The sequence below is a fragment of the Tuber melanosporum genome, assembly GCF_000151645.1.
Source record: "Tuber melanosporum whole genome shotgun sequence assembly, scaffold_7, strain Mel28".
NCBI lineage: Eukaryota > Fungi > Ascomycota > Pezizomycetes > Pezizales > Tuberaceae > Tuber > Tuber melanosporum.
In genome coordinates, this window is record NW_003299117.1 from 70,519 (window position 1) to 210,826 (window position 140,308).

The 140,308-nt window shown below is 46.9% G+C and overlaps 19 protein-coding genes; 8 read left to right on the forward strand and 11 right to left on the reverse strand.

The window, feature by feature from the left end:
- Positions 1-14,634: 14,634 nt before the first annotated feature.
- On the reverse strand, positions 14,635-16,889 carry GSTUM_00010328001 (uncharacterized protein; the record flags this gene model as incomplete). The annotated part of the gene is made up of 2 exons (XM_002841215.1): positions 14,635-16,572; positions 16,695-16,889. 2 exons carry the CDS (start codon positions 16,887-16,889, stop codon positions 14,635-14,637), a joined length of 2,133 nt encoding a protein of 710 aa, XP_002841261.1.
- A 1,565-nt stretch (positions 16,890-18,454) lies between these two features.
- GSTUM_00010329001 (uncharacterized protein) lies at positions 18,455-19,419 on the forward strand. XM_002841216.2 has 3 exons: positions 18,455-18,575; positions 18,771-19,027; positions 19,145-19,419. Exons 1-2 carry the CDS (start codon positions 18,494-18,496, stop codon positions 18,992-18,994), a joined length of 306 nt encoding a protein of 101 aa, XP_002841262.1. The 5' UTR covers positions 18,455-18,493; the 3' UTR covers positions 18,995-19,027; positions 19,145-19,419.
- Positions 19,420-19,547: 128 nt separating this feature from the next.
- On the reverse strand, positions 19,548-20,701 carry GSTUM_00010330001 (uncharacterized protein; the record flags this gene model as incomplete). The annotated part of the gene is made up of 5 exons (XM_002841217.1): positions 19,548-19,666; positions 19,744-19,796; positions 19,867-20,006; positions 20,095-20,262; positions 20,360-20,701. 5 exons carry the CDS (start codon positions 20,699-20,701, stop codon positions 19,548-19,550), a joined length of 822 nt encoding a protein of 273 aa, XP_002841263.1.
- A 1,562-nt stretch (positions 20,702-22,263) lies between these two features.
- On the reverse strand, positions 22,264-23,734 carry GSTUM_00010331001 (uncharacterized protein). XM_002841218.2 has 5 exons: positions 23,637-23,734; positions 23,257-23,568; positions 22,936-23,190; positions 22,498-22,861; positions 22,264-22,419 (listed from the first exon to the last, which is right to left on the reverse strand). Exons 2-5 carry the CDS (start codon positions 23,514-23,516, stop codon positions 22,387-22,389), a joined length of 912 nt encoding a protein of 303 aa, XP_002841264.1. The 5' UTR covers positions 23,517-23,568; positions 23,637-23,734; the 3' UTR covers positions 22,264-22,386.
- A 5,564-nt stretch (positions 23,735-29,298) lies between these two features.
- Positions 29,299-34,749, forward strand: GSTUM_00010332001 (uncharacterized protein). XM_002841219.2 has 8 exons: positions 29,299-29,579; positions 29,657-30,834; positions 30,898-31,216; positions 31,369-32,077; positions 32,206-32,280; positions 32,374-32,527; positions 32,588-32,656; positions 32,704-34,749. The coding sequence occupies exons 4-8, from the start codon at positions 31,973-31,975 to the stop codon at positions 33,966-33,968; spliced, it is 1,668 nt and encodes a 555-aa protein (XP_002841265.1). The 5' UTR covers positions 29,299-29,579; positions 29,657-30,834; positions 30,898-31,216; positions 31,369-31,972; the 3' UTR covers positions 33,969-34,749.
- Positions 34,750-36,626: 1,877 nt separating this feature from the next.
- On the forward strand, positions 36,627-39,056 carry GSTUM_00010334001 (uncharacterized protein). XM_002841220.2 has 3 exons: positions 36,627-36,795; positions 36,911-37,328; positions 37,399-39,056. The coding sequence occupies exons 1-3, from the start codon at positions 36,720-36,722 to the stop codon at positions 38,426-38,428; spliced, it is 1,524 nt and encodes a 507-aa protein (XP_002841266.1). The 5' UTR covers positions 36,627-36,719; the 3' UTR covers positions 38,429-39,056.
- A 22-nt stretch (positions 39,057-39,078) lies between these two features.
- Positions 39,079-39,851, forward strand: GSTUM_00010335001 (uncharacterized protein). XM_052355825.1 has 1 exon: positions 39,079-39,851. Exon 1 carries the CDS (start codon positions 39,207-39,209, stop codon positions 39,408-39,410), a length of 204 nt encoding a protein of 67 aa, XP_052211790.1. The 5' UTR covers positions 39,079-39,206; the 3' UTR covers positions 39,411-39,851.
- Positions 39,852-53,149: 13,298 nt separating this feature from the next.
- On the forward strand, positions 53,150-54,925 carry GSTUM_00010336001 (uncharacterized protein; the record flags this gene model as incomplete). The annotated part of the gene is made up of 6 exons (XM_002841222.1): positions 53,150-53,364; positions 53,423-53,539; positions 53,600-53,865; positions 53,924-54,552; positions 54,614-54,734; positions 54,786-54,925. 6 exons carry the CDS (start codon positions 53,150-53,152, stop codon positions 54,923-54,925), a joined length of 1,488 nt encoding a protein of 495 aa, XP_002841268.1.
- Positions 54,926-58,878: 3,953 nt separating this feature from the next.
- GSTUM_00010337001 (uncharacterized protein) lies at positions 58,879-60,144 on the reverse strand (the record flags this gene model as incomplete). XM_002841223.2 has 1 exon in its annotated part: positions 58,879-60,144. The coding sequence occupies one exon, from the start codon at positions 60,142-60,144 to the stop codon at positions 59,902-59,904; it is 243 nt and encodes an 80-aa protein (XP_002841269.1). The 3' UTR covers positions 58,879-59,901.
- A 5,549-nt stretch (positions 60,145-65,693) lies between these two features.
- On the reverse strand, positions 65,694-66,951 carry GSTUM_00010338001 (uncharacterized protein). XM_002841224.2 has 1 exon: positions 65,694-66,951. The coding sequence occupies exon 1, from the start codon at positions 66,906-66,908 to the stop codon at positions 65,958-65,960; it is 951 nt and encodes a 316-aa protein (XP_002841270.1). The 5' UTR covers positions 66,909-66,951; the 3' UTR covers positions 65,694-65,957.
- A 151-nt stretch (positions 66,952-67,102) lies between these two features.
- Positions 67,103-69,395, reverse strand: GSTUM_00010339001 (uncharacterized protein; the record flags this gene model as incomplete). XM_002841225.2 has 1 exon in its annotated part: positions 67,103-69,395. One exon carries the CDS (start codon positions 69,393-69,395, stop codon positions 67,206-67,208), a length of 2,190 nt encoding a protein of 729 aa, XP_002841271.1. The 3' UTR covers positions 67,103-67,205.
- Positions 69,396-70,275: 880 nt separating this feature from the next.
- On the forward strand, positions 70,276-72,211 carry GSTUM_00010340001 (uncharacterized protein). XM_002841226.2 has 6 exons: positions 70,276-70,470; positions 70,537-70,587; positions 70,642-70,801; positions 70,889-71,020; positions 71,088-71,904; positions 71,959-72,211. The coding sequence occupies exons 1-6, from the start codon at positions 70,368-70,370 to the stop codon at positions 72,064-72,066; spliced, it is 1,371 nt and encodes a 456-aa protein (XP_002841272.1). The 5' UTR covers positions 70,276-70,367; the 3' UTR covers positions 72,067-72,211.
- A 2,949-nt stretch (positions 72,212-75,160) lies between these two features.
- On the reverse strand, positions 75,161-79,473 carry GSTUM_00010341001 (uncharacterized protein). XM_002841227.2 has 5 exons: positions 78,025-79,473; positions 77,539-77,951; positions 77,405-77,477; positions 76,990-77,351; positions 75,161-76,937 (listed from the first exon to the last, which is right to left on the reverse strand). The coding sequence occupies exons 1-5, from the start codon at positions 78,047-78,049 to the stop codon at positions 75,966-75,968; spliced, it is 1,845 nt and encodes a 614-aa protein (XP_002841273.1). The 5' UTR covers positions 78,050-79,473; the 3' UTR covers positions 75,161-75,965.
- A 13,889-nt stretch (positions 79,474-93,362) lies between these two features.
- Positions 93,363-95,545, reverse strand: GSTUM_00010342001 (uncharacterized protein; the record flags this gene model as incomplete). The annotated part of the gene is made up of 5 exons (XM_002841228.1): positions 93,363-93,518; positions 93,580-93,675; positions 93,704-94,104; positions 94,156-94,865; positions 94,917-95,545. The coding sequence occupies 5 exons, from the start codon at positions 95,543-95,545 to the stop codon at positions 93,363-93,365; spliced, it is 1,992 nt and encodes a 663-aa protein (XP_002841274.1).
- Positions 95,546-97,319: 1,774 nt separating this feature from the next.
- Positions 97,320-99,046, reverse strand: GSTUM_00010343001 (uncharacterized protein). XM_002841229.2 has 1 exon: positions 97,320-99,046. The coding sequence occupies exon 1, from the start codon at positions 98,943-98,945 to the stop codon at positions 97,380-97,382; it is 1,566 nt and encodes a 521-aa protein (XP_002841275.1). The 5' UTR covers positions 98,946-99,046; the 3' UTR covers positions 97,320-97,379.
- An 847-nt stretch (positions 99,047-99,893) lies between these two features.
- GSTUM_00010344001 (uncharacterized protein) lies at positions 99,894-101,279 on the forward strand (the record flags this gene model as incomplete). The annotated part of the gene is made up of 1 exon (XM_002841230.1): positions 99,894-101,279. The coding sequence occupies one exon, from the start codon at positions 99,894-99,896 to the stop codon at positions 101,277-101,279; it is 1,386 nt and encodes a 461-aa protein (XP_002841276.1).
- A 1,378-nt stretch (positions 101,280-102,657) lies between these two features.
- GSTUM_00010345001 (uncharacterized protein) lies at positions 102,658-106,176 on the reverse strand (the record flags this gene model as incomplete). XM_002841231.2 has 9 exons in its annotated part: positions 102,658-103,735; positions 103,807-103,884; positions 103,940-103,977; positions 104,029-104,117; positions 104,177-104,263; positions 104,318-105,340; positions 105,392-105,808; positions 105,867-106,023; positions 106,094-106,176. 9 exons carry the CDS (start codon positions 106,174-106,176, stop codon positions 102,873-102,875), a joined length of 2,835 nt encoding a protein of 944 aa, XP_002841277.1. The 3' UTR covers positions 102,658-102,872.
- A 30,138-nt stretch (positions 106,177-136,314) lies between these two features.
- GSTUM_00010347001 (uncharacterized protein) lies at positions 136,315-137,199 on the forward strand. XM_002841232.2 has 2 exons: positions 136,315-136,602; positions 136,674-137,199. Exons 1-2 carry the CDS (start codon positions 136,431-136,433, stop codon positions 136,859-136,861), a joined length of 360 nt encoding a protein of 119 aa, XP_002841278.1. The 5' UTR covers positions 136,315-136,430; the 3' UTR covers positions 136,862-137,199.
- Positions 137,200-138,517: 1,318 nt separating this feature from the next.
- Positions 138,518-140,308, reverse strand: part of GSTUM_00010349001 (uncharacterized protein) — a gene marked incomplete at its 5' end in the record, with an annotated part of 4,258 nt that continues 2,467 nt past the window's right edge. Inside the window, one exon of the mRNA XM_002841233.2 lies at positions 138,518-140,308. This exon is cut by the window's right edge and continues 536 nt beyond it. Within this exon, the coding sequence (XP_002841279.1) occupies positions 139,325-140,308 (984 nt within the window). The 3' untranslated portion in view covers positions 138,518-139,324.

Below are 140,308 nucleotides of genomic sequence, written 5' to 3' on the forward strand. Positions count from 1 at the left end.
CCCACTTCCCCACTCAGCCAATCCCCCTCTGTTTGAGCCGCAGAGCAAAAAGTACACTTGTTTTGGTTTCCTTACATGTAGGATTTCTTTAAGCTTTATTGTGAATATTTCCCTTTATAGCTAGCTGTTTATGTGCTTTGCGATATGGGTTGTTCGCACTTGTTGGAGGCACTGGTTTGGTTTCTTTTGTTTTGGTTTGACTTGTAATTAAGGTTTTGTTTACGCCATAGCTACCGCTGCATGTGAGTTCTTGTACCTAAACAATGAATACATGATAATAATAATAATAATAATAATAAAAAGACCTCCCATACAACATACTCCTTTGCTCCTATTTTCCTCCCACATAGTTTGACAATACCACGTCAGCTATCGTGGGCCCCCCCTACTCCCCTCTACCCCCTCGATGGTTCCTGCTCAGGAGCACGGTTAACTCTTCCATCCTCTCCTGCCCTCGCCTTACCTGTCTCTTGTCTCCTTGATGGAGGAGTTATCTGGGCTCGCCCAGTAGTCCCGTCTTCCTAATAGGGGCTCACTTAGCATTAGCACAGTCGGCTTCTTCTCTTCGTTTCTGGATGGCGCTGGCAGTGGTGGACGTCCTTCTCCCCACTTGTACGATCCCCGTTGAGGAATGCCTCGGCTAGTAACTTTACAGTCTGTCTTGCGGTGAGATCTGCCCATACCCTCCTAATCGCTCAGTTCAAGTTACGGTCGCCTTCTTCTCCTCACCCTTCCACCTCCCTACCACTGGTGGGATCCCTTCCACTAGGTGACACTATCTCTCGCAGAACAAGGGACTACATGAGAGACGCGGTAATATGGCAATAGTTTGGTTTCAGTTGGGTCGGCACTATGACCTTTAGCCCTTCCTCCTTTTTTCTCTTCGGTCACGTTGGCTGGTACTCTACTACTGTCGGCTGGTATCCTACTGCCTCACTCTCTTTTGCTGCCTTGGGCAGACCTCCCAGCCCTCCCGGACGGACGGCTTGGGGTTTTCATTCCGCCAATACCTCCTGCTTACAGTGGGTGCTCATTCCTTCTGGTTTCTCCTCCTCACGATCAAAGGGCTATATGCTCAAGGCATATGTTTATGCCACCTAACTAGATGTACCTATTCGCTATTTCAACTTCCCCAGGCGTAGGTGGATCCAAACTGGTCTGTCTGTGAATTTGGTTATTGTAGGTGAGGGATTGGTTTCGGCCTTTGGTTTAAGGTTTCTTTGGTTTGGATTTCCTTCTGTTCGGTGGGTAGTGTGCTGTCGGGATGGGGGTTTTCCTTGCTTTGAAGAATAGCTTTCTGGGCTTTCTGTCTTTACTATTTGTAGATGGCTATGCGGGAGACTTGCGGGGGAGTTTTTTAAACCGAGGATTAGTTGAGTGTTGGTGGTTCTAGGCGAGACCCCTCTGTGTTCAAGTCGTGGGCTCTTAGGGGCGGGCACCTGGCTGCTGGCGTGTGCCTTTCTGGAGTCACGGTTTTTCTTCTGGCTGCTTGAGAACAAGGCGGAGTGGAGGTGCGGGTCTGCATGACGCAAGCTGATATGACTCCCGGCCTTACTTTTGTTAAAACAGATAAATAAATAAGATTATAAAAAACAAATAAAAAAAGACCTCCCATACAACATACTCCATTGCTCCTATTTTTCTCCCACATAGTTTGACAGCTGCATATTGACTATTGTAGGCCACTCCACTCCCCTCTACTCCATCAATGGTTCCTGCCTAGGAGTACAGTTAACTCTTCTATCCTCTTCCACCTTTGCCTTGCTGTAATAGGGGCTCCCTCTGGGAAGATGGATCCCAAGGTTGCGACTGAACCGAAATGAGTTCTTCCACAAAGTGAACAAATATAATAAATGTCAAAAGTCTCAACAGTAGAGTTTGAAGAAACAAAAAGGTAAAACTTAATATCGTTAAGCCACAGCTTTTACTCAATTAAGTTCTTATCTCGAGAAGTAGTTGATTGCCAGAGTAGAAGAGAACCCACATATACTTAATTAGATTTCATATACTGCCAGTTGCTCCCCATCAGTACTCTGTATTTGCGTGCACCCAACTCCCTTGAGCCGCCTAGCTAACCTCTATGGGTCAGACCAAAGATCCCCTGTAGCGAACTAGACTACTCTTGTGGTTTGCTAATACCTACCCGATAGAAGTATTTTAGCCGCTGCATCTGCAATGCAACCACAGGAGTAAAAACTCTTCATATCGTGAACATGTCAGTGGTGAGCTGTCATGCCTGAGTAGATGCAATACCAACTATAGAACTCTCTACCCATATACACTTAGTCTTCTACAAGTATCTACAGCCCCTGAACATCTATACGGTTCTACTCGATTCTATATCATTCTGGATAATGGCCATGTAGCTCCCCTGATAGACCCCTTCAGATGTTGACTACCAATAGGCGCTACCTACTGTCAATCCTCTTAGAAACAGGTCTTATTGTGACGTTAGACTAGTGTCTCAGAGTCCCTAACGATTCTCCAATACTATTACACTTTCCGGGCAACGAACTTTGATTATCTTGCCTACTGGCCTTTGGTAACCTCACATACTACCCCAGACTTCAAAGTAGTATTACTCCATCAGTTCTGATCCGTTTTACACGAAACTACCTGGAGACCATTCTCCAGGTTCACCTCTACCTTCTCATATATCCTGCGGACAGCTTCTAGTCGGACAGACGGTGGGAACGCATACAGTGTTACCGGAGTATCTCCACCTGAAGTTATTTACTAGGCTTACAGCAACTCTCCAGGCTGTAGCCCATGACACCAAAGACTTATAGCGGGGCTGGAGGGGGGTGTTAGCCACCACACCTGCAAGTTACAGCTTGTTCAGAGCTTAACTGGTTGTGCTGGAGTGATCCGCGCAACCTGAGATTCGAACACCGCATGTAGTTTCGTGTGACAAACAATCTAGTAACTTCTCCCGAAGTCCTTCGTAACAAGTTACTTTCAAGGTAGGGTAACTTGGCTCCATAACAGGGTAACCCATAGCCTAAAGCAGGGTAACTTTAGTCCAAAGGTAGGGTAACTCTACTCGGACTCACTGTTGAGTAATTCAGGATTACTCCCAAATTGACTACTTAGATTACCCTACTGAGTAGGGTAACTACCACTCCTTACTAGTATCCATATACTTCTTAGTATGGTATAGTATGCCCAACCGAGTTATCTAACGAACAGTACCTCTAGTCGGTAGACTCTAGTCTACCACTATTCATACCACGGTAGTCTCTTGATACCGGTATGGATATAGGTTTGGTTAACTGTAATAGTACTCTGTGGAGGCTCATTGCACTTACTTACCTCTAATGTAACCGGTACGGATACTCAGTTATTAATTTTATTTTATATTTTGTTTTAAGTATCATTTGATACTTGGTTTTGTTTTATGTTTTGTTTTAAGTATTGTTTGATACTTGGTTTTGTTTCATGTTTTGTTTTAAGTATCACTTTAATACTTGGTTTTGCTTTATGTTTTGTTTTAAGTATTGCTTTGATACCTTTGATTAGTTTTGTTCATACTAGACATGAACAAATTTGTGTATTTAAAGACCACCTATTTCCACAATGGAAAAGGCAGCCTTCAACAGACAGTATTTCAATATACTTGGTTGAACGATCACTTCTTTGTTTCTCAGTACACTCTTGAAGCCTCCGTTAGTTATCAGCTCACACCTCCTCTCTAGTACAGCAGGCTACCTACTAACTATCGTCCCATTTATCAATAACATGATTAGCATCTTGTAAACACGTTACCTCTTGTCCACTTGATGAGGGAGTTATCTGAGCTCTCCTAGTAGTCTTGTCTTACTTACAGAAGCTTGCTTAGCTTCAGCACGGTCTGTTTCCTCTCTTCATTTCCAGACAAGATTGGTAGTAGTAGACCTCTTTCTCTCCACTTGCACGATCCATATTGGGGAATGTGTTGGCTAATAACTTCAGAGTCTGTCTCACAGTGAGATTTGGCCATACACTTCTAGTCACTCAGTTCAAGTCAGATCATCTTCCTCCTCTCACCTCTCCCATTTCTTGCCACTAGTGGGATCCTATCTACTAAGTGATACTATTTCTCCCAGAATAAAGGACTATATGAGAGATGCTGTAAAACTGCAATAGTTCAGTTTCTACTATCAGGTTTACTCTGGGGTCTCTGGCCCTCCCTCCACCTCCTACTTCAATTACATTGGCTTGCATCCTAGTATTTCCTCTCCCTGGCTGGTATTCTACTACCTCCTCCCTCTACCATATAGTATTCCAAAGTCTTGGCCTGCTGTCTGCCTGTGGTTGATCTTTGATTGGCATCCTACTACTGGGTGGCATCCCCTCTGCTAAAATATCTACTCCTTGGGCTTGGCACTGAGGCTCCTGTTCTCGATTGGTGGGTCATGATATTACACTACATCCGTGGCAGAGCTGGTTGGAGGTGTCTGGCCTTAGGGGCCTTCATCAGCTATCTAATTCGGAGGCAGTTCTTTATAAATAGCAACCTGGCAGATTGGTGAGCAGCAGTTATTTTCTTTTGTGGCCTTTACAGGTCTAGTAGTTTACAGATAGACTTATTTTCTTATACTTTCCTGCCCAGATTGTTTGGTTTCCTTCCTGTTGACTATGTGTAGTTGGTAGGTGGGTTTTCTGTTAGATAAGAAATCTTCTTAGACTTGTAGTTAGTTTCTACACAAGACCTCTTCACATTTAAATCATGAGGTCTGCAGACTGGGCACCTGAGTTGATCATCATTGGACTTTATACAGTTAGGCCCATACCAGAGGGTCCTGGAAGTACGGGTTTTCTCTTGGTCCAAGGTGGAGGAGTTTTCTCAATGCCATAGCTAGTGCTGTATATAATATTCTTGTACCTTAAACAAGTAACTAAATAATTCTAAAAAAAAAAAAAAAAAAAAAACTTCCAGTACAATCGATGGCCTGCTCTTTTGCTCCTCAGGAGTAATCTGGTGGCTCAGCTACAGGTTTGAACCTGCCTCATACTCTCTCTGTTAGGTGACTAATACCCATTTCTTGCAGTGCCTGGCTTAGGCCCCAAGTGCTTTCTCTATGCTAAAAAGACTCTCAGGTCCCAGAAAAGGACTTGCTCCCTTTCTTTGCCACTAACTAGTATCCTCCTTCCTAGCATCAATCTTACTCTATGAGACTGATCTCTTCTCCCTCTCTGCCTACATGATGGACTGCTTGGCTGTCTTCTGGAGACAGGTTTAGAGATGGATCACAAACTGCTTCAAGAAACCTCCTACTGACATCCTCTCTTACCAGTTGACTCTTCTGCTGATCTAATATCTTATCAAGCACTGCCAACAGTTAGTAACACTTAGGATAGTCTGCATCCCATCTGAACAAAACCTAGTCACATTGTGGCTTCACTCCTTTCCTACCACTTTATCCTTCCACTCTCCAGAGAATCACTGCCTGCTTATGATAGGCCTCATACCAGGCTAGAGGCCCCTAAGTTGGAAGACCCCAGAACTGACACCTCCTGTAAGAAGACACCTTCCGCTAGACATAATAGCCTACAGGGTAGTCAAACTTATAGGCTCACTCCCTCATGATCCCCCGACATTTGAGATTCTCCTTCCCTCACCACTGCCCCCAGCGGCCCCCTGTGACCTCCCATTTCTTGCCATCAAAAAAGATTGCAGGTAGCAACTCCTACATACTTGGTCTAAATAATACATACCTTCTCCCTGCTATACATACTCTTCCAGGCTTGGGCCTCTTCCCTTTATAGGTTTTGGCAGGTTTATAGCAGACTGCATCTATTAGATAACGTCAGGTAAGAGTTACCTAGCCGGTCACCGCTCCTGGAGAGACTTGGACACCTCAGATATCTGCCCATATTGTGAGACAGAGTATGAGACACCTTCCACCACACTATCCTCACCTGTCCTTCCTGTGGGCTCGCTAGAAACCTCTACCTCCTAGGACTTGTAGGTCTATGTGAGGAGGAACCCCTCTGGTTGTCACCGGTCCTGCTGGATGGCCTGGCCACCCTCATCTCCGTAACCTTAACTAGTTTCTCTCCTGAGATGTCTGCATTTAGTAAACAGTATAATGATCTCCCTTCAGGTAGTTAGTTCTTGGCGATGGGGAACAATACTTCTCGTCTTCTTCTTCTGTTGTATGATTGCTCTGAGGCCTATGCCTTTGTTACCGATAGTACAAAACCTTCATCTTCTATCAGTATCATCTATCATAAGCTTCCTCTAACTCTATCTCTTATAGAGTATTTTCATCATAATAGTAACAAGGATCATATTAACTATGAAAAGCATAAAGGTACATTAAAGTGATAAGTAGGAAAAGTACTTAGAATTCAATCTAATTTTATTTAAACTCGTACCACTAATACTGGCATAAGATGAGCCTCCGCCAGAATAAGGATACTACTAAATAGTATACCACTAATCCTAAGCTAACTAAGTCTACGGCCCCGTACCTATCATCCTCGAGTCATGCCCTCATGAGAACTAATTACAAGACCATCAAACAACCCAGCATGCGCTCTGGTCCAAGTCTGTAGCCCCTCTGATATGAAGCTAACCAGCACTAAACGTAGCTGAAACTGAGTAAAAGACCAACCCAACCAGGTTCCTCATATAACATAAAACTACTACTACTCAGTCTGAAAACCGTTCCGCAAAACCTCCACCACAGTAGAAAACCAACAAAAAACAAACTAAACCTACAGGCGACACAATAGCAGGGAGGAGACAATCAACATGTCAATCTCTTGTACCCACATGCCAGGCCATCGAGCCTATGAACCCACTTTGCCAGTTGCCTCTGAAGAACATACTGGTGAGGAGGACCTGTACATGCTGCCTGTCTTCAAACAAAATAACACAAACAAAGGAAATACATAGAGGTGATAACAGACCAAGAAGGTCAGTGGGGCCTATCTCCCACCCGTGGTACCTTGCCTCCTCCCACCCTACCCAGAACCAAACCAAAGAAACTAAACAAACTCTACAAAATCCAGCATGCAAGATCTAAACAAGTCCAATCAGGTGGTTGCGACCCACTATCCACACAGGTAGCCATCAGCCAGCCGGTCTACCGGAGAGCTTTGCAGCACTCAGCAGCTTCGCCCAATAGCCTAAGCCAAACTAAAACACTTAATTAGACCTCGCCCAACCTGATACAAGCTCCACTGTTGCTCGCAGGTACCTTTCCCCCCCCAATCAGCCCCCCCTAAGCCCTACACACCAGACGCTACAGTGCCCATCCAGCCTCCTCAGTCCCTCAGCCAGATCAACCATCCGATAGCCACAGGACAGCCTATATCTAGCCCCATCAGGCAGCTACTGGGCTTGGCCACACCAACAGAGCCCTAACCCCCAGCATCTTTTAGTGGAGAGGGGCCTACTAGCCACAGCTGGGAGCCATAAAGAAGGCAGCACTAACATCCAAAGACACCAGTACTAGCTACACCATCCAGCCAGGTTGGAAAAGAGTAAGCAGAGCCTGCCAAAGCCAGCCCCACAGGTCCAACAATCGGCACAGACTGAACGATGGGTAAGAGGCGCCTCCAACTAAAATAACAGGAAGGGGAAGGGTGAGCAAACAGGAGCAGAAGAACAGAAGGTAGGCCCTATTTGTAATGGGTGAAGCTACCAACCACAATCCACAACCGAACCACCTAAACACACAGACAATACCAGGGTCTGGCAACCAATCGACCCACACTACCCCAGGAAACAACAACTGCCACCCAGAGGGTAAGACTTTTCACGATCAGAGCCATCTCCACTAAAGTGAGGTGACACCTGACTGAATCACCATAAATACCGCATGGACAAAAACTCTAAAAGAACTGCGATAAACAACATTGTAGGATTACCACTGTAGAAACGTAATGTAATGAGGAGGGGCTGGGTAGGTACTGCCCTGCTACCTGAGAAGTGATGCGGCCAGTATGACAAGTTGAGGATGCGGAACAGTCATCAAGTAAATGCACAGGCGTTTGGTATCGCAAGAACTAAGAACTCCGTTAAAATCCTACAAGAAACATGAGCTGGCTCAAATAATGACACAGGTGATCCCCCAAACACAATGTTCAATCCCTCCAATTGAATGCAAAACCTGCAAGTAGATGATAAACAGGAAGCTGAAGACATTTTACCGAAAGGAGCTCATAAGCAACCGTGATGAAGTACTTAAAGTGATAGCATCATGAGATAACTATCAGGCAACAAAACAAGAAGCAAATAAGTAATCCACTATGCAATACAAATAGACCTCAATATCAAGAACCCCAGGAACTACTCAGCAAACTCAGATATCTCCTCCAGAATCCCCAATATCAAGGCCCATCATGGGTACGAAAGAAATGCTCCAAGGTGAAGCGATAGCAAGGATGCAGAAAAGTACTTAGAACAAAGTATGAAAAACCTATCCTCCTCAGCTGTACCAGCCACCTTATATAGTGTTCTTTCACCCTAAGTCATGTGATCCAAAGTGGTCACATGTGCAAAACCAAATCATAACAAACTTATCATATGACCAAAGTGGTCACATACTGAAAACCTATGACCTCGTAGCAAGGTTATGTGCAAAAACTCATAAACCAATCATAATATAATAAGCAAGTCATATAACTCCAAGTGGTCATATGCATAAAATCCATGACCTTGTATTAAGGTCATGTACAAAACATAAGTCATATGCGCAAGGCATACCCACCAGTCATACATCCTATGACTCATAATCAAGTCATGTGTAAAACATGACAAATCATAATATAACAAGTCATATAACCTAAATGAGTCATATGTGCGAAGTAATAACATACCTATGACTTAGAATCATGAGTCATGTGAAAACCATTTCCGTATCAAGCTACATTCATGACAATCTGTTAGGAATACCAGGATCTGATATCTAGGAATCATCCTAAGTAGGGTAACCCTACTCGAAATTAGAATCTCTGGTCTCCAACACTCCCCTCCGGCCTCCATATGGGACCTGCCTGTCATCATATATATTCATCGCAGTTGCATCCTGTGACTATAATACCATAAAGTTGAAGGTTTATAAATGACATCCTATACATCACCACCGTCCATCCGACCGGATCCAGTTCACGGGATATATGAGAGGGGACCATCAGCTAGGTCTGAGAAGTAGAATGGAGTAAATCCTTCAACTACTTAGAGAGTTACTAGGCTTCATAGATGTGACGTCTTTGGCATGGGCTGTAAGTAATGAGATACTTTTACATGAAGAGATGGTATCAAATGGTAATGGATCTCAACGAGAAACCAATACATTCACACCCTATGATAAACAGAAGAGTCTAGAACTCCAAGAGACACTACCACAGAAGCCAATAGACTTCACAGAGTATTACAACTGGATTCAGGAATGCGCTAAGATTGTAGGAATAATTTCCAATACTAGAATGGTGGTTGAAACCCTGTTACCCAGAGCAACCAAGAGTTGCTGACCAAGTAATTATCTATCAATCCAGTAGAATAGCTTCCTACGATCTAGTAGGAAGTTCTCTGGAAGATATCTGTGGGTTGGATAAGGAGTCATGGAGGTTTAAAGTCAGGAGACTTAAGAAGGTTGCAATTACGACTACCTTTACAGATACAATCCACAGATGAAACTGATCATTTCATTAACGATGGAGACCATTGGGGCCAAGTCAGTTCAACTTAAAAACTAGGTTATAGGTCTAATGACTCTGATAATCAGATAATTACTATTGGGAACAGCATGATTCCTAGTTAACTATATCGTAATTATCAAAGAGAGTGTGGTGATTTTCAGGGTCTCTAGGTATTTGCATTTTTGAAGAATACCTGACATTGTGAGAGAGGTATATAAGTTGTATAATAGATAGATGTAGTCTGCGAACACTCAGATGCAGAATATAAATATCAAAGTGCCTCCCAAGTTTTTAGACATTATCAAGAAATGGAGAAGAGACCTCAACAATATAATATTGTCTTTACAATTCTATTCTACCTACTTTACTTCGCTCTTAGTAGTCATAAATAAAACAAGTATAATTTGTGCCTTCCTAGACAATCTCCGTCTACAAAAATGAATCCCAGTTGGCCTAGACAACTCTGAAGTCTATTAGGTTATCTCCACTTAACAGGATCTTATCCCTCCACCTCAGGCTACTAGTGGCCTAGTCCTTTCACTCACTACTCCATCCTCAATCTAAGCTCGAAAGGTGGAAAGCTTTTCTTATTTATTTTTCTTTGTGTTAGGTTTCTTTGTATTTAGCTTAAGTGTTTCCCTTTATAGTTAGTGTTATGTGTCTTGTAATTAGTTGATTGCGATAGTTAGAGGCACTAGTGTAGTTTCCATAGTTTGAGTTTGTTTTACCATTACTCTTTTGTTTATGCCATCGCTTATACTGTATGCAAGTTCTTATACCTTAACAATGAATACATGATGATAAAAAAACAAAAACAAAAGGAACTCCGGTACAGACTCCTCATACAACCACTTAATTTCTTTTGTATACTATAAGTTGAATCCATCGTTTATCCACATCTTTGATAAGTGCTACATGAGAAAGAAATCTCGCTTACAAGAGATACTGTGAGTACAAGATGATCATCGTTATCAGAAGTGATAGTGACGATAAGAGTTCTCTGAGCTATCGAGATATCAAGAGAATGGAAGTGTAAGGTCATTACCTGTTGAAGAACTAAGTAAGAAGAAGTATGATTATTACAGTGCACCTTAAACTCAAGATACTTAATTGCCTTGTTGATCGTAGTTCATCCAACCTTAACATTTAAACCATGGAGTTACTCAGTCAGATCATCAAGATATGCACGAGCATTACTTTCCACAGTCTGTTTAATTACTTCTAAGTTCTTTTTAGAAAGTAATATAGGTCTTTCAGATTGAGGCATATCTTCAATTAGGTTGGTGTTGTTATATCTTTTCACAATTCCTTAAACTGTACAGACCAGTACTCCTATCTTCTTTAATATTTACTTATATCCCCAGCCAACATAAGTTAAGACAATAATCTCATGCTCTTGAATGGTCTTTTTAGTATGTTTCTGAAAGTGTAACTGGGTATACAGTGGTGCTATTGGTTTGGAGTATGTTTGTAGAAGTACTGCTTGTATGTAAGTGGGATAAAGACTTAAATGATGTAGAATTATAATTATCATAGTTTTCTACTATGTTACACTACATCATAATACATTAACTAAAGCTAATCCAAGTATTAGTACAAATTGGAGTATGAGAACTTTGCAAATACAGCTGTACAGGGTTACTCGAATACCTTTTATAACATGTTCGCAAGATGCTAATCATGTTATCAGTAAAATGTACAATAGTTGACAGGTGGCTTGCTCTACCAGAGAGGAGATGAGAGCAGTGAACTAAAGGAGGCTTCAATAGTATACTGGGAAAACTAAAGAGTAACTGTTCAACCAAGTATATTGAAATACTGTCTGTTGAAATCTCCTCTTCCATCGTGGAATCAGGTGGTCTTCAGATACACAAATCTGTGCATGTCTAGTATGAATAAACTAATCAAAGGTATTAAGCGATACACTTTGGTAAAACCACTTTAGGTATCAAAGCAATACTTAAAACAAAATATAAAACAAAACCAAGTATCAAATAATACTTCAAACACAAAACAAAATCCTTAACCAAGTACTTGTACCAGTTACAATTGTGCTATTTCACCTTTGGGTATTGTTCTGGATTCCTGTAACTTAAATTATAAAGTACCGCAAATCAAGTAGACATTAAGCGTAAGAAGAAAAGATCTTATGTGAGAGTAGCAATCAAGAGAAATACTATTAGGAATACCGGAATCTGATACCTAGGAACCACCCTAAGTAGGATAACCCCACTTGGAATTGGAATCTCTGGTCTCCAACACCCCCCTCCAGCCCTCTTATAGGGCCTGCACATTATTATACATATCTATCTCAATTGCGTCCTGTGACTATGTAGCTACAGAATTAAAAGGTATCAGATTAACACTGTTTACGTTACTGCAGTCTATCCAACTGGATCCTGTTCACAGGTTATATGAGAGGGGACCTTCGGCTAGGTCTGGGAAGTAGAATACAGTAAATCCGTCAACTATGCAGAAGGTTATTAAAATTTAAAGATGTGACTTCTTTGGCATGGGCCAAAGGTAATGGAACATTTTTGCATGAAGAAATGGTATCGAATAGTAAAGGATCTCAACAAGAAACCAATTCATTCGCACCAACCCTACAATAACTAAAAGAGTCTAGAGTTCTGAGAAACACTACCACAGAAGCCAATGGACTTCGCAAAGTGTTACAACTGGGTCCAGGAATGTACTGTGGTTGCAGGAATGGTTTCCAATACAAGAATGGCGATTGAAACCCTGTTATGCAGAGCAACCAAAGATTGCCAAGTGCAGAATTATCTGTCAATCCAGTAGAATAGCTTCTTGCAAATTAGTAGGAAGTCCTCTAGAAGATATATGTTAGTTGGATATGGAGTTATGGAGATTTGAAGTCAGGTGACCTAGGAAGGTTACAATTACGACTTCCTCCTCAGATATAACCCGCAGATGAAACTGATCATTTCATCAATAATGGAGACAATTAGGGCCAACTCAGTTCAACCTGAGAACTGGGCTATAAGTCTAAAGACTCTGATGATTGGATAATTACTATTGGGAACAGTATAGTTCCTAGTTAGTAATATCATAATTACTAAAAAGGGTGTGGTAATTTTCAGGGTCTCCAGGTGTTCGCACCTTTGGAAAATACCCGACGTTGCGAGTTATAATTAGAGAGGTATGTAGTTGTATAATAGATAGATGTAGTCCATGAATACTCAGACACTGAATATAAATATTGAAGTGCCTCTCAAGCTTTTAGACATCATCAAGCAACTGAGAAGAGACCTTAACAATATAATATTGTTCTTATGATTCTATCCTACTGTACCTACTTTACTTCACTCTTAGTAGTCATAAATAAAACGAGTGTAATTTGAGCCTTCCTAGACAATCTCCATCTATAGAAATGAATCTTAGTTGGTCCAGACAACTTTGAATTCTATCAGGTTGTCTCCGCCTAAAAAACCCTAAGGCTGGGCAACTATACTTAAGTATATATGTTATGTATATGAAAAATACAAGGTAGAAAAAGTACCCAAAGTAGTGTAACTATATTCTAACTTGAGAAATCTTTTAGCCAACACCTCACTCTGGTCTCCTGACAGGACCCATACTTTATTAACATAGATCTACTACTAGAAAGTTACATTCCATGACTATTATATTACAAAATGGAAGACTACTTCATAATACTATATACTTTACTGCTGTCTATCTATCTGAAACCTGCTCACATAATATATCAGAAAAGGACCTTTGGCAATGTCTGGGGAGTAGAATGGAGAAAATCTGTGAAGTACTGGAACTGTAAACTAAAAGTAACAGGACACAATTGTACCAAACTACAGGCATAGTAGTGGAATTCAATGAGGAGGAGAATTACAAATGCACCCATTACTAATGGCGCCAAAGGGTACTCCAACCGCACTAAGGGATAATTACAATCTCTTATATGGTGGAAGCCGTCTAAACCGTGGACCACTGTCGTTTCAAAATGTAATGCCTTATGTAATCAGGGTTTGGGTTATTTTGCCTCAACTTTAAATTTTTTTGCTTGATCGACAGCAGTATTATACATATCATAGTGGTAGTGGTAAGAATTGAGAGAGGGAGGGTAGATATCCGGGAGAACAGAAGGTGTCCAGGAATGCCCTAAAGAAGCAGTTGGGAGGGAAGAATGCTCGGAATGCCCATATTCCCTCTTCCGCAGCAGGGTGATAGTTGGAGCAGGTGACTGAGTGATTTGTGGTGATAGAGTACTTTTTGAGTGGATAAGATCCGTGCCGCGAGCTAAGTTAGAGAATTCTGAAGAGTTCATCACCCGCTGCCAGAAATTCCCTCGTCCAGACCGCCAAACTTGCTGTCAAGGGTTCCGCGAATTATTCAACTACTCCCCAGAACACGAGGCCTGCCCGCCGGGCAAAGCTACCCGCGACAACACGGAAATAGCTCTGGTGCGGCGGGCTTAAAAATAGGATAACTTGTTTGATAGTTGCCGCTCGTAGGTTGAATGCCCCTAAAGCCACTGTCTCTAGAAGTGTTTGGAGGAATCGGGAGGTATGGGTAATCACATCACATCGAGTAAGCCGTGGTGAAGTAGTTGATTGTGCCTGGGTAAAGGTCAGGTACGGTACAGACTTTCCGTTTTGGCAGTGCCTTAAATTTTATAGTTGGTGAGAGAAGGCGCAATTGTCGTATTGCATATGGTATTCAGATGGGCCCTAGGCGGATCCAGTGTGTGCAAATTATCCTCAATATGATGGCCAACTAACAGGACGAAGCTGCAAAAAAAGATGGGACTGGTGTGATTTATATATGTGCATGCCAAACACCGATGGGACCACCATAACAAACATGATATAATACAATCTCCCAACTCGCAAAAAAAACAGCCCCACCTCCATCACTTCCTTGGGTCTCCGGTCCTCACTAGGCCGTCTTATAAATCGGTCAAGCCAAATACAAGCGATGACAGCCACGAGATAATATGTACAACATGAATCATCCACAGCATCTCTAGTCACCACCATGTCCCAGCCGCAACCGTGAGAAATCCCTCTTGTCAAAATCTTCCAGAGGCATCGTAGCATCCTTTAGCCTGTCCAGGTTTCCTACACTAGCATTCCGTTTCTTGATGGACTTCGCCTTCTTCGACACATATTCAAGGTCGTCCTTAAAGACCTCTGCCCACGAGCCATAGATATCCTCCTCCTCATCCTCCTCCGCGGTCCCCAGGCGAACCGTTCGTTGACGCATCTTGATCGGCCGGATGAGGGCGAGTTCCTTCTCGCGCGCTTGCTGCTTCAGGCGCTGCTTTTCACGTCCGGTCAACTTCTTCGGCTTCGGCCCGCCACGAATGATCTTCGGCCCTTTTGAAAAATTGGGGTCATAGCTGAATTTTGAGCCAGTGTCGGGTTCGATACCGCCCGCGGTGAGTATCTTACGAGACAGCTGGCTCACCGGACTTGGAGCCTCAACCACCCCAGTGTCCGCTGGTGGAGCTGAGGTGTAGTACCGGATAGGTGCCATGCTTGGCTTCCGGGGGCAGGGCTCTGCCGGTAGATCACTATCGCTGATACCCTTCCATTCCTCCTCCTCCACCTCTTCCCCCGACCCCCCCACAATCGCTGCGCGCTTCTGCCTTGCTTTCTCCGCCAAACCCCATTTTATAGCGGGAGCGTTGGGTAAGCGCGCCCGTTCTTGCTCATTTCTGATAAAAACTGCCACGAAGAAACCGATACCTCCGTCAACCCATGGGTTAAACCTGATACATGAGTCCGCCACTTGTTCGTTCCCCTCGCATTCCTCCAGTATACCTCTCCTAAACCAATCTCTCATCTTATTTAGATGCCGAGGCTCTGTCACCCACCCTCTGCGCCTTGCAACGGAAGTATTTAGTGCTGCCATGACAACCCGCTCGTTCTCCTGCGCGTGTATAGAGCAGGTGCTATATGTTATCCGTGTTGCGCTGGGAAAACGCATAGCATGCTCAATCATCCGAACCTGAAAGTCGGCCAGGGAGAAAGTCCGATCTTCCACCGTCCCCCTTTGCCGCCATACTCTCGAGTCATCATATTCTACGGCGCTCGGTAATGTGTTTAGGCCCTTGTAAAATGACCCGTCCAGACCCTTTGACCCCCTTTCTCTTGGCTCACCCGGAGGAACAAATTTATATTCATCCCTCTCCACAATACCACTTCCAGTACAACTCGGATCAAGCAGTATATGTGTGACTTTGTTGAGTCCATTCTCCTCGTCGGGGTTCCACGGTGCGCTCCTGAGAAAGTCCTGCGCCGGTCTAATCTCGACCAGATCCTGTGCTCCAGCTGCCTCAACCGTTTCCTTCAAAGTAAATGCTCTTCGATAGTCCCTCTCAAAGGCGAAAATCTTTCCCCTGGAATCAGGTCCTAGCAGGGACGCAAGGTGCGTAGTTTTGTTTCCCGGTGCTGCAGTGGCATCGACGACGTAAGCGTCCCGGGGAGGGTCCAGTAATTGTGCAGGGACACAAGAGGCTCTATCCTGGAACACAATGGCACCAGTTTTCTTGAGCGGATGCTTCATCAAGGGAGCAGCAGGGGCGAACGCCAATAGGTCAGAGACGTAGGGATCTACGTAGACCTTATTTGGCAAATCACCGCCATTCGGATAGAGATCCTCGAGATTGTCTACAGGAGTAAACTCAGAAAATACTCCCTTGTTCATGAGCAGATCATAGTTGGCCCTCAGATTGTTGATTCGAACCCATCGTGGGAACCGTGGTGTCTTCGACCGGGACCCGCGAAGAAGGGCTGCCTTAGTTGCATACCCACGTTTGAGCCTTGCGCGGGTAAATTCAGCTGACAAACGAGCTCGGTTTCTCAATATCGAGGATTTTAGCGGGCCATTGGAGGTAGCAATTCCGTTCTTCGAAATAAGAAAATCGTGTAAGAGCACCAATGCCAATGGATGCGTGAGCTAGATTGGACTCGAGAAAATATTAGCTGAGTTCGCAATGGCTTAAGACAAAAGCCAATTCAGGTTAGAAGGAAAATAAGGACCTGGGATGAAAATTTCGCCCCTTCTGGGGGTGGGTTCACCTTCTTCTCGACCTTTAGTATTTGTGATTTTTCAATCACTTCGTTGAGGATTTCCTGATGTTTGAGCGTCTCAACACATAGCGCGTATAATTGTTCCGGCTTCGATTTTATTGATCTGTCGGAATACACGGCCGCTCGCAGGCCGCCGAAGTTGGCTCGGGCGATAATTCTTGAACTCTCGAGGTAAAGTGACATAGTGACATCTACGGTGGGGTTGTGTTGAATCTAGAAGTGAAGCGGGTCCACACGATAAAATCCTGCACCGCTTAGTAAACATTGCCACGTGACCCGGCCACCCAATGCTGGACTTGTCCAGATGATCAGGGCACTTGTGCTCCTGGCAACTCTCGGCGGTTGCATCACAAAACTGGGTTTCTTGGCAATCCCTCACAATCTCAAAGTTGAACATGTTTGGATGTCAGCTTCTCTGAGGTTGTGATCCCGCCACATCCCTGCAATCTTTGAGATTCAAGTTTCTCTGGTTAAAGTTCCCAGGCTTTCAGGTTCGCCGAAGCGAGCAGCGAATGCACCCACACCTTTCAACCGAATTTAAGTCTTCGGTTGCATCCATATTTGAGCCTTCTTTTCTTTCAACTATCCACCAACGACACTTTCTTATCAATCAACCACCCCTAAAATACAACTCCCGAGACCCCCGATCTCTCGATTTTCGTTCTGCGATCCACAGATTCCGGATCTTATGTATGGATTTCAATCCTTGGACATCCAGACAGGCCATCCCAATATATACAGCCCTGAAAATGTTCAGTTTTCGGGTGACATACATAAAAGCAGGAATTTTATCATAATATTATCATAGTTTGTGGAGCTTTCCATAGGCTACTTAGGGCAACCACTCAGTCCACTCCTCTAGTGGAGTTTCTCGAGAGCATGGCGCCGTAATTTAGGTCTCAGGTCATTCCAAGAGCATCCGGCAGGCGCGAACACTAACCCACTACACATCTAACAGCTAAGACGCTGTCTACGAGTAGTATGATACCACACCCTTCATCATAAACCGTGTCGTTCAATAAAAGCCGATGGACAACCAAAAACAGCAAGGAGGGGATGAACGGTGACTGGAGTTCTCCTATCATATCGACCGTTCCATCTCCCATCTCCCTTATTCCGGCAAGAGTGGGGGGGGAGACATTCAGCTTTCTAGTCCGTACTACTGGCACCGTTGCTAGACCGGTTGGTCACCGTAGAATCCCAAACAATTGAACCGCGTGCTAGGCACTGTCTGGTACCGTAGTCCAAATCTCCCCTCTCTGGGCAAGGGACGAAAGAGCACAGCAAGAGGAGAGCCATTCAGCCCTCGGAAGGGAATAAAAGATAAAAATGTGATACAAGACCTTATAATACCGCTGGAGGCAACTCTAACCGCATGGGATACTGTTCAATCGTCTGTGATTCTAGAGCACGCCTTCCCGAACGAATCTCCGAAGAAGGAAACGGCTTCACCTACCGTAGTTTTTCAAACGTAACTGTACGGCTGAAGAATGGGATGTGACGGTATGGTGAAAGGTCAAGCCAAGCTCAGCTGAGGGAGCGAGGGGCGGAAAGGAAGGGCATAAAGGAAGGGCTTGATTCGACGGGGCTGAAATGAGATAGATGAAGCTATGAACTCGACAGTGATCCGATTGAGGAGTGAGGAGGGGAGGCGGAGAAGGGGGGGGGGTGGAGTTAGTTATAAAGGAGAACTGTTCCTCTTTTCATTTCATTTCCTGCTGTTTCGTTTCGAGCTCACTAGGTTAACCAACAATATCGTGCACCCTGCTCCGCAACTTTTTCCCAAGATGGAGTTCCTCCTTTTAATAACCGCGATAATAACCCCGACTCTTGCTGTTGTGTCCGGGATCACGGGTGTCAATTGTCACGGTACGTGCTCGTATCCCGGTACAGTACCAGTATCTTAGTTGCCAACTGAGACATCCCAAATCCTTGCCTTCATCCGTCCCGTGCTCATCCCAACAACAACAACCCTCATCACCACCACCACCACCACCCGACCACACATCCAACACAAATACGGTACATACATACATGGACACATAAAAACTAACAGCATTCCAGGTTACATCTTCACACCGGCACAAGTCTCCAACGCCGCTAATGCAGCTCTAAGCCATCTGAATGCCGGTACCCAAGTAGGCTCAAACGATTATCCGCACCAGTACAACAACCGCGAAGGTTTCATCTTCAATTCGGGCTGTTGGCCCCCGTACTACGCGTTTCCAATTTTTAGGGACCACGTGTATACCGGTGGTTCTCCGGGTCCGGATAGGGTTGTTATATAGGAAGTTGGGATGGGACCAGTGGTGCACTTTGCGGTGAGTTTCTTTCTCTTTTTTCTTTCTTTCTTTTTTATTTCTCCCTTCCCGGTGTTGTTGGAATGGGGTGGGCGAGATTGACTAGGGGCTGAGTTTCGAGTTTGCGGGATGCTGTAGATGGGATTACGCACTACGGCGCGAGTGGGAATAATTTTTTGCAGTGCACCGATTCCACTGAATCATCCCATGATGTGGCATGAATCGGATAGGAGCGAGAAGGAAGATATGCGCTATTGGGTTACAATAGTTATATCACAAAAGCTGATGGATGAAAGGAAATTTTTGTTTCAGTCCTTCCTCCGTCCTCCCTGTGAGAGGGAAAGAGGGAAGAAGGAAAAGGTTAAAATTGAGATTTAAAAAAAAAAAAAAAGGATAGAAGCTCCGACTCCAAAAAACTCATGGCACGTGAAACGAGCGAAAGAACACAATAACTATTATTGTACATGATGGCGAACACAATTTAGTGTTCCAAGGAGCGTTTTTTCATAACCAGGTCGAGTCGATGGTGGTGGTGGCTGTTTTACCAAACCGAGATACTGCCAACACCAGTATCCATGACGTTGGGGTTTTCCCAAAAACCTCCGGAAATGCCACTAAGGTCGTTGATGGCAAGCCTAACGGGGATCCTTGCACCCTCGTCTTGTTGCCATGTTAGTACTTATCATGGTCGGATAGCATAAGACATTGAATAAAACGAGAGAAAAGACTTATCATACCAATAGTCTTGGGTGGTTTGCCCCCCATGGAGGCACCCATTTCTGTATTAACCCTGGTAATGAATCATCAGCTATGTGCCGACCACGGGAGAGAAGTGGTGGGGGGGGGGGGAGGTAACATACCATCCAGGGCAGCAAACGTTGATGAGCAAGCTAGGGTACTTCCTAGCCAATATTCCAGAAAGTGCTGTCTCCCCGGCTTTGGTAACGGCATATGCCATGGGCCACCCATTCTCACTCGCCTTACCGTCCTTGCAGTCCGCCTGGTGGGAATCACAATCAGCCACCGAGGCAACACCAACTGACCGGTAAAGACGCATGTGGAGAGTAATAGAGCGGGGAGCAGCAAACCTTGTACTTGTCCATCAGAGCACTCAGCTCCTCGATTGTCAGTTCTGGGTTGCCGAGTTGATTCCTTATCTCCTCGTTTTCGAATGCAGCGAGATGACCAATCGCAGAACCGATGGTGACGATGCGTCCGTGCTCTTTCTCAATGATTGGGAGGAATTTCTTGCACACCTGTATTCGTTGGTATCTCACTCAACTCCATTCCCCCTTTTCCATTTTTCCATTTTTCCCCACTCGCCGAAAGAAGGCGTAGAAGCGGAGAACATACCATCAAAGTTCCGTAATAATTGACATCAACCATCAATTCATTATCAGTCCCAGCAATCGAAGCATTGTTAATGAGCACATCGAGTCTCCCATGGGCATTCCTGATCTTGTTAACCAGTGCGTCGATGCTCTGTTCGTCGGTGATGTCCAATTGGTGATAAACCAAATTCGAAGTACGCCCCCCAATGTTAGAAAGCTCTGTGACGGCCCTCTGCCCGCGGGAAACATCACGAGAGGTCAAGTAAATGATAGAGTGGGAAGGGGCAGAAGTAAGCAGGCTACGAACAATTCCGTAGCCGATACCCCTATTCGCACCCGTGACGAGGATGACCTGAGGATTCATTTTCGTTGGGGGAGGGTTTTCCGAAGACAAGAGGTGTCTTTTGAGATAGTGTGTAATTGAGTGTAGGAAAGCCAGCTTGTTGATTTAAGGGACCGGAGCTAGGTGCAGGAAACTAAGCTTGCTAATGCCGATGAAGAAATCGGGAAGGAGAGGACATGAACTTGGGATTTTTATATTCTTCTCCAGAAGAGCTGCGGCGGGATGCAAAAACAAATTCCCCACACATAGCACACACGCGCACTAATTTAGTGCTCACTGCCCAACTGCCACCAACCTCGAGCGGCTGGAAGCCCTACCGTATTTCGCTCTCCAACATCGATGCTCTGATAAGGTCATCAAGTGCCGGGAGGGATAGCAGACATCATGTGGTCCGAACTCTACCTAGAAGATATTAGATTGACCAATTAGATTTCATTCAACATTTAAAACAGCATGCGTAAATCCCGTGGAGAGAGAATGACTTCGCAGGCGAACCGTGAAAACTATAACAATTGAGAAACTCCCAAGGACGTTGGAGTTGCCCCTCCTAGTAAGGTCTGTTGGCTTTTTCTTTTTATTTGTCCCAACCGAGAGCTGAAAGGGAAACTTCCCAATGCGCTTTCTCCTCACAATCTAATGGGGAAATTCTGGACCTCCCAGCGTGATTCTCAATCATTCCAGTTTTTACGGTGCCACACACCGCTGAACATACCACAGTATGATACTTTGTGCAAGGCAACTGCACAAGTACTCGGGTACCAGTATGATATGAAGTGTTAGCAATGGACGGGCAGGGGGGTTCAAACAATCAAAGCTTCCTACCCTTCCTGGGACAACCCCTACTTTTAACTAAATCGCTTCTCTTGCCTCCGACGGTATTGGTCACGAACCCCCATACCCGGGAAGCCCACTGATTTCGTGTGGTAGATTAGTAGGAAAAGATCATGGACCACAGGCAGAAAGAATACTCATGTCTTTTGTGCAGAGAATTGGCTCTCAATTACCGTTCCTATGGGCCTGGAGCGGCTATCCTAAAAAGGGTGCCAATCCTTGGCATGGACGCAAGAGTGTTCCTGGGGATTCAGGGCCGTCACGTCATGAGCGGTTGTATGGTGTGTAACTTCCTCCTAGCTGCTCACAGCGAATCACTCGGTTTCTCCAGTGTTGCGCACGGGCCGCATGCGGAACTTTCCTTTCTTCGTTGTGTTGCTGATTGCTGTGAAATCGAGGCTTTGAGAGTTGGATTTTGATCCTCCTCTCCCGTTATAGTATGAGTATGATATCCCGGTCCTAACCTTGTTGCTTTCTGCGGAATAGCTACCCCCAAGAACTTTTTCCATAAGCGAGAAGGCGTCCATCGACTCATTTTTTTCCAAAGACGAGAGGCAGCAGGAAATCCAACTCTTACCAATGGGCAGAGAGGGTCTACTCGAGTATAGAAAATCTCTCACTTTGTAGGTCGTCCAGGCTGGGTGAGGTGTTCAGGTGACTTGCCTGGATGTCCACCAAGCCACCGCATTGGTTGGGATTCATGAGAGGGCAGAATAAGGTCACGAAACAACGGTACAGTATGAGTACTCGAGTACAGTACAGCGGTCAAGACCCCCCAAGCCAACAATCACATTGATCTGCGTTCCAATACTATGCTAAAGAGAAATTTCGGTAAATTCAAGCCGCCTTCCTGGTACCATATTGCCCACCCTCGTTTAAAAAATCTTCTCTCCCTCCATCGTTTCGGTCTGTCCAGAGTAGGTTAGTTATATAACCACACCATTCCGAAAAGTCTGGGGAACCCAGGGTTTGTTCATAAATCATACCTTTTTTGCCGCCTTCTTGTATGCTTCCCTTTCGGTGAGCTTTTCCGTATATGCCCAAAGTCTCGGATAATTCTCCTGAGTGAATATCGATTTCCCTTTCATTGCGGTAAGTGGGAAAGATAGCAGGATATCCGCGCCGGTAAACTCTTCTCCAGCAAGCCATGGGCGCTCGGAGATTTCGGACTCGAGGAAGTCGAAATGGGTCTTATAATTTGGTAACAAGAATTTTGTCTCCACACCGGAGCATATCATATTGACAAATGGCTTCAAGAAGAACGGGACGGGTGCGCTCCTGACACCCTGCATTACAACCCCAACGATCAGGGGAGGCATAAAAGAGCCCTCTGCGTAATGGAGAAAATATCTGCTCATCTTGTTTAGAAAACCCTAACTACTAGAGAGCGTGGGGGATCGTAGGTGGGGGGGGGGGTAGCAGACTTGTATCTCATCAAAGAAGCACGGTCTTTTGGCTTCAGCCATTCGCCATAGTTGTCGACCAAGTACTCGGTAATGAATCCAGACTCGGCAAGCAGATCGTCGTTAACCTTTACCACTGGGAATTTCCCGAGTGGATGAATTTCCTTAGCGTTTGCTGGAGCTAGCTTATCCACCCGTCTGTAAATCTCGAGATCGTAGTCCAGACCGAGCTCTTCGAGAAGCCATACTATTCGTTGGGCGCGGGATTGGTTGAGCCTGATGAATTTGTCAGGGGGTGACCTCGAGTGAGCGGCCGGGGGGAGGGGAGAGTTGGATACGAACCAGAACAGTGTGACCTTTGGCTTTACAGCCTCATCTTTGGATGCATTAGTGGTGACCATGTTTGTTGATTGTGTTGCAGAGTTATGTATTGCTTTACCGAAAATGGGTCGGTAATTTTTCTTTTTCTTGGTGCGGCGAGAGGTGTATGTGATCAGTGAAAGGTTTGGACGGTATTCGTATTGTAGGAAGTTGTAAGTGTGGTGCGATGCCGGGGAGACGAAGTATCTGGTGATGGTTTTAAATGGTTGAAGGTTCGGCATCACACCCAGCCTCAGTATGCCCGCATCTCGAATAAGCAGGTGTGCACCGTTCCTACATCCGTTAGGGATCAGGTCCGCAATCAAGTTCAAGGGATACCAAGTAGGAGACATCCTTCATACATTGCACCGCTTCCTTATTATATCTTTCGATCGGAGCTAACCCCCCCGTCCCCTTTTTCCTTCGCAGGTACAGTGGTATTCCACTCTCAGGAAAGATACTGACCGGTGTTGTCTCCAGATGATGATTCGCGGGTCGGCTGACCGTCGGCTCGTTCTACAAGTACTGGCATCATAAATACCATCAAACACCCCGCGCACGAGTACTGCACAGTACCGGTACTCGTACTGGTACATGCGATACTAGGCCTAGACCTGCCACTATATCTTGAGGTAACCTGTAGTTCTCTTAAGGCCTAATCCTGTGATAATCGCAAAAAACTCTGGAACTTTTGAAACTCGCGCTAGGGTGTTTGAGTTACAAGCACTGTACCTTTTCTGGGGGGTTAGTGATATCTTTCGTTTTATTTACCGGTAAAAGGCGGAAGACTGAAAGTCCGTTTTTTTCCGGGGCGATTCCCCCCCTTATCCCAAGAGGGGAACTCTGGACGTCTTAGTGCGAGGTTCAATCATTCGAGCTCTTGCTGTATTACCGTACGAGTACTCCCACTTTTCCCCGCAAACACCAGTAAATACCTTCGTTCTCTCAGCACACTGAGACGAAATTTTTTGTTAGAAGCCCGCTTGACAGGGAATTTAAGCTTATTTTTCTGTATGATAGATCAATTGAGAGAATTGAATCGAAAATGGACAAGGCTAGCCTCAAATCCCGCATGAGTTGTACTGTACGCGACATACCAGTACTTTAGTAGTCCCAGGTAGCAAGTGCCCGGTGTGAGAGAGCATCTAGCGCCTTCTCCTAGCTGAGAGACTTCCAGATACAAGTACTGGGCACAGTCTTCACATTACCAAGGAATGGGATGATAAGATGGCGCTGCCATATACAGTACTCGTAGTACTGTACTCGTATGGTATGGGATGTCCATTAATAATCTAGAAATGTATTTTAAAATAGACAACTTCCATACTTAAGTAGCCAATTCTGATGGTAGAAGTATCATACAAGTCCTAAAACAATGTGGACTATCAACATTACCAGCAAGAAAGATTGAAAAATATAGCTACCGAACAGTTAATCTAGGTTAAACCGCAAAACAAACCCTGCCTTGTATGAGATTATCCCCTGCGCCTGTACAAAAAGTTAGATCTCGGTATTTTGTACCTGCAAGAAGAAACGACCACTTACTAGCTAAGAACATGCCAAATAATATCTAAATCATCCATTGTTTTACCACTTTTCATTACGCTTTTCTTTTGTCCTGTTTGGGTTTGTTATTTAACATAATACGTAACTACTTTGAGTCCATCTAACAGCTTCCAACATAGGTATGATATGTTTTAAATTCTAAAAATTTCAGTCACAGGATATATGTGTTTCCAGAACAGTATGCCCCTGCGCCTATGTGATTTGCACATGGGTATCACAATCAGTTGTTCAAGTTCTTTATATTCTCTGGCGTTCATCGCCCGCTTTATCCAAGGAGGTATGATAATTATGAGATCTGGCAACGTGATCCGGCCACACGATCTCCAAGAAATCACGATATCAAGACATGGCGCCTGGGCTACAATAAGGCGTCCAGCCTCCCTGGCCGGAAAGGGTTTTAGAGTGCCAAGTTTCCAGCGAATCTACCATACCAGATTTGTGTGCAAAAATGGCGCTACTTCAACTTGAAAAACCTTCATAGACATCTTCCAACCTTGGGACTGAGTGCTCCTAATCCAAGGATATCATTTCTCTGACCTTCCCTGCAATAAAACCCCATTATCCAAGAGGCCGATTTTGGAATTATCCTCATATGATATCACGATATCATAATCCGGCGGACCAAAAAACCCCCCTACACACACCTGCAATATATCACAGAAGATATCATATCATATTTAAGAGTTTAATCGGCCACCTGTCGGTGATTGTCACGGGTTTCTTCAGTCGTCAATTTTTGCCCTAAAGTAAAAACAAAGCCATAGAAGCTGAGGGGTAAGGGTTCATCTCAGGGTGGATCAAGGACCACTTTTTCTCCCCCCACCCGCTCTGGGTTCCTCATAGTTCACGACCTGCTCCACGCCTTGGCTGCAGAGGGGGGATACAGGGGGATGGCAAGTGGGCAGGACGATTTTTAATTAAACTCTTGGATTTTTATGCGTTCTATTACGGTACCAGCTGGGAGTGTCTTTACTGAAATTAAACCCTGAGTAAGATCAGTTTCCCATACTTCCATTACTCAGATCTCAGATGAAATCTCTGTACTCACTCTCGAACTTAAATAATAGCTGAAAGGAAGTTGCGTATCTGTATGATGATCATATAGACTAACCTGTCATGTTGGTAGTATTATCTTTGTAGATATCATATGATACCACCTCGGGGTTTAGGGATATGACTTTAAGATAGGGAGTCAGATATGTTTAGTCATATCATACCCACACTTTTGATCTGGCCCGTGGGTCCCCATGGGCCCGGCCAGTCGCAAGCACTGCCACTGGTCCCCTCCTGGAAAAATCCTACGTCATGCTAAAACCACCCCTTCTGTTCTGCGGGGCGTGTAGCCACTACCTAGTCACGTTTCCGAATCCTATATGTTGCGCTCAAGTGGAAAGTATCAACTACTCTGGCAGGCGTTTTTCGTTTCGTTAACCCCCCCCCCTCGAGTAGCGTGGAGGGTTAACCGACGGGTAACAAGACTTGTCGCTGGAGGACTGTACTCAAGTCCCGAATCTGTGGAAGGGCAATCGTACCCCTCCAGGAAGAGCACGTGGTCAAATTTCGACCGAGAGACCCCACAGACACTACCACAGATCGTACGGCAGTCTGGCTGATTTGCCCACTGGTATCTATTATATCATAAGATGATATCGCAAGCTACTAGTGCTCGCATCCCTGTTCAAGGGCTTTGGGCGGTATCCGGATCCACACCACTGGTATTGTACCGAAATCAGATCGTGGGACTCGTGGTCAGCCCAAGGACAAGCAAGGTTTGACGAAAACTGCATATAGAGCGACATCCGTAAAGTTCTGAGATCCCCCCCCCTCCCTTGCATCCTAAAAGTAGTGCCTATCAAGAGAGCAGAAGATGCCTGTTAACTGTTCTTGGATATGCTCCCAGGGACATTGTAAGTTAAGCTTTTATCGTACCACGGCAGCACAGTTTGTTTTACTGAACAATAAGAAAACGAGGTTAGCGAAGAGTTTCCAAGTGCTGATAATATCATACTATACTGTACAAGCACTCGGAACGGTACCGCATAATCTCTTCCAATCCACCATCCCTGTAGACCTCAAACCCCGTACTCAGAAACAAGGGCCTCCAAGAAGGACTGACTCAGTGCTTTTCTCACACTGTAGAGCCTGAGCATTCCCACTGTGTTGGATCTCATTAACTAGTATTCACAATTCTCCCAACCTGCCAAACGAAAGCTACCGGTGATTGACCGGAGATTAACCCCTGCTAAAGAGATACCGTACGAGTAAACTCTCGTTAAATCCACCATTGGGGATCTCACGGGTAAATAGGCTTAGCGGAGCAGGTTAACAAATTACGAATACCAATTAACGAGATCCAATGGACTCATCCTAACTAAGCTATCGTGTCTGGAAAACACTATTCCTTCTCAGGGTGTTTTGTCTCTGATCGGGAGGATCCGAGGCCGATGGGCGATTTTTTGTGGATTTAACGAGAGTTTTACGGGTACGAGTACTTGTACGAGTACTACTGTAGTACTGTAGTGGATCGGATGGAGATTATGGCATGGGAACTATGCGGATGCGGCTGAACTCGTGGCATGTAAAAGGTCTACGAAAACAGGGATTCGCAAAATATATGGCAAAAAATCCGCGGTATCCGGGCCTCATACGTTTTCGGATACCGGTACTTCTTGCCTACCGGTAGGACGAGCAATCACACCATAGGGGAAAAGAAACCCAAATGGGATCTTGCCGATGTACCGGCATACAGTACGAGTACAAGTAACATCATGCGCGCTGGTCCCTATGGCGTCACGCAGAAACCGCATTACTCGAGTACCGTACTCGGGTAACTTATGGACGTAGGTGATGGGGCGGACAGGGGCTACGATGTAAAAGTTCCCTCCCCTTCCTGGCATCACTCCCACCAAATTAAATCAATTTTTCCCTCTCACGGTACCTGCGCCAGGACTCAAAAACTCCTGTCCGTCCCATTGTCGCCTCCTGGAGGCTCGTTCGAGTCTTTCATTGCCGGTAAGCCGTGCCCATTGTGCCAGGCAGGATATGATCTAAGATATCATACCACTGTGGGGATTCGCAAAGCCCCGATCCAACCACATCCTTAGGATAAGCCCTGGGACCACATGGCTCGCATCAGCAACCGCGGCGGTTTTGGGTGAGTCTAAGCCACCCGAGGCTCTAGCCACCGTGGCCAACTCATGCATCCGGGTTGATTTATCACCCTTTGTGCTCTGGACTTCATAACACATCGAGGGAGTTCTCCACGAGGTCTCACAGTAGTCTGGACACTCTAGGAGCTTCTCGAGGTGCACCGCACAATAGCCCGCTGACTTGTTGGGGTTCAAGATGACAGTTGCAATTCGAAGGCACAGTACAGTACTCAAGCACTCGGGCAAGCAGAGGAAGTATCGATTTTCTTGCCTCTCTGATAATGATCGTGTGGTGGTTCTCGCTATTTGTTGTATGATACCCGGGCACCCGTAATTTTCTGACGTCTGCGAACACAGCTGCTATTGCACCCTGGCAAAAAATCGATTGGAGCCTCGTGTTTACAACCGCCAGAGAGTACGAGTGACCATAGACTGCGAGTAAATTACGGCACTGCACTTCGCTTGCATTTCATTCGACAAGGCCATCAAACCCTGGCCCAACATGGCGTGGTCTGGCAATGCGATGATAAGAGGAGAGAAAGGCTAGGCCTATTTAGGCTAGAATTCTTAGTAACTACATGATCTGCGACAGGGATCAGACTGACTAATTGACAAGGGTCTGCAGAACTCTAATTTTGGCGAACGCTGGATTTACCCCCTTGGTCCTGGAGAGGAAGACTGGAGAACATTCGCCAGCTGCTTCCATGCTTTTTTTTCTGATGCACATGGCACGCACACCCCGAGTTCAGAATGTTACCGCCATTTTTGGCAGATGGTCCACTCGACGTCGACCTTTCAAAACCTATTCTGGTCTCCACCGTGAATAGTCTCCGCAATCCCAGATAGAACGGCCGGGCACACTGCTACGCGCAATGGAGAACCGGCTCGGCCGTCAGCCGCAAGAACCTGGGATGGGGTGGAGAAAGCTATAGCACATGGAGGTGGTAATACCTGGTACGGTAGTGGGCAACTAAGGGTTTGAGCAGCAAAATATTCCCAAGTGCTGAAAGTATTCTTTGGCCTACGGTACCGGTATTCATACCTTGCTACGGGGAATAAGTGCCGAAACGAAATCAAGCTGAACCCGGGTTTGGTGGAAGCAGCGGCTGTCTACTCGAGTAGACCACCATGCTTTTTACGGGTGCCGTAGTGCCGCTCCCGAATGAATGTTCCAAGGGTTTTCTTGGGTCCTAATAACGAGCTGCAAGGGGGGGCTAACCGGTTACAGTCCTTGGGTAGACCCCGTAGGCCGATCTATGGGAGTCATACGTCTTACACCCTCTTTCCTATTTATTTATTTTTACCGCCCGGCGTTGGCGAATTTGACGCAGGAACAGCATCCTTTCGGCGTAATGGTTTTCTTTTTCTCCTGACAAGCAGAGCGCGGGGATTGTGAGGTTCTGGTGATATTACAAGTACAAGGTCATCACAGCCAATTGAATGATACTACGTAGCGTTAGCCATTGGGGCGCTCGAGCACCGGTAGGGTGCGGGTTTATAGGATTTAGGGGTCCAGGATGAAGATCATAACCGCCTCCTTCCTGGTAATCGCGTTCAGATAGTCGAGCCTGCTTCAGCAGAGTAATGGTGGTATGATGGCCAGCAATATTTGAATATCATTGGTCGAATCGTCATTTAAGCTAGAGCGTTAATGTAGATTAATGAAGGTGAGACTAACACTGAAACTTCTACTCGAGCAGTACTCGTACACAGAGAGATAAGCTTTCAGCCTGTTAGGCGGATTCCAGCAAAGCCGGTCCTAGAGAGAGGCCAGCTGCATCCAAAGTCCGGATGGGGCGCGTCTAAATTCTGGCGCGATACCGACAGAGTTAACTTAGTGTGATTCGAGTATCTCCCAGCCCTACCATCGTTTTTGAAGTCGGAAGGACTCGCATATCCGCAGTCCGGGGAAAAGGCTGAGTAGTTGCTGCAGGAACATACTGTTGATGGTGGCTATGCCCATTCAAATTCATTTACCTCGGCCTCAGAACCCATATACTACTGTACCGGTACCGTACATACCTGCTATCCGAAGGCTGTTTTCCCCTTACACATTTGTTTTTTGAATATGGGATGAGATCCTCGGGATTAAACTTTGTAATGAACTAGATCTAGATGTGGCACGGCGAAGCAAGGGAAGACGGGAGCTTTATGTGCTCCGGCCTCGCACAGTATCTCGAATCCTGTATTTTTTTTTTCCTCAGCACTCCGCCGAGGGTATCATACTAAGCGATATTATCACTGTCATCAAGGATATCGTCATTCTCATTAACTGTCTTCGCATATCACGCATTCAATGGCCACGCACATGCCTCGGGATTCACATTCCAATTGAACGTCCTCCGGTATTTCATAAAGCACCCGACTGGCATCTCCAATTGCCCAGAGACCCAGTGGCTTTCCCCATCCCCAGTCCCTTCACACTTGTCCTTCTATTTTTCGCACGGAGTCAAAAGTCAACTGCATCCCGAACCCCACCCCAAACTCTATCGATCAAGCTTGAACTCACAGTACAGTACATCTCACAAGTGCGACCGCGATAGATTCCCCATACAATCGAAAAAACACCCGTTGTATGAGGAGACACAACATCCACTCAGCAGACATATGTACCGTACGTCGCTCCTCTGGTTGTCAATTTCCGAAATCGGTTTACTTGAAAATCTGAGGACAAACATCTCAACTTTGATAAACGCTATATCCGGATAACTATACCCCTATACCTATCCACTTTTATTTTTATTTCTCTTTCTCTTCCGGTAATCTCAAAATTCAAGGCAATTCGAGTCACATCGCGGGTAGTGGTGCTTGGGCAAGGGTTTCTTCGATTGTTAATATCATACCGGTACTGTACACCACCACAACTTTGCACAAAAAAAGACACGAATTGACGCCCGGATTAAAAAAGCGCGAAGCGAGCCGGTGCAATCGATTGTGGCTTCTTTTCTGGAACCAAGGATCGAAAAGGAAGAAAGAAAAAAAAACAAATATCACACCTAATCTGACGAATAGGATAATAGCCTAAAGGAAAAAATAGTAGAAGCGGAAAAGAAAATTTTCTTAACAGAGGAAGGAGAGAGACAGAAGAAAGGAGAAAGGTCAGTTCGGGGTTGTCAGTTCCCGAAATAGTTTTGCGGGAACGGCGCCTTGCAGTGAGATCCGGTGCGAGAGCCAAGGGGAACGGCGTGTGTCTGCTTCTGTGTGTGTTCAACCTTGTGTGAGAAATCGTGGGTCGAGATCAGTAGGATTGACTGAGGCTTTCCCTTTACCAAATTTCTGCATTATTTGTGACCTCCGAGATTTTTGGCTTTATTATGACCAGTCTCCACTGCTTTTCGTCGGCTCCTTCAACCGCAACGGCTAAGAGTTCTGGTGATAGTGCGAGCAATAGCATTACTGCTACCCCTTCAGCAAATTTACTACCTTCTACCGCAACAGCTCCAACCGTGGCTCCCACCGCTGCATTATACACTTCTGCCCTAGCCACAGCCTCATCTGGCGGTGGAGCGGATTACGATCCCATATCTCCCAGCAGCCTCTTTGGTCCGTGGGTGGAACTTGGTGCAACACCCACAAACTCACTCAACCCATTTTTCGACCCCCGGCCGAGTCCCATTTCTCACCCCCACCATCCTCCTTCCTCTGACCCCCCATATCGCCCTTCTCACCCTACTCACACTCTTTACAATCCCCCTTCAGCAAATAGTCGTTCACCTGCAGGTTCTGGCGCAAATCACCCCCCTACTCCGAGAAGCCTTCCACCATCGCACAAGATTCTGCAATCCCCTTCCCCGAACTCCGAAGGCAACACCAAGCCAAACAAGCGACCAGCCAGTAGTGTCGCTTCTCCATCCTCGCCCTTGCGCCCACCCCCCGCTATTCGGCTGTCGGAGAGGGAGACCCTGAGCAAGGGTGGAGGAGGCGGTGGTACTGGATCATTGAAGAGGGAAACCCCCAGAGAGGGCGACGCCGGAGACGACACAATGAGTGTGCACAGTCAAGGAAACAGCCACGACGATAAGCCGTCATCGAAGATTGCCACGAGCGCGTTCTTTCCAGAAATCCCAAGGATTCTACCGCACGAGAAGGTATGAGAGCCCTGGCATCCCACCTCACTGCCCTGCCCCGTCCTGCCAGTACAATAATTTTTTTTTTTTAAAAAAAAAAACCCCCCCGTCACGTGCTTTGAGGTTGATAGCGATCTATGACGAAATAGGTATTTCCAATTCAAATTGGTGGCGAATTGTTTCGATTGAGGTTTGTTTTCTTCTTTCCGGAGCGCTTTGCGTGGGTTCTTTGAGGCTGATCATGGTTTTAGCGGCGCATCGATATCCTCGGATGGTCAGTATACGAATAAAACTCCCTTCAATATTGTACAGTGCAGTTAGGACAAGAGACTAAGAGTGCTAGAGCTCCCTCATACTTTTCGCAATTCTTCGAGCAGCAGTTGGCGAACTTGGAGGAGGGTCAGAGTGTGAGAACGCTCTACATCGACCGGGATCCGGTTACGTTTAGGGATATTGCTAGGCATTTACAAGGTGTGAATTTTTGCCCGCAGTGAAGCTACAATTGAGGGAATGGGTATTGATATCGCGTAGGCTACCATGTCTCTCCCAGAGATGGGCAGCATTTTGTACAGCTATTCGCCGATGCGCAATTCTATAGCCGTAGGTTGTCTCTAGGGTTTGCGGAGGATGAAAGCTAATCGAAGCAGTTCCGAAGTTGATCTCGCAACTCTTTGAGTCGGAGATCTTCATCTCGATCGGATCAAGGCCTTTCCAGATCAATCGTGAATTATTCCAGTCCCCCGGTAACAACCCGAATTATTTTTCACTTGGGTTTGCGGTCTTCTTTTCATCACCAAATGAAGTCTTCCCGGGCCTGAGCCGAGAGGGGCTCCTGCGACCGCCCTCGATATTACCGCCTGAGGTCCCGACCCGTTCGGGCGAGGTCTTTGCCGAGCTTCTGCACTTGCTGCGCGGTTATCCGGTCCACATCCGGAATGAGGAGCACCGACAGGAGCTCTTGCGCGATTGCAAATATTTCCACCTAAAAGGGCTAGAACAAAAGTTGATTCCGCATGAAATATCGTGGAATCAGAAGCGACAAAAACAGGAGATAGTCATTAGATTGGAGGATATCAAGCCATCTGGAATTTCCTTTGCCCCTGGTCCGATAACCCCGGATCAAATACCACCACGCGCCACCTCAGGCTGGATCACCTACTCTCGTCCGTTCGTGGATGACACTCAGAGAGAGCTCATCTTAGAAATAGGAGGTGAGCAAACAAAGGTGGACTGGAGACTTGGGAGAGCGGAGTTTTCCGGAACCACGAATCAGCGCGTCACAGCACTCTTGCAGGTGATTGCCAATAAACTGGGATTGCCGGTGGGACATGAAAGAGCACTCGGTCTGCTTCTGATGCAGAATAGTATGAATGGAAGTACCAGTGGGTCAACCCCCGGCCCAGCAAGCCCGGGCAACACTCCACTCAGCGAGGATAGGGTAAAGATCAAGACCGGCCCCGATTGCTTTGTGCAGCTGGACGGAGAGGAATGGCAAGGATGGGATCGAGAAGGTGTCAATTCGGTAGATGGACATGACCTCGACGGTACGGCTGTCGACGACGCTTATGGCATGGGCAGCCGGCCCGGCCCCGGGAGTGACGCGGGGAGGAGCGCTGCAGGTGGAAGTCCAAATCTACCATGGCAGCAGCACTCCGGGGTAGGCAGCCGGCCCCCATCAACAAAACCCCAAGGCGCATTCCTGGGCATGCACCCACGAAAACGCCAGAAGCGCATGGCGGGGACCGAGGACTCCTCCGAGTGGCTCGTGAAGCGAGGACAGTGGCGACTGAGGGTGCAAATGGCGCCTGGAGTGGACGGCAGAGATCGGCCTGAGGTAATCTTGGTAGGTGTTAAGCTAGATGCTTTTAGCGGGGAATACGGAAGGAATGAACAGAGGAAATTCTTGATCTGAAAGAGGGCCTGACCTTTTCTTTTTCTTTTTGTGTCCCATTTCTTTTTTAGTGCTCCCCCCTCCTTTCTCTTCTTTTTTTTGGATTTTCTTTCAATTCCCCATTTGCCTTCCTTCCTATGGAGCATCTGCTCGCATTCTCTCTTTGTGGATGTTTTCGATACCGCTTACTTTCCTTTTCCTTTTCATTTTTTCCATATATATATTTCTTTCTTTACGAGCCTAACTACCTACTGCTTGCACATTCCAAGAGTATCTGGGGATATGGAGATCAGGCTAGGCACTCTTTAGCAGGCGGCCCCACTGCTGTAAGTTAGTGCCAAGTCAAAGCCCACATTTCCGGATTCCTTTGGAATGGACAAGTGCCGGTGCCGGGAGCATGGTAGTTTATCTTAGTTTCTATTTCATATTCTCCCCCTCCCCCTCCCCCTCCCCCCCTCCTCATCTACTCGAGTACCTGAGTATCTTCATCTATCTCTCCCCCCTGCCTCAGAAAATATCCGTGACAACCAAAAACCAACACGCTTCCCTACCTTCTTGCAGCAATTTTCTCTGGGTTTAGCCTTGTTTCCTCATTTCAGTTTCCTGATCCATTTACCTTTCATCATCATAATTTCAAGACGTGATACGGAGTATGGGTACAGGACTTTTTTTCTTCTTCTTTCCCTTTTTACCATTTTGTTTTGTCGTGCCCTCGCCCTATCGTTTATTCCATGATAGTGAATTTGAGTTTGAGTTAGGTGTACCGCGTGTACAGTACAAGTACAGTACTTTCTATCCGTTACTCGAGTACGCTCGCATCAGGTCAAGTGAGCGTCGTAAATTTAAGGTGAAAACAATACTACGCACGCTCCGTGACCGGGCTACTTGCCGTTCTGGTCATGATACAAGGAACTTAAGTAACCAAGTCGCACAAGTACCTTACCGTGCATCAACCGCTGGCCAATTATATGCAACTAGGGACAACATTGGGTTTTATCATGCTTGTGCAACTCTACGGGGTGACCGACTCATCATGCTGACCGAGATAGCATGCGCAGCGCTAGAGTTTGAAAGAAGGGGATTGTTTATCTGGTTCCTGCGTCGCATCTACAAGTAAGGAAGGGAAGAGCACTCGTAGAGTACTGTACTGTACAGTACAAGTAGACTACGAGTTCTGGTACTCGAGTACGGTACGGTAGTGCAATGCAATGGTGTAGACTATCATAGCACCAGTACTCGTACTATTATACCTATTATTATCACATCCGCGACTAACTTGAGCTTCATCTAGTGCGCGCCGCATTGCATATAATTTACTCACGAGCCCGAGCGTTTAAGCCCCCTCTCCCCCTCTTCCCCTAGAACCAAGCGATCACTGCTATTATATCATACCGCAAGAATTCACCCCTCATTTTCTCCTGCTCCACTTATGCGATACCCAGCGGGTACCGGTACTGTACTGTACTCGGGTACAGAACGGCAGAGCATCTTCCACCCCAACCGGCCAAACAATCATCCCATCCCTTCCCAACCCGCGCGCCGGTTGCAAAAATATTTTTCCATCCATCCATCCATCATGAATTTTTCTTTTTTTTTTCTTCTCTCTTCTCTCCATTTTTCCCGGAGCAGACTACCCTACTTCCTACCTCCTGGCCTCTCGACTCCACTCTCCCGGTGGGGTCGGGTCCAAAATGAGTCTCCCCGCATAATGTATTTTAACTCTTTGACATGTCTGGGCGGATGAGTTTGGAATACCACTATCTGCTTTTTCCTCTCTCTATCTTCCCCTCTTTCTATTTATTTTTCCTTTTTTTCCTTCCAGAGGGGTTGTTATTTCCGCTTGAATTATAAATCAATGATGAGTCGAGTTATCGATTGCGGGTACGCATTTGGTGATTAGTATGCGATAGATGGGTGGAGATGGGTAGTTCCGCTGGCTAGTGAGTGGTTACGAGTGAGGCTGGATCGCATGCGGGCATCATGCTCGAATAATTTGCTGTACTCGTACTGTACCAGTATTGTTTCTCTTCGATGGAGCACAAGTACTGGTATGATACGGTACTTTACTACAGCACTCGTACGAGTAAGGTGTGTAAATTTACGGGTGTCAATGGCATAGTACTCGAGTACTCTATCATAACTTTTGATTGGCTTTTTCATCGCCACAGCGTTGTAGGAACGGATCAGGCATGTGAGGTAAGGTACACGCTGTGTACAGTACTGTACTGTACATTGGTGATTTCAAAAGTGCTTGATTTCCTTTTCTTTCTCTCTTCCTCTCCCTTCTTAGCCCATGCTTCTGGTACGACACTCCTCCTCTTATCGCGCTTTCCCGCTTCCTCCTGCTTGTTCTTACAAAACACCCCCCGCTTGTGTGTGTTGAACAATGAGGGGATAAAGTAGGCCTGGTTTGTCTCGATTCTTTCTTCCTAGTGCATTTTTTGATATAACCCGTTTTCCTTATCCCCTTTCCCATTTCCCCCCCCTCTAGGCCTGAGCCTAGACCAACACATCCCCCACCCGTTACGTTAGAATTTTCTCTCCCTATTACTATTCCATATTACAGGACCTTCTCATTTCTCTCTCACTCTCTCCTTGTCCTCCTTCTTCTCCTCCTTCTTCTCCTCCATCTACTCCTCCATCTTCTCCTTCTCCTACAATCCTGCATTCCTTTAACTTATCACTACTTCCCACCCGATCTGAGAAACCAGAGTCTGTTCTGAAAGGTTGCAAGTGCACAATTGCTTGGTAATCCACGCCAAAGCCCGAAACATGGCCTTAGGAAGACCTACGTCATCCAATCACATTCCATCCGAAGACGTCAAGTGCGTAGACACGGTAATAGTAGGTGAGACCTCCCGCTCCCTTCCACTGCATAACTAATCATTTGCCCACATAATCAAAGAAAGGGTGAGAAAGCGTGACTGAACTGGACTGAATTGACATTCCCTTTTTTAAAAAAGGAAACGGACCTTCGGCTTTATTCTTGAGCTACCTACTTCATGGTAACATCCCTACTTACGATTCCGCTACCCACGGACCGCACCCCGACCCGGTGCTCCACTCAAAGCTCTCGCGATATGGGAACCGACCGCTCTTCGACGTAACCGAGTCCGCGAGGGCGTGCGAGGCGCTAACGGAGCACTTCCATGCCGCCACCCACATGAGCTATTCGAATCAGGCTCTGCCGCTGAACGTTTTGCTGGACACGCTGGTGCAGCCGGGTGCTGACACGGAGATCGGGGGGGCAAAGTCTCGGTTGAAGTGGAGTTTTGACGAACGGAGGAGAATCGGACATGTTGTTTTGGGCTCGGCAAAGGAGGCTGGCGGACAGTGGGCCGAGGATCCAGTTAACACTTCCTGGGACATTGAGACTTTGAGGTTAGTTTTCTTCTTCCCTCTTTCACGGTCCGGTTTTGGCTTGGGATTTGGGGCTGATATCGGGGGTAAGCTATTCGGAGATGTTGTCACTGCCAGGGTACTCCTTTCGGGAACATTATCGGAGGAGGCACGGGAAGGCTATGCCCCATCTTAATAGGCCCACGAGGCGAGAGGTAGCAAATTACTACAGCTCGTACCCTCGCGCGGCGGGGATATCATCGGAGGTCTTCTCGTCGGTATATGCGCACCGGATAAACCGTACACAATTTGGTTTCTCGGTGAGGGTTTACAGGAAACCCACCTCGTCGAGACCGCAATGCGAGTACACAATCCACTGCAAGCATCTCGTCCTCGCAAACGGGATCTTCACAAACGTCATACCGCCCCCACCCATCTTCCTACCATTGCTCAACCCGGAGAACAACTCTCTCGGCCAACAGCAGCGCTTTAAGACCCTTCCACTACTAGTCGTCGGCTCAGGCTTCACAGCAGCAGACGTAATCATCAGCGCGCAACCAAACCAGAAAATAATCCACATCTTCAAATGGAACACCACCCGCCCGTCGCCGTTGAAGGGTTGCCATCCTCTGGCGTATCCGGAATACGCATCCATATACCGCCGAATGAAGCAGTCTGCCGCAGACAGTACCTCCCCAACGTCACCAACGACCCCATCAAACTACGAGGGTTTTCCGAACGCACAGGTCATAGCGGTATCCGGCGATGGGCGGGTCATCAAAATATTAACGGCAGACGGCGATGTCCTGGAGCGCACCATCGGCACACTTAAGTACTGCGTCGGCCGGCGCGGAAGCCTAGAGTACCTCTCCGCGGAGCTGCGGAAAGCCGTGGGCGTGCTAGATGCTGCGTGGGTGTCCGCCGATACCTTGAGGAGACGGGTAGAAGCGGACCTGGAAGTCACGAAAAACGTGTGGGTTGTCGGCAGCCTAACCGGTGATTCGCTGGTTCGCTACGCGCTTGGAGGGTGTGTATACGCTGCTGGGAGGATAATGGCTGATCGGGAGATTCCCGAAGATGAGCTGATTATTCAAGAGGCTGCCGCCGCAGGCAGGCGGGGGTCTGGGTGTTTGGTTTCTTGATGGGCATGATGGCGATGATGTGGGATGGATGGGTTTTGTTGGGAGTTTTCGGAATAGAAATTCGTTGGTGTCCTGGTAGATGATTGGTTGGGCTTTTTTTATCTTATTTGCTCCTCCAGCGCCCTATGTGATACAGTACCGTACCCGAGTACACTGCGGTCACCAGTACCATACGGTAGCTGGATGACTGGGAAAGATGCGGGGGTTGGGAATTGCTGAGTAATTCTGGCGTGCTTGCTAGTTTGTCTTTTTTCAGATCATTGTTTGGTGCGTTTGTTAGACTTTCCCTCCCTTTTTTGCGCTGTCTGGGCACGGGCATAGGTGTATAATATAACTTTTTGCCTTTTTTTTTCACTCTTTTTTTATAAATTATTGTTTTTGCTCCTTGCCATTGGATTTTATGGGTGCTAGTGAAGGTGGTACAGCCGTTGGAAACCGGAGTGGTATTTTTATGAGTGATGTTTTGTGACCGCGAAAGTGGGCCAGGCAGGATGGAGTGCATTGGGGTCATGGTGTTTGTTTGTCCTGGAGGGGGTTAAGCACTATGCAGGTTCGGTGTGGATAGTATTGGAAGGAACCGTGTTCTCAACGGAGATAGTTGATGGCAATTGAATACTGTAACTTTCCCTCTCTGCCCCCCCGAGTTCTTCCAGCAAGCAGGAATACCGGCGCCGCACGTACCTTGTCGCTCAGGAGAAATTCTATACATCGGCTCCATGATGGATTAGCTTATATAGCTACCCTCTCGCTCACTGGCCTTCGTTGGCAAGCACTGCCCATGATCGGTCAGAAACGCTTCAGAGGCCGAATCTACGAGTTTCGGGGCTTTTCAGCGTGCACGATGTTAACACCAAACGGATCGCAAACCGGAGGTTGCTCGGGTCACGAGTTATGCCTCAACGGGGTTCGTGGGGTGGGAAAACGCTGTCCTCGAGCACACCATGATACAATCTTTCTCTACAAAGCAAGTAGTGGTTTATGATACAAAATCCCTTAAACTATCATACTCTCGAGTACTGGAGAACCTGGAAAAGTCAAGCTAATAGATAGGTAGGTATGGTAGTGCTCGCTGTGCTAGCCCCCCTTGCCATATTGGGGTGTAACTTATTGTGGTTTAGGTTTTTGTGACTACTGGTGGTCTAAACTGGTATCGTAGAGAGGATGAGCGGATTTTCCTCCACAGATCATGGGGCCCGAATATAGCAGTAGCCAAGATCACTTAATAGCCAGTGTTCCACCGGCCCAGATGGTGGACTGCTAAGAATGCAGGATGCTGCTGGGCGGTCTCTCGTAGCCCGATAGTCAAGGTTGATGATATCCAGTAGTCGACCAGTCGGACTCACGGCCAAGTCTGCAGACCGGCAGAGTGGGTGAAATCATCTCCTGCCACCAGGGCCCAGGCCACCCCCCAATGGGTAGCTCACAGGACCCAAGCCGAATCCAGCAGATACCCAGGTAAGCCGAAGATATTCTAGCTCACGGCTCCTATACTCTTCATTTTCACTCCTAATTGTGAAGATAGAACAAGTCAGGAAAAAACGACCTTACCTGAACAGAAATACAATGGAAAAGAGTTCACTCCCCAAACCCTCTGCACATGCGGGCCACCAAGCTGGGCCCAGCTTGCATTTTGGAAAGTAACTTTTTCCCAGCCGGGCCCGGCGCGGATGGCGTGGGTGGAGAGGGGGCATGTTGAGTGATGTCTCATGCGCGCAGCTTACCTGTACCCCCTCCGAGAATTGAGCATATGAACGGAATGAAGTCACTAATATGCTTTAGAAAATTCCGAGGTTTGAATCACAAACACTTGTTTAATCATGCCGGGGATAGAGATTTGGTTTTTATCTGATACCTATAATAGTAACCTCTTTGTGCTCATTATGCAACCCAAGGAAGCATAAATTGAGTACGACACACCCGGGTAGTACGTACTCGAGACAAGGGTCCTCGTAGTGGCTGGGAGTTGATGGGGAGAAAGGCTACTCCCCCTATCTATGGTTGGGCTCGTGATCTTTGAGGATTCTGAAAGGATTATAAAAGCGGTCTTGGGAATGGCTGCAGGGTTACTAGCGGGGTTACTAGCAAAGCAGAATTTAACTATGCATATTGAGGATATTTTTCTGGAATTCCATCCCCCTCTTTTTGTCTCCAAGATTTCATCCAGAGCCTCAGAGGCTCTTTTAAAATTGCCTATCTCTTCGCCCCCGTCTCCGCCCTCATCCCAACGTGCTATTCAACCTCTCAATTTCACTCTTCTTAGTGGCCCAGCTGGTACATTTCTCCACTGCCTGGAATCTCCATTGATAAGTGAAGTAGACAGTCGGTGGGAGGCGGGTGGGGTAGATCATCGCCGGAGTTTACCCCACTGTGTGGGGGGTGAGGATGCCCGGCGGGCATGCGAGAGTAGGGCCCCCCAGAAACTGAAAGGAGAAAATAAAATAAAAAGACGGGCTACTTGCAACACAAGCAAGCTCTCAGCTCAGGCTATATTTTTTTCAAGGACAGGAACCTCACCGCTCCTCCAAATCAGATAAAGAGGTCAAGAAAAATTCAGTTACCAAGCTTCCGTTATATGCCCCCAATCTGTGCATCGAACTTTGTGGACTAACACCCGTTGGGGTGGGTGGTAAATCACATTGAGGATCTAAGTGCCTTACCAAGTCCAGATATAGCTCTTGCCATCCAAAACACGTGCCAGGCTGCAACTTGTCAATCGATTATATCCCATCATTAAGATCTTTGTTCCTTTCGAAGAAGAAAAAAAAGAAAGATCTCTACATTATTCTCTTTCGTATTCCCGATAATCCAAGGGGTTTTTTTTAAAAAAATTAGTATTTTAACTTCGTGGAAGGGTATGATCATTTAAAAACGCTAATTCCTCGTGAATGTTTTGTTGAATGGCGGGAACCATAAACTGAGCGAGGATGTAATAATAATAATAATAATAATAATAATAATAATAACCCCCTCCTGTCGCAGACAAAACTATGCAGTCGTTGGTGCAATAACTTAGAGAATAGTAAATTTGTGCACGAAAGACGATCAAGATTCCAAAAGACAACCAGGATATCTAGTGGAAACCCAAGAAAAACTTAATACTTCCTTGTTGTGTTCTTAAAGTCACAATACAGTAATCCCCGACAGCAGAAAAGGGCGAGTCGATAGCCATCCTGGAGATTCTACGAGCACTTTTCCAGAATACACGCAGTCTAACTTTCGTCAAAGTTAGACTGCGTCTCGTACGTCTTGCACCTACATCTCCAGTGATCAGCACATACCCACCCCACCGAGGTGTAGGCGCCGACGGCGATGGGAAGAAAATGCCTTGAGAACACGGCATGTATAAGCTTGTGTAACAATATCTCAGTCGGGGGGGGGGGGTGGCGGAGGTCGTTCATCAGCGCTATTTGCTGTTTCTCTTGCCTGAAGTCACGATTAGACCTGGTGCAATTGGATGCAATTATCCGTCTCGTGCTCCCAGACTTTACTGCTCCGGATCATGTACTATAATCAGCTTACGATGTTTGTTCCAGCGCCAAAAGATCCTAGCCGACCAGAGGATATAAGCAGTGTAACCTAACGAGGTTTGTTTGCTTGTTCACTCGTTTGTGATGCCTATTCGCGGTACTCGCGGTGGAAAAGACCAAACGAGAGGTAGAAGCAACCCGGTATGATATCATACGGTACCTTATTGAGCTCCCTCAAAATTTCGAGTGATCGCGTATGACCTGACAAAGTCCGAATCGACTCCAGTACCGTCAAAGCGGTCCTAGACCATTCGACCCAATGTTTTATCGGGTCGAGTTCGGTCTGGCTCTGCTCGATCTAGCTCGCGCAAAACACTATTGCCGATTCAAGCCCGAATACTGTTGGGACTCCCCGGGCCTAGACAAAAGCATCTCCGTGAGCAAATCCTGCGAAATCGTGCGGGGGGGGGGGGGGGGCCAACGTGGTTCTTGGTAATTGGTGTCCTCGACTGGTTTGATTTTATTGGCGTGTTTTTGGTCCTGTTATCTTTCTGCGGCGAAATGGGGGGGGATTTCCCCATGGGATGGCTTTGAGTGCTTGTAAATTCAAAATTTTTATATTGGGGCGGTGGGGATTTTGTTCCCCCCCCCCCCAGCATATCATACCATAGGTTCAAATAGTAATTTTGGAAACATAGAGGAATATCATACTATGAATAAATCTGTGAAAGGAAAAACAATATTTAAAGGTCCCGTTGTCAAGAACAGGTGCAAAACAGCGGAAATTTGCACAGGAGTCTAAGCAATTACCCATCAATCATTCGCAATACGTGAAGTAAAGAAGAGTATCTTGAAAAGATACTCTTGGGTTTCTGCATATAAAAGTGAGGGGCGTGATTAGCTTTTCTTGAAGACTTAATTCACCTCTCTCCGCTGGCTACAGACCCGCTCGATCTTTTGCACTCCATTCACCCCATCCCATGCCTTTCATTCCATACCGGACATCCCATTTCATCCACCCTATTCTATTCTAGGCATTCGCACAAGGTTATCGGGATCTCCCATCTACCCCCCGCCATACGACAACAATATGCACCCTACCGATAAAGGGTGCTGGTACATGATACAATATAAGTAAAGCCAACAAAAAGATAAGTGTAGATTTTTAGTATCTAGAACAAGAACAGCTACCTTACTAGAATTGCCCTCTACTTTATTTACTATCAATGGCAATACGTTAGAAAGTTAGCACCCTTTGGGAGAGAAATAGCATGGCGAGGCAGCGGCACCTTCAGCTCCTGTAAGGTCACTGTTTAAGAGAAGTGGACGGTAGAAAGGGAGGTGGTAGTGGAGCTGGCGGGTGTCCATGAAAACAAGGGAGATATACTCGTTGGTTTGGTTACGACCATTTATATCCCATATTGAAAAGCCTCCATAACCCCAATAATACACAGGTGTAACTGCGGGCTGTCATGGCATTTGGATCTAGCCCAAGGACAGCAGAAATTAAACATGTGGACCTAGCGTAGCCGCGGAAGACTTTTCAAACGGGAGCGATTTACAGGCGGGGTGCGGGTCATTGGGAATCGACATGTTCCTTCTCACTAAAGGAATGAGCTTCCCGTACGAGTCCTAAGCTATAACTTGGGACTATCGAGGGCATTTTTTCCATGTATTGAACAAAACCAATTTATTGTGGTTATACCATAACAAGTGGATGCGGCCCACTAGGTCCCAGCATTGCAAAACTAGTACTGCAAGTTTCCGCAGGGGAAATGCGCAACGAAGCGACAACCCAGCCCAAACGAACTGGACCGCAAGGATTTATCAGTTCTCGTGACGCGGGGGGAAAATGGGGGCGTGCGTACAGCAACCTGTTTTCTCATTTCTGGCTTGTTTACTCGTACAGTAGGGTACGCTGCTCTCACCATTAATTAATGCCCGGGGATGTTGTGAGAATATTGGATAGAACAATGATATGAGATATAAAGAAGTGATCGATTGCTTGAGAAACTTAAATGCTTAACGCTTTCAAAGGGAAGAGCTTAAGACCCTGACTATCTACTGTTTTGGAGCAAGACAAATAGCTTGAGCGAGCAATAACAATAATAGAGAAAGACACGAGATTCTAGAGTTTTTATTGGAGTGTTGGGTATGATAGCTCGAGCTAACATGTTTCCGCGTTTCCAGCCCCAGTTTTCCGACCCCTTTCACAGCAGGCTGCGCTCCCAGTATTCAGACGATCCACTGTAGATAAGCAACAGGGCTAAATTACAATAAGTTTAGCTGAGTAGGTTAACAAAGTTACAGTACGAAGGGATCCACAAGTTTGATCTCGCTCAAGCCATACAGCATCAGGTAAACGCTTTTTCTTCCAGGTGTTTTGTGTCCCACCGCTGAGGTGAGAAGCCTGACGGAGATAGATAGTGGATCGTCCCAGTAAATACGGACACAGGTATTTGAGCAGGGTGGGGAGTATCCTTTCGTGCCTTGGATGTATCTTACGTGAGAACGCTTGAAATCCATTATCTCCGCCAGCTCTACAATCTCCGGACAGAGAGAGATAATAAAGTTCCTGAGAAGGATTAGCGTTACCTTGACACAGCATAGGATCACCCTACTTGACCCTTTGGATCTCATTAGTCGGGGTTCCAAATTCTGTTAACCCGTAAATTAAACTTACCATGGGCTGACGGGCTGATTTCCGCTGATAATCAGATAGTGTATTTCAAGAATATCTACATTTATAGTATGTTAACAATGCCTAGACACCGGTAGGATGCAATCAACCCTCTCTCCATAGCCGCAGAGGCTCACCGGTGGTCATGAACAGCATGTAATTACATAACAGTCCACGACTAAACCCGGGTACCCATAAACAAAGTGCCCAATCACAACAGACTGCTTACGGGATCGCAAAAAAAGATACTGCTCAACCTCTAATTCCCGGAAAACCTCGACAATAATGAATCGCAGGCCATGGCATTTATGAATATCAAGTGTAATATCATACTAAAATTAAGCTTTTTAGGGATTCCTAAAAAAGAAGATATATAGTGTGAGGAGGTGAGAACGGTGGGTTTGTCATACTCGTTCAAATTGTGAGTAGCTCGCCAATCATGAAAACCAAACACTCGATTGTTCGGCTTGGAAGCAGCAGGATCTCTGAAAATTGTGGATTGGTGATGTGGCCTGGGTTTTGGAATGAATTTCAAAAATGCTGTGGAGAGGGATGAACTCACCCCTCTCTTTGCTCTTGCACCAGACTTCTAGCGAGATCAAAAGCCGGGGCACTTGAGGACAATGCAACCAAACGCATGCAATTAGGAAAGTGACTCTAAAAACGAAATGAAATTCACCACCCAGAAAACCCTAGGAATTTGGGGAACTATTCTGTGGGTATGGTAACTGAAACGCGGTACCAACCTCGGATTGTTGTCGATAAATTCTCTTTGTTCGGTCGTATTTACCTCAGGCTTGCCAGCTTTTTGGGGTATCTGGGTTATCTTCCTCATCAGGAGTACTCATACGGTACAATTGGACACCAATTGTTAATTTTGGAGAGTTTTGTGTATGCTAGTCTCATCTATTTACTCAACTCACATCACTGAGAGCTACGGTAGTACTATTCATCAAAAACCCTTCCTGACTTGTGTATCGTATCCACGGGCCTCATGTATACGAGTACAGCACTTGTAGAGGGGCCTCTTCAATCACGGGACCTGCACTATCCCCGTAGCATCCATCAACATTGCACATTCACCTCCACCAAAGCCCTCACCTCTAGGCTCTAGCATCCCATTCCAGACCTCACACTCAAAACAGACATCCGTGAACCTAAGCTCAACACGGAGAATGTCTTAAAGATCGCCGCGATGTCTCGGAGCATGTGTCGCAACTGTACTGGAGTAGCTGATTTTTCCTTAGTCGAAGTACGAATTCGACATGCCCGGAGATTGAACAAGGGGTGAAGACCGTGCTTCTGAGCACTGTCTCTAGTGTGGGCTATGGTAGGTCTTGGATTACTATGGGGTATTCGAGTGAATAGGGAAGTTTTGGACTACGATCCAATAAATTAGTAACACTTAGGGGAACCGTGCCACAGGACAATAAAATACAATAGTCAGGTTTGGGGACTTACTAAGTTAGCACTTTGCTAACTTCCGAAGCGGGATTGAAGGCCGTTGTTGCCCCATTACTTGAGATTGGGGCTCGCTATTCGATGGACTTGATTCTTAATAAATCCACCCAGGGGCAAATGTCCATGATAGTACTCTAATTGGCGCAGAAAAGCCGTGCTAGGCAGAATTCCAGCCAAGGGGCCACCCTAAAAGCCGCCAATACAGCAGCTACCGCACCCGAGTACCGGTATCCCGTATACCGGTACCGGCACCTTCCACAACCGTTGGCCCGCTCCGTTCCACCACCATCTGTGCATTATCTCACCACACCGAGCCCAAAACACGAGTGATCGACCGAGACACACATAACCCTGCTCACAAGTACCGGTACAACGGCAATCATGCCGTTCTACCCATAAATGCCGACCTTGAAGGGTAGGAGCGGCCACCTGGGGTAAAACATCGTATCCACGAGTAACACCCTATCATACGGTATTAGTTCGCCGGATTGGGTAGCGCCTTAGCAAAGTTTCATCTCCCGGGGGGCGAGCGGATTTAGGAACGCACCGTAGGTTATCTGGAACTTGAAACTGTTAAAACAGTCTTCCCGTTCCTTTTTTGGTCAGTACTAGGCTTTCTAGGAAGATTTTTGTCTCGAAAACGGAAATTAGAGCCCTAAATGGAGACTCACAATTTCGCGAGTCGATGCCGTCGCCGCAGCATGTGCTGGTACGCGTATGCTTGAATCAAGAGATATGCTGAGGGAGCTCAACAGCCGGATATTCAGTCTGGGTTAGTACTAGCATGTTAACTTGCCCAGCATGCACTCATTCCAGACTAATCCATTGGCAAATATCTATTAACTCCTTTTGCTAAAGAATTTTAGCAGTACTGAACATGCGCCCATCATTTCCTCCACAAAATGTTTGACCAGCTTCTAAAACCCTATATCTCCATGACAATTTTGAGATATTTTTATTTTCCCTTAATTAATTTGTATCCGTGGTCAACCATCAGCTCTATCTGACAGAGCGGAAATTATTATTGCAGCAGTGGTTGAAAATCCTCAGGGGTTGAAGTTTGAGCAATACCGTACTTTCTAGGAAAAGGTACTCCGGCTATCACACGAATATCCCTCACCATACAGTATGAGTGATGGTCCAAAACAGCCTATCTATGTACTCTCCGTGCACGTGCCGACTTCCGGCGGCACGGGGGGGGCAGCCAGGCAGCGACCTTAATCCGGGAACGGTGTCTGAGCGAGAGGTGCTTACTAGTACTCAAGTACGGTGCTCCTTGCTCGAGATGTTGGATCGGTGCAGGGTAACTCAATCCCGTTGCACGGTTTGAACCTGGAACCCCAGCCGAGCTACGCACGGTGAGGCCGCAGAAAATGGAAAAAGGTTCAATCGGAGTGTCTGTCATATTCTATCACTCGTGATTTGCTCAATGCTAACTCGATTCTTAGCACCCGACTCGGAGATCGGACGGTGTGTCCTAACTGAGATCGTAAGTCATAATATCGCAATATCTATGTTGCGCACAGACTTGCAGATGCGAGTGGCTGTAACCCTCCTATAAACAATACTGAATGAAGATCTTGCAGAAGGGGTTATATCTACAACTAAAAGAAGGTTCTAAAGGAAGGGCTAGTAAGACCGGCTTCACTCCTCCGTAGCCTCGATTAAGTAAATCGTCCTCCAAAACCGGTAGATTACCATAACGTGTCTGCTCGGAGAGAGAAGGTGTTCTTTTCTGAGTAAGCCCTCATCTAATCGATGGCCAGGGTTTATTGTCTGCTTAGATACAACCGTTCAGGTCCGTTACCCCTTATGACACAAATGACCGTTTCCCTTCCGTTTGATGACCGTCTTTACAACAGGAATGTTAGCAAAAAGGAACAGTTCCGCTGTTTCCAAACAGAACTCCGCGAAGCTATTCCGTTTCCAAGCGGGTTTAGTCAGGATGTCGTGTGTGATATTAGGTGCTTTTATTGATTCACTTGGACCTTTTTCCATTGTGCGCTTGGCTGCTTGCCAGCTCCATCTTGCTGTTTTTCCATGCGTCATGGCTGGCAACTCGGCTGCGATGTTTTCTTGCTGTCATCCTGGTTTGAGCCAGTATACTAGGGCTTGTATGAATATTGGCATTTCATATACGAACGAGCACATATAATCTATTCACAATTGAGTTTGTTTGATAATTTAGGCCTCTCGTTGAAGTATCACTATTTTACGGAGTGTGGAATTGCGATTGCGTGTGGGCGGAGAAATAACAAGTAAAGAAATCGTGAAACTAAAGGCTCCAAAGCTCTTTTCTGGCGCGATATTTTTAAGGATATCATGTGAAGCCAAGTCTGTAGGGTGTGATGATATAAGCAAAGCCTCCCGAGAGCACACTCCCCGGAGCACAATACCGTACAGTATGATACTGCTCTTTCCAGAACCACCAAAACCTCAAAATCGGGAATTACTCCCGAGTGAGGGCCGATGACCGATGACCCATCCCCTGCAGTGAGTGCCCGCCCGGAGGGGCAACGCCTAACCAGGTTATGTCGCCGAGCCAGCGCCTATACGATTGGTCTGAAGGGTTCCGTGCTAATTTCTGATGGGCTTACTGTGGTGACCCCCTAGCGAGTCGGGGGACCGAAGGAAAAAAGGAAGGAAGGAGTACTTGGCTCTTGGGGTATGAACTCCGTAGTGCTGAGCTGTGCTCGGGTGGGAACGTGGGTGATCGGACAACCATGGATTAGGAAGTATCAAAGCTTCTTTGTTTGAGCAATTTTCATGCCGAATTCGTTCTCTTGATTCCTACGAGGGTAGTAATAAGGTCAGGCCTCCGGAATCCCTGACCGTCGCATCAGCCACGCCAATACCCGAGTGTACCTGGGCTGAGAATGGGCCGGTTGAGGGCTTTGTGATATGGAATCGGCGCATAGGGCAGTTGCACGTGAGGTGAGTGGATGCGTCGGCATGATGTTTTCCCATTCTGTTCTGCGCATCGTGGGTTACCGGTATGGTAGTGGGGTGGAATGTGATGAGGGTGGGAGCTGTGGAGCACAAGTACAGGTATCTAGAAAACCTACCGTATCGCATACCAGCCAATAGCCGGCCCTCCTTACTCGGACCCTCCATAGGATACCGTCAACGTTTTTTATACAAGCCAACTCAATATTTCACTCTCAGCCTTTATGTTACACCCCAATATAGTGATTAATGGTAGTTGTGATCATACTTTTAGTTCCAACCCATCCATTCCCCGAAATAATTGACGAAGGAAGCCGGGCGATATGAACGGAACGGTAAGAAACAAAACAGTACAGTATGATACTCTATCTGGTGAGCGTAGGACAGCTTTCTGGTACTGTTTGTGGGTTGGCGGCATTACCGACCGGAGGGAGAGAGCAGCGAGGGCGGCTGGCAGCACGTGGGTTTTTGCCTATACTGTAGTGCAGTATATGAATTAACTTATCATGCATGGTGAGTTAGAAGCTTTCTCTTCCCATTGACGGATGCGGAAGCAGAACGGCCACTGGAGCGAATTCTTTCGGTGGGAGCTTGTGGTGATTTGGGGGTGGGCTGATATGCTGTGGCACTATACCCATACCGTATGTGCTGTCTTGATCTCGGTTTTGGGGGGGCAGCAGCCAGTGTCTTGTGATTTCATGTGAATGTGGTACTGTGCCGATATGTAGGATTGAGGTTCGTTGGAGCACCAACTTGGCTTTTTTTTTCCCCTTGCACTTCCTCGGGGAGTTACTGGAGACACCTGTAGATTCAGAACGGTTATTAGCCCATAACTTCAATTCACTTACGGTATTTTGAAGAGAAAATTTGGAAATAAACCTCCCCCCGTCGGTCAAATGCATAACAAAGCTCTGGCCCCATAATGAAGCAAACCAGGAGCACTACCGGCAGCGGGAGGGTGGATCCTGCAACTTCATAGGTTGGAGATCGCGGAAGAGAGAAAAAGTGCCAGAACAAAGTGAGCCGTTAGAGGAAACTGAGCCTCTCTCTCAAGGGGCCTTAGATTGAACTTCGACATACTGGTCGTCATCTCAATAAATACAGCACAATTCGCGCTTACTCCCCCGGTGTCAATCACAGAAGAGGCAACTTCTCCAGCGGACCTCAAGATTTTTGAGTATCCTTTCCGGCCTTTAACTTGCCTAATCCGTCGCTCAGTGTATCGGTGTTCCTTAATTCCCACAGCTACCGTATTCACTACGGAAGCCGACAGCCCCGAGTCCTGCAGGCGTAGGGGGGATAACCCTTGTCCGAGCGCAGTAAAACCATGATATGATAGACTTTACAGTAGCTTCCCATACCACGTTAACCCCCCCCGCACAAAGTTGAGCTAGGCAGCGCTCGTGCAGCAGCGCTACGACAGCGCAACTAGGCGTGCGAAGCCCGAGTTCGGAGAGCAGTTAGTCATGTGAGCTTGATCCCCGGGAATTCCAGCTGTAGGAGGTTGGTTGGCACTGCACTCGTGAGACGACTGCCACACCTTCTCCCATCGCGGGACTGAACCTTTACCCCGGGTTGTTGGCGTGCGTTCCGGAGATTCCGGTTATTGTGCCTTCCCCTCTTGCCCTCGAGTACCGGTAGGTTGGTGCGATAGCTAACTGGTATGAAAATGGAACGGATTATTACCCCGCGTAGGTATGACCGTTTCACCGCCATCCCACCCAGTCGGGCGATGGCACATGCACTGTTTTTAGTGCAGTGCGGATACAGTGCTGGCATTTGGAGCATCTGATGGGTTGATTAGGCTGATTGAAGGAAGGGTGGTACTGTACCTGTATATCACTTGTAGGCGACATAAACAATGTATGCATTGACACATGACTGGTACGGCAAGTGGTGCTAATTACTGGTAGGGAGGTTCTAAGTTCTCGGCATATCGACGACGTGTAGCTCAATTTTTCAACCACGATTTTCAAGTTGCCAACCAAGGTATACCTTTTGGATCTCAATAATTGCCAGACACCCTTTTCGCGAAGAAAGTACACCGTGTGCAGTGCTCGCCATTGTATCGAGAGCTCCAAACCCCTCGCCCTTAGATGAACTAGCGCTGCAGTTCCCCTACGGTACTTGCACTCGTACGACCTTGGCGACAAAAGAAGCTGACACCCGGTAGGTTCCCCATATAAAATACCCATTTTCAACAGGCGGCCACCCGCTGCCATAACCCCAGAGAAACCTAGTGATTTTCTGTTTAGAAGAACCACATAATGATTAGCCATGTTGCGGGAACGAGCCCAAGAATTCCAAGCACTAGAGCCGTGGGTGACTAGCCCAAAAGCAGTGCCAAGGCAGGCAACTTTGTATGGGATTTCCACATGGCAACCACGCCGGCTAGCTTCATTAATTTACTCGTACCACTACCGGCAATGCCAAAATTCCCGGCGATTCTCTTCCAGCTGGTTACTGTTTAGAGGAGAAACTTGGTTGTGCACCTTTGCGCTGGTTGGATAAACTCGTGGATTTTGTATTGGAAACTCTGGGAGGGGTTGGTTTCTTTTGTGGCCGCCAAGTTCGGGGTCTGAAGTCCTTCTGTAGGGTGGAGCGAGAAGGATGCCGGTATCGTAAAAGCCCTTTCAATTTAGATTGTGCGAGTAAATACGGTACCCTGGAGTAGTACTTGTGCTCTATAGTATCCGATCGTCAATGCATAAGGGGGTAGCAGATCCTTCACGTACTCGTACAAGTACTGGTACTCGTATTAGGGTGCTGGGATGAGCACTGCGCCGTAATTGTAGGATAAAATGAATTCGCTTTAGGCCTGTGATCAACAGCGCTAGCGAACTTGTATCAACACCTGCTGTTACTCAAGAGCTGTATGCGAGAAATATGCTTGCGGCGGTTGACATCTGTAGGCAATTGTCCTTGAACTCAACTGACCTCCGGTAGCAGCACCCTTTCGATGAATGAAGATGCAAGTACTGTACCGGTACAGTATGGTATCGCGTTGGCTGTGAGGTATGATACAAGGGTAAGCTTTTGCGAGACGCTGTGAGGTTGTTATCATACGGTCGGCTATGGTGGGTTGTCCACAGAAGCAGGTGGAGCGGGCCCGTGCTTCTTTTCCACTGAAATTGAGTGCGAATATTTGGACTTGAGTACTAGTACCGTACCGGTACTGTACTGTACAAGCAGAGCAAGGCGTATCCCCTGCCTACAGTCTTGCTGTCAGAAGGGAGTCCTCGAGAAATTTGGCTGTTGGGGTTTCCCACTCGCAAGAGTGAATGAAACATTGAGCTTACTTCATCAGCCATCCATACTCGAACACATACGGTAGACTGCATTATCGGTGCTGAAGGAAGCTCCTTGGTATGTTTGTACAGTACAGTACTACGGTAGTGAGGTGCTGGTTAGATCAAAACTATACTGCTCGTGGAAAATGTGGACGTTATTGGGTCTGTGCAACACTCGGTGATGAAAGGAGGCAGAGCGGGACGGGAAAAAGAAAAAGGGACATGGCATTTAACTTGGAAATTTATGTTTCAAAAGGGGTTTCCCATCCCCAATTAACAATACCCTATGTCGGGAACATTTGGAAAACCATCAGAATATTGGCCACGATAGAGTTTCTTATTTTACCCCACTGCGCGTGAATTTGCTGCTTGGGTTTGATTCCAAGTGGAGGTCGGCAGAGTCATTAACAGTCGCCTTCCTTAACGATGATCATAAAAGCTGGAACCCGGGACTGGCAATGGATGGCGAAAGGGGTTTCTTCCACAACAAGCTTTTCGGGAGCACTTCCGGATTCAGCTCAGCCGTACTTCGGCGCACGACCTAGATTAATCTATCGTCTCCGAGACATAGGCCCCCAGACAGTAGATCCTGAACCATGATGCTACTTAGCGCCTCGGCGGATCGAGAGGCATGTCTCGCAGGGCAAGTAGGAGGGAGGGCAGAGATTTTCTTATGTACCCGCGAGTACAATACCCTTCCAGCTCTCTTTCCAAGATCCAAGAACTTGAACGCACAGAAATTTCGCAGACAAATTCTATCCAGTGCGAGTCCATTGTGTTGGTTATTGCTTCTGAGTGACCTTGCAACTTTGTCCTCTTCCCATATCTAGATTGACCGCATCTTGATCTTGGAGCCTCTACGAACTTCAAGTTGAAGATGGCAAACGTGGATTCTGGGGGAGCGGTCGAAACGAATTCGATGGAGTCATCCTCAGAGCATAGTGGATCGCTGCCTTCCTCTCGACACGAAAGGCAGAAAGTTATTGGGCCATTGGAATGGGAAGGACCCAATGATCCAGCAAATCCGTGGAACTGGCCTGCGTCGAAGCGGTGGTACGGAACTATTGTGCCCGGGTCTTTGTGTTTTCTTGTGTAAGTGGCTCCGTGATGTATGACCTCCGTTGAAGACATGCTAAATCTACCACCATAGAACATTTGCGTCTTCGGTTTATGTTCCGGGAGTCCGTGAAGTAGCAGCAAAATTCGATGTCTCTGTCACAGTAGCATTGTTGGGGATTTCGATGTATGTTGTCGGACTTGGATTAGGGTAAGTTTATCCGGGTAGATAGATGTAGTATGCAGTGCCTCTGATACTAAGTTTTCATAGACCAATGTTTAGCGCTCCGTTATCGGAGGTCTTTGGCAGGAAAATGGTGTATTTTGTCAACCTGCCAATTTTTCTGCTTTTCACCATGGGCGCTGGTCTGGCACAGAACATCCAGACGTTGGTAATTTGCAGGATGTTTTCCGGTATATTCGGAGGGCCTGCGGTTGCTGTCTCGGCTGGCTCTTTTGTTGACGTCTGGGATCTCAAATCGTCCGGGTTGGCCGTCTCGGTACAAGCAATTGCTAGTTTTATGGGCCCCGCTCTAGGTACTGTCGGCAACTTGTATCTACGGAAGCTCGTGCAAAATTTCTAACATTACTACAGGTCCCATTATCGGTGGATACTTAGCAGAATACGAAGGTTGGAGGTGGACCCTTTGGATCATAATAATCCTTGGAGGCGCATTGATGGTTCCATTGTACTTTATGGAAGAGTCCTACAAACCCGTCATCCTTAAACGCCGAGCGCTTGCCCGTGGGGAGGAACTCCCGCCTAAACCGGACCCAAAGACAGCATTGAAACTTATCTTCACAATCACACTTGCCAGGCCGATAATGATGTTGTTGGAGGAACCGATTGTTCAGGCTGTTGCACTTTACTCGTCATTTGCCTTTGCAGTCCTTTTTGGATTCTTTGAGGCATATCCTGTTGCGTTCCAGAAGGAATACGGATTTGCTCTCGGTGAGACGGGGTTGTGCTTTTTGGGGGTTGCTGGTGGCCTCATCATTGGGTGCATAATCTATTTGATCCAGGACAGGCTCGTCTACGTCCCTGCTCTGAAAAAGTATGGTGGATCACCTCCAGCGGAGATTAGGTTAGTCTCAGCAATGATTGGAAGCTTTCTGATGCCCATTGGCTTGTTCTGGTTCGCGTGGACAGCGAGAAAAGATGTACACTGGATTTTTCCTGTGCTTGCTGGTGTCCCGTTCGGGAGTGGCCTTGTGCTCATCTTCGTAAGTTCCCATCCCCGGATCTCGGCTCATCGTGGCGGGAGAGTGGCTAATGGAGGTGCAGCTCACGGCTATCATGTACATTTTGGAGGTTTACCCACCATTAGTCGCGGCTTCTGCCATTGCAGCTTTGGGTTTATTGCGTTATCTTATGGCAATGGCGTTCCCCCTCTTTACCGTTCAAAGTATGTGGCGTTCATCTACCCTGCCTAGTTCTTTTGCTAACCACCCGATAGTGTATGATAGCCTCGGGATTGCGTGGGGAACATCGCTCTTTGGCTTCATTGCACTGGCTATGGCACCTATCCCGTGGGCTTTCCAGCGCTGGGGTCCTCAGATTAGGGCTATGTCGAGATATAACGCCATTGTGGAGTAAAGTTTCCGAACGACGCCTCTGGAACGGTGGATACTGTCTATAATTTTTGATTTTTGCATAACGGACTTTGGATACTTCTCTTTCTCGCTATACACGGTTTTCCATTATTTTTTTTATTACGGTATTTTATTTTTCGATCTTGGGGCTATTTGTCATTGGGAGTTTCTGGTATGATGTTACGTGTTTTCTTGGGATCAAAAGTGGTATTATTTACCTGGAGGGGGGGAGCGTCTGGTTGTGAATTCGGCCGTCAAGTCAACATACTAAAAGAGGTTCGATTTGAAGTAGAATGCACTAATAATTGTGATAATACCAGAGTTTAAGTAGAGAAATCCCAGTCGATATACCGACTTTAGATCATTTGCTACCCCTACTCTTATCAACCGGTCTTGAATCTGTCTGGTTACTGTCAATGAACATTGGACAGAACGAATCTTTGGAGGAACCAGGGGCACTCATTGCGATCTTGGCTTTGGGTCCGTGCCATCCTGGGGCATGACCTAATCTTAATCCTGTGATCGTCCGAATCATAACCTGTGATTTGGGGAGGCTAGAAAAGTCTCTGCACGCCTTAACTCCTATTACTGGTACGAGGGGTGTCGGAAAAGCCGACTACACACTCCACTACACCGGGTTAGCAGCGATTCAGCTGCCTCATCGCGACCGGCAAGTTGTTATGACGCGATTTATCTATCTGGGCAACGCCTAGCGCGAAGTGGGTAAACTATGTCAAGGCAATGCAGAATATAGTCAAACCGAGATTACCGAGCACACTCCAATCTCGTGCAGGATTTGCTTGAATATGTACCTAGGATTGTTGAGGGTGTATGAATGGCTCTATGAATGGCTCCCGGAGGAATGACTTATCCGTTATTCTTTTGGCTCCTAGGATGATAATTGGAAGTCCTCATCTTCGACAGAAGACCAAGACTTTTAAGTGGCCTTGGCCGGGGAATGTGGCTTAGTCCATCGATGTGAGTTTATCCCCCGATTTTTGTATAAAAACGTACTCTCAAACGACGTGCAGCTATTTGAAGTATGATAAGAGAATGAAGGTAGGAAGGGGTGATATATTACCTGTAGCAAATAGAGGAGACGATCCGTTTTAAGTAAAGGGGGTTGACGTGTATCTCTTGGATGCTAGAGAAATGGATACTGGGGCGCGGGCTCAGTCCCGCTTGGTAGAGTTGGAAAAGGACACCTTATGCCCGAGCAGCGCCCACAATATGTAGTATGGCGAGTATTGGGATGAAATACCTACGCGGCCCAAGATTACAAATGGGCTACTATCGAACCCTTTTGTTAGGATCATGAGATAGTGAAGTATCTTAAAAAACGTAAATTTTATCAAAAGGGAAACCCCCCTGACCATTGAGTTTAAAGTCCTTGAGATATTCAATCTAATTTATTATCCCAGAGCAGCTGAACCGGCATGTATCCAGGTACCCGATTCAACCCAAGCAAAGGTGACGTTTTCTCTTTTGGTCAACATCCTTCATTTTCCCCCTCCACCATCACCAAAGTGACAGTATGTTGATACTTCCTAACTTGGACTCCGGGATACCAACTGCCGGGCAAGAAAAATACAACAGTTTTGTGAAGATTGGTACTTTTGCAGTCAACATGAAACGAATGGATAGTGTATTCAGCATCAATGATTGCTCTGTCTTCCTAGTTGGCGGAGCTGTAGAGGCATTGGGGCCGGCATGCAAGCTTGGTTGTAGCTATGTCTCCTGGGAAGTTTCCTTTTCTAGTTATCCTACAATCTAATAAGAGCATTCCGGAGATCAAAAGTTGGGCTGACCGCAGCCTTTAATTTTGCCAAACCACCCCCAACACAGGGTTCCGCAAGGTTCTGAAACAGCTTTGAGTATTCCTATTTTTTAATTAGCTCATGGGGGCCAATCCAAAAGATCTTGGGCATCCCTGAGTCAATGGGTAAGTTATGTTTTAATCCTTTGTCTTTTACTGCTGCGTTCAGCCACATCCCAGACATCTTCAAGGGCTTTATTAGTAGGTATCTGATATTTGATATTCGGAGACACATCTGTTCGGTGGCTGCCCGGAGGGTTTTTCTGATACTGTATGGTGATAGTTTTGCTGACACGGAGCTGATAAAATGTGCACCAGATACCTTTTGAGGAGCGATTTTAGGAATGCTACGATACGCAATTCACGACCAGGAATTGCGAAGACAGGCACGTGAATAGAGGTCAAGTGCTGGGCCAACGGTGTTCATGACTCATTGTCTACAATTGCTTCTTACACCTCTGTCACGAGCCCAGCCTCCAAGTGGAAATATTGATGCTGAAATTCTGCTTTGCAGAATATTTCGCTATCAGCCCTCTATTCCACCTAAACTACTTCCTCCCACAGCTGACCTCTTTTAACTTAGTATCAGCATCAGGACCTTTGAAAAAATAGCTCTCCAGGAATTCCGTGACTAACACCAGTGAGGTGTCCGCCACTTCGTCTGTGTTCAACCGCAATCCTCTCACTCTCCCTTCTGCCACCACATCTTCAGTAGATCATTACTTGAACTTCCAAAATTGCAAGATTTACAGCCCCACCGGCTGTGTAGCAATAGCATGTCCCTGTCCTGGGCATGGCGGGGATCGTGCAGGGGGGGGGGTCGTGGTGCGACGGATTGGCTCGGCCGCTTATGCCCGCTCCATGGTTTATGCAGTTCTAGGAACTAAAGAACTGGCAGGGGGGGTTCTTCTGGGGACAGAGGGGAAATGAGCCATGTCTATTTAGTTTTCTCAGGTGAGTCTTTCCCCTGCCACATTGGTGTTCTCTAGGCTCGACAGTGCATGGTGGAGTCAAGTGATGGCGGGGGACTTATGATAAGCCTGTTTTCTGAAAATTCTGACCGAGTGTAGCTGTAACGCTGTTTGGTGGTGCCCAGGGTGGCTTTGTTTTCCTTCTTCGAACCTCAGTTTTACCTTCTTGAACTGAATTTAGTGTGAAAGTCTTAGAAAATACCTATCAGCAGGAACACTTGAAGTGGTACGGCTCCTGAGGGCGTGGAGATAATGGTGCTTGTATTACAGTAACTTAAGCTAGAGCGAGTACCCGTGGGGTGCCCTCACCTGGGTCGCCACCCGTACCGTAGAGTGGAGGAATCTGTGTCATAAGTCACTGGAGGTAAGGAGACGCATGTCTCTCATTACCGCAACTTTGATATGTGGTGCAAAGTCAGTCGTTGCGAAGAGACAGGGGTCTAGGGTGTCCTGGTCATTTTACAACAGCTTTAAGGCCAGATCTTGTCCGCTCCATGAGCAGACAAAGTTCGTGACTCGGGAATTGTCTTGAGTGTCAATGAATTCTCCAAAGTGGACTGCATGATATATTGAAACTAATGTTATTATTATTTTTTCCCCCTTCAACTCGGCCAGTCATGCATTAATTTAACGTGTTTATGGAAGTCACAGTATAGCGGGTAATAGCGGGCCGTGTAGCTCTAGATGTGCTGAACTTGATATCTTGATCCCGAGACCACGAGTTATATAAGGTGACTTTATGATAATTGTACTGATATATCCCAATCCAGCAGAGCAAACCATTACCTCACGAGCTACGACCAATATGCGTTCTATCTATCCAATATTCTATAACTCCTGGAAACCGTCTGCGGCATTAAGTTATATAAAATACTCAGGCGGCCGAGTTGAAGCTGGACACCTAAGGTGACAATTCTCATGAAAAGTGTTCGGATTCAGCTCTGCCGCGCGAGTATCCGATGTCCAAAAACTTCCATGCACAAAAAAACAGAAAGATAGCGCATGGCTTAGGGCAGTCTAACAAAACTGCATGAAATAAACATTAAAAATAACCAGAAAGTTAGTACGTGTGGGGAAGTATAGGGGATATGTTAAATCTCCTGTAAGAAGTGCTTTACTGTCTTTTTTTTTTTTTTTAGGTTTAGTCACAGAATTTGGATACACGTATTCTTTTTTTGGGATAGAGAAATACGTTGAAAATAAATAGGATAAAAAGTTATTGATACTACTAAGGCCCAAGTACCAACAGGCTATAGCGGGGACGCCGGATACGGTACGGGACAGAGATCCTCCCGTAACCCACCGTCGCGCAGGAAAAACGAAGGCCTAAATCCCTTCGAGGGCTGTATTAAACCGAACTCCTACTCCATCCCCAAGACCTTCCCTCTAGTAAAGCTCCCCAAAAATGCGCCTACAGGTCACCACCCCAAAAGCCATAACACCCTTCAAAACCTACCCGTTAAACTCCACCGCCCTGATAATAACCGAACAAAATGCTGTCGGCAAGATTCCCAACATAATCGTAAAGCGCTATCCCACAAAGTCCTGATCATAGACACGGGCCTTGGCGGCCTCTATCCCCCCACGACCCCCCACCATCACACTACCTCCCCTCCCTCCGCACGTTCTTAGAGTGCGTTCCGCAGCTGTGGCCTTACAACCGCACCCAGGATCGTATAATCAACCCGGGAGGGTGCCTCCCCTACGAGATTATGATAACTCCCCACAATTTCGACAATATCGGTGGCACGGTATAGTTCCCCGACGCACTCATCGGGGCGTCGGCCGGGCGCCAGAATTCATACTTGCGAAGCCAGAAGGGGGAATGGCCTGAACGACGCGGTCGGCATACCCTACCCGGAGCACAAGGTTGGGATCTGGCTGGAGGATTGGTGTGGGTTTCCGCTCGAGACTGGAGGAGCCAATGATAGTGGGATGGTGGTCATTCATACCCCGGGACATACACCGGATTCAATAACCTTATGGGATGAGGTTGAGAACACGCTGTTCACGGGGGACCTTATTTGCCGGGGTATTGTGCCGAATTTCTTCCCCAGCGAGGCAAGTATTGCGGACTATCTGGTGTTGGAGGGTTCATCGATAAGAGGCTTGAGGAGATGGGATGTGTGCCTTTGGTGGTGCCAGGACATTCGGAACTGATGGGCTGGATGGCATTTCTGCGCTATTGGAGATTCAGGAGCTGGTGCCTAAGGTTTTGAGGGGAGAGAGGTAGAAGGGGAGAAGAGGGTTGAGGAGTAGGGGTTTAATTTCCTGGTTCGCGCGTGGGGAGGCGTGCTCGGTTTTGGGGCCTGATGAGATTTGGGAAGTTGGAAGGAGAGAGGTTGGGGCTGGGGTTGCTTGATGCTGGAGGTTGTCTTTGGACAAATTCCTTGATAGAAGGCTCACGTGATAACAGGAGAGTGTTTGGCGTTTCATTGTTTCAAGCGATAACGATTGATTGTATGATATTTGGCAACTTGATTCCCTTAATCATTGTTCATGATGAAAAATATGGGGGTATCGGTGATGAAAGGATTTACATATAATGTGCTCGCGAAATTCGACTCCTTTGGTGCAATATCGTCAGTATTCACAACTTATCTGGATGGGACTGAATTGTTGTTCAAATACAACAAAGCCTAAGAAAAAGGTCCGGATAATCGCTGACCAGCATACACATTTACAAACAATACCGCAATATTTCAAGCAGCCACCATGTTTCCACGATACCTCCACTACAGCCTGGTGCTTCCGTGGCTGCAGTTTCCCGCACTGCCAACTTTCCTTATGAGCACCGTACTACACCTTCCTGCTGGATATATTTTTATAACAGTGCTGGACGCACTTGCGGTTGTACTTCTATTGGACACAGCGGTGGGGGTCTTATACCAAAAAACCAACATTTACTTTTTCGGCATCCTGGCGGTGATACTCGACGTCGCATTGCTAGTATGCACTAGCATATCACTTACTCCGATACGACTCGGGGAAATAGACACTCCGTTCAAAATACTGCTGGTGATATGCGCAGCATTCCACTTCCTTAAGAGGTTTGGAGTCGAAAATCGGGTGATATACCTTGTAGATTTCCTTGTCTTTACTGGAACTCTTCCAGAATCCTTCCCCCCCATTTTCAACTTCGAGTTCGGCATCCTCATTGCCCTCCTAGTGTGTGTGTATATGTGTCGATATCTTCCCCGGTTTATGAGGAGGATAGGACCAGCCAGTGTGGGGATCATGGCCACAATAATTTTCGTCCTAACACTCATCCACTTCACTCTGGCGCTGTGGGATTACCTCGGCGTGAGCCCTTCAACGGTAACTTACACACTAGGAGCACTATGGATCCTGATCATCGCACCGGGGTATAACCTCCAGCGCTTCTTCTCAACGACCCCACTCGTGTTGAGTATTACCGGTGGGGACATGGTCGGCGCTGCACCGGAGGCTGCTGAGCAAGAGCGGTCGAGGGGAGACATTGGAATAATTCTTAACACGAGACCTCTGATTGGCATTGACACTCCCTGGGTTATTCTAGACGACAACGAGGACCTGGATAGCAGCTCAGATTCTGACAGCGATTCCTCAAACCCGAGGATTCCACCAGTTTTCCAGACCATCCGAAATCGGAGAACTCCTAGGGCTATTGGCGACCCTATACCCTTACCACCTTCACCTGGCGAGGTTGCAGAAGCGGAGGCCTCCCGCCGGAGGGCTCGCAGGTACCAGACGGGTGATCCACCTACCACGCCGGCTAGCAATCTGGCTGAAGTGGAAGACGAACACCCTACCCTACCGCCATTCAGATGGGGTGAACCGACGGGAAATCTCCCAGAATCCGGCATGGTCAACAGGGGGACCTACCGTCTACATCAGCGACTCACCTGGTTGGCGCAAGAGCAGGAGAGGACTGGGAGAATCGGCACGCTCATTTTCGGGTCGGAAATTACCAGGGACTCTTCTGCAGGGCCAAGCACAACCCGGGCGGAGGTTGCATCACAAACTATCACTCAACCAGAGTTACCACATGGTAGCGCGGGCGTAGGAGGGGGTGAAGGGTCAAGCGGGGGTGGTGATGAACTTCCAGGGGTTGACTCACCCGGTAGCCTAAGGCTTCCAAAATTGTTTCCAGCCGATCGGGGAAGACATGTGGTCACTTTCAGTGATACTACCAGCGTGAGAACAACTTCTCCGCCAGACTCGGAGCCTGGTCAACTAGACCAGCCTCAATCTCAGCCCACACTGGATAGGCCACCACAGCCTCGGCCGCGGAGGCCCACACCATCTTGCTTTGTAGGACAAGAGCGTACACCCGATTTCGTGATACCCACAATAGTTGTCGAAGACGGGGTTGGATCCCCCACCCCGGACACGTCTGGCCCAAGCCAGCCCGGACTACCCACCCATTGGCAACTAGAGCCTACTCTAATACTACCGGGTTTAAACAGAGAGCAAGAAGATGGCCGCACAATCACAAGAGGACCAGGGGCTAGGCGATCCCCCCTACTCCCACACACATTCGTGAACCCGGATGAAGGCACACGTACTCCCACCGCGGCGACCACCACCGCTACTGCCGCCCCCGTCACCCCCCGCAACCGCAGACTACCCACCGACTGGGAATTCGAATCCACCTTAACACCCCCCAGGCTGCGCAGAATGCAGCAACCCGACCAGACAACCCCTACAAGAAGGACAAGAACTCGCCGACCCCCACGCGTCCCACACACATCCCCGAACACCGCCGGCGAAACCACTAACCCCATCCCTCTAACTGCCTCTACGAGCACCACCACTTCTCCGGAAACCCCAATCATAACCCGTAGGCAGGGAGAAGTCTCAGAGGCCAAGCTTACTCAAGGAGACCAGCAAAACCCGGCCGAGCAAATCACCGGAATGCTTGTCCCTCGCAGACTACGCCTGGGGAAAATCCCCTCTCCTCCGCCGCTGTCTCCGCTGCCTCCGCTACCGCTCGCGAGCGGCGGGAGCGGAGCCGAGCAACCGGAATCCCAAACTCCAGCGCCAACGCCTAGGGAAATTCAAACGATGGAGGAAGCGGTAGTCAGTTCCATGATTGATCCCAGGATTAGGTTCTTCTCGCGGGGGAGGGATGGCCAGATCAGTGAGGATAGAGGGAACGTGCTCGAGATTGTCCAGAGGCAGTCACTGATTGACATGCAACAACGGAATATAAGTCTTCCGCCGTTTAGGCAGAGGGGGAGTGCGGGTGGTGAGAGCTCTGCTGTTGGGGGGGTTATGGGGGAGGGTGTTGGCGAGCTTAGTGGCCTGCTGGTGGTGGAGAATGGTGAGGTGCCGTTTGAAGGGAAAGGGAAGGGGAGGGCTAGGAGGAGATAGTCCACTGGGCCGGGAGCGTGAGTGGAGGAGGAGGGGTATTGTGCTAGTGCTTTCGCTAGGGATTGCTTTGCGCTCTTTAGCTATTTTGGCTACGCTCTTTTTTTCCGCTTGTTTCGTTTTTGCTCTTGCTTTTTTACTTCCCGAGTTTTTAATAGCGGGATACTGCGGACTTAATACCTTTATATCCCGTGCCGTCTACCCTTGAGTGCTAATGTTTGTTTATTTACTCGGTGTTGAAGATCTGCAAGAGTTCAAAGAATTAATACCTGCTTTTCGATTTAAATATCATCCCATTGTTTCTACGAGTGATACTGCGTGTCTAGAACGTTTTGATCAGGCTGGCCGGGGGCTGGGCACTAAAATGATATAGAAATACCCACAAAAGTCTAAAAGGTCCATGAACCATAAATCAAGATGTTGATATCAAGGATTGGTAAATCAAACTAGTCTCGGTCAGAAAATAGTAGAGAGAACGAAAGAAACGAAGATTAAGACACTGGTAAGAGATGAGAGGAAACACCCAGGCCTTTCCTCATTAGTGAAGGTCGCACATGGTAAATTAACTCCCAGCCAGGGCCCCGCCATATCAGGCAAGACTAGGCTCATATATAAATATATAGATCCGCTCTAGGCTGTATAAAATTCCCATCCACGGTATCTACCAGCAGATATATAGCTAAATCTGATTTGATAGCAACGTGTAGAGAATGTTGATATGAATGAAGCACGTGAAAATACCTGGCAAATAGCTTCGGGTCAACGTAGTATACTAAGATAACTGGCAAAATGCGGCAGCTGGCACTATGAGTCTCAATTACTAGAAGAGCATTTGCGGGGGTGAGGCACGTTCGACCAACATAGTCTGATCAAGCACCAGCGAGAGAAATCCTAAGAGGTGCGCTGGACTGGCACATTCCACTACCAACGCTCCCTCTACCACCCCCCCTCCGCGCAACCTCCCCCTCCACCTCTTAACCATGGGGCCTTCCCAGTCCCGTCTTTCCTTCTAGATTCCGGAGCTCCGCTCCTCCAATTCTCAGACTGGGGACGAGATTCTGGATAGTGCGCCGAAGGCCACTACGACTAGTGATTGGTGCTTCTTTGGTCTGTGTGGTGGGGGTGTTTTTCCGGATATATTAACTTATGTAACTTGTGTTTTGAAATCTTGGATTTTGTTATTCTGAGGAGGGGCAGAGGGGGGGGCCGCAAGGAGCGATGGTTCCTGCCTCACACAAAACGACCGTTTCTGACCATTTCAAAAGGGAAGGATGACCATTTTTATATGAGAAATGGCCGTGAAACGGAACGGTCCCACCGTTGTCAAACAGGCCCGTTCCACGGGCGGGGAGAAATTCCGTTTCCACAAACTTTGGATGAGTTGCTGTATAATATATAATACTTTCAGTGCTCTTCTCTGTACCAACTTATCTCATACCAGCCTAAAATATTCTTCGGGTTCATTATTACCTTATCCCAAATCCTCAATAACACCGTTCTCATTCTGATCCGCTTCTACCAAACCATAACCCTCCCTGCGGCCGGGCTTCTCTTCTACTCTCCCTCCTCAAACTCTGCCTATTCTTCGCTCTTTAACCTCGATGATGCGAGGTCCTCATTGGCTAAACAATTGCTATCATTAGCGGTATTCGTAAATCCCTGCATGGAATATGAATACACTGACCAATACCTCCAGCTTCAAGCTTTTCAGTCCCCAACCGCCTCCTCTTCTCCGTCTGACGCCCCCGCCCCCCGAACCGTTACATCCACGATGGGCTGGCCATAGCAGTTAAAATAAATCTGGAAGATGCTGTGGCAAAAGACGCACGCAATGCCTAACGAAACAGCGTAGAAGAGCAAAGGATTGGTAGTTGGGAAAGTGTCGACCAAGATCGATCGTTTTTTGAGGAGGAACCGGGTCACTCGTCTTTCTCTTATCCACAAGTCACGGGTTATGATACTATCCTATTGACCATTCATTCTCCAAACCTATTGGATAGGATCACCTACCGTAGCCCTACTCTTAAGGCTATAATACAGCCATCACACCATAAACCTAGAGAATAGGTTTCCATGTGCGTCCCGTTGAACCAATTTCCACCTGTTTTCGGAAATCACTATATGATAATGACTCTTCAGGCCGGGAGGCATGGGCAGAGGGATTAACAGGGTGGCGCCGCGATGGTAGTGCTTTAATGCTTCACAGACACACTGGTAGCACTAATGGATGAATGGATGGGAAGTGGCTTTGTTGGGTGTGGTGTCTAGCCACTTTTGCTAAGCTCTCATACCCCCAAGTGCTACTAGCCCTTGAAAACACTTTTCCTATTTTTCTATCGTATTACTCAGTAAGAGACAAATTGTGATAAATGTTGACAACGTCCCTAGAGACATCCGGAAATAGCCATCTAGAAAGGCTCCTGTTCTGTTGCTGTAGATAGGCAGTGTTCGTAGGACATAAAGGAAAGCATGAAAACTTTATAGACGCAGCTGTTGAGAAGTTATCAACGAATGAGCCACAGGCCTAGCAGCTAGCTCTATCTCCACCACAATGCACCACAGCCAGTGGAGGTCATCTGAAACCTGAGGTGTTTGATATCCCAAGTTACAGTATGGGAAGAAATCCCAGCTCGCGTATGATATTACGATGCATCACATTGCTCTCTTTCTATTTACCATCTACCTTGCAGCAGAAGCACTTATCCGACATATATCTCTGTTCAAAGAAAAAGAACAGCTCGCTTTATTCATTTTTGTCCCTGAAAAATGTATGGAAAAGGTTCAGCCCCATTAGCAAGAGATGCAAAGCAAAAAGCGGAAAAGAAGGGAGAAATCTCTTGCCCTCCTGCATATCCGACCGCCTCCTTTAAACCCCCTTTTCTTTCCATCTTCTGACCTCACTTCCCTTTCCCCTCCTTCCAAGCCTTCTCCCTCTTCTCATCCACCCTCCCTAGGAACGCCTGCCGGTCCAAGTAGGACTTGTCCCCGGAAGTGTGCTTCTTCAACTCATCCCCAATTCCCTCTTTATCCACAAACCCGGCCCAATCCAGACGACTCTTTTCCAAAGTATTTAGCTTCTGCGCGGGGGCTGGTGTAGCGGGTTTTCGTGCCGCAGCGGCAGAATCGAAAGCCGAGGCGCGCTTTTTAGGTGGTGGGCGGCGGGATGGCAAACCATTGGCCGGGGCGGGGGCGGCGGAAGGAGTAGGAATAGAAGGTGCGTAAGGTAGTGTAGATAAATACGTCTGCGCTTCTTGCGAGGACTTGGGAACTGTTTTCGCTTCCGAGACAACGTTGCCAGCGAATGTGTATGTTCGAGAAATTTTTATCGTTTCTTCGCCAAGTGTGTTTGTATCTTCCTTGTCGTTCCTCTCCTCATTCGGCATCTCCTGCTTCTTTGTCTCCGGAAGAGGACTCCTCCGTTTCGGGCTCGGCTTAGAATTCATCTGCCGCCATAACTCATCCACATCCGTCGTCGTCGCCCCCACATCCCCGCCCAGAACTCCCCCGGCCTTCTCCTTCTCGGTAGACTCTTTTAATCGCTGCGCCCGGGTCTTTATCAGCCCACCCTCGCCACCGGATATACCTCCGTAACTACCTTCCGACGAAGACGATCCCCTGCGGCGTTTTCGCTTCTGTTTGAGTTTTGTTGTCGAGCGTTCTGGCTCCGAGTCCGACGATTCTGACCCTTCCGCGGTGCGTTGTGGGATGGCGGCAGGGTCAAAGTCTTCGTCTTCCTCTGAGTTGTAATCTTCTCCGCCGGCTGTGGCTAGGAGGAGGGTTGTTGGATTGGGTTCCTCAGAGGGGGATGTTGAAGCTTCGGTTTGGGAGTTGTGGGGTGATGGTGTCATTATGGTCGTAGATGTGTGGGTTTAGGGAATGGGGGGAAGACGCGACGGTCTTTATCGGAGGCGGCAGTAGGCGCCTACGTAGGGTAAGGTGACTTTGAGTTGCTCAATAATTACTTTTCAGGTCAAGTAAAACCCTAACCCTAAAGCATGCTTCGTGAAAGAGGCTAGGAGGCTAGGAAGACAACAGAGCAGCGCCCATGAGGTTATGGTAGATTACAAACGCCAACAAAATATCTACAATCTATTGGTATACGACACACCATCTCCCTTGGGAGCTCAGAAGAGAAAGAAGAAAAGTTATACAGTGACCAACCCTTGGGCTTTCAGATCCATCAAAACGGTACCTTCAGCCATCTCCTCCAGAGTCTGCCAGAACATCCTCTCGGCAGGTGCCCTCACACTACCGTCACTGGATATCATATCCTTCTCTAATGCATCCTTGACGACCTCCTTAACATCGTCATACAGGTTCTCTCTTCCCAGCGCCCTCACAATCGACGTATAGACTGACAACGGTAAAGTCTTTTTTTCCTCCTCCATAGCTGCCATCACCGACCTTAGTCGTTCCACCTCTCCCATCTGAGCGTATCCAACGGCGAGACGGGTCCAAAGCTTCTGATCCTTGGGAACGTGATTGGCTTCGACTTGTTGCAATAGCTTCTCGACCCCTAGAAGATCGCCTTTCCAAAATGCATATCTGATGACGATGGTGTAGGTCGCAGATGTGGGCTTCAATCCCTTCGATTCCATTATCTCCCAAATGTCCTGCGCCGCCTGCTCGTTACGAGTCTCCAGTAACCCCTCAATGATAGTTGTAAAAGTCACTTCGTTAGCCGGCACTCCTACGGCCTCCATGTACTCCAGGAGACTCTTAACTTTGGCCAAATCCGGTTTGGTGGGAGAGTTTTTGTACATCCCATCCAACACCGTTGTCGCGGTGACTATGTCGGCATTTATACCAGCAGCTTGCATTTCCTGTAGCAACGAAATTGCCTCATTAAACTTCTTCGATCGAAGCAGTGCCCGTAACATCGTATTATAAGTCGTCAAATCCGACTTGATTCCCATTCTAGTGGCGACCTGGAGCGTTTCCTTGGCCTCGTCCATGTGCTGATGTTTCAGTAGCCCGTCGAGTACGGCGTTGATGGTAGCGGTGGTTGGCTTGAGCCCAGAGTTTTGCATGTCCTTCAAAACCTTCATTCCTTCTTTTGCGCGGTCGGCCATGAACAACGCGTGAATACGCGTTGTCCATAAGATGACATCGGGGACAACACCACTAGTAATGATGGTTTTCCAAACAGCCTGAAGACAGGATCGATCTCTGTCTTGGAGCCTCCCAGCCTCGACCAGTAGCATGTTCCACGAACGTGGCCTAGGTAAAATCCCGCTTCTCGCCATGTCGTTCCAGATCTCGATTGCGACTTCTCTTTCTGCAAGGCTCATGAAAGCCATAACAAAAACCATAAAGTTCTCCTCTAAGAGCGGGATTCCGAAACTTTCAGCTTGGGTTCTGAGAGAGTCGTAATAGTCCTTTAACCGTGCTCCGTCCTTGTATTGATCGGTCTCTCTCTGGAGAAGCCCGGGTACCGTGATTAACTTTTTGAACCCAAATTTCTCCGCTAGTTTCACAAGCCTGATTTGCATCTCCTCCTCAAAATAGTGATGTGCCATATATTTCCCAAGAAACGTGGCATTGGGAAGTTGAGGAAAAACGAACAAGGTTCTCTCCAAATCCCTGTGATGTTGGGTGGCAACCTCCATTGTATGAAGAAAGGTGAGATATATGGTCGAAGCGATAGCAGAAGGGCTGTGGGAAAGCCAAAAGCCCGATCGGAGAGAAGACCACAGCATATCTCGGTCTATATCACTCGTCTCCTCCCCCCCCTCAACTGTTTGCCGACGAGCACCGGCTTTGAAGTGGTCTTCCTTGTAGTACTGGATAGCACTATCAAGCACAGGCGCAACCAACTCCGGACTTTTGCCTTGTTGCAGCATACTAGTTAGTAGTAGCCGATACTGACTGTCGTTGGCCAGAGCCATAGACCTCAGGGTCTCGAGAAATTCCGCAGCTGGCGGTAGCTCGCGGTGCTGCGGTCCCTCCTCAATCAATCCTTCCAAAAGCAATTCAACAACCGGCTTTATGGCCTCATCCGTAACCTGCTCTGAAGTCGGTTCAATATTTCCGTGCCTCGGGCCCGAAATCTCTAGCCACGTAGCATATCCTCCAGGTAGGTCCCTATCTTCGAGGTGTTTCTCAAGACGTTCTAAGTCCCGACGAGATAATCTGAGAGAGGATTGCCTAGCACTAGGCAAGTTGAACAGAGGCCTGGTATGCGGAACCCCTTGTGGGAGTTCTTCTGGAGGGGTTGCCGCTACATCAAGGGCTGAAGGTGTATTGGGATACGCTTCTCCAAATTCCCGCCATCTAGGACTTGTGTGGAACGATCGCTGACCAGAAACCAAGACCAGCCGGGACTGTGGGGGCATCCGGAGGAGCCTTAAGCATGACCGACATATTGAAAAATTCGTTCTCTATTTCAAATCTAATTAGCCCACGCCGAATTTGCATTATCGGAGTTGGGACTCCAAACCCGTAACGCGGAAGCCATCCGTGAGAGTATTGCTCTTCGCGAATCTAATTTTCTCTTGCTTGACAATGGTGGTCGAAAAAAATGGACAGGGTAACCGACGCCCCGACCCGGTCGCTACGAGTAGACTACTTGTAGTTGAGATGCCGAGTCGATGAAAAACGTTCCAGACTAAGGGCTCGAGGCTGCTCGCTAAATTTAATTACGATACCATTGAAAACAGCACAGAGAACAGCACATCTAAGGACTTGACCGCGATAACCTCGTAAACATAGTCTAGTGTCGACTGTATCCCACAGTGCGACACCGGTACTCGAGCACAGTATCATAACGCAACCATCACCTAGACCGGCATGCTCCAACCGGTTCCCGGAACATACCGGTAGATGACTAAGGAGAGTTTGGCACTCTGTGGTCCCTCATAGCAGACAGAAGTTTTCCATTGTCGGTGTGATGACACAACTAATGCCGGTATCGGTCACGGGAGCACACCAAATTTTCAAATGTCTTGCTGGCCCAGGAGATTTGTTCCAACCGCCTGGCAATATATCACACAGATACTCGTACGAGTACCAAGACCCCAATACGGTAGGGAGGTTCACAGTACTCGGGTATCGACATACTGTAGGTGATGGGACAGGGTTAAGAAATCTATGTATTGCCATAGATTTCTTAACCCCTGTCCGTCCCATCACCTCTGTCCTTACCCTAGTACCCCGGTGGGTCAGCTCCCTGGACTCGGCCCAGGGTGGCTTCGCCCGCGAGAGCTGTGCTATGATCCCGCATTGTCATTTCTGGTGAGGGTCACCCTTTTCCATCTCCAATCGCCTACAGCAGCGAACCCAATACCGGTACCGGTATACCTCTAGCCATGACAACTCTAGACCCTCGACCTCCTTATTCTCCAGACGAACTTGCTGCCCTGTATCCATCAAACCTACAACTACATCTTGTTCATGTTATATTCCGGCACGGTACTGCACAAGCTCCACTCCTGAAAGCATATTGGACTGATGAAGCTAATTTATCGGGGGATCTAGGTGAACGGACACCCGTAGTATCACGTTTTCAGAATGCTGGACTTGCACCATGTAAGCTCGCCTCATTATCCCGTGCGTTGTGGGTCCAATATTGATGCTATATAGTTTGGCCCTATTGTCAGGCTGCCTCCCGATTCAAAGCCGCGGTAATGGAGCCCAGGGCGGGTTGGTCCTTCCTCACTTTTCAGCGTCGGATGGAGACCTTTGGGAAGAAAGGGGAAAATGTAGTAGCCACGGGTCCGGGTGGTGAGAGAGGTAATGTTTGGTCAGTCTACCCACCTGTGTTCCTATGAACGAAGGGTTAACAAACCCGGATGCTGTCGGCCGTTGGCCCTGGCCATTCCGATAATAGCCTCTTAGGGGAATTGACAGACCGTGGAAGGGAAACCACCCTACAGCTCGGACAGAGATTACGCCATTTGTATATTCGCCAACTCGGATTCCTTCCCGAAAATCTCGGATCCCAGTCGGAATATTATCTGCGGTATCTACAAGTCCGAAGGCATGAATCCCTATGAGAAAGGTAGACTAATCATGACCCTGTGGGATAGGGCTTCGCCGATAACCCGAGCTATTGAGTCACTTGAGCAAGTTTTTATAGGTCTTTATCCATCCACAAATAGGTCTCCCACGGATCCCCCGGCCACAATCTATACAAGATCCTTCGCCGAAGAGAACTTATACCCTAATGACTCAGGTTGCAAGCGTTTGCGTCAGTTAACACGTGCATTCTCCAAACTTGCTGCAGAGAAATGGAATGACTCCCCAGAGATGCAGCACCTGCAATCCCGTATCGGGAAATGGGTGGACGGGAAGATAGCTGTCGATGGACATCCCTCATTGTTCGGAATATTTGATAGTGTAAACTCGACGTTAGCCCATGGGGAGGCTACGAAACTTCCGAACGAGTTCTACGAGCCGCGGGTTAGGGAGATCATGAGTGATATCAACGTGGATGAGTGGTATCGTGGATTCAACCAATCATCAGAGTACCGAAGGTTGGGTGTCGGTTCGCTCCTGGGAGATGTTAAAGATAGGATGCTGGCTTCTGTCAAACATGATACGAATGAAGATGGTCGATTGAAGATCGGGTTGATGGGATGTCATGACACCACCATTGGCGGATTATTGGCCAGCCTTGGAGGGTTCGACGAAAAATGGCCGCCATTTACCAGCTCGATTGCTTTTGAGATGTTCCGAGAGAAGGAGCGTAACAAGAGCCGAGGTGTATTCTCAAAACTTTTTGGCGCCAAGAACGAGGAGGAAGGGTGGTATGTGAGGTTGAGGTACAACGATAAACCGGTTTATGTCAAGAGCTGCAGGGTGACCGGAAGGCATCTCGAAGGGGATGAGAGCTTCTGCACATTGGTAACGGGTGCCTATAACAAACCTGCACTTTATCCTTGCTAACGCATCATGCAGACGGCGTTCAAGGAAATCGTCGAGCGGATGGTGCCACAGGACTGGAAGGGCGAATGCCTGAGCAACGTGGACAAAACAGGAATTCCACCCATCGAGGAGGTGGAATGAATAATCACTGGTTTTCATTGATTGGCCCGAGCAAGGTTTCTGAGGAGGGGGGTCCAATTGGAAACAATGTTGCATCCTTCGATAAGCAATGCTGGGTTGCGAAACTACGAAATCAGATGAGCAGCTAAACATTAGAAGAGCTTAATTAATCCCCGCCCTTACTCGACGATGGCTCGCAAGGATGGGCTTGGTTTGCACCCAATCTTGTATCGAAATCTCGATTTGTACGACTTGAAGCGTCATGACTTGATTTATCAGCCCATTCGTATCGAAGCTTGCCCAGAGTCTCTTCTACCGGTACGAGTACGGTGTTCACCCCTATGCAATGTGCTGCGTAGCGCCGTGCAAGCAACTAGAACATAATAGAAGTGCTCAGCCCCCCGGAGTCGAAAAGGCGTTTTTCAAGTGCCAGGTTTCAAGCGGATCTGCCAGATTTGTATGAACCAAAGTCCCCTATCGGAGAAGCCTGCATCAAGGCTTTTCAACCCGGGACTGAATACCCTAATCAACAGAGTCTAGCGTATCCATACCGCTACCACTCCCAAACCAAAGCACATGCCACATCCTCATCCCCACTACTCAAGCCCAGGTCAAGTCAGATGAAGTCAAGTGAAGTCAATCCAACCAAGCACCTATCACAATCCCTCACTCGTAACTATTCCCTCTCATCCCAACCACCCATGTTGATCATTCAACAATAACTCGTACGGATTCGCCCCTCCATCCTTCCACCCTTCCCCCCCCCGCTAATCCATCGAATGCCGACCAAAAATCTCCCCCCCCCCCAAGAATAAAAACAAACAAAGAAAGAAAAAGAACCCTCACGCAACCCCACACAGCCATCCATCGAGTAGATGCCACTGTAAGACTAGTTAGACCCCTTCCTTCCCAAGACACCCACTTTTCCCTACCTAGCAAGAGAGATGACAAGTGAGTAAGTACAAGTACTTGTACAAGTAACTCGTACCGTCGTGGATCGCTGTCGCCACCCTATGTCATCGCACAGCTGGGACCGAGTTCCTGTGTTTCACAAGGCTGGTTGGGCTGGTAAGTGCAAGTGTTGGGTTGGGTTGGGGGTACACCGCATAGTACAGTGTCGTACGTGCCGTACAGCCCAGGCATCTCACCAGATGGCACCGCAACTCGCACATGAGAGGACAGTACGAGTACTCGAGTAGAATACCATACTAAATCAGTACTGTACCGTTCATGCCCGCAAATGTATGTGGAAGAGGAAGAGTTTTCTTGTTTTTTTCTTTCAGGGAAAAAAATAATATGAAAACAGAAATCCCATCTTGTTATTGCGTGGCGGGTTAAAGAATGTCAGAACCTTTCGTGGTATGATATGATTATCGATAACTCTGCAGTTTCCTCTTTCAAGAAACGGCTCGGCGTCAAGTTTGAGGGTTAGCTATTATATCATAATCATAATATCATAATTATTATGATGCGCGCCGATGGGGTTGTGTGTTCTGATAACGGTAAGCCTAAAGGTTCTTCCGGGTTTCGTTGTGTGGGTCTCGAGAGAAAGAAAGGTCGTATCATATCATCGGAGGCAACGCAGGGGGGGTTTGTCAAGTGAGCCCTGTGGTCCGTTGTCGTGCGGGCCGGATTATGGGAAGGGAGTGACTTCCAGGATTGGAATGGATAAATGATAAGATAACCGTATGATTGCTATGATGTCATATCTTGGAGAGTCGGGGTCAGTCAGTTACCGTACTCGTAGACTTAAATTATGTATCATACTCGAGTTACTATGATAGCATATGGTGCGAGGTAAAGTTAGTCAGTAAGTTAGACTAGAAGACAAAAAAACCTGATCCACCGGACCGACTACAACCCAGCTGAAACAAAACATAAACATTACCAACGAGGAATCCTTAGACTACTGTCCAGCGAGCAACTAGAACTCTAACGGTAAACCATCGGCTATCTCGCGACGAAATTTGACCTAGGCTATTCATCCCGTGGACCAACTTGATCAATTTGCTAGACCACGATGCGCTGTATTAGTCTATACCTGAAAAACCGAACTTACAGTTATGATAACTTGCGGAAAAGTGCACTTCACCATCATGCTTTTCCATGCGCAGTAAGTTAACGAGGCTGGCGGCGAAAAATAATGATAATAATCGCCAGTATGATAGCAAACATAAATCACAACCCATGTTTTTTTTTTTTTATATCATAAGCAACAAAGATGTCTCGAAAACAAAAAGTTATCATATCCATGTGTTCAGAGGAGAAGCTTCTTACAAGCCTTGCTTACACCTCAAGTTAAGTATTCCTCCTTCCGAAGTTGCTCATTTGGTTGTTGAGGTATCATAGTAGTCTAGTACGAGTAGAGAGGGGTGCTCAATCCCATCGCCTCCTGACCTAACTTATTACAGTATATATAATAATCTCCACTAGTAGAGTCACCGCACACCTCCGAACCGCTTTGGGACATGGGAAGTTGAGCGGCAGACATCATCACACTCGCCAACGTGAATGCGGGCACACACACACCCAGGACAATTATTTTTGCTGGTGGAATTGCCGTTGTAGCTCATCATCTGTTGTGGAACTCCGGTCCATCATGGTAAGAAATTTTTCGGACTGTGGTAGTCCAATGTCAAGTATTGTGATGATTCTGGTTTGCACAGAAGCATGCCGTTCACCATGTGGAGGGAGGGGTAAGAGGTCATTTTCAGCTAATGTGAATGAGGGAGTGATGTGGTCTTGATTACGATGCGTGGTTTCTACTAGTGATTTTCTTGTCGCCAGACTCGTACTGCACTCGAGTTTAGTACGGTACAGTGCGCTACGGTATGATAGAAGGGAGGAAAAAGAGAAAAAAAAAAGGAAAGAAGCCAGGGAAATCAGGCATATTCACGAACGCGGATAACTTTATTGTTTCCATCATCTTTCCCCCAGAAAGCATACTCTGCAAGTGGACTACAGCATCCCCAAAGGTTCAAGCAGACGTAAATCAAGTCAAGTCGTGTCGTGTCGAGTTAATTCAAAGCCAAGCTAAATAGAAAGACCAGCCGTTTGTTTCGTGACGTTCATCAATTGAGTGGGAAAGAGCAGGGAGAGAGAAATATCAAAAGTTAACAGAAAGTAGAAGCAAAAAAAAGGAAAGACCCCCAACGAAGTTATGCCATGTTATGCAATGCTATGCCATAAGACATCTAAATATGGTGGTGATGCTGTGTCAATCGAGAAGAAGTGAATTATGATAAATATGAGAAACTGATATTCCTTCCTTCACGCTTTCCATCCCTTCGCTTCCCTCCACACAAGCTCAAGTTCGAACGAGGGGTCAAATGGTGTGATGATGAATCAGTAAAACAGTTGAACCATGACAACAATTATGGCAATGATGGAATGATGGGATGAAAAGATAAATAAATAAGCGTAGATAAATGGCCTTTCCCTCCCTTTTTAAAACAAAGTTAAACGGATAAGACGACCCTAATCATCAATAACAAAGCAGAAGCAGAAACGGAAAGGAAAAATTGATGATGATAATGACGATGATGGCTATAATGAAGAAACGTAGGCTGAAGAGAAAGGTTAAAAGTGAAAAGTGAGGACAAATGAGAAAGAAAATCTGCAAAATACACATTTGAACAGGAAAGGAAAATGGTCTGAGAAAACAAAAAACACTTTGCACCTGAAAACACCATATATCAAAGCACATTATACAACAATTTGTAAGGAAAGAGAAAAAAGGGGGGGGAGAATCCTGCGAAGAATTAAGAAAAATCAAATACAAGAAACAATGTATTAATCAAAGCTCTCCTAGAGTATCTCATCAAGGAATCAAATGCGAAATGCGGTTAGAAAGCTATTACCGTATTGAAGGACCAATTGTTCATATTTCCCAGCTACCGGTTCCGTCCGCATCGTCCTGCTTAGGAGCTTACTCGAACATTCTGCCCCCACGAACGATAATCAAAACTATCGTCCCCCTCCTTGGCACCCGGAGGAGATAATCCGTTAGATCCCGAGGAACTATTAACAACACTTCCCAACCCCCCCCTTAAACCCTTGTTGTTGCCAGGGTTTGAGTGCGGAGGCGCCTGGGGTACCGATGATAACGAACATTTCGGAAGCCTTTCGGCTTGCGCAAAGCACTCCCAGTCAGCGAGATCCCACTGCCTCTTCTGTTGACACTCCACCTCAACCCCGTCCACCGATCTCCCTGCATCCTCCGACTCCGGCTCATCCTGCACATGCCCCACAACAAAACCATCCCTATCTCCAAACATAACCATCGGTTTCTTGTCCTCCATCTTATCGGGACTCCGACTCCTCCTTTCCATAATAAGGGGCCCCGGACTAGTGGTCGATGCGCTGAAAGGAGCGGAAACAGTGTTACTGGGTGGAGCGGTGAGAATCCATCTCGCCCAAGTATTCCCCGACAGGCGCTCCATTGGTACAGCCACCGCCCTTGGCTGGGCCCAAGCCGCACTCCATAGATATACCACACCTTGCTCTTTTGAAGGCTCTGCTGAGTTCCCATCACCACCTGGCGCACACTGAATCATTAGAAGATCCGGAATCGTTGGGTGCCAGCTAATTGATCGGATAGGATTCAGTTGAACAAGGACGGCGTACGGCCGGAGTAGTTTCAAAGACCAAATCCAAACGGTAGTTGGCATAGAATCATTTCTGGTAGCAATAAGTGTGCCATCCGGGTTATTAAACGCTATTGTTGAGATGCCAAGCTTGAGTTGACTGTCGGAAGAACTTGACGGTATTATGGGAAGCGTCGTTGGTTGTTGTGCCTGCGCATAATATCTCCCATGGGGTGGGCTTGTACATTCAGACCAAACCGTAACACCTGGAAGCCTAACGGTCCTCGTGTGGTTCATTTCAATCACCTACCCATCATAATTTAGTAACCGACCTATCAACTGGGACGGAGCTTAGTACAGGAGAGAATGTGTAGTTGCTCAGGAAAGCCAATCTCCCATCATAACTTCCAATAGTTAGAAAGTCTCCCCCAGGGCTCCATTCGACGCTTTTTACACCAAGGCCTTCGCAAGGTTTCTCATACGTTCTGTATAAATGCCCGTCCGCAGTGTATACAAGAACTTTGTATCCAGAAGCAGCCGAATCCCATACTGCTATCCATCGGCCACATGGTGACCACTTAAGGCCTTGTGCATCTAGGGTTGGCAATGTAAAACTTGACGCGAGTTTGTAAGTTGTGTGCTGGTGGACACTTATCACATCATGCGTTGATGAACGAGTGAGAAGTGCGAAGTGAGCAGTGCAAGGACGATAACTGTAGCCTACTTCAATCATCATTACTAATTCATCATGATTTCCAACGATGCATTCATACCTCTTGTAGGGAATTTTGGATTGAGTATCTCTATCAACTTTGATGTGGCCAAATTCCAAACGGTTACCTTAAGCTATTTTCACCCGAACCCAGTCAATCTTCGTGTCCTAGTACGGAAATTCCGAGAACCCCACCTGAAACTCAGAAAAGACAACAACTTCGTCTGCATTTCTGCCAAACTGAAGGTGCCTGATCCCTCCAAAGCCCTGTTTGATAACCGCAGTCCATTTTTCATCCTCCACATCATATACTTGGATTGATTGGTCGTCCGCCAGCAATACACGCTGTCGTCCACCGCCTTCTTCCTCAGACTTATCCACCCCGCTCCTTCTCTTCCCTATTACAGGAATTCCGTGCCATGCCGGTGAAGTGAATGAGCTGTTCAAATAAGGTGACCACTTGACGAAACTCACTCGAGACGCAAAGTCGGGGTTCAGTGGTATTGTTCGTTTTACTTGTAGCGTTGATGTTGAACGGAGTACAAGTCTCGGGTGCACGATCGAGGCAATTAACGACCCATTCGGTGAAGGTTGTGTGAAATGTGAACCTTTCGAATCCAAAAGGTTAACAATCATAGGCAAACAGTGTTGTCAAACGAAAGAAGAGTCCAGTGGCCATACCCCTAAATTCTGTCGAAAACTCCATGCTCGATAACGTGTTTCTCCGCAAACTATGTTGTAATTTAAGGACCTGGGAGGCAGGATCCTTCACTACTGCAGTCTTGTGTGGTGTGTAGAGTAGCAGGCAGAATGGACCGAGAAAACCAACCCCAGACCAACGGGTATTCCAAGAATAACAAAGAAGAAACCACAGGACAGCCACCGATCGATTTAGTGGTACCTACGTCAAGACCTTCTTGCTTATTGCCTCGGGGGAAAAGCAAGTTCTCTCCTTCTCCGGCTTTCGGGGACCCTGAGACTCGATACTTGGGTGCGTTTATGCAGTCTAGCAGGGCTCGAACAAAGTAGGAGAGAGAGGTAGAGCCCGATCAAAGAGAAAAATGTCGATTTGGAGGAGGATGTATGTAGGAATCGGACTGACAGTGGGGAGGTTGAGAGAGGGATGGTGTGTGGAAGGGATGGGTTGCTCGGTTTGGAGAACCAATGGGGGCCGTGTGGGCTAGGCTCACTATTTTGCTGGCGGGTCCCTTTAGAGGCTTTTTTCACCCTCACCTTCCCCGGAGTCCAATATTAGACTCAAGTTGGGGGCTTTTCCCCACCGTATTTCCCTCACTCCTCTTCTAGGGCAGCACTTTTTTTATTTCAACGCCAAGCAGCAGCGCGGTGAGAGAATGGACAAAACAATCAAACACTTGAATAGGCACCAGTGATAACTGAAGAATGAGTGGACGAGTGTGTGAGCGAGTGGGAGCGCCGCGGCGGGGTGGAGCGGTGATAGTGTTTGTTGTGGGCACGGCAATGAGCTGGGCGAGGGAAGAGTTGGTGGGCAGAGATTCGTGGGTATGACCCTTAGGGCGATAACGGGATTTCCTGGGTTGAGGTGAAGGCTACCAACCCTCTCTCTCGCAGGTTCGTCGCTCACAAAAAGTCACTGGGACAATAAGATAGATTATTTTCCCTTTTTTTTCTCGTTTGGTTTTTTACTGTAAAGCCTGCAAGTCTCCCTGGATTGCCCTGATATACAGCAGACAGGAAAGTCAGCAAGGAATCAGCACAGCAGAGACCCGGACAAAAGTCGGTGCGTCCCGAGAAACACGGTGGCAGGAGCGGAGTGGCAGGAGGTTTGGCAAAGAGGTGCGATATGGAGAGGGTGCTGAAGCATCACTCTTCCATGAAGTGTGACCGCGTTTGTAGGGAGGGAAGTCCGGAAGGGGGAAGGATGGAAGGTTCGTTTCGCTAGGCAGGGAGTGAAGCGCAGTAGCCTCGCGGGGGGGTTGGAGGGGGTGGTATGTTCTCACTCCCAATTCTCTTCCGATGGAATGGATTGGATGAGTGGATAAGTGAGTGGATGGATGGTATGGTGTGAATGGTGTGAATGGTATGGATCTTCTTCGTGATGATGGTAGTGACGGTTGAGGCAGGGGGTTACTCTAGAGCATAGTCTTCCGCTCTTCTCTCAACTCCCCGGGAGCCCATGCGATAGGTGCTGCTTGAGCACAGTACTGCTGCCTGCCTGGCTGGTCCGCTGTTGCGGTGTCGATGTCTCATGCAATGCGTGGGGAGAGACATTTGTGGGTGGGATTGTTGGAGTTAACGAGTACCAATATGTACCTAGTCCGACAGTAGTCTTCCTACCTATGATAACAACATGTAACTACCGATACCGGTACAACATTGGACTTTCTCTCTTCAAAGCACACTTTGAGAGACTTTCTGCCCATAGTCTACTTCTGTATCTCCCTGTGCAAGGCAAAGTATGTCGGTGTCTACTCTTGTACTCGTATCATACTCGAGTACGGTAGGGAGTGAGGCTTCTTCCACCTTTCCTCCTTCCTCGTCTGTTCCCAACGCAATTTCGCAGTTTCAACCGAATCCATAACGTCACTTCCGTCAAGGGTCCACACACGCATCTATCCATGCATCGGAGGGCCAATAGCAGCCGCCCTTATGCTTTTCCTAACCAAGGAATTATCACACAAAATATTTCCACCACACACTACTCGTACTGTACACTACTCCACCTTTTTTCCCTTCCCCCCCCTCCCTTGGCTGTGATAATAAAGCACCGGTAGGAAGATATTATTTATCTGTCTGCTCGAGTACTCGTACCGGACTCGAGTACCGGTAGTTTGCTGCTGTCGTGCCGCTGACTCCCCCTTCAATAATTCCATTTCAGGCAGCCATCGCCCCTACACAGCCTGATCTCCCCGCTGTGCGAAGTATGGTACAGTATGGCATAATACCAGTATACTCGAGTAATACCGGTACTTGGACTGGATGTACGAGTACGGCGCTCGAGCACTGGTGAAATTAATCGACACAACAGCACGGACTGGTTATTTCTTCGACTTTCATTGAATACCGGCTGGTATCCCCTCCCTTTGACCACCCCTAACCCTAGCATATGTTGTTAGCGGATCAGGGGGTAGGAAAGCCGATCATTGTTCAGAGTCAAAGCTAAACAGGGAGGGGGGGGAAGTATTATGGAACTCCGCCGGCCTGACTCCGCCCAATTCACATCACCGATATGGTGCTATGATACCTTTTCCATTATTATCACCTTTATCCTCGACGAACCCAGCCAGTCCCTTTCCCTGGATAATTGGGCTCAACTGCCCAGGATTCAGTAACTAAACCAATCATCTCCTGGCCGGCTTAATTTTCTCCTACTTGTATTTCGTCAGTGAAGGCGAGAGCCATGGTGACTTTCATGGATTCCGAACTTGTATGAGAAGGGAAGACTTTCGTTCTCGTGATCAGAAACGGGTGTACCATGGGTACGAGATGAAGTGACTAACGAGACGAGGACTACGGTACGCTACTCGAGTAGACGAACGATTAAAGGCGGCGAATAGAAAGCGCTGTATCCTCCCCGTACCGGTAGGAGGCGAAGATGGAGCTCAAAATAACGGCAACGGGGTCCACGGGGTATGATACTTCAGGTTACATTCGGTGCAAGGGCTGACCTTCCTCTCATTCCTCCCATCATCACCATCATAATCATCCTCATCATCACTACCACCCATCAATCCGTCTCAAAAGAAAAGTAAATCATGTGTACCCCACCCTGTCGTCCAACACCGAACACATCCCAATTGGCTTGATTTTATGCGCCTCTCAGCATCTTTTTTTCTTTTCGAGTCCCACCACCATCCCTTCCCCCTGCTTTGTAGCACCCTGATAGGCCAAAGATGGCTTCAACTCCCTTCCCCCCGCAGGGCAACGGTTGCTTGCTTCTTGCTTTCCTTGGTAAACCATTCCACAGACGTCACCGACTAACCAACCACCCGTGCACACCAATTGCTTGCTTGGGTAACCATTAGAATCTCCTGACCAGGGTTTGACACGGGAAGCAGACAACGCACGACGACGACATGGACTGTGGGATTCCACAAATGCTCGAGTACTGTACAAGTATCAATGTCGGTCGCTCGTACAAGTACTTGCAGCCTACCATACCGGTGCTCGATACTTTGGACACTCTCGGTTCGGCAAAGCTCCGCGAGAATACCCTTTAGAAAACCCTTGGGCCAGCAAGCAATGGCTCGCTCCAATCACCATCACCAGCAACATCTGTGTTGCTTCACTCAAGTCCACCATCATAGCACTCGTGCGTGGACTATTACCGGTGTTATTTATTTTAACAACCAAAATACCGGTACAAGCATTGAACCCCCATTTATTATATCTACGGTATCAACTCACCCACCTACGGCCATCTCCAGCGCCAACACACTCAAATCTGGCGGGCGTTTGCCGTCTCTTTCCATCCTAATTGCGCAAGAAGTACTTGTAAGCCCCTCACATGTAATCCTAGAACGGAGCATATGGTTAGATTCCGGTCTGTCGTGGTTGGTGCCTCGGAAAAATGTGTAAATTACTTCCTCGTCCTTTCGGGCAGCAGATCACCTTGGCCATTCCCGACCGACACAAACACCACACACACCTTGTGCTCAGCTACCAGTACCCCCGTATGATACTCACTTCAGTCACTCGCCTACCGTAGGGTATTTTTCATCTCTGAGCGAATGTAAATTTAACGGTACCGTAGCTGAACACTTGGTCCCCCCAGAACAAAATTATGCGAAAAAAGTGAAAAAGAAAAAGAAAGAATAGGACTAGCTCCAGTTAGGATACGTGAAGGGGATCACAGCGAGCGAGTTGTGTGCACGAATCACTTGTTGTACGAGTACAGTATTGCCATTTGAGGGAGAGGAGGAGGAGCCAGGAAGGGTGAAAAAGAAGAAAGAGGGGAAAATAAATTCCTCATGCGGAAGAAACCGTTCGTCGCTTTGTGCATTGCATGCATGAGAGATCTTCCTTTGTCTTGCTTTCAACCTTTCGAAACCCGGGAAGAAAGAAAAAGAAGGTGTGACCCTTCCCCCTCATGACTTCACCCGGGCAATTTTCAAATCCATTCTTAAATATACACAAGAGGAAGGAGGCCTACCGTACGGTACTCGTATCATATAAGTACAAGTACTCGAGTAGACGGAGGGCTGACTAAAGAACTTCCCCCAAACCGCTCCGCCGAAGGACATTTAAACTAATCGGGGCTACTCCTCCTTTCATGAGGGTACCCAGATGAGGGAGGGTCCCGGTATGATATCGTACCAGCATTCCCCCTTCCATTCCTTCACCCCTTATCGCACCACCTACACCTCACTACTCGTACCTTATCCAGCATCGTATCATACCCATACAGACGGGGAGGAGGTGCTCGAGTACCGGTAGGCAGGCAGGTATCATATCATATCATAGGATGCTGGCCCGTAAACTTGATGGTACAAGTAGGGCTACCAGCATTATCCCCAGCCAGTAGATTTCGGCGGAGATGCGATCAAACACCTCTCTTACAAAACGGTGCTCGATAACACACACCCTCCCTACTCCAAACTTACGATACCACACGATAGAAATACCTTACTGTACCAATCCCCACCCCACAAACGAGCGATAAAGTGCCGCACGGCGGTATTTCCCTCTTCCACCTCCTTCTCACCCCTCCCAACTCTTTACACCTCACCAGCCACGCAGTCTGCACCTCACCATAACTACAGCCATCACGAAATGAGTAAAAAGAATATCGAAAACATAACCCCCCAAATCAGGTCTCGATATCCGTATGACACCACAAGAGAGGGAAAAACTACTCGAGTGCCGTGCAGAAACAAAGTCGCTCCAAGGCGACAACACGCGGGGAATTTATGGCTAAACTACCGGTATTTGGTCATCTTGCATAAGGAATTTATATTAATACCCATGATACTTCTCCTATAATATTTCCTATCTCTCCTCATCCATCCCCTCCCTCTCATAATCTCACTCGCTTGCGCAATACTACTCCTATTTCCCTCTCACTTTCTTCCTTTCTCCGTTCCTCCCCTCGTTCCACAGCAGTCCGTATTCAACCTTGGTCTAGTCCAGATGAAGGGATTGAGAGTCGGGAAAAGTTTGCCCGCCGTACTACGGTAGACCACGAGTGCGGTGGAATAATATATATATTGTACCGGTACTCACAGGGAAATGATCAGGAAAAGGTGAGAGCGGCGCATAAGGTCCGGTGCTGCGTTTACTTTACTCGAGCACCGTACTGTACAGTACTCGTACTTGCTTTGCTGGCGGCCATCCAGCCAGCGAACCATCTCGCGCAATAACCTTGCTGTGCAGTACCCCCTCCCCTAGCCTATCGCGGTACGGCACTAGTGCGCAAGTAGTAGTGTAGTGCAACGCTGCGCCGCACTCACGGAAGCTGAGATTGGACCAAGCCTCATTGTAAGAAGAGGTGGCGCTACCTCCCTCCTGCTTTCCTCCTGTGCTCTACGAGTATTGATAATGTGCAATGTGATACCGCTACCGCGCTGCACTTGAGCACACAACGCAGGACACACCTCCACCATCCACACCGCACAGCATAGCATACGAGTAGCACGGCATACCGGTAGGATAATAGCACGCCGCAGGGCGGTAGGATCAAGTGCGGTCGTCGTGGCGAACAAAAGCCAAAACGTGGGATGGATGCTGTGGTTCTTATTATCATCTCCGCGAATAGGTCGTTTGTTGTATGCGTTTTGTGGGACCAGATGCAACTAGTCTAACTCCATGCTAAGCGCCTTATGACACAACAAACAAATTTACGCAACTTGGCGAGTTAATCTACCGGTAAGCGAGTCCAGTGAGGTTTATAATCCTGGCGGAAAACTGCTCACCTCACCGAAACTGGTACCGGTGTTATTGCTTACTGTAAACCCACTCACGCACGCACGCGAGTTGTTTGCGGATCGGTGGATGGGGATACATATCATCATATCAGTTTTGGAGGCATGTTTTTTTGGATTTGTATGATGCTCCGGGAGGTTTATGATATCGTGGATGGATGGTTACCGGTGCGGTGCTGGTACGGTACCGTAGATAAATAATGGATAAATAACTCTGTCCTGTGTGCGCACGCGCTGCATATTGCAGTATTACAAGGTCGGCTTTCTCTCAATTGATAACTCTTGCTCGTGGTTCATCGCCTGGGGGTGGTGGGTGGTCGGGTCGGGTCGGGTTGGTTGGTTGGAAGTGAGTTGCAGGTTGGGCCTTTTCTCGACTTTTAAAAAGGTGGTGGTGGTGCCCCTCACGCGAGACAAGTCGTTGATAGTTGAATTGGACTGAATTGACCTGGGTTTGATACGTGTTGGAAACGGGTTTTATTTGATCTTCGGTTTTGGTGTGTGGATGGGGGGGCAGGATCCCCTCACCAGTGAGTGACAGTTCATAGATGGCTTTGGTTTGATTTGGTTGGCCTTTGGTTGAGTGAGCGATATTAGAGAAAACTTGCAGCGTTTTGAGATATCATACGAAGAAAGGACAAAGGTGGTCAAGGTGTCGTGGCTCTCAGCAAGCTAGTCAGCCATGCACTGTATCGACCGGATGAGGGTATCATACTCGAGTACGATACTCGTAGAGAGAGGGAGCGCACCAGCACTATAATATTATGGGAGAAGCAATACGGGAGGCCACCGTAGTCTACCGGCTTTTGTACCACGCCCCACGCAGCGGGCACAGTCGCTCTGCCGTAACAGCGGGAAGTTTATCGTCCCCATCTCCTAAGGGATATTTGTCTCCATCATCAAGGACAGTTAAGTTAGTACCGGTACGGCTGGGGGTATCGAGCTGAATCGAGAGGTAAGAAAGTGCAACTTGCGTGCGACATCTTACGACCTGTCTTATCATTCGCTTTCTCGCATTTCATACGTAAAAAGAAGAAGTCACAGACACGGTACTTTCTCCTCGAGCTTTACCGAAATACGACGATCCCATTTCCTCTCAATTGACCCCTCATTTCCTTATTTCTCTTCACCCGGTAATGTGAGATTTCAACGCACAAGCTCCTATCACTGCCGAGTTGGGCCGCCGGTCGGTTGCCCAAGGAACCCCGATGGACTTTAACTACCGTGGATGCTTGTTCACGGGTCATGTGGGGGAGGAGGGGGGGGGTGGCGGTAGGCGTTCGTTATCTGTTTGTTTATGATAAAGGATAACGACCTCCCTTCCACCTCCCCCCCCCCCTCCTTGCTCCAGGTGAGGGGGATGATGAGAGTGAGGTGAGGTGAGACTTCCGGTAAGGCTAGGGAAATGAATGATTACCATACCCTATCGCTGTATCATACTGTCTGTACTCATCTCTCCTCGCTTTAAAGTGAGACATTTAAGGGAAAAGGAAATAAATAAATAAATAAATAAATGGTATGATGACATTTTTTACTCTTGATATCCACTCCAACTCATCATTTTTTATCTTTTTTTTTTTACCCACGCTGAGGGCGGGCTAGATTTCGGAATTTTGATCAGAGTGCAATATGGTACTTCTCCCCGGGAATGGTGGTGGATTACGGGGATTGCTTGCTGCCTGGGAGATTTTTCCAAAGGCTGTGTGCATCTTTGCTCGATCCCTTATCCGAAGGTATCATACGTCCCTCGTTTTCACCCAGGTGCGACGACTGGGTGGATATTGGTAATCGGTCCCGAGTGAGAAGTTGTGGTCGAGGGAGAGAGGGAGAGAGGGAGAACATCAATTGTGCAAAGAAACTTTATAGTTTCACTTTCATTTGCCGTCACTGCTCGTACAGATATTGTGATGTTGGACACGGTTCCTTCGCGTGGAGGGCGCAATTATCACACTTCTTTCGCTTCTGCTGCTGCTTCCTTTGCTATCCGCCCCCTGTCCCGCCAGATATCTGATTGGACCACAAGTACAGTACATGATCCAGAGCAAACTTTCTTTAATTCTGCGCGCACTCCCCTTGAGCTTGCCTCCGGCAATTGTGATGGTTCCTCCAAGATGGATTCTTGACCACAATCGATTAGCGCGCCACTGAACGGGAACGGGACGGAGATCCGGATTGTCTCCGCTTAAAGAACTCGAACTGAACCCGAGTTGTTTACTCATGCAAGATAAAGCAGTGGGGGTGGTATGATACTGTATGAAAAGAAGGGTGGTGGGCCGGGGAGAGGGGGAGGGTCTCCCGCATCATTTCAGCTCGGCAAGGTGTAGGGTTACGGTACATATTCTTCCCGCATCCGTTTTTCATCTGTTGGGTCTCCTTCTCGCTCCCCTTCTCTACTCGTATGCTTTTTTGCGCTAAAAAATGAGGAGGTGGGAAGAACTGGGGTGCGCTTATCTCTCGGAGGTATCACAATCTGAATTGACTTCTATGGGTATGACAGGACTGCAGCAAGCTTGTGCATGGGATACCGATATCAGGAAATGCCCCGACTTAAACTTTCGGATGAGCCCCCACTTCCCTCGAGATTTGTTTTCTTTTCTCTAATCTTCGCATCTGACGTCAATTGAGGGCCCGAGCTGGTCCTCTGTGATTGGCTTCAAATGAGGTGGGACTTTGCTGATTATTATGATAACTTTGTTGTCTACAGCACCGGTACTGGGTTTTGGAGGGCTGTATATGACGATAATGTTGATGATTGGGTGTGATCCTGAGCCCTTGCAGGGGCTACTTTTTGTGTTGGGGCTTCAGGCTTCCTCCCCTCTTGCAGTGGAATTGGTATCGTACTCCCAGGGAGGCGGGACACCGGCGGATGGGCGAATGGCTTATATTAAAAAGGCCGAACCATTTTTGCGACCCGAAAACCAGAGCCTCGCCCTGTGCCTCAACGCGCAGAATGTTCGGTACAGGCCTGTTACTTGTACAGCACTGCGGTAGCGCTCTTTCAGTCATCAACTCGCAACAGCTGATCAGTTTGGCAACGGCTCGTCTGCGAAAGAAGTGTTTGGGCAAGGGCAATCATATCCGGTTAGTTGAGACCTGGGGGAAAATTTTAACCCTCCCCTGGGAGCGGTGTTTCCTGGGGGCCGACGTGGACAAATTTCGTGGTTCGGGGTATCCTAGCATCCTGACGGAAGTTTAAACGGTCCAATAGGCGAGCCTCCAAGGTCCTCCTCTGATTGCGGGTTAGGGGGACGAAAAATCACGCACTTTTATGATCTCTCCTCCCAGGAACTGGAGCTTAGGCACTGGTGTAACCCCTGGGGTTTTCTATGGGTCACTTTTTGTTCATGGGCGTAGCGTTTTGGCCGGGCCAATAAACTGCGACTTTTAAGCTTGTTTACTGCGCCGCATGCCCCAGTATGTTTTTTTTTTTTTTTTTTCCTTTCCCCGCCTCACATGGGCACTTGAGTGGTAACCCATGATGCCATAATTGTCCATGCTCATTTTTTGAAAGGAGAAGTTTTTCTGCGGAATTTACTATCTGCACGAGCTGGTTCTTATTCTTCTCACACAAATAATTTCTCTAGGTTCTGTGTGCTGAGCAAAATGTGCTTGAGGGACGAGCGCGGTCCCAAATAATGGGCTCGAGGTGAAGGTGCTGCTCAAAGTGAGAAGTTATACTATTTTTGGGATCTTCCTAGTGAATACTTGCACGCTACCTGGCTCTGATATTTGACAAGGGGCGGACATGCACTGCGCTCTCGTCCATTATAATTCTTAAAGTTCCGGGTTTTTCTTCGCGGTGCCCAAGGTCCTGCACTATACTAGCACAGTATTTGTGCAAGGGACTACTACCGGTATGCTCCAACAGTTTACCTTTTCCTGTGCCTTTTGTTGTGATTCTTAATATGGTTGTCATTCTTGGGTCGCAAAATTTCCAGACTCTTTTCCTTTTTTAGCGTTCACTCGCGTGGAAACCTCCAACAAGTGTTCGGGGCTTCTGCTACCCCAGAGACTTGGCCTTGGGCTTCATTTTGTATGGAAGTGGGCGAGCTGGCAGAAAATATCTGGGGATGCCAATGCTGGAGGATGGTCAAACGCCTACCGCAGTTACAAGTATATTAAGCTATATTTAAAAACTAGGGAAAGAAAGAAAAATCGGGTCGAAGTTGCGACAACTGCACCAAGGATCGCAGTTTTATATAGTAGGTAAATTAAACTCGCGTTTATATAGAGTCTCATGCAACGCGGAGGAATCGCCATGTCAGGATAATATATTTGATTGAAATAAGCTCGGAATTTCCACCCATGATTTTTTTTCCATGTATGATACCAAGTTTTTTTTTTTTTTTTTCGGTCTTCGAAGCGTTATGGATAGCACTATGTCTCGGAAGTTCCTCCGCTTGAAGGGGAGGAAAAATAAAAGGGAGGAGACGTGAACAAGTGGATGGAGCTCACGACAGACAGACAAAGGAAGTATTTGAAAATCAACCAATCTGTATATGTAAAAGCTTAGCACGGCATGACGTCATTGAAATGCGGCACCGGCGGGTGCCAGTAAGAACTGTCTGTATCATACTCGAGTGATTTGGTGTAACTTGACCAGTTTCGAGGAATGTTTGGACGGACGGATGTATGATATAAGCAAGCGTTACCGGTAATATCATACTCGTATTCCCATCCAACCACCACTCCAGTAGCAAACCTCGAGAACTGCCAACGAACCAGTCCGATAACCACCACATAACTTCAGGCGGTATGTTCACAAAAAAGCTTCCCGTTCGCTTTGCCTCCTCGTCGGATCACCCAGCCACAACTCCACAGATCTTTCTTTACTGGGGATGACGTGGGATTCCCTGGGACAGAAGGAGATAGAGGCGGTGCAAAGCAGGCGTCTGTAAATACGATAACAACGACGGGGAACCACAGCAGTCTAAGCAACCGCGGAGTGACGGCCGCAATGATCAATTGGTATGCTATCCGTGCAGCAATTGAAGTTGTATCTAATAAGCATTTGGATTTGTGGAATTATGTTGGGAAATGAGACGATCGCATCCTGGGCACGATTATTGAGGTATAGTTCGTTTAGACTACAGACAAGCTATGCTGCGCCTTGATGGCTGATCATGCGGTCTACTCGTAATATCCCGACGATTCTGTACACGACTGCTATTATTGCACGCCACAAGAATCTTGAGGCTCCCGCCGCTGTTTTGAGTGCAATGGCCGTTGCATCCGCAGGTGTCGGGATGTTACGAGCGCAGCACTTGCTTGAAGTGAAAGTAGGATAACAGAATTGCCGTGGTACTTATATTTCGGAGTTTGACCTCTTTCCCGCTTCAGCTATGACCGTGGCAAATCCCATTCTGGACAACATTCTCTACGATTGCAAGTTGATGATACTTGAGGGGTTTATTTCTTCGTCTAAGCTAGGATGTTACTCTACCGGATGGATTGCTTGGAGATTCCGTTCGACTCCAGCCCCCCTAGTCTCGGGGAACAGTTGGAGGCCTGTTCACCTCCAACCCCGCATCGTCCTAGGGGTTCCTGGGATAGAATAGGACCGAGCAGAGATTGTATATCCTTTGATAGATGGGGAGATTTGAATTCTGGGCGGCTTATGTTGCCAGAAGGTAGGTATGATAGATGTTCAAGTTCACGTGTATTTCTCACTACCGAAGACTCTATTATAGCTACTAGAGCCCGATAGGGGGTGTGGAGAAAACGGCTCAAGTCGAGTTAAGAGTGCGCCACGCGCCTTCTCATTATAGGAAAGATACCGATGGGGAAACACGCGTTCAGAACTGAGATCATAATTAATCACTCGCTCAAAAAAAACCACTCTGGTGAATGTTGAAGCACACACCCTGAGCCACCAACCTCTCCCAGATCCCCCACCCATTAGTGGAAAGCACAGCAGATCTCCCCACAAATGACAGTGCATTCCTCATCCTAAGAGATAGAAAGGGCCTCTAATAAAGCTTAATATCCTCCCCAACCTTCAGGAGAGCAGCCGACCAAAATCCTCGCCCTGTCCTCGGGGCGGATGGCCCATCCACCTGATCCGTTCAATCAGATAACCTCACCACCACCACTTGTAAGCCGAGCGGTCGGCATAAAAGAGTTTCAGAATCCCCACTCAACCCCCACCGGTGTAGGGCGGGTACGACAGGCGAGAAAACCTCCAGATAACCAACCCACCCACCATCTAGCCCATTGGCGTCGGGGGCGAAACCAGCAACCAAGCACTCCCCAAGGCTGATCGGAAAAGCCCGGACGCAACTGTAGGCTATATACAGACGGTGCAATCAAAATACCCCTCCCCACCCATCCAAAACTCACGACACCGCACACCAGAAGCGGACCACGAGATCGGGAGGAAAAGTTGGTACTGCACTGCACCACTGCACTGTACGAGGAGGGTAGGTTTATGCGCGAAGAGATGGTAGGGATTAATAGAGAGTGGAGGAGAATGGAACAGCGGGAGATGCAAGTAGAGAAATTGGAGTAGGAGGAGGTGAAGGTGTGCGGGCGCAAGAGAGGTTTTGAGCTTGCAATGTAAGTGAATTCTGATATCTGCCGCATCAGCCGCGGGCAGGTGAGTGTGTATAGGAAGCATTGTAAATTTTATGAATTATTTGTCTAGCTCCGGAAAAGTGCAATTCATAGCAGCTATCCGTGGTATTTAAGGAAGTCAGTGGGAAAACGGCATTGTTATAGAGGTCGAGTGATTGTTGATGAACAGTTACTGCCACCCCCCACTGTTCCCAAATCCACCAATCTCTCACAGCATCCGTCATGCAGTTGCGATGACTGGGCAGGGCATATATTAGTGTGTTTGTGGCATACTCTGCATAATTGCTAAGTTGGAAAGTGATCCCTGCCAGAAGGTACAATATCATCAAATCGTATCGGCGCTCCTTCCCGCTCTATCCCCGCTGTCCTTCCTTCGTCTCATTTCCGGAATAACTACCTCCCCACTGCGTACCCTGATTCTTGTCCCCCCCTGCACTCTGAATCTTCTCAAGTATTATCATCATCTCTCTTGTAGAATGCCCTTTGTTGTAACATTACCTTATGCACTATCCTTATATCTTGGACAATCAAGTAGCAAATTGTACGCAGTGCGAGTTGCATTAGGAGGCCCCGCAGTTAAATAGTCCTGGTTGGAGTCCAATCTTTTGGATCATTTGATGAAAGCATTAAATTTGCCATAGAACTCGTCGGCGCCAGTTTTCTCCGTATTGGCGCGTACTGTGGCATGACGATTCAGGATGTTGATTGTTTTCTTGTGGGCTAAAGAAGTTAGCCTTAATATTTAGGTTGATATATGACTCGGAGATAGAGAGGGTAACATACTAATCTTCTTTACATCTGCCGGGTGCATTCCGTAAAGTTCCTAAAACACGAATGAATGAATCAGTTCTTCCTCCGATATCAAGGTAGCAATCAGGCATCCACCAATATGGCTAGCCCTCGTAATTGATGTATCATAAGGCCATAGGATATTGTTAGACACTAATACTCATCTGATGGCCACTGTATGTGGGTTGATTCTGAAAACAGGATCCCTCAGACTTGGAGGACCTAATAGGCAGAGGATGCTTCAAGTGCTGGTGGGCTGTCTTGTAAGCCTGCATCGTACATAGGTGCCTGACATAAATGCTAATCACTTTATGATCAGAAGAGATTAATGGAATGATAGTTCCCAAAAGACTACTAGCATTTCAGAGAAAAGTTATTCACACATATTAGACTCTTGGATGTTTGCATATAAAAAAAATAGAGGGATAATTTGCTGTATGAGAATTAAATAATTATAGTCCATGAACACTCAGACACAGGATACAAATATTGAAGCACCTTTTGAGCTTTGCAGACATCACCAAGCAACAGAGAAGAGATTTTAACAACTTGAATATAATAAGTTTTAAAAATTCTGAACCCAAATCTTCTTGACATACACCAGAGTTGACTTCTACCTTACATTTTGAAAGAACGGAATCAGAAATGTGAAGGAAAATATGTTTGAAACCTCAGGGTTCAATACTTGCAGTTACTTAATTTCTATACTTACCATAGTGGAGACTACACCGGTGCTAACACCCATCTTCTACTTCCGAGTAGTTCTTGGACTAAACCCCCTTCAAGCCACACCCAAAACGCGGCGCCTATGATATATCTCTCTCGTTCATGAGCATAATCCTGCTATGTATCATAATTCCCGCCATAGTTCAACTCTCCGATACAGATAGTCACAACATATGTTCTAATTATTTATCTTTCCGAAAAACCCAATCACAGTCCTCGGTCTTCATGCCACAGAGAAAGGAAAGAAAAAGTAAACTCTTACCTACCTTTTGGACCGATGATTCCCAGAGGGTTGATTCCAAGTGGTGTCCAGAATCATAAAGGGAATCACTCATACATAATACAGCCAAGCGCCGCGTGCTCAAACCCAGGCTGCCAGGAACAATGAGAATAATATCGAGCCACCACACGAGAATTGCGAACTCTGTGAGAATCTGTTTGCGCATTTATACGGTAGGGCGTATAATCCAGCTTTCAATCCCTAGATATCTTGGCCCACCATGGGGGGCACGACGGCCGGCATCTTCGATCTTCATCGCTAACAGGCTTGCATATAGATGAAGAGTTCTGCGACACGAGTCATATTCACAAGTCATATTCATGGTTTATGATGGTCTCGTGTATTCGACTCTCAAGCCGGATGCCACAAGCATAGAAAGAGTTGTGCGTTGGATTGGGGCAATTACAGCGGCTTATCTTTGCAATTGGCGTATGGTACTCGAGTAGAGAGTACTTGTAAATACACTACTATTTTGCCATCCAGTATTTACTTATTCCACCAATGCACATAACCGAGATGCTGTATATCCACTACTGGTACCCCTAGGCAAATGCTGGGCTCCACCTTTCGTTGCAAAAGTTGTTGATCATAATTCCCAGCCACCACAAATTCATCACTAGCACTTATCGTGAAAGAAAAAACCAACCCAACTGTGTCAAATCGCAGCGCAAAATCAGAACCCGACAAAGGCTCCCGTCTATTATCTAAGATATTATGCCCTCACAGACGCCATGGTATTATAAACTACAATTCTCTTAAAACCCGGCCTCACACACCTTCCCCTTCCCAATTGACGGCGAATACTCCACCCACCGAGCCATCCTCCTCTGCACCAGTTTTCCAGGGTTCATTACATGACAAGACTCATACGTAATCGCAGATGGCTGCATTCTCGGATCCGCAAGGACAAGCTATTGTCCTGTTAGCTGTGCCTCCAAGCGAATAAAGAAAAGATGGAGGTTCAGGGGGGACTTGCAGCACTAGGTAGCGGGTAAAGGCTAAGAGTATGCCAATAATCCCATAAAATCGGTCTAGTGGGGATGGAGAATGGGGATAGGAAACCTTGGTCTATTATCGTTTTGACTAATTTCCTCACGTTCTTGGTCTTAATGTCGATCTCCTCACCCTCATCTCCTGTTGCCTCTGGCTGCGATAGTGCGTCTTCCATTGGGTGGTCGGACTTTTTAAAATTGATTGCATTGCGTTGGAAGCGGCTGAAAATGTCATCGCGGCACATTACTATTTCTTGCGTGAAGTAGCCTATTCGGCAGGGGTTACTGGCCCAGATGGCGGAATTTGGGCCGCGGGATTGTGTAAACACACGCTTGATCCTTGTCGTGAAGATCTCGGGGATGGGTTTTCGGGGGAGAGTAGTCGAGGCGCCGCCAGAGAAGGTGGAGGCCCAAGGATCGTTATCACCAGGTACGAAGATGAAGGTGCTTGAGGAGGTTAAGGTTGGAAAGTCTTGAAGGAGGGAGGCCAATTGGTCAAAGTATTCTGGTGACACCGTGAGTAACTATCACCCAAATATGACAAAGCAGTACGAACCTTTATATCCAACACTACCACCACTAGAACCCATAGCTACGCTGCAGAAGTTTCCCATGAGTACGACTACTAGTGGTGGCTCCGTCTCATATTCTGAAAACACCTTCCTTAGCGCCCTTAACGTGCCTTTACCATCCAATTCCACTTCTCCGATAAAGAGATACTTGACGTGTTCTAGGGATTTCTCCGCCTTCCGCAGTATACGCCCTTGCTGACCACCAGAACTAACTGACATATCCAATGTAACACCATTACCCAAAAAGTCGACATGGCCAAATACCTCTACCGACGTCGCCCGTCGCTCGGCACATGGTTGGCCGACTGTGAAAACCGTAAACTTCCCAGTTTCCTCAAAGGCTCCATCCAAAATGCAGAAGCAGCCTGGCGTAAACCAGGACCCGTCTTCTGGGATTGCTGTCGCAATGGATAGATCGAGAACAATTTCTCCCGAGGGGTCCAGGAGGATGAGCAACCCAGAAGGGCTTACTCCAAGCATACCGAATAGTAGAAAGCTTTGGCCTGAGCGGCCGAGGAGATTAGATATCGGGGTCAATCTGTTTACAGCTTTGGCAGCGGAGCTGGAAGCTGCTGAGAATGTTGGAAGCTGAAAGGTTTCCGTCCGGAGAAGACGCTGGTGTAGAAGATTGTATCTCGTTCGAAATAATTGAGTCTTTGTCTGTGGAGGGGGTAATAACGATGGTTTTGGCGCTCTAATTGACAGATTAACCTCTTTACCCATGCAAGGTAGTGAAGGGACCTACTTCTCGAACTGTTTCTTGAGTGGGTTATAAGCGAATTTGGGTTGCGAAAATGCATCGATAACCTTGAGGTATGCGCAAGGCTCTACATCCTCCAGCTCGCCAGCATCCGCTGCTGCTGCAATGTCATCCATACCCGCCCCGCCGCCGTACAACGCACTCGACGGTACCTCAGTTATATCGAAACTTTTCTCCCTACTCAGGCCCACTGAATCGCCACCGACTTCCAGCCCCCTTATAACACTCTTCAGTCCCTCCCCTCCATCAACTAACACCCCATTGGCACCCTCATTGCGTCGCCATTGCCGGGCTACCTCGTCCAGCAGCTTTTCTCCCGCACCGCTATCCCTCCACTCGGCGCCACACCGCCGCCCGACAAAAGAGCACAATAGTGCTAGCGCATCGGACTTGAGTGTCAAGTTGTGTTTCTTTGTAAAAACTCTGAACGCAACCGGCCGGAGCACATTTAGGGGGATCTCGACAGCTAATATTCGGGGTGTTTGCGGTCGTGTGGATTGTGGGAGTGGCTCGTAAGGATCAGAGGTTTGCTGTGATGAGGGGTTTGGCGTGGCCCAGGGGAATTTAGGCCTGAAGAAGGTGGGAAGTTTCGATTTTCCTTTATCGAGAGGCATTTTCGGATGCGCTTTTGTGAGTTGGGGATCGGGAGACGCGCCCCGCGTAAAGATCTACCGAGCGCGGACTGGAAATGTAAGATGTTACCCGGGGCTCATAATTTGTCACCCGGAAAACCGAAACTTCAACTGTCCCAGCACTCTCGTAATCAGGTACCATAGCCAATCACGTGTCCTCAAACCCAGGCAACACCGATTATTAGCACCCCATGGCTGAGGTTTGCATCGGGTGCAGCAACGTTCGGGCGATGCATGATCGTGGAGGTATCATGATCAAGCTCGGAATAATCGTGGCTTAGAGAAAACTATGTGGGTCATATTGGGATGCGAAAACCCACCTGAACTATCAACGCCTCACGTCGTACCCTACTAGTAGACCAAATGGAGGGGGCTATTTCCCTCCTCTCCGCTCCATTGCAGAATATGACTGCAAGTATTACGTGGGAAAAATGGGAAAGGTAACAAAGGTGGGCTCACACGGTTTACACGGCTTATCAGTCCCTGTTTCAGATCTGAGTGGACATGTTTTTTGTTGACTGGTTTCGCTACGATACCATGACTTGTCGCCAAAGGTATGATAGGAAGAATTTGAATGACCGAATCATATGCAGATTTCAACACCATGCTCCCCTCTCCTTGTGCGCTGCTGCAAGAGATCTGTCAGGGTTACGTCTGGGTGAGAAATTACGCTTAAAACAACTTTCTGCGGTTCCCAGCATGGTATCGGGGAACGTGATTGCATGCCACCTGTGCTCCACCGGTGTCTCTGCTCACGAGTGGAAGGGGAGTGCTGCGTTTGGGGCCGAGAGATTACACATCCCTTTGGTAATAGGTATCCGGAAACAGGGGTCGCAAGATTGTATGGGCGCTCAGATATGCAAGGCTTTTTCCCATATATTTTGCGAATCCCTTGTTTCCGGGTACTTATTGCCTGGGCAAGCCTCTAGTCATATTATTGTATACCCGTTTGCTTTCAGGTGCTAGCACCGATATTATCTTTGCTCTGATCGGGGTTTCGCTTCGAGAAGCCTGACCGGGTTGCTACTAGCACACGGCGTAGTTCTGGCAGGGAAGGTTTTTATATGAGCTTCTCTGTAAAAAGGGAAGGCATATGTACTGGTATTAGTACACTGCCCTGAGGGACTGAATAGAATAAGCCAATTGATCGGCTTAGAATACAGTAGGCTGAGCATTCTGTAGACATGATCGGGAAGCAGGGCCGTATTAGACTACCGGTATGCCGTGGGGAAACTGGGACTCTGAGGGCTTTATCGAACATCGACTACCGTAGGCTAAAGCGATTCTTTGAACTCAGATCTGGCAGCGGAAGAGAAGGTTCGCTAGTTTCTAGGCTATTCGTTTCTGGGCTTGCTCGCATTTCCCCAACTAAGTATGATATTGCGCTAAATGATAGCTTTTCGAGCAGGATAGGGTGATGAACGGCGCGAATGAGTCAGGGCCTCTCGCTCGGGTTGGGTCCGGTATTTTCTCCGAGAGGGATGATGGTGCTCACGGCCTCCAGTGCTCGGCACCCATCAAATTCTCGAGTAAGTACGATACACATATTGTAACACCGATGCTAGGAGTCTATCGTCAATGAGGTCTGAGCCTGGGCTCTGTGTTTCCCTAGCAATTGTATTCTCGGGTTATTGGGAAAGGATTATTGATCAAGGGCTTTTCTCGCGATACTTGCTTGGGAGAAGAGACGGACGGACTACCTTTCATTGATTTCACACGACCGGCACTTAGTTGGTGGCACCTGTGGTTCTGCGAATGGTTATTGATGGTGTTTCCCCTTATTGTAACCTCACCGTAATGAGTAATAAGGCTACTCTTACGACAAGGAATCGTTTCTAACTTTATAGGTTACCTTTGGAACACACTTCCCCATAACTTTCGCAGCCCCGCATTTCTCCAAATCCTGTGCCACAATCTCAACATTTTTGTATGCCTCCACTGCCTCCTCCCAGACTAACTCCTTTTCATCACAAATGACATAACCACTAGTCACAACCCTTCCCTTCCCACCACCCCTCATCTCCATCGGCTTCATCTCTGTGAGCACTTTAACGTCGTTGTTGTATTTTCGTGATAATCCGCGGGCTTCGTTTCTTGACAGCATTCTGCCAGCGCCATGTGCTAGCGAGAGCCCATTTTTGAATCCGTTTTGGTTAAGTTCTGAGAAGAGTGGTTTAACAAGCAGGGTTGGTGTGCCTCGGCTCCCAGGGAGTGGAAGGAAGGGTGTTCCTGGCGGCGCAGGCGCGGCACCTTTTCGATGGATGAACATGGGCTTCTGGTATTGCGCTTCAGCGTGTGGGGGCCAGAGAGTTGCTGTTACGCTATTGTGTAGGATATCCAAGACCCTCCTTCCCTGTAGCCTGGCATTTAAATGCGCTGCGGTATCCAGGTCTATGGTTTCCGGCAGTGCCCAGCGACTCCCTTCTATACATTCAAAGATTCGTAGAGCAATTAAATCCCTTGACTTACTAGCCCAATTGCAGGCTTGTGTGTGGAGCTTTAGATATTCGGCCGTTTTCGGATCGCCATAGGCCAGTGAAACAGATTTGTCGTCTTTAGTGAAGGTCTCCAAGATATGTTTCCCAAAGCGTCTGGACCCAGAGTGGATTAATAGTACCACAATCCCCGAGCACAACCCGTGCCCCTCCTCCACCTCCTCCACGATCTGAAACTCGGCAAAGTGATTCCCACCACCGATAGTTCCAACTGATCTATCCCACTCGTCGCCAGCAGCGCAGTTCCCGAGCCAGGCCGTCCTCTCCTGAGGGCTCCTCCATGCAGTTTCCAGGCCCCGCAAACTCTCAGCTACCCTTCTCATACCGGTTTGGTCTTCCAATTTTTTCCGAGTGAGGCCAGTCAGAAACAGAGTCATCCCGCACCCGATATCACTACCCACCAAAGATGGGTAGATAAAGCGCTCCGAGACGAACGCCGCGCCAACCGGGAACTTCCCGCCAGGGTGTAAATCCGGCAACCCGACCGCGCGCACCATCCCAGGCAACTTGGCGGCAGCTTCCAACTGTGTGATAGCCTGTGGATCGATGTATGAATCTTCCGCTATCACATGTACTTCACATGCTCTTATCTCAGCACGTGCGGGCGATGGGGGCGCTAGCGCACCGACGTATGGCTCACCGGCGGAGAGGAGAAAGGTTGGACCCACGGTACGGCGCTCGTGGCATAAATCAAGGACTTCTTGGACAGCTTGTGGTGTAAGGAGCTCTTCACCGCCTGGAAGAAATACTCTGGTGGCTTTTGTACGGAATTTCGACTTAGCGTATGATAGGAGTTGAGCTCGAGGATTGAGCGTTTGAGGTAATAGGCACGGCGCGCTGATGGATTGGTTCGAATTTAATTTGACAAGTATGCGTGTGTGGGGCATTTTGTCTAGGGCAGTGGTGTCTTTGTGGGTATTTGATAAGCTCTAGGGAGGTAACAAGAGTTGGGATATGGGAGATTTTAAGGCTGTTCTGTGTGTTGTGTGGTGTGGAAAACTGGTTATTCTTGTGGCAGGAAGCGCCATTATATAGAGAAGCGTAGGGTACTATGACTATCTTGAGAATAATAGCTAACCCTGAACCGAACCCCGCTCTGATTGTCTGAGGATGGGTGTCCGCCTTCAGCGCTTACCCGTCTATCATGTGGTAGGGGGAGGCTGGACAAAGGATGCTTGCACCGACAGCCTCACAGGCACACTCTCCGAGCTTTGTGAGGATCTTGTACGGCACAGAACTTTCTACTGCATTTCTCAGCCGTTTTTGCCCTTGATACCTCCAAAATTCTCACCCTATTTAGTATTGAGTCCGAGCATGACTCTATGCAAGGCGATACACCCTTGGTTCCGCCCTGGGAAGCTTTGGCGAAGTCTTGGCATCTGAACTACTTGGGTAGGCATCGGATGATAGTACTCGTAGAGGAAATGATTGCTTAAGCATGACGATAAGTCACGATGATCCCCAATTCGTAGAGTATCTATACTAGTTTAGGGGTTGGAAAAAAGTCTGTCGAACTCTTGGCACCAAATCACATATCATAGTAAGGCAGCCCCCGGTTACTCGTACAGTACGAGTACCGATGCAGGAAGAGTGACCCGCGTCTGGATGGGATAATGCCAAGAACTTGTGTTTTAAGCCCAAAATTCGATGAGCTTGGCGTGTCTATTTCAGGAAATTTTAGGACTTAGGGAGTGTAATGAATTAGGTTAGCTTGAAAGAAGCGCGTTCACCCTCGCCATTGTTTGATTCTTGGCAAACACTAAGATACGTCTTTATGAATTCGCCCCGTCTCCTGCCTCCCCTGCATAGTTAAACGAACACGATTTTCCCCAATAATGCCCACCGTGGATGATAATCGAGCGAAGCAACTCCGCGCAGAGTTGAAGGAATGGGAGCATTCTTTTGCGGCAGAACATAGGCGGAAGCCTTCTCGCGAGGAAGTCAAGAGGGATCCCCGTATATCAGCAAAGTATAAAGAATATAGCAAACTGCGTACCTCCACATCCACCGCCGCCTCTCGTCCCACCACCTCAAATCCCAAACCGAAACCAGAACGTACTCCTTCCACTACAAAGGGGATTCGCGACCCATTCGCAAGCGCAAGGTCAGACAAATCTACGGCAAGCACTCGCAAAAAAGCGGCGGATATATTCAAAACCCCCACGAAGCCACAGTTAACCTCAGCGGATCAGCAGGAGATTTATGATTCACCGTTGTCTTTAAGACGTACACGCTTGTTTGGAAACCGGCCCAGGGATAGCGTTGGCCCTACACCGCAGAAAACTGGAAACGTTCTTGGGTTGTTTGAGAGTTTTGTGGACATCAAGGTTACGCCTAAGAAAGCAAGGGACAGAGTTTCCGCCAGTCCCGTTTCAACTCGAAAGACCGGTGACACCAATGAAGGAGGGGCAAATGGGAGAGGGGAGTTCGCTACTCCACGAAAACGCAAGGCGGAAGAGATATCGGTGGGCAGCGCAAAGAAGCGTGGGGAAGAGGAATTTACTACGCCGACATTTCTACGAAGAGATAGCTCCAGGTTTCAACCGCCCGTGGAGAGTCCTCCCGTCCCGTTGCCTATGCGGCCTGTCAGAGGACTGGGCAGCATGGTGGCGGAACTCCGCAAAATGGAGGATGAAGCGATAGAAGAAGAGTTCGCCGATGACGAGGAGGCTATGAAAGAGATGGAGGCGCTGGATGCTGAGCCATCTCTTCCACCCCCCGAGCAACGGGGCGAGGGATTGGAGGTTGGCATAGGCGATTTACCGCCTGGGGCTTTCGCGGAGGAGGCAATTGTAGACGAAAATGAGGGGGAGGACAAAGATAAGCCAAAATGGAAAAAGAAAGGTCTTAAGAGGCAGACCAGGCGAACCATTAGTAATTATACCTCCCCAAATACAAATATTTTGGTTCGTAAATTGACAAACATAGTGCGCCCTACCACTACAAAACCACAAGAAATGCCGCAGGAGGAAGATCTACGCCCTGACCCGGCCAATGCGGAACTCCCGCCCGCAGGCTATGACGACGGCGAAGACTTATCAAATATCGAAAGTGAGGATGAACGCACTAGCAAGAAAGCGATGGTCGATAAGGGCAAAGCCGTTGTCAAGAAGGTTGTGCGGAAAGTCAAAGCTACGGCTAACGCAAACTTCCGAAGGCTCAATATCAGAGGTCAAGGCACCAAGGCGAGGGGCGGAGGGAAGTTTCGGAGACGTAGATAATAGGTTTTCCTTTTCATGCTTTGGGGTTAACGAGCCAAAGCAGTTATGTATCAGATGTTAATGGATACAATGTTACGTCATCCGTGAACCTTACAGCATGTGAATATAAAGTGCTTGGGTAGATGGGGAAAACTTAATAGAAGATAGATGAGGTGTGAGTAAATTGGGCCCGGCGGAACGGTGCCCATTCAGGCGTTTCCCTACCCCGTCGTGCCAGGCGGCCCTTAAATTTGGAACCTCAACTTGCTGCAATTCCAAGAAGGGTGATAACCTGTGGAGCTATTTGAGTATGATATATTGGTTGGCAACAAACCTTAGCTCCGTGTATTGCCCCTTGATTAAATTCCACAACATCGATCGCCCCAACACACTGTGCGTCCCCGGAGGGTCTGGCATTTGTCGCTGCTTCTGGGCTCGCGGTCTGTTCCAGCATCGCGAGAGTCTCGCACTGCGAGTACCTGCACAGAGGATAGGCACCAAAAACAAATCCTGACCAATCAGACTGCAAAAAAAGTCTTGCCAAATTCCCGCGACTTAGGAACCTCGCGATGTAGGAACAGACTGTATATTGTACGTAGCATTCCTTCAAATCGAAGTAAATTAACTATTGGTTCACAAAACTGGAGAGTTCCGAAGCGGTTTCGTGCGGTGGCGCTCGGGTACCGTAAGCAGGGCTCAAGCCACATAGCACGCAATTCCGTAATCTCTTGGTGATGTCAGGGAGGAATGTCACTCAGGTATAATACATGCACTTCGATCTGATAGTAGCGAACTTAGTGCCCCTTCTCTATAAAATGTCTGTATACATCAAAATTGAAAATTCGTACAAATGATAACTGTCTTGGTTTTATCCATGAGAATGACGTTGGGGGGATAAGCGGGCTCCCATCTTTCATCTTTTTGCCCCCCCGCTCTTCAATTGATTGTGCTAATTGTGCTAATACCGATACTACTACTCTTGGACCGAGCTTTGCGCTTTCTACCATTTAGTCAGAAAGGTGCCGTGTCTCTGTGTATCGTGTTAAGGGGATGCCCTCGTGGCCCGGAAATGATTTCTATTTATCATATATACTGTGTGGTTGGGGCATTTTCGTGTGCTCTCATGGTTCTTTGAGATCCTGGATCGTATGAACGAGTCAGATTTATTTGTAAAATAAAATCTTGCAAAATACTTGAACGGACTAAAATCCTACGGTGAGAAAGACGCTGCGGTAAACCAACGCCTACGTGAGAAACTCCACGGCTTGAAGTACTATATCGAGCGGGGCCCTGCTACAGTAGTTTCCATGCACTTCGGTGTGTTTTTTCGAGTGTATTACGCGTAAACCGGCGGATACAAGCCTTCTGTGAGTACCGGTGCTAACTTGGGACTCTCTGATTCATGATGTCCCCCGTGATGATAGCGGATACGGTTGCCTTTTATTCCATTTTTGACTCATCCTCCCAATACAACATAAATCCTGTCCTATACTATAATCACAAAAGGTCACTTACCTATCATTCATTATATTATGGGAAATGAAATTCCTGAGGTGTGTGATATCCCATACCCCCGCTCAAAAATCCTGAAACCAAAAATTCAATAGAACCAGCTCAAGGCACCTCAACCTTCAAATCATCCAAAGAGCTCCTTTCCTCCGGAAACTCCACCCTACCCACTAACTCCTCGACCATCCCGATAACCCGAACAAGATCATCCCGCATAACTCCAATAGCGACCTGCACAACGGCGAACGCCACGAACCCCGGCTCAACGAGATGATCCAACCTAACTCCCCCATCCCTTTCTTCCATTGCCCGCGCTAGCCGAAACGGCGCTGGTAGGCTCAGACTAGGTGGCAGGGGGTTGCCACTGGCTAAGCTCGCGCTAAGGAGGCAGAGCAGACTGGTGATTTTGTCCATCTGGGTATCGACGTTTCTGAGCAGCGTTGATAAATCCTCTGCCCATTCACCACCCATGGAGAAGGTTCTCGAGGCATAGGATATTATGGATAGGTAGCTGGTTATATTCCGCACACCTTCTAGGACCCCGTCGTACTGTTCTCTTGGAAAGCGGCCTCGGAGTGAGGGTTCGTACCCTGTGAATTCTATCTGGGAGCGAAGAGAGTCGTTTGCCAAGAAGGACTCTGTGAGGAGCTTCACACGCGCCTTCTCGTACCTTCGTCCTGGTGAGTTTTTGTCTGACTCGTCGCCGGCCGTACCGTGGATTCTCAATTGGAGAAGTGAGAGTGTAATGCTGTATGTTCTTGCTAGTAGGAAGAGGGACGACGACACGGAAGTTCGGATTAGGCTGCGGGTTGTGGTTGGGTAAGGGAAGATTGTGAATATCATTGCTACGCAGAGGCCGCCTATTGTTACGAGTAGGCGGTGGGGTCCGATTTCATTGATGGAGAGGACGGGCTGACCACCTCGTGCTGAGACTTCATTGCCAATTTTGCGAACCTGGAGTTCGTAACCTATTATATAGGGGTTTTTAGTTGATTTCATGTGGAAAAGAGAATCCAGAGGACGTTTCTAGAGTTCATACAGACGATGATAATGTGTGTAACGAGTGCTGTCAGTGTGCTTTGGATCAAGGTCGGGTGCTTGATAACAAAGTAAAACTCTATGTATACGTTAGTTTTATCTATCGATAGCACGTGGAGCAGTGGTTTACTCACCGATAGCGACGAAGAACCACAGAAACGATATTACTCCCCTACATCCAAGTCAGCTATTTTCTACATACAGTTAGAACGTAGAGGCTAACGGTGTTATCCCATCCACAATATACCAATTTATCAGTGCAAGTACTGTAGCTATTACTGTTCCCGCAACTCTTCCGACAAATCCTATCAACTATATAATATTATAATGGTCAGTTTATAAGCACGGCGACAATTAACAATGCAGCATACCGAAGCCCCAGAGGTAGGAGACATTCCAATAGCTATTACTATCAACCCCCACACCAGCCTCTGTTCAGTAAAGAAAATATAACTTGACTTCAATGCCGATTAGCACTTGCACAGTCTCTTGCAGCGTAGAACGTAAGTCACCTCAAAATAAGCGGGTAAAGCAACAGCAAGGGTAGCACAGGCAACTCTAAGCCCAAACCCACTCTCGCTGCTACTAATACCTTCCGTGAAAACGGCAATCAGATTCCCGAGTTTCTGCAAGGAATTTCTAGCAGGCAAGTGCTCAGGGTCCTTCTTTGGTGCTATCCCGCCAAGCCCTGGAACCCTTACTGCACAAACATCGGAAACATCAACGATGTCGTCATTACAATCAGATGCCATAGAGCGCAGCCATTTTTTCAAGCGTTTGGCGGTAGGATACACTAATCTTGTACTGTCTATCACACCTTGTTGCTTCTTCTCCTCAGCGAATCGAGCGAGTCCTAAGAGTGATTTGGCCGCGTTGTAGAGTAGGTATTCCATGAAAAGAACAAGGTATAACTCGCTGCGGCGTTTCTCATCCATATACACTTCGGCCGAGATGCCTTCTGCAGTGTCCTGGGTCTTGGCTGCTTTACTTGGAGTGAAATATGTTCTCACATCCCCCGCACGTGTGTTATAAAATTCTTGCACTTTCTCTTCAAGCGTTTGGCAGAAACCTTCCTCTCCGGGTTCCATACTCGGTGCTTCTTCATCTCCCCCAGGCTTTTTAGGAGGGGACTTAAGTTTCATTGTCAGAAGGACATGCTCGATTGCTTCACCACACATTCCTACTATCCGTTCATAAGGCTCGTGCAAGGTTTTCATGACCTCAGGTAGTTGCTCTTCCCTTGGTATAGGGCACTTTTCATCCTCTTCAGAATCCATCCTAGGTGCACGATTGAAGATATCTAAAATCACAGTCATCCCTTGTAACGGGAGTAGAGTTGCTCGAACTAGGCGATACGCTTCCTGAAGATCGCTCGTCAAATACCGGCCCAACGCGATCTCCCGCTTCGCCATTGGCAATTCGGTCGATAATTTGGTGAAAAGATCAGCATGTGCTTTCTCGAGAGCTGCAAGCGCAGCGGCAGACTTTTTACCCTCTTCCGTTCCCATCGTCTCATGTTGTCTCAAGAAGTTTTTCTAGAACCCAAATCAGCCACCGCGCCAAGTAACAAAATTGCTTGTCCAAACCTGCTCCACCAATAACTGTTTAGAGGTCAACAGGTACCCCGCAAATACCTTCCACCAAATCTGTCGACAATTCACCGGGAAAACAATCATCCCCACAGCGAATGCAAGTCCGTATCCGGTAAAGAAACACTTGAGCATTAAGACCACCGCATTAATTGCCTGAGGCATCGTGTAGAGTCCACCATTGGTGTAAATGATGGACACAAATATAGTGTACATGATAACTGGGAGCGCGAGTGAAGGTATCCTCGCTTTTAAAAGGTTGGCCAGCCAGATGACGACAAACAGCCAAGCGGCCGAAACCGCGGAAGCGGAGGCATTATATCTTTGCCTGGGCGGAGAAGGGTAATGAGCTCGCGCACGAGTTGCTGTCCAGACTCCTAGCAAGGATGTTGCGGCTGCGAGAGCCACTGCTATCTACGGCACCATTTCAGTTATTATGGAATGTCTACTCGGACGGGCAGGAAGGAATTACGGAGTTTTGAACCGTCAATTGAACCAGCTTTGCTTGGGGGAGAATGCATAGCGATAACGCGGCAATGATTGAAACAACATAGCCAAGGGTTGAATATGTTTTTGCCACGGGAGTCGCTTGATACGCCGCGGTGAATATTACTGACGGGAGCGCTCCTCTGCCGATACTAACTGTCAGCCGACACCATCGTGTAGAAATCCTATAACCGGAACTGCAATAACTCGTACTTTGCCATCAACACCAACGTCGGAACATCCAATCCCAACTTCCCCCACAATCCTGACAACGAGTATTCCTTTGGGTGCGCCATGATGAATTGAATGTGGGGGGGGAAGAAGAGAAGGAAGAAGGGGGCTGTTGTTCAAGACATCCACCACCAATGTAGAGGCGATCCGCAGGCTACCGAGAAAGCTTTGGACTCGCAGCAATGTTGACCAATCGGGCACACTCTCGGCCAATGATTAGTGATTTCATGGGTTGGATCAAGCTGGTTGGGGGGAAAAACTTTTGCTTCCCTCTGGGAGTCTGCTCTGAAACACCAATTTTCGGAAGGTCACGCATTAGGCCTCCGATCAGGATCGAGTGCAAGGAGATTGGCTGACATACCGTACCATACAATCCACCGGTATTTGCATATCACACATTATCCCTCCCACGGAGTGAATGCTGGAAATGCTAAGTTACCGGTAGTAATCACCCATCGCAACTGATTTCTTACCACTCAGGCATTACTGTAAGTCTGAAGCAAATTGATGACAGTGAACTGAGAGGTGGCATCCCATACTTGTACCACCGCAACCCCAGTCTAGCTCCTTTGTCCGGCGGACAACTAAACATCTCGAGCATCACGCAGCTAATCCAAGTTCTGAGGAATATTCGCGTCTTCGGGAACCTCCCGAACAATATTTCTCTGCGACTTAAGAAGCTCTACTAGATGTTTCGGTGGCCGCTTGTCAAGTGCATCAATATACTCGAGTGGATGAATACCAGTACTTGGGGTAGCGAAGAAATATCATAGCGCAGCATTCCCGTCAGATCAGGGAGCTGCATCCTTCTGCACGCCAACTCCGTTTTCCCCTCTTGAAGCGCCTCGCGTAGATAAATCGGGATATCACTGCTGCATACTAGTTGCTTGAGGATCGCTCCCACATGTTGGTGATTGTCTCCCTTGCCGAGCAAGGTAGTCGTAGTACCGGTACTTGTACTGTACAAGTGATCACTATTTCCTGTATATATCATCCCTATTCCCAACCACACAACACCACCCCCCCTAATGAATAGTCTAGCCTCTACTCGAATCTCCGCTCTTCGAGGTCATCCCCGTAGATGGCCTGGGAACGACGGGTTATCAATCCCGACCAGTTAGACATCAGATACGGCCGATCACTACTCCTATAAGCTCAGTAGGAGTACGAGGGGGTAGTCGGGGTGCCTTTGTGGTGAGGGGTTGTCGATCTTGACCAGGTAGACACCGAATCTGGCCGTACACCACTCTCGTGGGCAGCATAACTTGGGAATGATGGGGTGGTCCAGATGCTTTTAGAACGAAAGGGTGTCAATCCTAATACGCCAGGCCCCATATAAGATGTGATATTTTCTTAGGAGCAGCACCGCGGGTGCCTACATCCGGTTCCGCTATGGAAGAAACACCCACGAACATCCTACAACAATAGAATGAACCTTAATCGCAAGCATCCGGTATACATATTACATATTGAAAGGTCACTATATGGTGATCGCAAGTGCGGTTAAGGGAATGGAGGATTTGCATAGTGGTGACCACCAATCCTGAACAGCCGCAGGCAGAGGATATCGGGTCGAAGCATTGTAGTGTAAATTGTCAGAAAAGTTTTTTCGCGGTTCTGCATCATCTACTCGTAATTTTATGACGTTTGCAAACACAGCTCCTATTGCATATGGGTGAAGAATTGGCTGGAGCCATAGCAGTCGTGTTTGCAAACGTCAGAAAATTCCCGGTATGATAATAATATTATCATACTCGAGTACGTGCATGATCAGGGAAAGGTGCCTGCGGTTTTGGTTAGGGCTAGTCACAATTGCCAGGACACATACGGTACGCACTGCTGTTGAGCAAACCCCACTGGGTATTAAAAAACTTCATCCCCGACTCTCTCCCGCGTTCCACACATCTCCAGCTCACTTTGCCCCGCTTTAACACAACCTCCTCTACTTCTCCCCCCATTATCGTAGGTAGCTTTCAGGAAGTTCTCTTTAACTCATTTGTTGACGCTCACTATTCTTACAAATCAGAACCTACCTCTCCCCCCCTCCTACCCTCTCGTGGTGAACCGGGATAACACGCCCAAGGTCATAGAGGACTTGTGGTATGTGATGCATAGAATACCCACATTCCTAATCTCAAGAAAATTAAAGATAGACAAACACTAATTCAGTGTGATTGCAACAGGAACTAGTGTGATTATCCGGATTCCGTATATCAAACCTGCGATCAACCGGAATCCGCGGGGGTCAAAATGGATGGTGGAATGGCAGGACCTGTGATAGTGCCACTTCCACAAACCTATGAGTTTGACACCGCCGAGATCGCGGATTATATTGGGAATCCCGGGGTTGAGCCTGGTCAGGCCAGACCTCCCACAACCACCGAATAACCTCAGGTTGCTGGTACGGGATGATTGCATGCTTGCAGTAAATGACTATAAAACCACATGGTCACCAAATCCAATCAAGAACCTACAACAACTAGACCTCCAACCATGCTCTGTGGGTCTCGAAAGTTAGTAAGCTCCCTCCAACTTGGATAAAATATCTAACTAGGTAACAGGTAGTCCTTCAGAAGCGGGAAGCTTCGGAGGATTCCTGAAGCGAACGTCAGTGCCTGAAAGATTTTTTGGCATAACCGCAGCACAATGTGTGCCAGCAGGTCTAGCAGGAAATCCGGTCTGTTCCCCGTCAACTGATGAGGTTACAGGCAGGTTCCAGCGCTTGTTAAGATATACGAGCCTTAGCACCGCCGCCGACCGCTTGCGTATCATAGCTGCGAGAGATCACGAAGCACATGCAATAGTAGAGGAGTTTAGATTCCATGACTCCAGTACCGGCTTAACCTTCGTCAACCCCACCGACCCGACTCAGGCCAAAACTGGTATCTTCAGTGGTGGAAGGTTGGGGTCAATTGTCTACTGCCATTTTGGTGTTCACAGTGACCTCTTGCATAGGTATGATCAGGAACTCAGACAGAGACAACTTGCGAGATTTGGGGCCCGCATCTCCTGGTTGACTAGGATTGATTACTGCATTTTCACTTGCAATCCTAAGCGGTAGGCCTGGTCCTGATATTATATTATGCTCTGCTAGATGCGTTACTAATTTACTGTGAATGGTATAGATATGGCGGCAATATCTATCATGATGAAGCTGTTTCTGAAGTGGGTGATTTATACCCCGGTGCTATAGTTGAAAAGGTTGGGCGTACCACAGGGACGACATTTGGAACGGTCAATCCTGCAGTGCTAGTTTTCTGGGACCGAGACTCCCCCACATACGAAATCGCGATTGTTGGCATGAAAAATGACATCTTTGCTCGAGTTGGTGACTCCGGAGGCTGTGTCTTCGAGAATCAGGGTGGGACCTATAAAGCTGCGGGATTGCTGATTGGCAAGAACCGCGAAGGGGGTATTACATACGCAACCCCTTTACGCTTACTTTTACAGACCACTGGAGACTATGAATTGGCTTAACCAGGTAGTGGTAGTTTTTTATGATCCGTGTGGGAAATGGACTGCGTTTGTTGCGGGCTGGCTTGCTTTTACTAGTAGTAATATATTCTTATTGCCCCCGTGGTATTCTTGCCCTCTGGGCTGATATAACGTTGTCTTGATCGTGCCCAAGGATGGCAATACGTACAAGTACACCTCCCAGGGAATCTGTGCGGTTTTCTTCTTAGATGCAATTAAATACATTCCGGAATGGCAATGGGTGTAGGTAGCTCGCAACCTAGTCTTCATATTTTCACCACCTGTAATGGCGGATGGGGTATATCTAGAACCTGATGTGATCATTTCCATCCTATCAACCTTCTACATGAATGGTCCCCCCTTCTAGCGGCTCCCACATGATAGTAGTAAAGAACATTCTCCGCATCTTGCCAACAAGAAATATAATGCGAAAAACTCCCTCTCCCCAGAGCCTTCCAGTCACAATGCCCAAGTGTGGCAGCATGTTCTCCCATCTCCTCCATAGCTTCGATGAAGTGCAATTGACTTCTCCACATCCTTGTTCGATCACTGAAATTCGAGACCTTTTTCCAAAACAAGAAAATCACCCCGTGAGCTTACCGAGCAGCACTCAAGGATTCCCAACAGCTTTAGTAGTAGTGGCTTTAGTGGCCGTCATGGTCTGTAGTCCGGCTGGCGGATGTGGGGGATGGGAGAGCCGAGGAGGCCGGTGATGGTGCTGGTTTGTGCGATAATGTACAACACCATCCTTAGCCATGGCAACAATCATCGGAGCCGCAGGCGGACGGCAGGGGCAAGCGAGCAAAGCAGTGTCGCAGCTGTAGAAGGAAGTCGGGAAAGCAATGATGCTGTGGCCTTTTTCGTATAATTAGAGTTGTCTACCGAAAACCGATGGTCTTGAAAACTTCATGAGGGCACCTAGAATGTAGGGGTGTACAATCGAAGAGTAATCTCAACACTATAAGACGGTAGATAGTCTGCAAAAGAACTTGCTCGTGATCACATAGCGATATCGATAGAAATGGGTAGAGGAGATATAGTGGACCAATTGCTTGCGAATATATGAACAGGTTTATTCCAGCTCCACATCTTACTCCTACCTATCTGCCAACAACGACCACTGTGTGTAAAAACTTGTAATGAATATTAACTTAATGAATAACAGGGGCGATGAATAAGAAATGCGACGACAGGACCAAGTTTAACCAGAACTTCAAAGAAGGCTGGAAAAGGGGAAGGAAAAAGGCAAGGGAACAGAAAAGTAGATGAATAGTAAACAGCCAGTAGAAACCAGAAAAGCACCCCTATTTTGTTGTATCATACTTCGGATGAGGAGAGAGATGTTCGTTGTTGTCTTACAATACAGAAAGAAAGAGACAGAAGAAAAGATAGCAAAGGAAAAACACGCACAACACACTGCATACAGTACTTAGCGTTGGTCCGAACCTAACAGCCCACCAGATTGACATGGCCAAAGTGTGAGTACGAGTAGTCGCACCCCCATACATATCCAACAATCAGAATCTTGGCTCCAAGTATTGATTTGTTCCCCTTCTGCGCCTTTAGTCGGATTAGAGTTGCTGTGTAGACATGGCTCCGCCCGTTGCCTTTTGTCACCTCTTCCAGCTCCTTTCTTTGACGAATTGTTACCTCTCCCGGAACAGTGTCGATAGTCAGTGAAAACAAACGGGAGTCTCAGCATAATGGTTAGTAAGAATACACTATTGCTAGAGTGGAGATTCTAAATGCTCCTACCGGTACTTATATATCGGATATATTTTCAAGCTTAACCCTTGCAATATCTGCCGGCCAAACTATTTACCGTTCATCGCATCCGGTTCGGGGTCCATAGCAACCCCTAGGCACAAATCCCATTCACTCCCTACCACTCGCGCGATGCAATCGGACAGACTTGTAAATGTATCATATAGCGCAGTATCTATACTGGCATCTTCCAACCTGACCGACACAGATCCAACGAACCCACAAAGTTCAAGTACCGGTAAGATCCGACCCCCCCCATCTCGAATCGATAACCAACAGGCTCTCCTCAAAGAGATCCACAAGAAACCCAGATCACAACAAATTATCCCGAGGCCACAGGTGGGAACGTAACTTCGTTAAGACTCTGGACGCCAGATCACTTACCCCCAAAATTAATACTTGCTCAGTCCAGTACCGGTATTCTAACTACAGACGTTTTCCAGCCTCTTCCGGTAAAATTCCTAGAGACCAGATGCCGCATATCTCGAAAAACCCGCCGCGCAGCCAGAGGGTCCATGCATAGCCCTGGGTGCCGTCTACCCCCATGGAATAACTTTCAAGCTTTCGGGTTTGTGAGTACCGAATTTTCTCGTCAAATTGGCCATCTACATACGGGGTTCTAATGTCCTGCCCAGGGTGTTGTAATATGACTTCCGAATATGCATCAGTCATGTCGTTGACTATGACAGAATGTTTTTGGTATGAGTTCATCGATAATTGAGTTCATTACACGGTTGACTGCAGTAGAGTTTCCTTGGGAACTCTATCATAGTACGAGCTTGGCGACAAAATTCGCTGACCCCCCGAGTCGGATGTCAACTATCGCATATCACAATCATCATGACAGAACCTCCCATAATGCCCACCAAAACCTGCCCAACAGGTGAATGGACTACACCAATGTGAAGTAGAGTTCTTACTCTCTTGGACTCTGTGTTAGGCGGAGACGATCTGTATAGACTCAGAATTTTCTAGGCCAATCGAGATTGGTTTCATAAACAGAGATTTGTCTAGGAAGGCTCAAAGGGTTACTCATTTTGTTTATGATTACTAAGAGTGTGATCAGGTAGAATTGAATAGTAAAAACAATATTATATTATTAAGGTCTCTTCTCTGTAGCTTTATAGTATTTAAAAGCACGGGAGGTACTTCAATATTTATATTCTGCATCTGAGTGTTCATGGATGTCACGAACGTGGCTTAGCAAGGAAAAGGTTTTCACGTGACACATGGTTATGAGTCACAGGTATGTTATTGTTTCACGCATATGACCTATTCGGGTTATATGATTAGTTATGTGTGGGATTTGTGATGCTTTCACACATGGCTCAAGTATGAGTCATGGGACATGCGCCTGACGAGTATGCCTTACGAGTGTGCCTTACGGGTAAGCCTTGCGCATATGATTTATGTTTCGCACATGACCTCGCTATGAGGTCATGGGTTTTGAGCATGTGACCACTTTGGTCATATGACTAGTTTGTTATGATTTAGTTTCGCACATGTGACCACTTTAGATCACATGACTAAAGGTGGGAAGAACACTATATAAGGAGGCCGATGCGGCCGAGGAAGATAGGTTCTTCACGCTTTGTTCTAAGTACTTTCCTACTTATTACTTTAACGAATATAAATACCTTTACGATCTTTATCTTTATTGCAACGTTATCGTTACGCCAAGGAAGGCGCCTTACAAAGAAGAGTTAGAGAAAGCTTACGATAGACGATCCTGGTAGAAGACAAGGGTCTTGTACTATCGGTAATGTAGGCAGAGACCTAGAGCTATCGTAAGACAAAGGAAGAAGAAGACAGGAAGAGAAGTATCGTTCCCTGTCGCCAAGCACTAACTATCCAAATAGGGATCGTTACATTACAAAGCGTCACCTAGTGTGATGCCAAACGATACAAGACGGCATGCTTCAACCCAGACAGGGAAGGAGATATTGACATTGATGATCAAAATCTTAATCTAGGAGGATTCAGCGATGCCCTAGATCACGTCTCAGCAGAACCCTCGAGAGCAGCAAGCCCAGTAACTCCAGAGAAAGGATCACCAGTCGATAGCTCTCCTGCTGGAACGCCACGACCCGAGAGAAGGTCGGGATCCGCAGTACCTGGGCTACCGGCCCCAGCCGCTCCGGCACCAGGAACCAGCATACTTGGAAGGACAGAAAATCAGTTTCAGGCATTTCTTGCAGCCACGTGAAATACAGGGCAAGGAAATGTCCAACGACCAAAAGCAAAGGAGCCCGACACATACGAAGGAGCCAAAGATAAGCTACGAATATTCTTAGCGCAATGCGGAGGGATATGTTTGCAGAATTGAAGGGATACGGAGATCACCATGATGAAATTAAGATTCCATATGTGGAATCTGTACTCAGAGGACTCGCGGGACAATGGATCATGCCCTTCCAAGATGGACAGAAACAGAGGGAATGAGTCATGTACGAAGAGTTCAAGGCGACACTCTTTGAACAATTTGGAGACCCCAACGCCAAAGAAACAGCAAGACGAAAGCTAGAAAAACTCCAGCAAGGAAAACAAACGTTCTCAGCATACTGGAACGAATGTCGACTATTGGAATACGAGGCCGAGTTTGATGATGCGACTCTCTACATCATCCTCCTGAGAAACTGCAGTGAGAGACTCCGAGAGGCATGGGGAATCTCTGACCTGCACTATACGACAGCCGAACGATTTGCAAGATGGGCAATCAACAAAGAAAGCAAATTAAACATGGTTCGGAGCAACAAGGAAAATACTATAGCACATAGAGTGGTCCAATCATCCAGGAATGGGGACGGGACATTCAAACCGCATGCACCTCGAGGAGAAAGTCGAGCATTACCAGCAGGCGAACCAATGGAATTAGACAAGTCAAGAGCAGGGCCTACTCTAAATCTGTCTAAGGAAGAATACACCAGAAGGATGAATGGGAAACTATGCCTAAGGTGTGGAAAAGCAGGGCATCGGATACAAGAATGCAGAAGCCGACCGGACAATGGATACCAGGGAAACAGAGCTACTGGAAATAATCGTTTCCAAAATCAGAAGAGAAGCAACATCCGTGAAATGATAGCAGAGGATTCACCGGCAGAAAACGACGAGGGTTCCAAGTAAACAGTGGTCTGGGAGACCCAAGATGTGGACCTGGAAAACCCATCAAATTAGCGAACTACTACGCGGCACTACACACGCAAAGAGGAGAAGAAGATGGAGATCATGTGAGGATCAAAACGAAGATATACAACAGAGAAAGTGAAGAAACAACAATATATGCAATGCTCGACTCGGGGGCCACTGAAGGCTTCATTGACAAAGAAATATGCGACAAATACGGCCTCCACACCAAACAAGCGAAGAAAGCAAGACAGGTCTACTTAGCAGATGGAAAACCAAGCGCTATGGGTCCTATAACCCATACGGCGACAGTACCCATGGACATTGACAGCCATAGGGAAACAGCAACCTTTCAAGTGGCAGATCTGAAGAACCATAAGATAGTCCTAGGGATGCCATGGTTACGGAAGCATAATCCGACGATCGATTGGAACGAGAATAAGATGACCTTTACAAGCGAACTATGTGCGACACAATGTCTCAACAGTTCACCTGTGGTCTACTCAATACCGATACGAGAAGTGGAGGAAGAAACTTTGCATGCAAAGTTTGCCGAGATGCGGCAAGACAAGATGGTTGGGATACAAAGACTAGACCAAGAGGCAAAAGTGCCTACCAAGGGTTCCAAAGGGGCAGCAGGACACGACCTATATGCCAACGAAGGAATCAAGATACCGGCCAATGGGCAGGCAACGATAGCGACGGGAATAGCCATTGGACTCCCAAAAGGCACCTATGGACGAATAGCACTCCGCAGTGGTCTAGCAGTCAAACACCAACTCATGACCATGGCAGGGGTGATCGACGTCGACTATACCGGTGAAATCAAAGTGGTCCTGGCCAACCTAGCTCAAGAGGACTACCAAGTCCAGAAAGGCGATCGAATCGCACAGTTGATAATCGAAAAAATCAACCAAGAGGATCTGCATGAAGTAGATCAACTGGATGAAACCATAAGGGGAAACAAGGGATTTGGAAGTACGGACCAAAACCAGATTGATACAACAAAAAGAATTGAGATCAAAGAGATCATAGCACAAGCCTTTGGACGATATTATCGAAGAGGAGATACAACCGGAATTCTCAAATGGACATACGAAGACGAAAAAGCGGTTCTAGCAAAAATCAACATCAGCACAGAGCTAGCAATCTAGGACAAGAAATACCAAAGCAAAAAAGGATGGAAAGAATTGGTTCCAAAAGAATATCACCAATTCACAAATCTATTCCAAGAAGAGGAAGCTACGGAGCTACCACCTCGAAGACCGGGAATCGACCACGAAATTCAGCTGGACAATGATGAAAAAACGGGAAAGACAAAAGAGATTCCCTATAAGAAGTTATACCCCCTAGGAGAAACAGAGCTCGAAGAACTTACGAAGTACATCGAGCAAAACCTAAAAAGAGGATGGATCCGAGACTCTTTCGTGTCAGGAGGATCCCCAATACTATTCGTCAAAAAGAAAGACGGAAAAATGAGACTATGCGTGGACTACAGAGCCCTCAATTCGGTTACCAAGAAGGACCGATATCCACTACCCTTGATTGGGGAAGCACTGGACAGACTACGATCAGCAAAATACTTCACCAAACTCGACATCAAAGACGCATACCACAATATACGCATCAAGGCAGGAGACGAATGGAAGACTACATTCGCTTCAAGATACGGAATGTTCGAATACTTGGTTATGCCCTTCGGGCTAATCAACGTACCGGCTTCATTCCAGAGATGGATCAACAAGGTACTTAATAAGTACCTCGACATATGTTGCATCGTATACTTGGACGATGTACTCATATACTCGGAAAACATACAACAACACCAAAAAGATATCAGCAATATCATGGCGGCAATACAAGGATTAGGAATGAAGATCAAACCAACAAAATGCGAATTCCATAAGGAAGAGACAGAATACCTTGGATTTATCATCAATCGAAGTGGGGTCAAGGTCGACCCTGTTAAAACAGCAGCCATATGGGATTGGGCCAAACCAAACAACAAAACAGATGTCCAATGCTTTATGGGATTCTGCAAATTTTATCGATAGTTCATAGAGGGGTTTAGCAGACTTGCAAAACCACTCTATAACCTAACGAAAAAAGACAAGAAATGGGAATGGGGAGAAACGGAACAAAGGGCATATGATGCAATACGAACGCATCTAACATCGGCACCCATATTGGTCCATTTCAACCCAAACCGAAGGACAATAATTGAAACAGACGCCTCAAAATATGTATGCTCAGGCATACTATCGCAACAATGCGACGATGGAAAATGGAGGCCAGTGTCCTATTGATCCAAGACAATGACTCCCGCAGAGTACAACTACGATGTTGCAAACAAAGAACTATTAGCAATAGTTCAAGCACTAAAAGAATGGAGAAGATACATTTCGAACAATGACCATCCAGTCCGAGTTCTAACCGATCACAAGAACTTGGTGCCGTTCATGACTACGAAAGAACTGAATGACTACCAGATAAGATGGATGGAACACCTCAGCAAATACAACTTCAAAATTGAATACCGACCAGGCAAAGAAAGTGGAAAGCCAGACGCTCTCAAAATGATTGCAAGCGAAAAACCACAAACGAAAGAAGACGAAAGGATCAAACAAAAAACACGGACCCTATTACCAAAAACCTACTTCGAGGCAATGGAGGTTATCCAATTCACATCAAAGGAAGAAAGAGGAATTGAGAACGCAAACAAGAAACACAAAATAATCCAGGCAATAAGAGAATCCTTAGAAGAAGGAAAAAAGGAGATGAAAGGAATTGCACTGGGGTTATACCAATGGAAGGACGGAAATATGTGGTACAATGGAAAACAATAGATCCCGGAAGAAGAGGAGATAAGGACAGACATCATACGACAATACCACAATATCCGAACGGCAGGACACGGAGGAACGGGTAAAACAACAGAATTCATCACGAGGTCATTCTATTGGCCAGGACTGCGCGAAGTTGTCAAACAATATGTCAAAAACTGTGACATATGCCAGAGGACGAAAACGGCTAAACACGCACCATATGGATTACTAAAATCAAACGAAGTCACCAAACAACCATGGGAAACAATTACTATGGATTTCATCACGGACCTACCAATATCGGAAAATTGCGATAGCATCTTGGTTGTGGTGGATCGCCTGACCAAAATGAGTCATTTCATTCCGGTTAGAAAAGACATCAACATGAGGGATTTTATACAAACATTCTTCCGAGAGGTCTTTCGACTTCACAGCCTCCCAAAGAATATCATTACCGATCGAGGAACACTATTCACATCGGGACTATGGAAGAAAGTAACCGGAGAAATGGGGATACAAAACAGAATGAGCACAGCATTCCACCCACAAACGGATGGACAAACGGAACTTGTAAATGCGATACTCGAACAATATTTAAGGGCCTATGTCAACTATCAGCAAGATGATTGGTACAAGCTGTTATCTATAGCCGAATTCGCATACAACAATGGAAAGCAAGAAACAATTGGCACGACACCCTTCTTCGCAAATTATGGACAACATCCACAAAGTCAGACCACATATCATACGATTAATGAGGTGATACTGGATAAAACCGATATGGGGAAACTACACGAAACATTACAATACGAAATGAGTCAAGCACAACAACGACAGAAGGAACAATACGATAAGCACCGAAGACCAGATCCGAACATACGACCAGGAGATATGGTATGGCTAATACCACGCAACATTCATACAACGCGACCATTAAAGAAATTGGACTACAAGAAAATAGGACCATTCTGGATACTGGAAAAAGTGGGCAGCCGAGCTTATAAACTCGACCTTTCCCCCTCAATGCGAATACACAATACATTCCACATCTCACTCCACGAACTACACAACGACAATAGGTTTCCTTCACGAACACTTATTCCTCCCCCTCCAATCGAACTCGATGGAGAACCAGAATACGAGCTCGACGAAATAGTCGATTCCCGCTTCTTCCACGGTTACCTCCTATACCGAGCCAAGTGGACAGGATATTCTCCTGAACACGATAAAACTTGGTACTTCGCACACAGCTTCGAAAACGCACAAGATACCATCTCAACCTTCCACCAGCGATACTCAGGCAAGCTTGGCCCAGGTGACAATCACGTTCAACCAAGACAAAGAAGAGGGAAAGACTCCCGCGCCGTTGCAGCAACACAAGGGCTGGGGCGATAGCCCCCACCAAACTACACCCACCAGCCCCGAATACTCATTCATGGGGCCAACCGACGAAGAACTCAAGGAAAGGGAAAGCCAAGCACAGCATAATACTATGTCATGGACGGTATGCTATGATGACGGTTGCCAAACACACTTTGGCGACAAAGAAGGCTCGGAATGGTTCCCGAGAGAATGTCGAAAGCATGGCCCATGCCCAGACCACGTCTTGAAGCATTGGCAACAATGCTTCAGAAATAGGTGTAGGATGCACAGGGCACAAAAAATATCTGTGGGATTCTACCCGCAGAAGGATGGAAGCCGAAAAGAGTTAGAAGGAGAAGATGCCAGAAAGGCATAGGCCGTGAGGACGCGGTCTAAGAAGGGAGGGGCCCAAAATTCCTCGGCAGACACGGAACCGGATGTCAGGAGCCTATACAGGCAGATCCGGGGACTCCGAGAACAACTGGGCCAAGCCGAGGCCACAATTTCGGCAAACGACACAACGATCGCGGAGCTTAGACAGCTGCACGACAATTAGCGGCACACGATCGAGATGGCGAATCTGACTCTCGAATCGGTAAGGGCCAGATGGAGGACAGCAGACGAAAAGTTCCAAAAGCTGAGAAGGACCATGCACTCAGCAGGACGGGAACTATTGAAACTGAGAGAAAAAGCCTGATGGGACTCAGGCTGAGGAGGAGTGGAGCTAATGTCACAAACGTGGCTTAGCAAGGAAAAGGTTTTCACGTGACACATGGTTATGAGTTACAGGTATGTTATTGTTTCACGCATATGACCTATTCGGGTTATATGATTAGTTATGTGTAGGATTTGTGATGCTTTCGCACATGGCTCAAGTATGAGTCATGGGACATGCGCCTGACAAGTATGCCTTACGAGTGTGCCTTACGGGTAAGCCTTGCACATATGATTTATGTTTCGCACATGACCTCGCTATGAGGTCATGGGTTTTGAGCATGTGACCACTTTGGTCATATGACTAGTTTGTTATGATTTAGTTTCGCACATGTGACCACTTTAGGTCACATGACTAAAGGCGGGAAGAATACTATATAAGGAGGCCGGTACGGCCAAGGAAGATAGGTTCTTCACGCTTTGTTCTAAGTACTTTCCTACTTATTACTTTAACCAATATAAAATACCTTTACGATCTTTATCTTTATTGCAACATTATCATTACGCCAAGGAAGGCGCCTTACGAAAAAGAGTTAGAGAAAGCTTACTATAGGCGATCCCGGTAGAAGACAAGGGTCTTGTACTATCGGTAACGTAGGCAGAGGCCTAGAGCTATCGTAAGACAAAGGAAGAAGAAGACAGGAAGAGAAGTATCGTTCCCTGTCGCCAAGCACTAACTATCCAAAGAGGGATCGTTACAATGGACTACAACTATTTCTCATACAAGTTATGTACCTCTCTAACTATCTCTTGCAATGTTGGGCATTCTCCTGAAGTGCAAACACTAGGAGACCCTGAAAACCATCACATCCTCTTCGGTAATTACTATTTTGCAAGTTGGAAATTGTTGTCATGGAAAAGGTTTTTACTTGACTCATGATTATGAGTCATAGGTATGTTATTGTTTGCCGCATATGACCATTTTGGTCATATGACTTGTTTAGGTTATGCTTTGCTATTTTTCATACATGACTTGATTATGAGTCATGGGATGTGCACCTGGTAAGTATTCCTTGCAAGTATGTATTGTAGGTATGCCCTGCACATACGATTTATGCTTCACATATGACCTCGTTATGAGTTCATGGGTTTCAAGCATACGACCACTTTGGGTCATATGACTTGTTTATTATGTTATGATTGGTTTATGAGTTTTTGTACATGACCTTGCTACGAGGTTATGGGTTTTGCACATGTGACTACTTTGGTCATATGACTTGTTTAGGTTATGCTTTGCTATTTTTCATACATGACTTGATTATGAGTCATGGGATGTGCACCTGGTAAGTATTCCTTGCAAGTATGTATTGTAGGTATGCCCTGCACATACGATTTATGCTTCACATATGACCTCGTTATGAGTTCATGGGTTTTAGGCATACGACCACTTTGGGTCATATGACTTGTTTATTATGTTATGATTGGTTTATGAGTTTTTGTACATGACCTTGCTACGAGGTTATGGGTTTTGCACATGTGACTACTTTGGTCATATGACTAGTTTGTTATGATTTGATTTGGCGCATGAGACCACTTAGGATCACATAACTTGGGGCAGGAAGAAGACTATATAAGGAGGCCAGTACAGCTGAGAAGGATAGGTTCTTCATACTTTGTTCTAAGTACTTTTCCTACTTATTACTTTAACGAATATAAAACACATTTACACTCTTTATCATTATCATGACTATTATTGTTATTATGCAAAGAAGACTCTGTATGAGACAGAGTTAGAGAAAGCTTACGATAGACATTCCGGATAGGAAGACAAAGATCTTGTACTATCGGTCATGTAGGCATATGTTAGGAATACCGGGATTTGATACCTAGGAGTCACTCTAAATAGGATAACCTCAGCTGGAATTGGAATTCCTCGTCTCTAATACCCCCCTTCGGCCCCCTTATGGGGCCTGCACGTTATTATATGTTTCAATTTCAGTTACATAACTCAATTGGAATATCACGTGACTCTTCACCACAGGTCATGTGTTCAACTTCGGTTGTCGTCAAAGTTATTCCTGATATTGAGTTATTTTCTACCAATATCACTTGCAACTTCAAGGCTCTCTGCATGATAACAGAGAACCTCCGACCGAAGAGTTATTATTCTATCCTATAGATGTACTTCTCCTCTATATGACGGAAGTTACTGGATAAGAATCTATCTGCTGAGTCAGAAGATATTGAGCTTCAAAGTTGTAGACCTAAGAAGGTTGCATACACGACTTCACATTGTTACTCAGAGCAACTAAAAGTTGCCGACTGAGGGATTATTTATCAATCTGGTGAAATAGCTTCTTGCAAATTAGTCGGAATTCTTCACGAAGACTTCTATCAGTTGGGTAAGGAGTTATGAAGGTTTAAGGTCAGGTGACCTAAAAAGGTTGCAATTATGACTACCTTCATAGATGCAACCTGCAGATGAAACTGATCATTTCATCAATGATGGAGACAATTGGGGCCAACTCAGTTCGACCTGAAAACTAGGGCACAAGTCTAAAGACTCTAGAGTCGGATAACTACTATTAGGAACAGTATGGTTTCGAGTTAGTTATATTGTAATTACGAAAGAGGATGTGGTGATTTTCAGGGTCTTTAGGTATTTACACCTTTTAAGAATACCCGACATAGCAAGTTATAATCAAAGAGGTACATAGTTGTATAATAAAGAAATATAGTCTGTGAATACTCAGATTCAGAATATAAATATCGAAGTGCCTCTCAATCTTTAGACATTATCAAGCAAAGAAGAAGAGATCTTAACAATGTAATATTGTTTTGACAATTCTATCTTACTTTACCAAATTTACTTCACTCTTAGTAGTCATAAACGAAATGAGTGAATTCGAGACTTCCTAGACAATCTCCGTCTGCAGAAATGAATCTTAGTTAGACTAGACAATTCAGAAATCTTTCTGATTACTCCCGCCTAGCAGCATATGCCTAGTACTATCATAAGATGAGGATATGTAAAGAAGAAAAGAAGTATCATTCCCCATCGTCAAGAACTAACTATCCGAGATAGGATCATTACAATTGTCCTCTTTCCAATAGTAATTACCCAAATTTCAAAATTATTGGCCTTATGGCCAAGTTTTTAAGTTGAACTGAGTTGGCCCCAACTATCTCCCATATTGATACAATGATCAGTTTCATCTACAGGTAGTGTCTACAGGAGTAGTTGTAAATGCAACCTTCTTAGGTTACTGACTTCAAACCACCATAAGTTCTAATCTAACTAAGAGATATCCTCTAGATAACTTCCTACTAATTCACCGGAAGCCATTCTACCAGATTAGTAGATAATACCTTAATCAGCAATACTTGATTGTTCTAGGTAACAGGTTTTAGTTGCTGTTAGGTATTGGTGATAATTCTTACAACCACTATATATCCTTGGACCTAGTTGTAACATTTCATGAAGTCCATTAACTTCCTTAGTAGTGTTTCTTAAAGTTCTAGACTCTCCTAATTATCGTAGAGTGGATGAGAATATGTTGGCTCTACACAGATATTCTCTAACATTCAATATCATATCTTTTGTATGAAAAGGACCTGTTACCTTCACCCTGCACTAAAGATATTCCATCTTTGAAACCAAGTAGCTCTCTGAGTAGTTAATGGATTTACTCTATTCTACTTCTCAGACCTAGCTGAAGGTCCCCTATTATATATCCTGTGAACAGGATCCAGTTGGACAGACAGTAGTGGCATATACGGTATTATTCTGACACCTTCAATTCTGTGGCATTATAGTTACAGACCGCAACTAGAATTGATGTGTATTGTGCATTGACAAAATTAACTGCAATTTAATAATTGGTGGTAACCCACCCCTCTTCATCACCCATACTCTGAACAGTATCTAAAAAAATTATTCTAAGTCAACCAAGAAGAAACCATTCTGCTCAATTCTTTTTTTCAATAAACTATGCCTTCTATTCTTCGCAGTCTTGCCAAAAAACCTATTCCCTCTACACATCTCTCTGAGTTTACCAGGGGGAGGATTTTCAGATTACATGAGCCTCAGATGAGATATCAGCAAATTTCCCACTGCCTTAATATCCCCCACACTACAGTCAGAGATACAATTGTAAAGGGACATCAAGAGGACAAGGAGAATAAGGGTAGAAGAAGACATCTTAAAACTACCAAGTCACAGAATGATACTATGGGGGAGAAAGCTCTTAAAAATCGCCATACTACCTATTCTGACATTGCTGAGTAAGTTGCTCCCAATGTTTCTAGTAGGACAGTAAGGAGAAAACTTAAAAAAAAGCATCTTAGAAAGTGGAGAACACAAGAGAGAGTTCATTTGGATAAGGAACTAGCTCAAGAGAGGTTGGAATAGGTATTAGCTCATAGACATTGGACAATGGAGATGTGGAGAAGAAAAGCAATGAGGAGGAGGATGAAGTAGCTGTGGAAAGAGGAGGAGGAAAGAGGAGAAAATGAGTTTTCAGATACCCATATGAGAAATGGAATAAGAATTGTATTGAACCTAAGGGTAGGAGAGAGGAGAGAGGGATTAGCCAGATGATGACTGGTTGTTTTTATAGTCAAATTCATGGTCTTTTTTTGCCTGTTTTTCCTAATCCTTCTTCTGTTAGGAGTGGAGTTACTGAGAAGTCAATTATTGATGTTTATGATTATTATAACTTTCTAGGGATATGGGAGAATATCAGAGGAAAGGCTAAAGAAGAAGAGGTATTTTTTATTATTGACAATACTAAAACTCACTTGCCTTTTAGGAGAGAGCTCAGAGAACAGGAAATTACACTGATGGAAATTCCTGCCTATTTATCTGATCTCAATTCAATTGAAAATATTTGGTCTCTGACGAAAGATAAGCTTCACAAGCACTACCCTGAGCTATATCTTATGAAGGGTGATGTCAATGTGGTCAAGAAGGCAATAGTAGAGGCCATTACTCATTGTTGGAAACTTCTTGACCCAAAGGTTTTTGATACTTTAGCTGGATCAATAGTAGATAGAATAGAGGCAATTATTAAGGCTGATGGATGGTATATCAAATATTAATTTCTGCTATGTATTTACATCTTTTAATTTTGTTTTGGTTTTTATGATAGTACATTGGTAAGTGAGTGTGATTATTATTGCCAAAGATTTTCCTCTGTTGAATCGCAGTTAATTTTGTTCACACACAATTTAATGATATGCAGGCCCTCTAAGGAGGCCAGAGGGAGGTGTTGGAGACCATAGATTCCATTTCCAAGTGGGGTTAATCTACTTAGGGTGGTTTCTAAGTATCAGATCTTGGTACTTCTAACACTCTGGCATATTAAAGCATGAAATTAAACATCTTACAAGTGTTCTACAATCTACAATTTACTTGTTGGAAAATGAACCTCATTGCCAACCATCTAAGAATCATTCCAGCCGACTATCACTCCCGACACAGCATGATATATGCCATTTGATATATCTCCTGAGACGAAACTAGGAGGGCCGTAAGCTTTGGCGGAGAAATTTAGAGAAGAAAGCAGGATTTGTAGTATCAGGAAGAACAGTTTAGTATGTGCTTGAAGGGGAAGAATATTATTACGTATGTGGCTTAACAAGAAAAGAGTTTTTACATGACATATAGTTATGAGTTATAGGTATGTTAAGACTTTCACACATCTGACTATTTTGGCCATATGACTTGTTTATGTATTTCGCACATGACCTCATTATGAGGTTATGGGTTTCATGCATGTGACTGCTTTGGATTATATTACTTGTTTACTGTGTTATGATTGGTTTATAGTTTTGCACATATGATCACTTTGGTCATATGACCGAGGCGTAAAGAATGACTATATAAGTGGTTGATGGGACCCAAGGAGGATGAGTTCTTTATGCGTTATTCTATGTACTTTTCCTACTTATTATTTATGCCTTTACGAATATAAAACACTTTTACGCTTTTTACTATTATCAAGACCTTTATTACTATTACAATAAAAAAGTTCTACATGAGATAAAGTTAGAGAAAGCCTATGATAGGCATTACAGATAGAAGATATTGATCTTGTACATTCAGTAATGTAGGCCCAAGCCTAAGAGCTATTGTATCTGAGAAAGAAGAAGAGAAGTATCGTTCCCTATCGCCAAGTACTAATTACCTTTAGGGGGATCGTTACAACTATACCCACTGTAAAGCCTGCAAGAGGCCATTCATCAATTGTGATACCCAAAAAGCATGACAGTAGTACTTACTCAAACATGCTAATAAATTAAAAAGCTGGTGGCGGTTCCACATCTATTCTGGCAAGTTAATTTTTAATACCTCTGGCTAAGGTTCCTCTTGTGTTACAAGGCTTTCAGCTAAGTACTTTTATAAGAATTGTCTTCAGTATATCTATAACAGTGGCTGAGCATTTGTACCAATATAGGGTGCAATAAACTATAATTGGAAATCGGAAATAGTCTTTCTGAAAGGCACAGAAAAACGAGGAATTACAATGAAAGACTACTTGGACCAAACTCTCAGGCCCATTGTCACTTCCACTTTTAAAAACTTCCTAACTGGCTACAAGGCATCAATTGAGGCCCAGTTTATTGAAGATCAGGCACTATAGTATGGGACAAAACAAGGCCTTGTAGAGGGGAAATAGGAAATAGGTATACCACTTCACAAACAACCATCTCATTTACCTGACCTAAACGTAATTGAGAATGTATAGTAAATTATGAAGCAGTGTATTAAAGCACAAAGGCACTTCCCTGAAACCTATACTGAGATGTACATGGTGGTACAGGAGGAGTGGGATAGGCTGAAGTCTTCACATTGGAACCTGTTAATTGATAGCATACTGGAGAGATTGAAGGAATGTAGGAAGTGGAAAGGCATGCTAGGTGGTAAATTTCTTTAACATGTCTAGCATTACATTGTATGAAGTGGAATCAAGTTATTTTGTTTTGATGTTATGGCATGGTGATGATTGTTGCAAATTTGGAGGGGGGGTCAGTGAATTTTGGCACCAAGCTCGTACTTGTTTCGTTTCCCCACTCTTGTCTCCTCTACTATGTTGTCTAGTATCATTGTCATTGATTTTCTTTTTCTCTTGCATGAAGCACATGGTATGGATGATTGTAGCACGCTTTCCCTTAGGATAAATAGGGCATGGTAGCCTCTGGTAGACCTTCAATCAAGCAAGAAGTACAACTTCAAACAATTACAACACAGGGCAAATGCCCCCAATAAAGCCAAGCAGCGAACAAAACAGGAACGGGGTGATCGCAATAACCACTGCTTGGCGATGAAGCCGGAGTTCACGCAATTTTTCCCTTCCATTTTTATTCACTACAAGGCCTTATTGGAGGCTTTTACGCTGGGCAGGAGATTAGAGCCCCCTATGGAGATGACCAATTTGACGAGAAATTTCTGCACTCGTGTTACTTGAGTAGTACCAGTACCAGCACAGTGCGGTATCCATGTTCAATACCCGCTCATAAACATAATCTACATGACACTATTCTTGCATGAAAAGGGAAGCTGCCTTTGCCCTTGATTTGGCCTTGCGAAAAATCTGACGCCAATTTACAGTACAGTACAGTACCACCCCCCCCCCTCCAAAATCTCCATCAACCGGGAGATTAACTAACATACCGTACTGTAAAAAATTCGAATACCGGCAAAAGACAAATATGCTAGGACGCTGTAACTTCCTCTCTCAGCGAGGCGCCGTGAATATTCCTTGTTCTGTCTCAAGCGAGTGCTGAGTTTGCCTTGTTCCAATATCCGATTTAAAAAAAAAACAAAAAAAACACCAGGTCAAAATTTTTCGTCTGGCGCCATGTTTCACGCCAAATTTAGCGAAAAATGGACATTTTTTGGATTGACGACTCCCAATGCTGCCCTCTTGAAAATGATACCTTAAATTTTTCTATCAGCTGGATAATCACCATTCATTTAAACCTCTAGGGGTAGAACCGTAGAGGATCAAAGTTGGACCCACTTTTTACAAAAATTTAATAGTGTTGGCCCATGTGAAGTTGCCCAGATTTTTGTATCGGGCTCCAAACAGAAAAGCCGATGATAACCAACACCTAATAATATTATGTGAATGAAAGTTTTTCCACCCCCCCATCATATTTAAAAATTCTGTGATATTACACATGTCATCTATAGACTTGCCAATGCACTGCCAAATTTTGGCGGATTCTCTTTGGCATCGAACTGGGAGAGGGTGAAGAAGGTAGATAGACACTCTTGGTGTTTGACCGGTACTGTACCGTACTGTACCTAAGTACGAGTACATTCACCCACTCGAGTTCTTCCTACAAGTATGATATTAATACGGTCCCCAGGTTTAGCTCCTCACTCGCTCAAAAAGCACCAAAGTTCCACACCCGCCGCCATTATAGCACTGTGCCCGCCCAGCAAGGGTGCTTTGCCGATTCCAAAAGTATCAGGAAGTCCTGGCACTGTTTGGGCCCAGGAGGCGCCAAGATTTTCCGACACCTTTTGGAATCGGCGGTACTTGTACCCACCCACTTCAATTTTGATGATTGGCAAGTTCCCATTTCCCAAATACAGACCAGCCATGTTATACAAAGAAAGCCTCAAAAAACTCAGCCCTACTTTAGTACATATCAGCCACACCCCACTGAATATTATGACAACTAACTCGTAGCCCTAATCGGACACATCGGATGGCTCCCCACCACCAAACTATGATATGATACACTGCCCAGATCAACTTAGCCCTGCGATCATAACATCGCACCTCAGTTTTGCGCGGTAATGAATTTCAAGGCACCACACCGGTGTTTATTTCAACTGGGTCAGCAAAGCTTACTACGACAGACTCGACCTTTTTTGCGACCGCGATACCGGTACGGCGAGGGGCCAAGCATGATATCATGATGTTAGGGCGCGGATGGTGGCTGGGGAGAGGATGGCGGTTTTGGTGGTGAGTCTTTGGTGTGAAGTCATGGGACTTTCGAGGTTGGGTTTTTATATCATAGGTATGGTATGTATGACACATAGCTAGGCGGGTTCGGGCGATATTTTCGGGGCGTGTACATCGCTGAATGGATGTTTCTCGTATGATACAGCCAGTCGGCGAAGCCTTTTCTGCTGGATTTTTTAGTCGGAATCTAGGGTATTTGAGAGTACGGTGGCGGACCCATGAGGTTGTATCATAGCTCATTATTGAATGCTTGGAGCATCCTCCGGCACCCAAGAACCGCAGTCCCTAATTTATCTATCTCATCCCAGCCTATGACACTCAGGAGACCAATAAATTTATTCGAGCGGGGTGTGGGCAACTCAGCGTGAGAAGCCCGAAATGGAAAAAGTTTGGGAGAGGGAAAAAAAAAAAAAAAAAAAAAAAAAGTCCGTGGAACCCTAGACCATTCGCCGAAATTTCCGTGTAACCGTGTTTCTCCCAGCTACTCGGCCAACCTATCTTACGAGTACAAAAAAGTCTGGGGCTCGCCTAGAGAGAATCCCGTCCCCTGAGTGGTCGAGAGGCAGGCTTACCCTTGATACCCTGTGCGGTACAGGTACAGGTACAGTACTGTACAAGTATGTATGATACAGCACTACCAGAGCCGCTGGGACGCCGTATTACACAAGATAGCAGATCTCCACTAACACCGACGCTAAGGATGATATTTGTCACAGCTCAAGATTTGGCCTTCCGCAGCGGAAGCCAATTCGCACCACGATCCATACAATAGGGCACCCAACCCAGTCGACAAAGCTCAACTATTTCACTCCTCCACTCACGGCCCATCACCGCCAAGGCAACTCTAGCTCCAGCTTCGATGTGAGTCCCAAAGACCAGCGCAGAGCGGGAGTACCCGCCATGCACAGCACTGGCAGTATCAGTATCGGAAGAGCCCAACACAAGAGAACTGCCACCGCCCCAGTGGAGGGGGCATCTCACCCCTCTCCAGCTATTTGTAAAGCACCCATACCGTGAAAAGCCTTACAATCCACCATCTCCGCCAGGCCTCTAATCCGTCGATCCTCTCTTCAGGCCAAGAGAATCGCAAATATCGGTTAATGAGATCCCTCCGATCCTTCTTACTCAGAATCCGGATATTAGAAAAGCTCGCGGAGATGGTGGAATAAGGCTTTCTACAGTACGGCCGGTACGCGGGGTGGAAATGGAAAGCAACAAAAAGGGGAGTATCTTATTCAAAGGCTCACCAGCCAACCGGAAACACACTCCATTTCATGGTTATAAATACCTGACACTAGCGTGCGCACTTACCATTACTGATTACGGGAGCGGAATATGACGCGTGTCGGGATGGTTCACTACGGAGTCAAGCGGTGGTGTACGAGTACTCGAGTAGTTAGTTACTGGTTTTTTTTTTTTTTTTTGTTAAATCCGCGGTTTATTTGTAAACTAATACAGGAAAATCCATGGTATAAACCCTAAGGTATGACCTGAAAACCCATAAAACAAAAGAAACATTTCTCCCCCAAAAACAATTTATCAATGAAACATCACTATCACCTCCTAACATTTATTGCAACACAATTTAGCCTTTCATGACGCCAATCCAGCATTTCTGGTAAAAGGAAAAACCCCCACCCTCGTCGGGAAATCAATCCTATTTCTTAACATATAAGAAACAAAATCCCTCAATAAGGAACCTGCCCTCTCGTCCCTTTTCCACAGCCCCAAATCCGGTGCCACATTGAAAGCTTCCGGTGACAAACCCTTCCCGGCCTCAGCCAATGCTGGGCATTCCACAACATGCTCTGAGGTTTCTGGGGCCCCGCAGCATCTGCTGCACGTGTGATCCCGGCCTTGGTTAGACCAATCTGTATGTGCGTTAAGATAGCTTTTATGAGCCCTTATTTGGTGAATCCGTCCAGCCTGAAACTTTGGTAGAGTCATAAAACTCCAACAGTCTCTAAACGGAGGCCTATACTTGTAGTAATGTGGGTATGGCTGCTGCACCCACTCTTACCATATCTCTTTCCTAACCTTATCCCTGGCCTTCATGCAAGCCTCTGCGTCCTGCTGCGTGACCTGGACTAACTTGGACGGTTTCGTTGGTATTCTGGTATCCACGAAGATCGTTGCCACCATAGCAGCCACTTGGTCCATCGGGAGCCGTACCTGTTGTGTAGTCATGGAGCTCGAGGTCCAAGTCTTGGGCCTCATTCCCCCTTTATTCGCATCAAAAGCCAGCCTCCTATTCGTCTCTACTCTGGACCTACTGTCCGTCGGGAAAGCTATTGGGAGCATAGCAGTTGCAATGTTATTTTCCAGGATCACTGTGGCTAGGCACACTACGGTCATCTTTTTCACCTGTTCCACGTATAGTGCCCTCGGAGCTAGACATACCTCTGCCGACAGGACTGTAGTGTTCGTCGCATAGAACGTGTTAGTGACCCACCTGGCCACTCTGTTCCAAAACTTCTGCATTTTCTCTATCATCACCTTTAATGGAGCCAACACTTCTACCCTGTACAGCAGCGTGGACAGTAAAATCCCTTTCGCCAGCCTTCTTGCCCCATATGGTGAGAGGGTCTTCCCTGGTATTGACAGTATTTGTATCCTCCCAAAGGCCGCTTGTACCAATAACAACCTCTTTTGGAAATAAGAGCTGGTTTTCCCATTATCAGCCAACCAGTATCCTAGCCATCTGACTAAGTTGGGGGCGGGTTTGATGACATGAGAGTGTGCATTAACTATGTGATCAGGCCTAGGGCCCTTCTCCTTTCTCGTTCTCCAGTGCATGAGTTCAGTCTTCACCAAACTGAACGACAGCACCAGGCTCTGTGCCCTGGCGACTATCTTTTCAGTTTCCGCCTCAAGAAGTCTGGAGTTATTGTACTATGAGTGTGACACTACCATAATCTGGAAGTCATCGATATAAGATGAAGTAAACTTCTCTTTCATGCCACTCGTCGGATGTAATAGCCGAATGTATATGACGAAAAGAAGCAGAGACAGTGGTGAGCCTTGCGGTATCCCCTTATTGACTATGTGATCCCTCCAAGGGCTCCCAGGATATGCAAGGGAGATATTTCTTGTCACTATAAAACTCTGTATCCAGTTGACGAAGTACCAGGGGATCTGATCAATGCCCTCCAATCTATCCAATAACTTGGTGTGGTCTACATTATCGAAACCCCCTTTTATGTCCAAGAAAATTGTCGACACCTTCTTCTTCGCAAATTGTGCCTCTTTGACTCAATATTGAAGCAACACTACCGCATCCACCATAGACCTTTAGGGCAAGCTGCCAGTCTGATTTATGCAGTAGAGACCTTGATCTTATGGGATTTTCATTAACCTCGAGTTCACTATGCGTTCTGCCATCTTAGAGAAAGTCTGCATCAAAGCTATAACCCTGAAGCTCGAGCATTTCCACATAGCTTTGCTTATTTGACTTTGGTAGTATGATACCTGTCGACTGTTTAAGTACCGTGGAATAGATCCCCCATTCCAGCAGATCCTCTATTAGCCTTGGTATTATCTTCTGGTTCACGTTATAGATTCCTTTCCAAACCCCATAAGGTACCTGGTCTGACCCTGGGGCAGATTTGTTGCTGCACCTCCACAGCACCTCCTCTACCTCTTCCTGTATAATCTGATCCTCCCCTCCCAGCCTTTGCCTATTTGAGATGGGTACGGGGACCGAGTCTTCATTCGCGAGGAAGAAGTGTTGCATTATAGCTTCTTCAGTTCTTTCCGGCGTTGTGTTGGCTCCTCCTGACATTCTATTAGGCACTCTCTACCTAGTAAACTGGTAAGCTGTCCACACATCATTCTTCTTGGCGTTCGCTAGGAAGTTATCCCAATGTGCTCTTTTTACAGAATTCAGCGCCTTTCTGTATGCCTTTTTTGCCTTATCTCTCTCCTCTACTCCTGTCCCATCACGCCTCACACACCAAGCAGCAGAAGTATATATCCTTCTCAACTGGGTGATTTCAGGCATCCACCATGCCTTCGACCATTTGGTCGGTTTTTACATCGGTGCCCAGCTTCGAACTCTGTGGATCAGCCTATTCAGGCTAGTTTGAAAATTATCCACCGCCTCGACTGGCTCTAATATCGGTTCGTATCCATTCGGGCCATCTATATAGTCTTTCAAGACCGCCTTAATGACGGGGTTCCACTCACCCTTCTCCATTCGCCATTTAATTTGTCCCCAGTCTGGGGCTGGCCTGGCTAGCTCCACCTCTTCGCTATTAACTTCAGTAAGGATGACTATATAGTCCAAGCTTGTTCTTTGGTACAGATCCCTCCATCTCGCTATCCTCAGCAGCATTGCTGCATTTGTCAAGGAATGATCAATCGTTAAGACCTTGTGCAATATCAGGTTGTCCAGGAACCTGGTGTAGATTCCAGGCGTATTTAGACTATTGTAACCATGTAATACTGCTGTATGCATGTACAGCTCCCCCAGTCACTGTTCTCCGTGACTTAGGTCCCAAAGGGGGTCAGTGAATGCGGTGCGTAAGTTCAAGTCTCCCACCACCATGGTGGGCTCTCGCTCCTCGACAAACAAACTAGCAGGCTTAACCGTGTTGACATCCTCCACCTGTCTATTATAAACATTCAATAAACCAAAGGAAAAACTTCTTCCTACAAGCCGCCTTCCTCTGCCAAAAATTCTTAAATACAATACATCCTCAGCTGCCGGCACTACCACAAAGAAAATACCTGCTAATACTCTCAGGGAAATATATATTGCTACCCTAACCTTAGGGCCATTCTGAAATACACACTCATTTCCTGGTACCCTTAACGGGGCCCTACTATACAGCGGCGGATCCTGAACATATACAAAAGAAACATTAAATCCTTTAACTATGTGAAATAACGAAATAAAAACATCATTGCTCCTCCTGCAATTATGTTGTACAACATTCAACTTCATTCCTGTCATTGTGTTTTGTCCTGATATGCTCGACATGGCCCACCGGTCTAATATTGAGCCCCGACCATACCAACGTCAGCTAGGGAGACCATCCTCTGATCGTATTTTTCTCTTTCTTGCTCTTTGACTTTGACTCTGACTAGGCAATCCTTGTCCTTAGCGGAGTGTGATCCCACACACACTGGATATCTGGCCGGTGTCATTGAACAACAACCTGGTATCAATCTCGTGTGTCCCCGACAGCGCGTTTGTCCACACTTGTGATCTTTTTCGGGGTGCGTCTTGGAACAGATGGGGCAAATATCCACTTTCTTTCTACATCCTATTTTGGGGTGACCAAACTTCCAACACCTCGTGCATTGCGTAGCTGGGGTCGTGTGCCACATGACCCTTGATTCTTTAACCTTTCCCATGAAGACCACTTGCAGCGTAACCTTCCTGGCATCCACCTCCAGCAATCTTAGCATCATGGAGGTAGCTCTTTTTCCTATCCTACTCGCCACATCCACTTTCAGGAACTTGGCCAATGTGAGGTCGATCTTGTATACACTTTTAAAGTATTGTTTAACTTCCGCATCCAGCTCAGTTGGGTCAGATGGAATAGCATCTAGCAGAATGCCATGTACCAAGATGTTGACGTCGGTTAGGACTTTACTGAAAGGAAGATATGCTGGTTCTCCCTCCAGGTTTGTCGCATTCAGCGCCTCAGTCATCTTCTCTAAGTATCTGGAGTATTGTCTGAAATCGGCTCCCTGTGGTACAGTAACCGTGATTGTGCCGTTTATCCTATTCGAAGACACTTGCAAATTGGTTGGCACCTTGCACACATAACCTACCAGTGCATCAGTAAGGGCTATCACTATCCTCGCTTCTTCGGCCGCCGGATAGGCGAGGAGTTTTGCCATTGTTCTCATGGCAAAGATCTTACGCTTGGCCACTGTAGATCCGTTTTGGCGTTTAGGGCTTTCAACCGTTGTCCACTACCCGTCATCTTTGCCCTTGTCCTGTTCCTGTATGTTAGCCTGTTTGGGTACCGGTTGTTTAGATGGGGTGGGACCCTCCTCCGAACTGCCTTTACCCTTGCCTTTTTTCTTCTTTGTCGGGGTCGTTTCCATCTCCTGCTTGGAAGCCGCCTCCACATACATCTTATTCTGTGACTCAATCAGTTTTTTCGCTGGCGGTGGACGTTCCGCTACCTTCGCCACTGCTATGCCTTACTCCCGTACCAAGGTAGTAAGGTTTTGCATCATAACCGTGAGCGCCTTGATCTGGTGACCCTGCGCGATGATCAGGGACATCATAGCGATGCCTTCCGTAGAAAAGTCCTCGTCCTCAGCATTGCCAATGGCACGCATGGCGGGAGTTTGTTTTGTCGGCCCTTGGGCATTGAGCTGATCCATCGTGAGCCCTTTGATTAGATGAAACTCAGGAAGTTTGTACAGTCCAGTCTCTATCTTCTTTCCCTTCGATCCACCAGGAGTGAGGGTCTCCGGTCTTTCGCTATCGCTGTTATCCATACCTTCCGGGGAAGCCATACCCTGAGTTGGCATTGTGGCCATTTTGGGATTATTCGTGTAACCTAACTGGTCTCATTACATGAGAATTTGGAAAATTGTGTACGTGGTATTGAAAAAAGTGCAAAAAGCACTTAGGAGGAAAATCGGAGAGGAGAAGCTTGGTAGTTAGTTATTGGTACAGTACAGTACTTGTACCTCCTTGTAGTACTCGAGTAGAGGATTCTGCTTTGTATGGTCCAAGTACCAACAAGTGTTCGAACCCGTAGTAAGCATCGTAAAAGAGTAGAGAGAGACCAGGGTGTAAGCATGACCAGACGAATACGGTATCATACGAACTGCCGGTACTATCTTACTTTTACCCACGTCCATTCAAATAAAACAATTTCCCACAAGTACATGATCAAGCAAACAGATCTACAACCGCACCCCCAATCCACTCGTACCGAGCGCAGCCCCGGGTCCCTGCCACGCGCCAACTACCGAACACCCAACCACCAAGGCGCCGGATAACCTCACCACAACCATCCATCCATCCATCCATTCGCAAAAGCACAATGGGCGCTGCACTCCCATCAAATCACAAATCCACCCATTTACGAGCTAGAGCACTCGTAACCGCGCACCCACCCCATCAGGTATGCGTAGGCAATACAAAAGAACCTTTATCTTTATAAAAACCCCTGTACGTATGGTAGCACAGCACACCCATTGTTAAAAGCTATTGCCCTAAGGGTAGTAATCGGGCACTTTTGGCGGGGTGAGGCCCAGGGAATAGATAAGGAAAGGGTGTGCGCATGGGAGGATGGTTACTTGTACGGTACGAGTACAAGTAAAGTACTAGTACTCGAGAGCATCGGAGAGGGGATTGGGATGTGGGCTTGGGTTTTACCTATCGAGCCTGATCGTGTGGCCAGAAGGGGAGGAGGGGGAGGGTTCCGCTCGCTCGTCACTTTGAGGGGAAGGGAACAAGCCATGCACAGAGTGGATAAGGTCAAGGCACGTAAAATGATTTCCGAGTCGGCGGAAAGATTCCGTCGTGTCTTGGGCGAGGCTCCCCCCTTTACTTGTACTGTACTCGTAGGTATCGTGAGGCTTCATCCAGAAAGACATGTCTAGACTCCAAAAGCCAACAAACATTCCAGGGGTCTTGGTTGCGGTACCCCGGCACGGTAGTAGATCCAGTTGAGGGGCACAGGCTAGTGTGTGTCTAAAAGATAGAAAGAAGCCTTATTTTAAACTTCAAAAAAAAAAATAAAAAAAAAATACAAGGTTTCCAAGAAGCACAATACGCAAATATCATATCGTGTAACACGTCTTTCCCCTCCCCACTCCCCCTACAATTGCACCGACCGTACCTCCCTCAGTGATCATGCGCACTTCAGCTGTGTTTCCTTTTGCCACCCTCTTTCCTCTCCCGCACATCTAGAGATGTGTGACTGACAGCCATAACAAATTCGGAACCCGACGGGCCGCAAGCGATCGCGGGGTGGGAACATCTATAAGTAACATGCACCCCCCCCCCCCTTCCCCCGTAAGAAAGACCCTACTACGTTTCGGTATCTTTACTCCATTCCCCCAGCGGTATTCGGTGCTAAGGGCATAACTACATACATCCTCACGCACATGCGCACACACGTACGGCACGAAAACCACGATACCATTAGATAAACGAGCATGTCCGCCCCAATAGGCTCCTACGTCCCGCTGATAATAGTGGCCATGGTGACCTGGAAAGTGGCCAACTCTCCATCCACTTCCTCCACCTCTGCCACCTCCGCGTACCGGCAGAGAAACCCGTGCATAAGCGCTTGGGGATCTTCGATATCGGAGCGCGTCTCGGCTAAGAGTGTGTTTTCCCCCTCCTCCTCCTCCTACTTCTCGTCGGGAGGAAGAAAAAAAGGCTAACGAGTGGTGCAGATATCAGACATTCAAGAATCAGAAGTTCGCCGAGGAGTCTTGCGGCGAGTACCAATGGATATGCTGGGCGGGGATCAAGATCTGTGTCGCCGGGTGACGGGAGGATGAGGATGGGTGGGGCAGGGAGTAGGCTTGCGAGCAGGGTTCCGCGCGGTACTCGGGGGCTAGCGGAGGGAGGGAGGCGATAATCTTTGGGGGTGGAAGAGTGGGGGGTTATCGGGCGAACGAATGAACGAATGAACGGAACGGACGAGACGCGCCGGTTAGGAGGATATAATGCAGGATGCGCTACTCTGGACGATTATTATTTCCAACACTCTACCACCAGTTTCTTATGCCCCAACACTCAAGTTTTCATTTTCATTTCCACCTTTTATTTTGGTCTTGGGTTTTTGGCACGGAGTTTTTATGTCATATCATACGGATTTTTTTTTTTTTTTCCCCGTCATTGGTTGCTGGGAGGCGTTATCGGTGATTATTGCAATTCATTACAAGTATCATAGTCTAAATCATTATTATTCTCCCACCGTGCATAATCTCTCACCATGTTTTTCCATCCCCTCATTGCCCGAGTCTTGGATTGCGCGGTACGATATCGTTACAGTACTAGGACACCCACCATCACACAGGTAACATACCCATATTTACCGCCGCCCTCAATGTCTACGCCACCGAACCCCCGGACACCCCGCCAAACCATACTTGTACCAGGGAAATAAAATAAAAAACCCCTCCCATGCCACGCCCGTCACTCATGCAGCGGGAGCAGCCGAAACGCCCCCTACAGGTACCCGCACTAACTATCGCCGAATTGGGCCCGATATGTAACCTGGGAATCACAAACTTGTCACTCGCACATTTACGCGCCTTGTTGGGGCAGAGGTGGGTACTCGAGTATTGGCGTGCGCGCGGGTGATGGGAGGTGATCTATAGGTGATCTATATAATATTATCATAGTATCATACAAGTATTAGTTTGTCTGGCGGGGTAGGTATGAGTGCTGTATATAGTGCCAGGAGTACCGGGGGATATGGTATTTAGATTTCTTGAGTAGGTTTGAAAAGCGGTGTCGCGAGGGGGGAATACCACAGCAAGATAATAATTATTATATAATACTATAGCTTGCAAGCATCAACTACGGTAGTGGACGGATGAGTGAACACGTCAAGTAACCCCCCTTATTCAACGTCGCAGAACAACCGCCATCCTTCATTGCGTTCCCCCCAACAGTCCCTCCACAACTGCCGAGTGACGCCCCTGCACGCAAAGCAGCTTATTATGATATATATACTGCCAATAATATTCCGTATATACAACAATCGCTCCTCCCCCGCCACTAAGTATAACAGCTCTCTTCTGCGACCAATCAATCCCTCAACCAAACCGTCAAACCGTCCTCCATTGAATCAATCCCGGTCAAATCCATCGTAGCTACCACAACTTCAAGCCAGACAAGGCGCATCCCATCACTAGCACAACCAAGGAAGGAAGCAGTTCTCCAACACACCAGAAAAGGGATATCAGTAAATTCAATCTTGCACTCGCTCCCTCCCCTCTTTCACAACCGATCAGACCCAGCATATTGCTACCCATCCACCCAGGCAGGGGGAGCGAGAAAAAAGAGTGACAAGAATTGATACCCCTTCTCAAGAGAACAGGAAGAAAAGTGGAAGAACCAACACAATTACCAAATCAAACACCCAAGTAATTTTTAATTTTCATTCATTTTCCAGAAGGAAAAGAAGAAAACGAAGCAAGATTTGGCAAAAGAGAAGTGTATATGCAAATGAATTTCTCACCACCACCCCGATCTTTCGCGAACGGCTCCGCAGAGACTAAGAGTATGAAAAAAAGGAAGAAAAAAAATTAAGACCCCGGAAATTGAAAGAAAGGGAGAAAGGAGATAGAATAGAACAAAGAACAAGGGGAAAAAAAAAACACCCAGACAATTGTGGAAGAAAAAAAGATGGAAATGGCGGCAATAACAAGGATCAGAAATAACAGAACAGGCCCCGTAATGAGAATAATGCTCGGGAATCAAATACAGAAACAAGAAGAGAAACTACACAAAAGCAATAAGGTATCCCCAACTTTATCCTCAAAGATTCTCCCGCGTGCTGAATGAGAAAAAGTGGCAATGAAGAAAGGAAAGGAAAAGAAAAAACCACAGGCTTCATAGAAGAGAGAATGCCACACGCGCGTTGCACACATACAAAGGAAGAATTGCAATCACTAATAAAACAGAAAAGCTAAGATTAAAAAGGGGGAAGAAACGCGCTTCTAAATAGAAGATTCTCTCTTGGACTACCGCCCCACCACTGAAGAGAAGAAAACTTTAAAAGAAACGAAACATGGAACCGCCCTGTATTATGAGGGAGAATGGAGCAATCACCTTCTCGGTCGTCCGCCCCACCCCCCCTTCTGCCCTCAACGCTCCTCGCTTTTATGCCACGCAATGAAAATATCCATTTCGTGGGCTTTTTGTAAACAAAAAAAAAAGAAATCAATGCTCTTCTCCCTCCCCCCGGATTCTCCAGTTACCCCGAGTAAATCGCATGCCGTCGGGAAAGCAGGAGCTTCTTTAACCATACTTGCCAAAGCACGTGAGCAAACGCTTGAAACTCGGGATCAAACCTCCCGCATATTACCTTTCAGGCGTCCCCCTTGCTACTCCTTGCAACACCCCTTCGCCTGAAGAAATCCATGACCCTTCTTGCCGGGCCGCTGCTGCCACCGGTTCCGCCCGCATCACCTTCGGTGAACTTCCTATTCTTCTGAAGAACGGCAGGTCGTCGGGCAGCATTAGCGTTTCCAGCCCCAAGGTCAATACTCTCTCGAGCATAGTTACCACCAGCTGCCGAAGCAGGGGCGGAGCCTCCTACTGCCAGCGATGTGTCTGAACCAGTGCGGACTGATCCACCTTCACCGGCATTTGGTGCGCTGAGTTGAGGATGCGATGAGGTCTGTGGCTGGGATTTCGAGTTGATAAATTGGCCAACCCGGAGCCCGGATGCGCTTCTGGAAGGTCGACGTTCATGCTTGCCTTCGGATCCACTGCCAGAAATACTCCTGAGGGAGAAGCTTGTAGGAAGAAGACTAAACCTTCTGACTTTGCCTTCCTTCGTCTTTTCGTATTTTGAGCGCCCACCCTGATCCACCGATGGCCTTGGCTCACCCGCACCAGTCATTGTAGGTCGAGAAGTGTTGTCTTGGGAACTAGAACTACCCATAAGTCCACCCAAAAACCTACTCGCTCCGCCGGAGCCAATAGTGTTTGCACGCTTGTGCCCCTTTGCTGACTGTTCGGCGGGCGGAGACGGTCTGCCAGAGTATTTCGTAGGCAATACTGTAGTACTTGGCTTTCCCATCTCGCCCGCACTCGCCGGCGCTCCGATCGCATCGCTATTGTCGGGCTGTGGAATCGGGTTGCTGATAGTATAGGGTTTAGGCGCCTTGGGCATCGCTATCCTCCCTTGAGCATTATTAGCAGCCAAACTGGGCGCAACGGGCCTGGAATAAATACCCCGTGAAGGTAACCGATTAGAATTGATTGAATTTGCTGTATTCGGCCTTGCCGAATTGGAACTGGTCTGTTCAGCAGGAGTGAAGACCTTTCCATTAAATTGTGGCCCAGG

Excerpts from the sequence above, each read along its gene's own strand:
- GSTUM_00010347001 (XM_002841232.2), top strand. The coding sequence starts at position 136,431 with ATGTCCGCCCCAATAGGCTCCTACGTCCCGCTGATAATAGTGGCCATG. Across the intron at positions 136,603-136,673 it reads GGAGCGCGTCTCGGCTAAGA|ATATCAGACATTCAAGAATC; the intron begins GTGTGTTTTCCC and ends CGAGTGGTGCAG.
- GSTUM_00010343001 (XM_002841229.2), bottom strand. The coding sequence starts at position 98,945 with ATGCCCCACACACGCATACTTGTCAAATTAAATTCGAACCAATCCATC.
- GSTUM_00010338001 (XM_002841224.2), bottom strand. The coding sequence starts at position 66,908 with ATGACACCATCACCCCACAACTCCCAAACCGAAGCTTCAACATCCCCC.
- GSTUM_00010329001 (XM_002841216.2), top strand. The coding sequence starts at position 18,494 with ATGGAGTTCCTCCTTTTAATAACCGCGATAATAACCCCGACTCTTGCT. Across the intron at positions 18,576-18,770 it reads CACGGGTGTCAATTGTCACG|GTTACATCTTCACACCGGCA; the intron begins GTACGTGCTCGT and ends ACAGCATTCCAG.
- GSTUM_00010334001 (XM_002841220.2), top strand. The coding sequence starts at position 36,720 with ATGGCCTTAGGAAGACCTACGTCATCCAATCACATTCCATCCGAAGAC. Across the intron at positions 36,796-36,910 it reads CGTAGACACGGTAATAGTAG|GAAACGGACCTTCGGCTTTA; the intron begins GTGAGACCTCCC and ends TTTTTAAAAAAG. Across the intron at positions 37,329-37,398 it reads TGGGACATTGAGACTTTGAG|CTATTCGGAGATGTTGTCAC; the intron begins GTTAGTTTTCTT and ends ATCGGGGGTAAG.
- GSTUM_00010341001 (XM_002841227.2), bottom strand. The coding sequence starts at position 78,049 with ATGGAGTTTTCGACAGAATTTAGGG. Across the intron at positions 77,952-78,024 it reads GTTTTCGACAGAATTTAGGG|GTTCACATTTCACACAACCT; the intron begins GTATGGCCACTG and ends TGGATTCGAAAG. Across the intron at positions 77,478-77,538 it reads TTGTCTTTTCTGAGTTTCAG|CTTAAGGTAACCGTTTGGAA; the intron begins GTGGGGTTCTCG and ends GGGTGAAAATAG.
- GSTUM_00010335001 (XM_052355825.1), top strand. The coding sequence starts at position 39,207 with ATGATCGGTCAGAAACGCTTCAGAGGCCGAATCTACGAGTTTCGGGGC.
- GSTUM_00010332001 (XM_002841219.2), top strand. The coding sequence starts at position 31,973 with ATGAGTGTGCACAGTCAAGGAAACAGCCACGACGATAAGCCGTCATCG. Across the intron at positions 32,078-32,205 it reads GGATTCTACCGCACGAGAAG|GTATTTCCAATTCAAATTGG; the intron begins GTATGAGAGCCC and ends ATGACGAAATAG. Across the intron at positions 32,528-32,587 it reads TATTGCTAGGCATTTACAAG|GCTACCATGTCTCTCCCAGA; the intron begins GTGTGAATTTTT and ends GATATCGCGTAG.
- GSTUM_00010331001 (XM_002841218.2), bottom strand. The coding sequence starts at position 23,516 with ATGCCGAACCTTCAACCATTTAAAACCATCACCAGATACTTCGTCTCC. Across the intron at positions 22,862-22,935 it reads GCTTCTTTGATGAGATACAA|ATATTTTCTCCATTACGCAG; the intron begins GTCTGCTACCCC and ends CAAGATGAGCAG. Across the intron at positions 22,420-22,497 it reads ACAAGAAGGCGGCAAAAAAG|ACCGAAACGATGGAGGGAGA; the intron begins GTATGATTTATG and ends TACTCTGGACAG.
- GSTUM_00010340001 (XM_002841226.2), top strand. The coding sequence starts at position 70,368 with ATGACAACTCTAGACCCTCGACCTCCTTATTCTCCAGACGAACTTGCT. Across the intron at positions 70,588-70,641 it reads GAATGCTGGACTTGCACCAT|TTTGGCCCTATTGTCAGGCT; the intron begins GTAAGCTCGCCT and ends GATGCTATATAG. Across the intron at positions 71,905-71,958 it reads ATGAGAGCTTCTGCACATTG|ACGGCGTTCAAGGAAATCGT; the intron begins GTAACGGGTGCC and ends CGCATCATGCAG.